This window comes from Pygocentrus nattereri, chromosome 14 (assembly GCF_015220715.1).
Source record: "Pygocentrus nattereri isolate fPygNat1 chromosome 14, fPygNat1.pri, whole genome shotgun sequence".
Taxonomy (NCBI): domain Eukaryota; kingdom Metazoa; phylum Chordata; class Actinopteri; order Characiformes; family Serrasalmidae; genus Pygocentrus; species Pygocentrus nattereri.
The window spans coordinates 32,591,162-32,735,340 of NC_051224.1; the positions used below are offsets into that span (position 1 = coordinate 32,591,162).

The 144,179-nt window shown below is 39.2% G+C and overlaps 5 protein-coding genes across 16 annotated transcripts in view; all 5 read left to right on the plus strand.

Annotated features, from left to right (window-relative positions):
• Window positions 1-3,052: 3,052 nt before the first annotated feature.
• On the plus strand, window positions 3,053-19,717 carry LOC108434524. The gene is made up of 6 exons (XM_017709723.2): window positions 3,053-3,149; window positions 5,472-5,804; window positions 13,650-13,979; window positions 15,692-15,733; window positions 17,312-17,431; window positions 17,810-19,717. Exons 1-6 carry the CDS (start codon window positions 3,098-3,100, stop codon window positions 17,890-17,892), a joined length of 960 nt encoding a protein of 319 aa, XP_017565212.2. The 5' UTR covers window positions 3,053-3,097; the 3' UTR covers window positions 17,893-19,717.
• A 1,964-nt stretch (window positions 19,718-21,681) lies between these two features.
• On the plus strand, window positions 21,682-50,646 carry LOC108414419. Its single transcript, XM_037544621.1, has 12 exons — window positions 21,682-21,786; window positions 24,687-24,747; window positions 25,473-25,802; window positions 26,230-26,466; window positions 27,072-27,134; window positions 28,466-28,588; window positions 36,869-37,201; window positions 40,138-40,374; window positions 46,823-46,883; window positions 48,576-48,611; window positions 49,307-49,426; window positions 50,114-50,646. The coding sequence occupies exons 2-12, from the start codon at window positions 24,693-24,695 to the stop codon at window positions 50,322-50,324; spliced, it is 1,806 nt and encodes a 601-aa protein (XP_037400518.1). The 5' UTR covers window positions 21,682-21,786; window positions 24,687-24,692; the 3' UTR covers window positions 50,325-50,646.
• A 9,005-nt stretch (window positions 50,647-59,651) lies between these two features.
• LOC108414420 lies at window positions 59,652-81,678 on the plus strand. Of its 3 annotated transcripts, XM_017687282.2 has the most exons (7): window positions 73,018-73,202; window positions 74,555-74,672; window positions 76,046-76,378; window positions 77,795-77,890; window positions 78,517-78,626; window positions 79,352-79,388; window positions 79,889-81,678. In XM_017687282.2, the coding sequence occupies exons 2-6, from the start codon at window positions 74,624-74,626 to the stop codon at window positions 79,382-79,384; spliced, it is 621 nt and encodes a 206-aa protein (XP_017542771.2). In that variant the 5' UTR covers window positions 73,018-73,202; window positions 74,555-74,623; the 3' UTR covers window positions 79,385-79,388; window positions 79,889-81,678. The 3 variants fall into 3 exon arrangements, with proteins under 3 accessions (XP_037400497.1, XP_037400498.1, XP_017542771.2); XM_037544600.1 differs by lacking the exons at window positions 73,018-73,202; window positions 74,555-74,672; window positions 76,046-76,378; ... (2 more) ...; window positions 79,352-79,388; window positions 79,889-81,678 and adding exons at window positions 59,652-59,679; window positions 61,474-61,583; window positions 63,294-63,623; ... (1 more) ...; window positions 66,458-66,580; window positions 67,357-67,577; XM_037544601.1 differs by lacking the exons at window positions 73,018-73,202; window positions 74,555-74,672; window positions 79,352-79,388 and adding an exon at window positions 61,474-61,583 and having other exon boundaries at window positions 78,517-78,635.
• A 16,889-nt stretch (window positions 81,679-98,567) lies between these two features.
• On the plus strand, window positions 98,568-116,650 carry LOC108414418. Of its 3 annotated transcripts, none has more exons than XM_037544619.1 (5): window positions 98,568-98,631; window positions 101,060-101,392; window positions 102,227-102,463; window positions 113,877-113,993; window positions 116,449-116,650. In XM_037544619.1, the coding sequence occupies exons 1-5, from the start codon at window positions 98,577-98,579 to the stop codon at window positions 116,457-116,459; spliced, it is 753 nt and encodes a 250-aa protein (XP_037400516.1). In that variant the 5' UTR covers window positions 98,568-98,576; the 3' UTR covers window positions 116,460-116,650. The 3 variants fall into 3 exon arrangements, with proteins under 3 accessions (XP_037400516.1, XP_017542766.2, XP_037400515.1); XM_017687277.2 differs by having other exon boundaries at window positions 116,456-116,650; XM_037544618.1 differs by having other exon boundaries at window positions 116,461-116,650.
• A 9,541-nt stretch (window positions 116,651-126,191) lies between these two features.
• The window catches only part of LOC119265120 (carcinoembryonic antigen-related cell adhesion molecule 20-like), a 24,898-nt gene continuing 6,910 nt past the window's right edge, over window positions 126,192-144,179 (plus strand). For 4 of the 8 annotated variants that reach the window (XM_037544704.1, XM_037544699.1, XM_037544707.1 and 1 more), the window contains exons 1-4: window positions 135,500-135,630; window positions 140,137-140,259; window positions 142,721-143,083; window positions 144,036-144,179. The exon at window positions 144,036-144,179 is cut by the window's right edge and continues 93 nt beyond it. In XM_037544704.1, the coding sequence (XP_037400601.1) occupies window positions 140,205-140,259; window positions 142,721-143,083; window positions 144,036-144,179 (562 nt within the window). In that variant the 5' untranslated portion in view covers window positions 135,500-135,630; window positions 140,137-140,204. Of the gene's footprint in view, window positions 126,265-130,807; window positions 131,366-135,499; window positions 135,651-140,136; window positions 140,260-142,720; window positions 143,084-144,035 lie in introns of those variants that run through there. The other 4 variants (XM_037544700.1, XM_037544703.1, XM_037544701.1 and 1 more) reach the window with 4 other exon arrangements.

Here is a 144,179-nt window from a genome sequence, read left to right on the forward strand (position 1 = left end):
TTGTTTTGGCACCTTAGTTTCCTTATATGGATACTATGGACCGAGGACTGAACAGTATGCTTGGCATCTTTACACTGTAAAATCTAACAGTGTGGTTGGTGTAGTGTAGTGGTTAACGCCTCTGCCTTCTACACTGTAGACTAGGGTTCAATCCCCACCTGGGCAAACACCCTACACTATACCAATAAGAGTCCTTGGGCAAGACTCCTAACACCGCCTTGGCCTACCTATGTAAAAAAAAAAAAAGATCAAATTGTAAGTCGCTCTGGATAAGAGCGTCAGTCAAATGCCGTAAATGTAACAGTGCATCTTAATTAAAGACTTCATTTAATATAACTGAAATACTGCAGAAAGTTGAAGTGACGTTGGAAAAATTTGAACTAACTCAAATGAATTTTTGACATAGTAACTGTCATTTCGAGTAAGATCATTTTTAGCATATTTTAAGTTAAGGTAACTTTATTCAAATATATTCTATTCATGTTAATTTGTTTAGGTTTAAGCAAATACTTGCAGGCCAATAATGGGTTGTTTTTAAAGATTGTTCAAGATGTAGGCCCAATCCCATTTCTTATTTTTACCCCTGCTCCTTGGTTTCAAGTGTCATCTTGCCCTGTGGAGCTGAGTTACACCCTACCCCTAAACATGAATGTGCAAAACAGAGGGGTAAGGGCTAAATGGTAGGGGCAAAGGGTAAAATGGGATTAGGCCTAAGAGTCAACATGCCATTAAAAAGCCATCACAGCTGCTCAGTTTCACCTCTAATTGTATATTTGTATATAATTGCCTTGAGCATTAATATGAAAGTAATGTTGAAGCAACTATACTATTGTTCCCAACGTAAAGGCCCAAGTTTTTCAGCCTGGTCAATTATCCCATAGAAATATATAGAAATTATAAAGACGACCAGTTTTGTGTGTTCTCATTCAAACAAAATCATGAAAAACGCCTTGATACCTGATAATATCACAAATCTTTAAAGAGTAACTACACCCCACTGTTTTCAGCTAACTCTACCTCTGGCTCAACCAGGTGGGGCTGCAAAGAAAAGCAGGAGGGCTGGGCAGCTGTGTTTTTAGAGCTAGCGGACGTGAGCTACCAGAAAATATGGAGAGTGACAGAATCAAACGGCACCTTTTCAGCTGAGAGGTCTTATGATGTTGACGATTTTTCTCCACTAAACCTCAATCTTCAACGAGGCAAAGTGTTTCTGATCAGGCTGTGTGTCTTGAGCCTCAACAGTATGAGCCACAGACTCAAGGTGCCAAAGAGTTAACGTAGTGCCAGAAAATGGTTAATAGCAAGCGGGAGAGGCGTCCGAATGGTAGAGCATTCACTAAAACAGTGACAGTGGATTTCTTTGAACACTGTCTAAGTTTTATTCAGTTTGACATCCAGGTCGCAGACTGCATCACTGCTCAGCCAGGGTTGGCTGCAGTGGCCCTAAATCCTTACGTTCTGCAAGCTGTGAATGGCAATTACCGGTGTTACATCCGATGCAGTTCCCACTCAAATTCATGTTCCTCTTTATAAATCTAACCGTGCGCCATGCTCACTGAACAGAAACATCTTTACTACAAGCTAAGCTCAGATTGATTGAGTTATTTACAGCTGGTACAGACATCTGCCATATCTCAGCCTTGTGAGGTGGTGCCTGGGGTGTTTAGCTCAGCACATGTGTGGTTATCTCCTCGCTCCAGGCTCCTTTGCTTTCATATTTATGAGTGGTACTGTGACACTACCAAAGTACAATCCATGCCTGCAGCAGAGCTGAACCAGAGGGGTGCTGCAGAGATGGAACTGAGCTTGGTACACATGATATTTTTACAGTTTGGAAAGATGTGTTCACATTCCAAGCAAGGCTGGTATGTTTTATTATTACAGAGCAGTGCATTTCAGCTGTTAATGAAAAAAAGGTCTTCGGGTGTATGTACTGCTGAACCGCTCAAGAACGGGAGATGGAGGAGGCTCGTCAACATGGATCAAGGAGAACGAGAACATCATCATGACACAACCTGAACCACGAGGACAGGAAAGAACTATCACCTAAACATATTTAAAGAACATAGGTTCAGATCACGGGCCTCAGTAGAGATGGAGTAGAGTATGGATAGGAGGCTAAGCCTTCACTAAGGGGGTCTGGGGTCAGGAGGAGGATGTTTTTTGATGGTCCCAAAGTGTCTGTGCATCACTTTTACATTAGTAATTAGCTGGGAAAATGGCTCTTTTGTCAAGCTAGCACACAGAAGATCTGTTTCTACAACCCCAATTCCAATGAAGTTGTGTAAAACATAAATAAAAAACAAAATACAACGAATTGCAAATCCTTTTCAACCTATATTCAACTGAATACACTAGAAAGACAAGATATTTAATGTTCAAACGGATAAACTTTATTGTTTTTTGCAAATATTCACTCATTTTGAATTTGATGCCTGCAACACGTTCTAAAGAAGTTGGGACAGGAGCAACAAAAGACTGGGAAAGTTGAGGAATGTTCAAAAAACACCTGTCTGGAACATTCCACAGGTGAACAGGTTAATTGGAAACAGGTGAGTGTCATGATTGGGTATAAAGGGAGCATCCCTGAAAGGCTCAATCGTTCACAAGCAAGGATGGGGCGAGGTTCACCACTTTGTGAACAACTGCATCAGCAAATAGTCCAACAGTTTATCATCGTATTCTGTTTTTATTTATGTTTTACACAACGTCCCAACTTCATTGGAATTGGGGTTGTACCTAGAGTATTAAGCACAGATCTTTTGCAACTTAAATACTATATCTGTCCACCTAGAAACACAGATATTAAAGTCAAGCAATGCAAATCCTCTCTTAAGCTGCAGGTCCTAAATACGTTATTCAAATATTATGCCATATTTGAGAAACTGAACATCATTAAATTATGTTAAATATAAATATATTTGGTACATTTATTATGAAGGATAACAGGAAGTGAGCTCTTACATAATGTAATGATACTTCTTCATTTCACCCTCATTTTTAGATCCATAAACTGTTCCAATTTCAGAATCTTATGGTCTGAGTGGCGGCTGTGTGTGACTGAAGGACTGCTTCATGCTTCTGGTCTCTGGATTAGATGAGAATGCTGGTCATTGGAATTGTGATGATGTTCACAGGAGCTTCCATGGGTGAGTTTCTTCCAATAGCATTGTTGATTTTTTATGATGTTATGCATGTAGAGTTTGTGTTGATTGACAACACTGGTGTAAATGAAGCTTGATAAGATGACACTTTTTAAAAAATAGTAAAATAGTATATTTTTCTGTAAAATCTGCACCTAAGATCTAGCATTTCTTTCTGGAATGACACTAATCTGTATTAATCTGAGGGAGCTGCATTGTGATCTGTTAAATATTATCACTGGTGGAATAAAACCTCACATTTAAAAAATAAAATCATTACAGACCAAGGAAAAAGTTGTTTTAACTTGTAATGGAAGTTAATGGAACCAGACTTTTTAGTAAGTAATGCTGGACTATTTCTGTTGGTCTTAAGAGTGCAAAAGGATAACCAGAGTTATCACGTTATGCAAAAAAGTAAAAATAAATAAATAAATAAATAAAAACAGAAACGGAGATGCAGAGATTTTTTGTGACAGTGAGGATTTTTTATTTTTATCAAGGTAAAAAAGTTATAACTTCATTATTATTCTGAAAAAAGAGTAACAATACTTATGATAGTACTTATCCAAAGCAAACAAAAGCCATGGTTATGATCACAGTGATCATAGCTGTCATACTCATCGGCATCATTTCCAGTTTATCAGTATTGTTTTCATCGTAAGTTAAAAATAATGGAACATAGAAAAGTCTCTGGTAGAAAGTGCAGATGAAGACTGTGGAGAAACTGGGACCAAGTCTAAAGAGGTAAAAGGGGGCTAACAAATTATCAGAGAAACAGATGGACTGCAGTCTGTAACTGTAGAACTACAAAGTGCAGCTATGCAGTAAGTGGAGCTGATAAAACGGACAATGAGCGTAGAAACAAGGAGGTGGTCATAATGTTATACCTGATTGGTGTGTATTCTAATGCTTTTAGTTAAAACATCAGTTGATTCAGTGGTTGAGCTGTTCTGTTTCAGTGCATGTTTGTTTTAGACTGCATAAATGTTTACATTTAAATGATTTGGACTTTTTGTGCTTTTCTCATAACTTCTTTTGGAGATTTCAGACATTTAAACAGGATCTTTGAGTTGAATCAACTTATTGTGGTTTAGTTTAAACTTTATCAGCTTTACTTGATAAATGTTTGGCCAAAGCAATCGTCTTAAATAAAGCTCACATCATTCCTGTTGGTTCTTGGTACCATATATTTGAATATTGGGCATGTCTTACCACTTTGTTTACCCTACCTTCTGTGTATGGTCATTCTCCTCAGCCTTCCTTCTCTAGGGTTGCTACTTGCTTCCTAAACTTTTGTAATTCATCTTACTCAGCGCTGACTGAGAATTACTCAATTGCATGGAGTTAGTACAACTATTACATATAAGTCCGAAGTACTCAATCATTTTAAGATCAGCAAAATGAATGGAGTTAGTACAGTTTACTCAATTTAGTCAGTGTATACAACAGTAATGCACTGCCACTTTATTTGTCCATAAATATTGCATGTTGCACTGTCACTTTGTTTATATATCCATAAATGTCATATTGCGCAACTCTTAATAGAAGTTTTATCATTTACAGTACATTAGTTCACTAGTTCATTCACTGGAGGAACAGGCACCACTGCATTGTCAACTGCATGGTATTTAGGCGAGTTATCTTCTTATTTTTGCATTGCACATTTATATTTATTGTTGTTTTAGAATATTTTTACTATATGTCTTTACTTTCTATTCATGCATCTGTAAATAGCATGCAGCAATACTTTGCTCATGTTTTGCTCTTTACTGTACTTTGTACTGCTGCAATAGAAGAGTTTCCCTCTAGGATCAATAAGGTGATCTATCTAAACATATGTTTTGTTCATACTCAGTTCAGGTAGTTGTTTATGGTCAAATGATTTGAGTTACTTAACTTAACTCTAGGATTTTACAGTGCATGACTAAAAAAAACATTTTAGTCCAAAATCTTTGCAAAACATTTGTAAAGGAAGGTGTCAGACATCAGACTACAAATTCATAACCATTTCCTATAGCGACTTTCTGTGAGGGAGCTTTTAGGGGCAGCACAGTTTTTCAGATGTCTGGTTCCTATCGCCAACACTGGGAGCAGTTCTTCACACCAAACCACTTTTTTGAATTTTGCTATTGCTTTGACATTAACTTTGCTTGCAATGTCTTAGAATGTTCCTTGTTCAAATTTGCACATTTATTTCTTTACTCTGTGTTTAATCTCAGCTCTCTGGTATAAACAGGCTGTTTAAAGTGTGTTAGAGGTGAATACAGTAGACGACACTTCACTGTATCAGATTAATGACAGAATCTTCTTGCTGTTCTTCCTCTGCAGGTTTGCTGTCCATGAACCCTGTTTGTAGATTTACTCAGAGTGATCCATGTTATGGAGCTGTGGGACGACCGCTGTACCTGCAGCTGCCATCTGAGTATGAATTAGTCTTAAAAATGAGCAACAGTGGAACTTCTTTTGTTCTCATTTTCAAATTTAAAAACCAAATAACCTCAAAGCATCATTCAGATTATCCAAGATGGGAGTTTGCTACTGATAACAGAACCATGATAATAAGCAATGCAAAGAAAAGAGACTCAGGAAAATACACACTAGAAACATTTGATTCATTTGGGGGATCAAAAGGCGCTTATTTTCTTCAGCTGATTATTGAAGGTAGGTCTGCATAACCACTAATTACATCACACAGCTACAAAATAAGTATCTCTACAATACTTAGAAAATAAATTCATGTAATTCCCAATGTTTTTTGGTCTATTAGGACCACATTATGAGTTTAGAGCCAGTGTTTACAAACTCAAAGCACTAAAAATGACTTTTAAAATGTATTTGCATTTGTTTTGCAGATTTTACTAAATATTTTTCTAACTTTGGTTGCATATTCAGCTGCAGTCAAGACTAGATTTTGCTGTAATCTAGGTTTAACTGTAATCTAGACTGAGCTGTAATCCATGGTGAAGTGTAATCTCAACTGACCTTTAAAATAGATTTAGTTGTTGCCTAGGTTTAGTTGAAATCTAGTCTAGATGAACTCTAATATGACGACAGTAATCTAGATTTAGCTGCGATCTTGGTTGAACTGTAATCTGGACTGAACTAGAACCTATAATTCAATCTGTAATATAGATTGTAATATAGATTGTGCTATAATCTGGACTAATAATAGTAATAATATAGCGCCTTTCACAAACCCAAGGTCGCTTCACATAGCATGGGAGACAATAAAAATCCAATGCTGGCTTGTGTCAGCCTCTGGTGAGAAAGTCAGGCTCTTGGCTGGTGAGATCAGGCTGCAGAATGCTTCACAATGGCCACTGAGGCCGTCTTTGGTGATGACTTGACCTATTGTTGCCGATTAAACTTTCAAACTGAATCGGCGAAAGTTAAAAAACGGATGTGAACAAAGACACAACGAACTGAGACACAAAACAAAAATAAATCTGTCTCCCAGTTATACAACCGGAAATCTGATAGGTGAAGGGGGTGGGGGGGGGGGTTCATGCTCAATATCTAATGAAAATACTATTTTTGTCTGCATCTCTTTCATCACAAAATAACTTCAGAGATTCTAAGCAGGGTTACCACTTAGTAACAGAATATTATATGCATGCAATTTCATATATAAAACTGTTTCAGTACTACTTATTATTCACAGGAGCAAAGTATTGCTGTATGCTATTTACAGATACATAAACAGAAAGTAAAGATACATAGTAAAAAATGTTCTAAAACAACAATAAATATAAATGTGCAGTACCAAAATAAGAAGTAATCTATTATGCTTCATAACAGCTGACTTTACAGCATCATGGCAGTGCGTAGAAGTAGGCATCATTGCAGGCTGTACAATCTCACCCATGGCCTTCATAATGGCCATGGAGGTCATCATCAGGGCCTCGAGATGGGTGGTGGTGGGGTAAGAACGGGATCCGCCTTCCACCTATCCGAGAATACATGGATGACATGTCCACTCTGACCACTACTGCAGCATGCACCAGGCGGCTACTTGGAAAGCTGCAGGAGAACATCAAGTAGGCCCAGATGAAAATCAAGTTGAACATGTCACGAAGCATCTCAATAGTGAAGGGACAGCTTAAAGACATGAAGTTCTGCATTGGTGATGACCCTATACCAACAGTGTCTGAGCAACCTGTCAAAAGCCTGGGCGGATGGTACAATGCAAGCCTCAGGGTCAAAGACCAAGTACAGCAAGTAAGACAGGACATCATCAAAAATCTGGAAAACATCAACAAGACTCTACTGCTAGGGAAGCTCAAACTCTGGTGCCTGCAATTTGGACTTCTCCATTGGGTAATGTGGCCACTCACTATCTACAAGCTCCTAATAACAACTGTGGAGAAGATGGAGTGAACTATGTCATCTTACATGAAGAAATGGCTTGGTGTCCCATGCTGTTTGACTAACATCAGCCTCTATGGCAAAGGGGTCCTTGAACTGCCTATCACGAGCCACACCGAAGAGTACAAGTGCTCTAAAGTAAGACTCCAGATGACTTGAAGGACTCAAGAGACCAGACCATCAGCAATGCTGCGCAACCTCTGTTAACTGGACGGAAATGGACACCATCCGATGTGGTGCAGCATGCTACATCAGCCCTGAGGCACAGCGACATTCTGGGGCATGTCCAGCTGGGAAGAGGAGGCTTTGGCCTTACAGCAAGTAAGCCAACTTGGCGTAAGGCCTCAAGATCAGAGAGGAGAAAAATGGTGGTTGAGGAGGTGCACCGTCAGGAGGCCAAGCAGGGACAATGAATGAGCTGGAAAGGCCTGTAGAGGAGAAAGCTCAGCTGGAGGGAGCTCTGGGAAATGGAGGCATCGTGGAGACATCAGCTTCATCATCAGAGCCACCTATGATGTGCTCCCATCCCCAAAAAACCTCCACCAGTGGTATGGCGAGGACCCAACCTGTACTCTCTGCCCAACTCTAACGTCTCTCAAACACATCTTGACCGGTTGTAAGATCAGCCTCAACAAGGCTGCTACACCTGTAAGCACAAGCAGGTCCTCAAGAGTCTGGCAGCAGCTCATGAGAGCAAGAGGAATACCACCAACCCCTTGCCCCTGAGAGCAAGTCCATCACAGCCCCAACCTTCACCCAAGAAGAATAGAAAAAAAACCAACCATCCTCTACCAAACTAGAAGCTGGACAGCTAGTCATGGCCCGGGAGTGGAAGATACTAGTCGATGTTGGCCAGCAACTAATTTTTCCACCTGAGATTGCAGCAACCACCCTTAGGTACTCTGGTCCCCTTTGCTGAAGTCTGTTTATATCACAGAGCTAACAGTTCCATGGAAGAATTCAACAGAAGAGGCCCATGAACGCAAGCAGATGCTCAATAACAAGGATGGAATGCAAAAGTTTATCTGTTTGAGGTGGGATGCAGAGGTTTTGTGGCTTCTTCCACCATCAGGCTGCTGAAAGACCTTGGCATCCATGGACAGGCTTTGTGACAGACAATTAGATCAGTGCCTGAAGCGGCCGAAAGAAGCAGCCAGTGGATATGGATCAAGTGGAAGGACCCGTGCTGGGCTCAAAGAGCATCAACAGGACCCGCTCACTAATCCCCCCACCCCATTCCTCATTTGAGAACCCAGGTCACAACCCTCCAGGAGGAGGGTGAACAAGGTATGCGGTCAGCTCTAGGCTTGACTCAGGGAAGAATACATCCCCTGCCTTGCATTGTCCCGTGGGCTGCGTCATTTCAACAACCAGGCAATTCTCGTGATTGGGCAAGGGACACAAGCTCGATTTGATCACCCTGTAGCTGGCCACCTTTGATGAGGGTGTGTAGTGTTGAAAGGCCGAAACACCCCCTGATTCAAAGGTACACTACTGATGATGTGTCCCGAAATTACATCTTTTCCACGTCTGAGACACAGCCTTCACACCTCTCTCAACATCAAAGCAAACCTCATGTACCATCCATTGGCACAATGGACAGCTTACCATCATGTCCCGTGTTTCATGATTCTGATTACAAGAAACTAATGAACATATGGATAATTACATCTAAAGGTTTTCTAATTTCACACTAGGGTTACTGTTATGTTTAATATTTGTGAAAGAAGCTAATCTCTGTCACTGTGAAATAGAAGGTGAAAATACTGTGGAAAATGTAGGAACTGGGACAAAATCTAGCTTTCCAATATTGCACAAGAGTGAGAACAGAATGCAGAACTACCCAAGAAAATACTGGAAGTCTAAAAAAAGCCTATTGCTCATTTAGAAAGAGCAGTCAGATATCATGATACCATTTAATACGTTGCTGTCAGTTATTCCCATTTTAACTCTAATTTAGGCCTCAGTAGATTTTGTTAAATGGAATAGAATATTTTGCTTAGTTATAGTCAGTAATGACCAATCAAAGAAACACTGACCAGTCCTGACTTTATGTTACAAATGTGGTTTTGAACACTCCTTTGCTGGACTGATTATTTGTTGACTTACACAACAACAAAAATCCTTCTTGTTTCTGCTTAAGTGTCATCACATTTATCAATATTAAAGTATTTTATATACAAAGTATACAAATAGTATACAAATGTATATATACAAAGGGGGAAATAATATTATTAAATATGTTTTTATTTAAACATATTTCTAATGCAGCTTTTCACATGAAATTTAGATCAGACAGTATTATTAACTCAATCTACACACCTAAAGGAATTTTAACATTCCATTATTAATAGGGAATTTGTCCCCTCTTCGTCGCAGTAACAGCCTCTTCTCTTCTGAGAAGGATTTACACTAGATGTTGCAGCATTGCTGTGAGGATTTGATTGCATTCAGCCACAAGAGTATTAGTGAGGTCAGTTGGACCTCACTACTAATGTTGGGTGATCAGTTCTGGGTCACAAATGCCACTCCAACTCGTCTCAAGGTACTTGATGGAGCTGCATCACTCCAGAGAGTGCAGTTCCCCTGCTTGACAGTCCAACACTGGAGGTTTTATACCCCTCTAGCTGACACATGGCATTGGGCATGGTGATCTTAGGCTCATGTGTGGCTACTCCAGAGCATCACATTTTATTGACAATGCTTTTTCATAGAGACTTTACAAGCTGTGTATGAAGCATGTGGACGAAACCAGTCCTGCGTGTTCGTTGATGCAAAATAAATGAGACGAGTAGATCAGACTGAAGTGAAACAAACGGTTTTATTACAGAATTCTGGAGAGGTTACAAACAGAGAACATGCATCATGTATCTCCCAAGTAAGCTCTGACCCCTTCTCATCTGACTCCCTTTTTATAGTCGCATGACCGCTCCTTCCTTACCCCAGCCTCCAATGTGTGCGTTAGGCCATCTCACTAATCCACATCATAAAAGTTTAAGGCTGCGCTCGGGACGTGAGTGCGTCTGCAAGGTCAGCTTAAGGTATTCCCTGTGTTTACCAACTCCCCCCGTTTTCCAGACAATGGCTCTGCTTATCTGACCAGATGAACCACATGTGTGGTGTGCTAATCCCAGGGTCTACTACTATTAGCTTCGAGGTATTTCCTGTTATCTGACGTCCTTGTGTATTCCACCATTAGTCAGCACACAGCCTTATGTGCTGACTCTTAGCTCTTAGAATTGTACAATATAACCATTAAGCTTTCAATGCTAAACATAAGCTTTCTTTAATACATCTTAAAAGAGTAATATGAACAATACTAAGGCTAATAATTCCACAAGCACAATTAAACATCCAGCAATAACATCACCTTAAAGTATCTAAATTCACTAATTAGCTTGGGTGTCTGGATACTTTTGGACAGATATTCAGTAGGTCATCTTAGCAGCAGCGACAAGGGTGGTGCAGTCTGTAATATCAGATAATATCATATCAACACACACAAGAACTCCATTTCCCAGAATCCCATGGGAGATCACGTGACTGTTGGATTATTGGACTGTTGGACTGCAATCCACCAATCAGCATTCACAATCACCTGGTTGCACTTGCTCTGTTTGTGATGTGATCGGTCTTAGTTTAGTTTAAAAGTCCCGGGCTTTAGGTTGGTTACTTTGCAAGGTGTTGTTTCTCCTTGTAGAGCTATTGAGCATTTCCTGATTGTTTTGCTTTCTTGTGCATTTAATATTTTATGGATTTTTTTACTTTTGCTTTTTTGCCTTTGCCTTTTTTGGATCTGGTTGCCTTTGTTATGTTTGTCCTTCTCTTTTGCCTTTTTTTGGATTCGACCTATGCCTGTTCATTGACTACGATTCTTGTCAAACCCTTTACAGGCAAAGCCTCAGTTACCAGTGTTACCTGGTTCTGTTATGTTACATTAGCAATGTTGTGAAAAACCTGTACATGTTAAGTTTAGGGTGTATTAGTTCACTGCATACCTCACTGGAGAACTCCATTTCCCAGATTTCCCACATTTTATTGACAACAGTGGCCTAGTCATGAAATGGGGTGTGTGGAGTTTGTACAACTTAGATAATAAAATTTCAATGGATTACAAAGATATTCCCTGATGATTTTCTACAGTTACTGAATTATTAAGTGCATATAAACACACACAGTGTTACAGTATCTTTAGCTGTGTAGTTTTATAGAGTTAATACCAATGTTTGGATTTAATTTAATGTAAATAACTGCACTGGAAATATGTTTAATTAAAAATATGTTGATGTGTTGAATACTTATCTCCCCCAGTGAATATAAGAATATGAATTGTGACACAGTAAAAATGAAATGCTTGTTCACAGTGTAATAGGTATTATAATAATAATACTAATTTTTAGTTTTGCATCTTAGTAATTACATATAACATGTTAGATATAAATATGGTAATTCTAATTGATAATTCTAATTGTACATCTACTTTGTTCACCTAGTAAGTAGCTTGAATGGCTGTATGCAGGCTATAACTTCCTAACATTAGTCGCCCCAACATGCCAGTCCAAATTTTCACCCCTGTTAATCACACTAGTCTGTCACAAGTAAAGCTTCAAGCTCATTTTGTCAAAGAGTTTATTCCATGTATTAGTCCTAGTTACCTACGTTAAAAGTGATGGTTGCCAAGCACATAAAACAGTCTTGATGCCTATCCACTGTAAAAAAAAAAAAAAAAGATTGTGTATATAATATATTCCAACGTTTTTATTAAAATATCAGTGGATTCAGTGGTTGAGCTGTTGGAGCGTTCTGTTTCAGTGAATATATGTGATACTGCAAAAATAGTTACATTAAAATGACGTTTTTCAGACATTTCAGATTTCAGACAGGATCTTTGAATGAATGAGCTTGCAATTTAGTTTAGACTTCTCAGCTTTGATAAATGTTTGGTCAATGCAACCTTCTTGATTAAATTCCTATTATTCCTATTGGCAAGATATATTTGCATAATGGGTGTGTCTTTCCATCTTATTTACTACGCCTTCTGTGTGTTGTCATTCCCCTCAGCCTACTTTCCATTAGATCAGCTGCTTGTTTTTATAAACCTTTATAATTCCTCTCAACATTGAGAGACATTTTACAAGAAACTTGTGGAAAAGTTTCCTGAGATGTGAGAAAAGTGGCTGTAGCTGAGCTAAAGGTTAAAGCAGAGCAAAGTAAGTCTACATTTATATTATAAGTTTTAGCCTGTACTAGGACATCCGCATATGCTGAGACATATTTACAACCATGTTGTGCCTCCCAAGGTGGTTGCACTTTAGTTGAAAGGACAAAATGGCTCTTTTTACCATTTCAGTTTCTGATTCCTGAGCTAAGCCTACTAGTAAAAGGTGATCAGTGCGCACCCATTTGCTTGAGCTGTACACGGCTCAGTCAGGATTGCACAATCCCTAAGTGTCCAGGTAATGACCGTGCTCTATGGTTCAGATGTTGTGCGGATTGCCTGAAGCCTGTAACGGAATTGTAGTGAAGATTATTGCTATAGGCCCACAAAAATGTGTAGTTAGTCACAAAAAGTACCGTGCTACTTAGCTACTCGCCCATACCTGCTGAAACCATTTAAGACAGTTGGTGTCCTCAAACCATTTGAGTTGACTTACTTATCAGGTTTTACAGTGTATGAGTAAAAAAAAACCACTTTTTTCACTAAACACTAAAACATTTGGAAAGGAATGTGTCAAACATCAGACTACAAATCAAAAACCATTTCCTTTAGTAGCTTTCTGTGAGGGAGCTTTTCGGGGCATCATGATTTTTCAGACGTCTGGTACCTATCACTACTACTGTGAAGAGTTCTCACACTAAGTTTCTCTAGAACGGAGCATTTCACACCAAACCACTCTGAATGACTTTGTTTATGGAGATATTTAGAATTTGGCATTTCCTATTTTACATTAACTTTGCTTGGGATTAAAATGTTCCTAGTTCACATAATATAGAGATTACACTGAAAACTGTGACTCTGTGTTTAATCTCAGCTCTCTGGTATAAACAGGCTGTTTAAAGTGTGTTAGAGGTGAATACAGTAGACGACACTTCACTGTATCAGATTAATGACAGAATCTTCTTGCTGTTCTTCCTCTGCAGGTTTGTCCGTGAACCCTGTTTGTAGATTTACTCAGAGTGATCCATGTTATGGAGCTGTGGGACGACCGCTGTACCTGCAGCTGGAATATGAGGATGAATTCATCTTAAAAATGAGCAACAGCGGAACTTTTTCCATTCTCATTTTGAAATATAAAAACCAAAGAGCCACAAAGCATCATTCAGATTATCCAAGATGGGAGTTTGTTACTGATAACAGAACCATGGTAATAAGCAATGCTGAGAAAAGAGACTCAGGAAAATACAAATTGGAATCATTTGATTTATTCGGGGGATCAAAAGGCATGTATTTCCTCCAGCTGATTATTGAAGGTAGGTCTGCATAACCTCTAATCCCATCACACAGCTACAAAATAAGTATCTCTACAATACTTAGAAAATGAACTACAATTCCTAATGGAGAGTTTTTGGTCAATTAAAACCACAGTATGAGTTTAGAAACTCTAAAAACTTTATTTTTTAAAATGTATTTGTATTTGTTTTGCAGATTTTATCATTGTAACTTTGGTAGCATATTCAGCTGCAGTCAAGGTTAAGATTAAGATTAAGATTAAGTGACCCTTATTAGTCCCACAATGGGAAAATTTCACCTCCGCATTCAGGTACAGAGAAACACCACATACACACTAGTGAATGCACACACATTAGGGGGCAGTGAGCAACCTTGCCCGGAGTGGTGGGCAGCCCTATCTGCAGCACCCGGGGAGCAGTTGGGGGTTAGGTACCTTGCTCAAGTGCACTCCAGTCACGTACTGTCGGCTTAGGCTAAAATCAGACTAGATGTTGTTGTGATCTAGATTGAGCTGTAATCTAGGTTTGACTGTAATCTAGACTGAGCTGTCATATATATTGAGCTGTAATCTGTTTTAACTAATCTAGACTGAATTGTAATCTCAACTGAGCTTTAACATAGATTTAGTCGTAGTCTAGATTTAATTGTAATCTAGTCTAAGATGACCTCTAAAATGACAACAAAGATGTATTGTAGACGAGCTGTAATCTAGAATGATCTGTAGCTGCTTGCCACTACTAAATAGATATTTTTATATAGACCTAATCATTGTGAAAATGACATACAAAACAAGGATCGCTAACTACAGAAAGATGTCAAATACATACTTAAGCATCTACACCTGCATTAGACATGAATAAGTATCACCACCAAGTTATGCTAGTCTGCAAACAAAGTAGACTGCTATTGTTTTCTGTCAGTGCTGTCACTGTACTATGGCCATTCAGAATCATTGCCCTCTTTAACTCAAGCATTGCTATCAAACAAATCATACAAGTGAGCCGTGCATGTTTTGTGACCTTCTCCAAAGCCAAAATGATGGCTTATACTAAACACATTACTGTATTGTTGTCTTTGTCTGCAAATTTGATACTCACAATACTCCTTTCTTACAAAGGCTAAAAATATTAATGTCAAAACATCAAAGCAACTGTCAACTTCTGCACATGAAATCATCAAAGATAAGACATAAATGGTCCATTAACATTTTGCAGGCCCACTGTGAAAGTATGCTTTAGCCCCTTAAGTTTGCTGTGGTATTTTCCTCAACATCTGAGTTATCTGATTTGAACAGATATGATGGCTCAGCCGTGTGTTGTAGTAAGTGAACACATGCTTTATAATGAAGGGTGGCTGTGCTAGTTGGGTTTATGTGAACTCATCATACTTGTTACAGTTTTCTATTGATAAGGTGGAAGCGTTGGAGTAGGTGTAGTTTTGACTGTACTGCTACCATGACATTGTGATATTGCAAGATTGGAAAATGTAGCTTATTACAAAAGCTGCATAGGGGCATATTTACTTCTACAAAGTTCTACCCACAAATGTTTTTCAGTGCAGCACAGCACAGATTGATAAAGTTTTCTTGATGCAAATTATAGAGACCAAGTAATTTATTTCTTGTCGTTTGAAGCCCCACCCAGCATGGGGGCCTGTGCTTTGATACAGGCTGCTGAACTCTGCATACTATAACCTGCTTTTCATGTGATGCTCTTTTGGTTTGTAATTACAGATACTATTGTACAGACCAACTATGAAGCTGAGAAGCCCAAAGGTAGTCCTGCACTCATAATTACCAACCATCAAGACTCTGCTACTCTCTGTTTTGGTACACCGATCAGGCATATCATTATGACCACCTCCTTGTTTCTACGCTCATTGTCCATTTTATCAGCTCCACTTACTCTGTAGGTGCACTTTGTAGTTCTACAGTTACAGACTGTAGTCCATCTGTTTCTCTGATACTTTGTTAGCCCCCATCCAGCCTGTTCTTCAGTGATCAGGACCTCCATGGACCCTTCTCAGCACTACAGTAACACTGACATGGTGGTGGTATGTTAGTGTGTGTTGTGCTGGTACAAGTGGATCAGACACAGCAGTGCTGCTGGAGTTTTTAAACATCTCAGTGTCACTGCTGGACTGAGAACAGTCTACCAACCACCAACAGTGTCCTGTGACCACTGATGAAGGACTAGAGGATGACCAACACAAACTGTGCGGCAGTAGATGAGCTATCGTCTCTGACTTTACATCTACAAGGTGGACTGACAAGGTAAGAGTGTATAATAGAGTGGACAGTGAGTGGACACAAGTGTTTAAGACTCCAGCAGCACTACTGTGCCTGATCCACTCATACCAGCCTAACATACCACCACCACATCAATGTTACTACGGTGCTGAGAATGATCCACCACCCAAATAGTACCTGCTCTGTGAGGGTCCATGGGGGCCATGATCACTGAAGAACAGGGTAAAAGGGGGCTAACAAAGTATCAGAGAAACAGATGGACCAGAGTCTGTAACTGTAGAACTACAAAGCACACCTATATAGTAAGTGGAGCTGATAAAATGGACAATGAGCATAGAAACAAGGACGTGGTCATAATGATATGCCTGATCTGTGTAATAAATAGTCTGGTAAAGACTATACTGCAAAAAGAAAATAGAAGTAAATGAAGAATGAAACCAAATCAAGAGAAAATGTATTTGAATGAAGAAAAACTGGCGTAATACTGTGATAGATATAACCACATGGGCTCGGGAATACTTTGATGAACTGTTGTCAATGAACACCATTTGTCGCTACATCCACAAATGCAAATTAAGACTGTACTTAAGTTAAGACTGTACTAATCACACCATTTTTGTTTTTCACCTTTTGAACAAGACAGCCAGAGACAGGTTTATACCTTTTTAGAGACAAACTGACGTAAGATTTCTAGATAGCAACCAACCTGTGAACTTTTATATAAGCTTTTTATATTTTATATTTTAGCTTTTAGCTGAATGTTCCCATCTACGTCATTTTTACCGAATATGTCCATTACACTGCAAAGAATGATACATTGGCAGCTGTAATTATATAAAATGATTTCTTAAGCTTTTTTCAGTTGATATATGTAATATTTCGTATTTTGGGAGGGTTGCAAGAATGCTATTTAACTAACTTTTAGAACTTTTTCATTTGTTTTAAGTAATTGTGTTAAGTGAAATCTTACTGTTTGGGCAGATAATTTCATTAGGCATAGTATATCTTAAAGCAATCTGACATCATATTGTACATGTTATAAAATTCACTCTGAAGCAGGGTGAAATCTGTGTCTCTTACTCTCTCTCTCTCTCTCTCTTCTAGACACTTTTGGGGTGCTTGTGGTTGTGCAAGTTTTGGAGATTATTATTCTGCTGACATTGTTAGGAGGCTTTCACATCTACACCAAAATCCAAAGAAAACGGATCAGCAGAACAGTAGAAAGTGAGAGCTCTGTGTTTACTACACAATAAAGGCACATTCAGAAACTAGAACCAAAATAAGAGTAAAGTAAAAGTCAATATGACATATATGTGAGTTTTTAAAATCATTTTGTAGTAAATATTGCAAAAGTAGCACAGTGCTGCTCAGTTTCAAAGTCATCTCAATTTGTGCATTTGTGTATAAATGCCTTGAGCCACCAAATGTTAGCTAAATATTAAAGAGTTAACAATGTTGAAGCAGCTACGATTACTGTGTCCAATATAAAGTGTCAGGGATTGTTGTTCTCAAAGTCAAAAACCTGGTATTAACTCGAATCTTAATAGTGGTGCGGTTTCCATTGTGATATTAAAGTTTCCTCTTCCACTGTGATGCTTCTAGCTACGGAACAGGAGGGGCAGGAGAGTCTGTACACCAATACGGATCAAGAAGACAGAGAACATCATCATCGTCAGAGGAGATAAACCTTCAGAATCTGCACCTCACACAACCTGAACCACAAACTAAGAAGCATAAAGACATTTGAAGAACATAGATTTAGATTCTCCAATCTAACTTAATGACTGGTAGAAAGTATGGCCATGAGTCCATGATTACTCATTGCGTGCTATTTTAGTGTAAACGTTATGTAGACCAGTAGCTCTCTGTCTCATGGTGTTGCTTTGCTTGTCTTTATCCCTCTCTCAAGACAACCTTGCAGTAGTCCAAAGGACTCTGAGTACTTGCTGTGCATTTCAGGCTGCAAACCCTCTCAGTATTTACCCATTATTGGTCATCTTTGAACAACAAGAATATTAGAGATTTATACAGGGATGATAAGATTTGATTTGATTGCATTTAGCCATGTCAGCATTAGTAAGGTCAGGTACTGATGTTGGATGATTAGTTCTGGATCAGAAACACCACTACAACTCATCCAGAAGGTACTGGAAAGCTCTATCACTCTAGAGAAAGCAGTTGCACTGCCCCAAAGCAAAGTGCTGGGAGATTTTTAGGTATTTCACCTTTTATGGTGCATAATATTATCAAAAAATACAGGGAATCTGAAAACATCTCTGTGCATAAAAAGCAAGGCCAAAAACCACAGCTGCCTGTGACCTTCAGTCCCTCAGATGGCACTATGTTAAAAACTGGCGTAATACTGTGATAGATATAACCACATGGGCTCAGGGAATACTTTGATGAAGTACAGTGTCAATAAACACTGTTCGTGGCTACATCCACAAATGCAAGTTAAGACTGTACTAAGCACAATGGAAGTCCATTTTTTCTTGAGGAAGCATTCTCCTCTTGAAACAAGAGTTTAATATTGTAATTTTTAGCATTAGTGTCACCCAGCAGAGTCCAGCTCAAAGCACCCCAGACCAATTCTATTTTTTATCTTTCTGTCACTGCAACACCAGTGATTCGAATTTGTGTTCTTACATATGAGTCTTTATCCTCTAATCAGTGGTTAGCTAGAACTGAGCGCAGGTCACTCATGTTATCTTAGCCTAGCAGGCTACAGCTGAAAGCACTACAGAACAGGTTCGATTTCAGCTTTCTGTCACTCCACCATGATTCGGTTGACTGTGCGCTCACTGTTGTACGCTTTTATCGTCTGTAATTCTGACAGCAGAGCCCCAGTTAGTTGAATCGAACCTGAACAGGGGTGTTTGAAGCTCTTCAGCTATGCTAAGCTAACTAGGAGAGAGAAGCCGGCTAGCATTAGCTTAGCTAGAAGGCACCAGCTCCAGACACCAGAGAACAGGTCTAATCTTTCCCTCAAAACAGGCTTTCTGTCTCTCAAACATCAGCCGCTCGAGCCATTTTCATCTAAATTAGTGCCAGTTCATTGCCTCGACTCCTTAACTATGGAGATATGCTGTTATGTTACGTTTATCTAAACTATTTACCAAAAACTTGACTAAATAAATTGGTTTTCACCTAGAGTTAAAGACTGAGGCTGTGTCTGAGCACTGACTGGAAGTTTGTTCCAAAGCTGGGGGGCTTTGTATGAGAAGGCTCTCCCCCTGATGTAACTTTATTAATTTTGGATACTAATAGTAAGCCAACACCTTGTATTCTGAGTAGGCGAGATGGTTCATAGTAGGAGAGAAGTTCACTCAGGTACTGAGGGGCGAGTCCATTTAAAGCTTTATATGCCAGTAAAATTGGAATTATATTATATGGAATTGGAATATATGCCAGTAAAAGTGGAATTTAACTGGCAACCATTGTAGAGTCGATAAAACTGGGCTGATATGGTCAAAATTTCTGGTTCTTGTGAGACTCTGGCTGCAGTGTTCTGGACTAGCTGAAGTTTGTTAAGGCTTTTGCTGGAACATCTAGACAGCAGGGCATTACAGTAGTCTTGAGGGAATAAATGCGTGAACTAGCTTTTCTGCGTCCTGTAGAGATAATGCATTTCTTAATTTAGCAATATTTGGAAAGCTATTCTATTAATATTAGTTACATGTAAATTGAATGACAGATTAGGGTCGATTGTGACACCAAGTTTTTAATACATGTGTAACAGTGTACAATAGTTGTATTAATGTTATGTTATGAAATTCCTGCTAAATGGGTTTTGGCACCACCTGCTGGTTGGTCAGCGTATTACAGTTTCTGTATATATAGGTGATTCGGTGCAGTCTCGGCAGTAGAATGGTTGCATGCTGCCGTGTTGTACGCTGACCGAGGTATGAACAGAAACTTATACTGTGGTTGTCATACTCATTACAGGCTAATAAAAACTGCATCATCCCAATCCGGTGTCCATCACTGACCAGGGCAGACGAACACCCAATAGGAAGGGTCACACATGTATGTACCCGATGCAACTAACAAACTACAACGTTTTAAGCAATGTTTGAACCTCTGTTTTGTCTGAGTAGAAGGAAGTTACTTCGATAGTCCTTCTTTTGTCTTTTACACAGTCCTCAATCTTAGTAAGATGAAGTTTATTGTATGGCTTGGTTGACATGTACAGTTGTGTCATCAGCATAGCATCAGCATACCGATAATGGAACCCAGTGGTAGCATATATAATGTGAACAACAGAGGCCCTAAAACAGAGCCTTGCAGAACACCTTACTATACTTTTGTATGCTGTTTACATTCACAAACTGATAGTAATCAGTCAGACAAGCTCTGATCCAGCAAACAAATGTCAATAAACAAATGTAAGTTTGCACTCAACTATGCATATTGGAAGCCATTTATAAACAACGTCCTGAAATGCTGCAGATTTATGGTGCAGAATACAACAAGGAAGCCCCATACATTTGCGTGGCTGAAGACTATCAAATCAAGTCAGTCAAATTTTGTGCTTTTGTATTGTTTTCAGTTTAATACAGGTCAAACTGACTTTACTAATCACAGATCACTCTTTTTATTGTCATTCCTTATACTGTTACAACTCTTTTGGACTTGGGTTGGTAATAGAAAGAGGCATCTCAATGTTTTTTATATTTTATATTTATATATTTTGTGATGTTTGCAGATGGTCAGCATCTGCTGATCTAAGATCATAGATCATGTGTTGGAATGTAAACAGAGAGACATTCTATGAAGTATGCAGGTGCATTAGGGTCATTTAGAGCTTTAAAAAACAAGTAAAAAGTTTAAATTCTATCTAAGAAATGCAGCTGATGCAGTTTGTGAATGGGGGGGGGGTGGTATATAAGCTCTTTTTTTGTTTTTGTTAGCATCTGCAGCATGTTGAGATGTAGACGATGTGATGTTTTCCCCAGAAAAGGGCATTACAGTAATCATTTCTACTGTAACAAATGCATGAACAAGTTCCTTTGCATCGCTCTGAGATAGAAAACACTGAACTTTAACAATATTTCTCATTTGATTACAAGCTATTTTAGTGACTGTGTCACAAGCATGTTATTGTAGAGATCAGAATCTAAGAATACACCCAGATTTTTACTTCAGATTTTATATATACGTAGTAAAAGTAGTTTCTTTTTAATTTTAGTACCATAATCTGTACATCAGTCTTTGATCTGCTTGATCTGTAATATACAGCAACTTAAGAAAACACGCTTTGTGAATGTTTGCTGGAAAATTGCAGCAATTCTTCACAGTGAAGCGTGTTCAGTTACAAAGTGTTTCAGACTCACTCTGTGGTTTTTGAGAACTCAGGCCGGAAGCTGTTCAACATAAATCTTCCTCTTTGGTGTTTGCCTTAAAGACTGTCAGTGATGTTAAGTTGGGGGAGGGGCTTATGACCATTGTCAGTGTGAAATCCACACAACGTCCCTTTTCTTAAATTTTGATCAGATTCTGTTGGTCATCTTTTGTGTTTTGGAACCAAACAAACTGCAGGTCATCATTGTGCTGCGGCTGATGAACAGCAGCCTTCCACAGTAGGATTCATTTCTGTTTTATTATGATAATTTTTTTATTTAACCAGGACGATCTTACAGACAAAAGGTGGCCTATTTTATGTGTGTCCTGGCCAGTTTTTATTAATACTGAGTGCATTAAAATGTACCTTTTATATGCAATAGCACAAATGCATCGACGTAATATTTTATATTTAAATGCTTTTTCCATTAAAAATAATAATAATAATAATACTAAATTCACATTTTGCACCTTATAATTTACAGCAGCTTTCCAATGATATAAATGAGTTATGGTTATGATTTTACATTTTGAAAAGAATCATGCTGAAAATGTAGTAAACTGGTATTACAGTGCCTGTAAGTTTTAACAGTGTAAAAAGATGAAAAGAACTTATTTACAAACCAAACTTGTGCATGTTTGATCATCTTTGGAAGTTAAATAAACCCTTCAAAGATGATCAAACCTTCATTTTCTCAAACAAACTGCAACCAAATATGTTTTAAAATTGTCCATCTCTACATTACACTGGAAAGAATGTTTCAGAAACACACATCAGAGTGACTGTGTTTACAGTGTAGAACAGACTCATTGTTGAGTGTAAACTCATTGTTTTATACCAAACTGTAAAAAGAACCAAAAAATGCTGCTTGTATAAGTATTCATCCTGTTCCACAGTAGTATTTGGTACAGGGAGCTTTTACTGTAATAACAGCTTTAATGTTTTTGCAGAATTCAGTCGTTGGGATGTAAAGTCATTGGTTCTGAAAAAATTCAGTCATTTTTGTTTTATTTGGTCTACGAAACCATTAAGGAACTGTTAGAACCATTTGACGATGGATTTAGGTTCTATGGTTCGACCTCAATACCAAAGATGTGAACTTAGCCAGAAAGAGTCCAGCCTGCTGGGGGAAACTCAAATGACCACAGAGACTAGGTCTATACTCAGAAAGTTCATATACACACAAATGGCATGACCATCGCGTGATCATGAGACAAGACAATAGAGAGAGAGGATTGGATGAAATAGAGTTATAGTTAGACAAGGGCACCCAAGGACGTTTATGACGTCTGGGTACATGGAGCCTAAACAACAGATAGTGTTAGAACATTGCTAATCGGATAATGTTGTCACTATGAGTTACAACTAACCATATGAAGGCACAAAAATGAGATGTGACACCGGCCTGAACCCTATAGGTCATGATATAGTCATGAACCCAGAATTATGCATTGATCAGCAGTATGATATCACTGATACTAGGATCTAACAGGAACTTGCAACACCCTGCAGTTCAAAGCTGTTAAACATAAAGCAACACCTCACACGTCAGGCAAAGTATGTATAATGATTTATAAATGTATTTATAAACTTTCTTTGTGGACACATATAGAGACATCTCTTTAGATGTCTGGTTCCTATCACTACCACTGTGAACAATTCTGTTTTGGTAAGTTACTCTAGAGTACTTTATACCAAACTACTCTGAGTCATTTTGTTTAAATGTGTTGGATTAAGTTTCTTTGTACACTGTTTAGGAGAGTTCTCCCAGGCAGATTTGCACCAGGTTGTCAGTTAGAATGGCTTCCAGTCTGATCTTGTTATAGAGGTAACTAATATAGTGTTAAGAGTCTTTCTCAAGGACACTTCATGGTACACCATGATATGCTTGCAAGGGAAATCGGGCCCCTCGGTCTGTTGGTTAGAGCACAGAGGTGTTACCCATCATGTTAAACAAACCACAGTCTAAAGATCAGAAAGTGATGTTACTACTGTCATTTCTACTTTGGTGCAGTGAATAACACTGCTGCCCTACACCAGACAGACTTTTAAGTCAACACATGGAACAGAACCAAGAGTGTTTAAATAGATCTGTAACACCACATTAGTAACCTCTGTGACATAATTATACTGTAATATTAACCACTCTGGGTTTGCATGTATATAGGGGTAGCTGAATGTCGGATGAAGAAACAAATCTAAGTTAGTAAACAAATAAACTTTAGAAAAGATGACTGCAAATGCAGCTGTAGAGAAAGCTCAAAAATCTTGATATTGTTTCATTTTTAACTTTGTAGGTGATGATTGGCAGATTCCTCCATATTTTTTAAGTGTCATAGAGCATTCAATTGATGAGCACCCAAACATTTCTAAACTTCTAAACATTGTTTGCTTTTTGTTTGATACAAATCTGCAAGTCTGCAATCTAGCTTGATTTTTTAAAGAACTGATTTAAATTTATTCATATTTTTGTATGTAAACACTGAAAGACTTCTATTTACTCAAGCTGTATGTACTTACCAAAATTACTGCACAATACAGTTGCTAATGAAACAAAATTAGCCCTGGATCATCCTATGAGGTTTATGGGTTTATACTCACTGGCCCAAACCACTAGGTGGCCCCTTGCAAGCAAGTCTGAGACCTGCTAAACACTGCATTTCCAGAAACTGAAATAATGAAATAAAGTCTAGGCGTTACATATAATTATCCATCCATCCATCCATTGTCTAAGCCGCTTCTCCGTCAGGGTCGCGGGGGGATGCTGGAGCCTATCCCAGCAGTCTTCGGGCGGAAGGCAGGATACACCCTGGACAGGTCGCCAGTCCATCGCAGGGCAGACAGACAGACAGTCACTCACACATTCACACCCAGGGGCAATTTAGCATGTCCAATTGGCCTGACTGCATGTCTTTGGACTGTGGGAGGAAACCGGAGAACCCGGAGGAAACCCACGCAGACATGGGGAAAACATGCAAACTCCACACACAAACTACCCACCACGCCACCGTGCCGCCCACATATAATTATATAAATTATAAATTATAATTACACACACGTAATGTCTCTTCCTATTTTCTGAATGGTGAAGGTGATCAGGGTGGAGGCTGTGTTGAGATACTGCTTTATACTTCTCAGGACTTTATGAAAATGCTGGTCATCTTTGGAATCCTGGTCATGTCCACACAAGTGTCCACAGGTCAGTTTCCTGCATTTCACTTTAGAATTTCCTTTTTTATCCTGTTGGACGTGTATACATTTGATCTGGAATTTAGACAACCTGGGACACAATTCTCTACACTTTGTCATGAGAAAAGCTTGAGACTGATATTAAAGTGGAATTCAAACTTTCTGCATTATTCATTAAGAGTGGTTGGATGTGAAGTGGGTCATTGTAGAAAAAACGTGCCAACACAGATTTCATTATAGAGACAACACAAATACAGCCAACAAAAACATGTATTAGGCCAAAACATTAAAAAAAACTATTGTAAAGCAACGTCTCAAACATCAGCTAAACTAATCTTTACATATTTCATGTAATAACTTTCACTAATGCAGCTTTAAGAGGCATTAAACACTGCAGATGTCTGGTTCCTATCACAACCACTCTGAATGACTTTATATCTAAGCATGAAACTTATGCAGCGATTTTGGAAAAAATTCCACTTTGGAATGCTCCTTTATTATTATTATTATTTATTATTTTTTATTATAGTGAAATGAAAGTATTTCTTGGTAATCCTCTTCCCACCATTCACTCATTCACTCATTTACTTCTTCACTGAAAACTGTGACTCGGTGTTTAATCTCAGCTCTCTGGTATAAACAGGCTGTTTAAAGTGTGTTAGAGGTGAATACAGTAGACAACACTTCACCGTATCAGATTAATGACAGAATCTTCTTGCTGTTCTTCCTCTGCAGGTTTGCTGCCCATGAACCCTGTTTGTAGAGTTACTCAGAGTGATCCATGTTATGGAGCTGTGGGACGACCGCTGTACCTGCAGCTGCCATCTGAGGATGAAATCATCTTGAAGAGGAGCAACAGTGGAACTAAAACTACTAATGGCATTTTCATGTTTAGAAAACAAACAAAAAAACATTCAGATTATCCAAGATGGCAGTTTGTTACTGATAACAACACCATGATAATCAGCAGTGCAGAGAAAAGAGACTCAGGGAAATACACTTTAGATACATTTGATTCAGCAGGGACATCAACAGGCATTTATCACCTCCAGCTGGTTATTGAAGGTAGTTATACAGAACTTCTAATTACACTTATACAAAAATGCACCACATCAAAATTTTATGAATTATATGAATGAACTCACTCAATATGTACAGAAGATTAAGTGGTGGAGAAATTCAGGCGGCAAAACAATGGCTTTATCCTGTAATCATGACACAAATAGTTTGGGATGCACTGATCTGTAATCTACACTGAGCAGTGATCTAGACTGACCTATAATCTAGACTGAACTATAATCTAGGCTAAACTGCAATCTAGACTGATCTGCAATCTAGACTGAGCAGTAATCTAGACAAAACTGTAATCTGAATTGAAACTTAATCTAGACTGAACTGCTGGTTGCAATTATAATGTAAAATGAGCTGTAATCTAGACTGAACTCTAATCTAGACTGTAATCTACACTGAGCTGTTGATCTATAATTTGCAGCTGTGGTGTCCTCAGTGACTGTGACAGACAGCTGCTCCTCCAAGGACAAGAGGGAAGTTTACTGCTCATCTGATGGTGATAATGTGCTCTACAACTGGACTTTCCTACATACACACCAACTGGCTGGTGGGAACCAGACTCTTCTGCTGGACAAGGAAGCTGTCGGAAGTGTGACCTGCTATGCACAAAATCATGTTACCCGTGGACACAGAACTATTGAACTACATCAGTGTTCTGGTAAACTGGTTTCTTTCTCTCTTAGTACAAGACAACGTAACTAAAACTGTGGTATAAAAATACCAACTGTACTAATACATACACCACTCAGGCATATCATTATGACCGCCTCCATGTTTCTATGCTCATTGTCCATTTTATCAGCTCTACTTACTCTATAGCTGCACTTTGTAGTTCTACAGTTACAGACTGTAGTCCATCTGTTTCTCTGATACTCTGTTACCCCCTTTTACCCTGTTCTTCAGTGATTAGGACCCCATGGATCCTGACAGAGCAGGTACTATTTGGGTGGTTGATCATTCTCAGCACTGCAGTAACACTGACGTGGTGGTGGTGTGTTAGTGTGTGTTGTGCTGGTGCGAGTGGAACAGACACAGCAGTGCTGCTGGAGTTCCACCACCCAAATTGTACTTGTTCTGTGAGGGTCCATGGGGGCCATCCTGACCACTGAAGAACAGGGTAAATATATATATATATATATATATATATATATATATATATACATAAAGATGAAAATCCCAGTTTAAAGTCTTTTCTGTATATGAATAAAACCAATGGGGCACCTTCTGCACATTCTGTACAGTTTTATTTTTCTTTGTTTACAGAAACATCTCATATAATGTCAACCATGGACATGGGATGTGGACAGATGACATTTTTGGATACCAGTAAGACTGTCACTTTCAGTATATTACACAACCCCTTATAGCTCAGTGTGTATCTACTTAAGATTTTAGTACAACTCAGTGAAAGAAATGCCAGGTTATGCAGGTTTTGATAGTTGATACTTGGCAGTTGTATAGAGCATAGATGTTTAGAGTATTTCATCGGTCATATCCCATATTTTCCCTGAGGTTCACTTGTAATGTTTGTGTGGTTTTATCTACCAATTTTAATTTTTTACACCACTATTTTTGAAAATGGCATTATTCTTCATAAATAAACAGGCTGTTTTAGTTATAATGTCATTAACAAGCAGCTGAAAAACTCCTTGTACTCTCAGTGTGAATGGGCAGGGCTAAACTGCTTTATCCTGAATGGTAAGATATATATAAATGAGTTGGGTTTGATATCTTAAAAAGTCATGTCCTGTCAGCTCAGGTGTGCTCACTGCTCCCAAGTGTGTGTCTTCACTAGTGTATATGTGGTGTTTAACTGCACGGATGGGTTAGACTGTAGAGGTCTTTACACATGACATCAAACTCTTTTGTTTCAAAACGCTGAGGAACGTTTACGGGTGGGCCTTTTAAAAACTTCCCACCCACAATGTTACTGTTGGTGAAGAACTGGTGTAGTATTTGCTACAAATACAGAAATTACACACAGTCTTCAGAAGTGAGCCAGCACAGTGCAAACACCCAGCTGAGTATATTCTTCATTTAGCATGTATGTTTGGGGTGAGTTTATAGTTTAAGAACAAATTCTTTCCTCTTCATTTTAATAAGAGAAACATGTTTACTAGTATTAAATTTTAAAGTTTCACAGAGAAAAATATGACATGTTGAGTTTTTTCCAGAAAAAATTAATGTGTAAGGAAAAAATACAGAACAGTTCAGTAAATAAACAGTAACTGTGCATTAAAATGTGCAGAAGTGTGTTCTCTGTAGAGGATGTGTACCTTGTTTTCATTAAAAAAACAAACAAACAAAAAAAAAAAAACATGTAATATAATCAGACGCGCCCAAATATAGTATACAGCCGTATGCAAAAGTTGGGCCAGTTGAAGTGAAAGCATGTAAAACACAACATCTGCAGCAAACTGTTCATCTCTGCGATTGTAGTGCACAGCTGCTTTAAAAGTCAAGTGGTCTTTTTTTGTCATTCCTCAATATAAATTGTGTACACTTGAACAAAATTTCGTTCTTCAGGCCTCATAATGCGACACATCAGCAGCACATTACACATGACTACATGAAATGCAGAAATGCAGCTTAATTTGCATATCGTACCATCCACATAGCATCTAATATCTTTCCTCCTTTCTTACTGTCTTTGTCAGGTTTCCTGGTGTTTGTGTCAGTGTGGCTCTTTGAGGTCATCGTCCTGCTGTCCCTGTTAGTTGGAGCGTTTTACATCTACACCAGAATCTACAAGAAACTGAGAGCAGCTGAGGGTAAGACCGGTATGTTTATTATGGAGTATATTAACTATATATTTGAAAAATCATGTGACCTGAATATATTAATATTGATAATGGACAAAATACACCCATTGCTCTCCTTATCAGAAGCACCTACTTTTCACTCTGCCACATTCAAAATTAGTCCGTTTCTGACCACAGGGCATCTGTTGTCCAGATATTATGTAAGTGATGATCCATTCTGAGCACACCGGTGACACTGACCTGAAAGTGTGTGTGGGGTTGCTGTGAATGTATGACATAAAGCATTGTTGCTGCCTTTACACACATCATGTCACTGCTAGGTTGAAAGTGGACCACCAACTAAATGAATCCAACCAACAGTGGCTCTGTGATCAGAAAATGACCCTTGATGAATGGCCTACAGTGTCTAACTGTAGACCAGCAAGGTGGAGCTTCAAGGTAGGAGTTTCTATCAAACTGGCCATGGAAATTCCATATCTGCAGATGGAAAATAGAAACATGGTCAGTAATGGGGCTGATATTGATAAATGAGGAATAATTGGATTAGGGGAATTACTAATTACATTAGTGGAACTTTGACAGTCAAGACAGTTTTAAATTAAGCTCTGGAAATCTCTATTATTGTTCTTTGAAGAAAACCTTGTGTCACTATTGTTCATATTTTCATAATATTCAAAAATGCCAGCTGATATTTATGCTGTCAGAATTTCATGATGAACTAACTGAAATAAATGGTTTATAGTACCTATATTTTACCTTCTCCTATTTTTTAAACATATGAAATTTTGTTTCAAAAGTGGTAATATGCTAGATTGTTTACTGTGACTCGTTGGTTATGCCTGAGGTTTCTGTCCTGTGGCTATTACCTTCAGAAACATAAACTAGCTCCAAAGCTTCCAGTAAGCAGTACATGAAGTGGTCAACCAGAATGACTTCTCCACTGTGATGCTCCTAGGTAAGGAACAGGAGGTGGAGGAGGTTCTGTAACCCAGCTTGGGCCAAGATAAGAAGAAGGTCATCAAAGTAGAGTAGAGCCACCATCAGACTATTCATCACACATAGTCAACCATCCACAGAAATATAATGTTTCAGCCAAGAACAATGGACAGTTTTTGGATATTTATACTGCTCACAAGTTAGGGATATTTGGCTTTGGGGTGAGATTTATGGAAAATGTAAATAGCTCATGCTGCAGTGATATTATATCATAAAAGTAGGGCATTAAAGTAGAAGCATGCAGTGGTGATTTCCTCATCTCAAACAATTTATTGAAACAAAAGCCAACAACAGTGGTGAGTGTAACGTTACCCCAACAAAAAATCTCAACGTCTCAATAATTTGTCATGTGCCCTTGAGCATCAATTACAGCTTGACAACGACGTCTCATGCTGTTCACAAGTTGACTCATTGTCTGCTGAGGCATGGCACACCACTCTCCTTGAAGGTTGGCCCTCAAGTCTGGGGTACAGAGTTACGAGGTTCTGGGGTACAGAGTTACGAGGTTCTGGGGTACAGAGTTACGAGCCTCTACACAGCGACTCAGCTGATCCAATAGATTTTCTATGGGATTTAGGTCTGGACAAAGTGCAGGCCACTCCATTTCAGGTACCCCAGTCTCCAGCAGCTGTTCCCTAATGATGCGACCTCAATGAGCTGGAGCATCATCGTCCATGAAGATGAAATTAGGCCTGTGTTGTTCATGCAGAGGCACAATGACTGGATTAATGAGGTTATTCAGTAGTATGGGCCACTGGGACATGTACCATTCACAAAGTGTAGGGCAGTTCTGTATTGACTAGACACATCTGCCCGCACTATAACACCACCACCACCTTACCGTTAAGCTCCTAGTTAGAGAACAGCAAGTTGTGCAGAAAGTACTGAAACACTGAACAGTTGGACATGTGCATTCAGAAGTTTAGAGAAGGTCACATTAAGTTCACCTATAAAGGTTACAGTGCATTTTAGGTTCATCCTACTATTTTAGCCAAAAGCCAAATATCCTTAACGTTTTGTGAGTAGTGTATATATATATATATATATATATATATATATATATATACCACTACCAACCTCATCTCCTTCTTGCCCTCCTTCCCTTCTCTACCCCGCTTTTACCCCTTGGCCTCCTTTAAGGCCTGACTATGTTTGTTCTATGTACCACACTATTTGTAAGTCGCTTTGGATAAAAGCGTCTGCTAAATTGTAATTGTAATGTAATATATATATTTTTAAATACTGCTACACACAAAAACAAAAATATCTTGTTATAGAACAGCGTCACAGTTATATTACCAGTAACTTTCATGACATGTCACTAAAGAAATATTAACATGTGATAGAAAGTGTCATGCTATCACTATTTTTTGGCATCTGTCAAGCAGTGGGGAATCCTCAGGGCCTTCTAGGCCTTCAGAAAAGGCCTAATGACTTCTGGGAACTAAAAGAGTCATTTCAAGAGTCATTCTAGGTCTTCTGGAAGTCCCAGATACCTCACTGACTTTAAATATGAGTTCTTACCTAATCAGTGGGTTGTTAGAAAGGTAAAACAGTGGTAGCGGCTTCATACCAGAGCTATACCAGAGCTCTCTACTGAAAGAGTCACTGAATGCATTTACATGCACTTAATAATTCGATCAACGCGTTTACATGAACTTGAGTAATGAGATAATGGAGAAACTCTGGGTTTACATTACTTGGAGCAGTCATTGGATTTCTGCCTTGCAACCAGCCAATAAACTCACAGAAGAAGACATGGCTTTTTTAAAAACCTCGATTTACTTTACCTGAAAATATGAAATGCATAATGAAGAAGATGAAGAATATTTAAATCCTGCATTACATCAAGCATGTAGTCGGTTTCAGCATCACCCCAAAACTGTTTTGTTGCCATCTCGCACCTGCAAATGTTTTTCTTTGACATGTTGGTTTTGTCATCTGGTTTCTACTCTCTGTAGCTTTATTGCTAAACAGGGTTTAATGTAATGCTGCCGTCCTCACATTCATGTCAATAAAGATTTATAAATTAAACAATGTATGAGATCTGATATATATTGCTGTACGCAGGCGTGCTTTAACCTACTACCACAAATGATATCATAAAAGACACCTCTCACACTGCCCTTATAGACATTACATACTTACTAGCATGCTTATACACACATATTAGTAACCACCTGGGATGCTATGATAATGGTCTAGCAACACCTTAACAAACTCCTGAGTACCACAGTAACAGCCTTGCAACACCTTTTCAACAGTCTGTTATTACATAGTAACAGCTTTGTCATGACAACTTCAGTTTCCTTCACAAACTTTTGTTTCTAGTTTAGGTACTTAGATTTTCATTTCATTTCATATGAATGATTTGACATTGTAATAATTGTAATAATTACTTTGTCTGGCTATAAGTTTCGGTTTAATACTGTGGTGTATTGCCATTTTTTGTTGTTGCTGTAAGCTTTTATTTTGCTAACTAGCAAGCTGGCCGAGGACAGCAATAATGTTCTATTAGTGTTGACATATTAGGCATATTAAAGAAGTTTGTTGTTATGGTTTATAAGCAGGATCGTGTGCGAGAGAAAAACATCAAATTGCAATCATTTTGTTGGTGAAGTCAATCTTTGGGTTCACTTTACTTGAGTTAATTTGGTAATGAAACAGTCCTCAATATACAGGTGAGGCCATGTGGATGATGGTATTTTAAGACCGCTGCTGAAACAAGCAGCAGGACTAGAGTTGGAAAGCACTGCAAAAGGGCAATAAACTCCATGTCTGTTTCGCCCTTTGCTGTGTCCATGAGAAACTGCAGTCCTCACAGTTACCAAATGGTTTATGTTTAATCCAGCATGTATTTTGTTTGTGTTTTGTCCTGTTGATTCAGCATGAAATATTATTATATTATATGAAATACAACCCATCATTTCTGCATAGCATCTCTGCTCTGTTCTCTTCTCTTTTTCTGTCATGGTGTTTGTGTCAGCGTGGCTCTTTGAGGTCATCGTCCTGCCGCCCCTGTTAGTTGGAGCGTTTTACATCTACACCAGAATCTACAAGAAACACTGAAAGAAGCGTGTTTACTGTGACGTAACTGTTACTATTAATACTGGAAAATATACACTCACTGGTCACTTTGTTAGAAACACTCATCTTGTATTTCAGTTCACTGGCCACTTTATTAGAAAAGCCCACGTTGTACATCCACTCACTGGCCACTTTATAAGGTCCACTTATATTATAGATCCACTACATATGTGTTTAGTTACAGGCTGCAGCTTATGTTGCTGCAGTTTATCAGCTCCCCTTTTTCTGACAACAGGACATCAGGTGTCCAGATATTACAGGTGGTGGATCAATCTCAAGACAGAAGTCACACATACATGGTAGTGTGTGTCGTGAGCTATCATGAAGAGTTTATTTGCAAGAACAAATATCTCCATTTTAATGGATTTTCATGAGGCACGTTTTTTTTTTCCTTGTGTATTCCAGATAACATCAATCAAACTGCAGTTGGGTTGTACTGATTAAGCAAAAATAACTCAATATAATACAGGCAACTTACACAATTAAACTTAAATGATTGATATAAATTTCGTGTTGTAGCCACAGCAGATAACTCCAATTGTCGTTTCATATTTCAGGGTTAAACAAAGCCATTTAATGGATTAAAGTTTCTTTTCAGTGCAATATTTAACTCTCTTTAATCTAAAACAGGTTTTTGACTTTTACACTGAAATATTGCATTTTATGTTCAGGATGAATTCTCCACACACGCCTGAATTCAAAGCGTTTCTTTATTAGATACACTGTTCTCTGCAGTAGCCATTATTTTATAACTTACTAAATAATTTTTTTTTTAGATGGCGTTTATAGTTTTTTGCAAACAAGCTCTTTAAATAGTTGTTGTTGGACACTTCATCGCTGCATCACAAATGCAAGTTAATACTATTACTGCTAGTCCTGTGACCGGAAGGTTGCTGGTTCGATCCCCTCGGCTGACAGTCCATGAAGTGCCCTTGAGCAAGGCACCTTACCTGCCCACCACTCTAGGCAAGTGTGCTCACTGCCCCCTGGTGTGTGTGTTCACTAGTGTGTGTTTATGTGGGCGTTTCACTGCACGGATGGGCTAAATGCGGCGGCCTAATTCCAAAGTGTTGGCTGTTGGTTCTGAATTCAACTCAGTACTATGCACAGTAGATGCCACATATCAACAACATCCAGAAACGCTGCTGACTTCTCTGGGCTTGAGCTCATCTGAAATGGACTGATGCACACGGAAAACATGTATTGTGGTCTGATGAGTAAACCTACACCAAGGTTTCATACTTTTATTATTCTACAAAGTTTATGAGCTTCTCAGGAAGCAGCTTTCTCGGAATTGCAGTGCCAGGAATGAGTATTTCTGTTTTTTTTATTTCTAATATACAGCAACTTTAGACAGTATGCCTTTGTAAATAAAATTACAGCATTTGATCACAGTGAAGCTCATCATCATCTCCATGTTTCAATTTAAATTATACTGTGGTTTAATGAACTCAAGAAGGAAGCTTTTCAACATGAATAAACTTCTTCTTTTTTCTTAAGGACTATCAGTAAGTTTAAATTGGGGGTGTGACTTATCACTTATCACTCTTACCATGGTGAAGAACACACATCCATTTTCTCCAGGTTTGATCATAGTCACTCTGGAACCAAACAGACGGCAGGACATCATTGTACTACTGCTGATGAACAGTAAGTCCCACAGTAGGTATAATTTTTGTTATACCACCACTGATTATTCATTACATTAATTATTTATTTATTACAATTGAAGAAGGCCTGTCAATTTAAAGACCAGATGTTGAAGACAGATTGGCAAATACTTTCAAAACATGATTTTATACATTTGGAAGGATTTTGGATTGATTGCAGGAAAAAAAACAAAACCAAACACTTGTCTTTTAACACTTTGTTGCCATATGAAGGGTAAAACAGAGATCTAATAGCAGGCTTTACACTGAGCCGGCTGTGTTTGGAGCTGTATTTCTTGGTTTTGTGGTGTTAGAGCTGGTTTCTCTCTTCTCTACAGTGCGTGTTCTGGTGTGTGAATCACGTTGCTGTTGTTAACCCTTTGTGAAGTGTGAAATGTGAAGGCTTAAAGCAGAGATGTAATATAATAGTAGCGAGTGGGGTTTGGGGGATTTTGGAGCTGGATTGCTGGCTGATGGATGGTCACAGGTGGATGAAATCACTCAGGATGGTGAGGACAAAGTCTGCTGAGTGATCATATGTGTATCATGTCACTGTTTGAACCCTTGTTTGGAATTTGAAGGCCAAAAACAGCAATAATATCAGGATTGTAGGTGATATTCTGAGCTGAATTACTCACTGATGCTGATATCACAGCTTGATGACGCCATGCTAGCTAGTTAGGGGCACGTCTCCTGAATGATCTGACAGGCGTACCATTTCTGTAGCTTGAACGTTTCTGATGTTATGACTTCTAGAATGGTTAAATGATTTTCTATGATGAATTTTGTGTATGACAAACTTACAGGGTATACAAATGTTTACATAAAGAGGCTATGGACCTGCTAAACACCAAAACTTAATTTCCAGAATCTGAAATGATGAAATAAAGTCTAGTTGTTTTGTACAATTATTATAGTCTGTGTAGCATGATAGGAATTAAAATTGTAAAATGAAATGATACTGTAGGAACCTCACCCATGGAAGCTCCTGTGAACATCAGCAGGATTCCAAAGATCACCAGCATTTTCATTTAGTCCAGAGACGTATAATGAGACGTATGAAGAGAATAGGAAGTTCTTACACAAACATAATGACATCCTCTTTCTCACATTTCTAGCTGCATACGTGGTCAGAGTGGTCAGAGTGGTCAGAGTGGTCAGAGTGGAGGCTGTCTGTGACTGACGGACTGCATTATACGTCTCTGGACTAAATGAAAATGCTGGTGATCTTTGGAATCCTGCTGATGTTCACAGGAGCTTCCATGGGTGAGGTTCCTACAGTATCATTTCATTTTACAATTTTAATTCCTATCATGCTGGGTGAATATATGTTTGAGCTTTGATAAACAGTTCAAACTGTTCTTTTCTGACGGGAACACTGAGTGTGCTGAGAGGTTGTGATAGCTGTGATGTAAATTTCAATACGTTTTATATCCTAGTATAGTATTTTTAGAAAAGTAGTAGTAAATTTGTGCTCATTAGGACAAAAAGGTATGGAAACTGGCACATATTCACTTGAGCACAAGAGTGAGAGCGGAACACAAACCTCTTTACTTTGTCCCGATCACAGATTCCGACTGAAATTGAACTGGGATTTAAACTTTCTGTATAATTCACTCAGTACAACAGAGTTGTTTGATGTGAAATGGTGCATTGTGGGGGAAAAAATGACAAACTCTACTTTCTTCACAATGGTGGTGATATGAACTGTGCTTTATGATGTTTATAACACAAATACATCCATTTGTTTGTTATACAATATGACCAAATTTTGACGAGAAATTCTGACCTAATAGCTTTCAGAGGCATTAAACTCTTCCTCTTCCTGTTTTCTTTCATCACCACTGTGAACAATTCTGACTCTAGTTTCTCTAGATACCATCTTTGTGAGCAACTTATGAAGAACTTTTTACCCTTTAATGTTGACTTTGTTGCAATGCTTCTTTATTGTTATTATTATTATTATTATTATTATTATTACAGTGAAATGAAAATGTTTCTTCTTAAACTAATTAGACATTGTCACGATTGGCCCTTTCCAGTCCGGTCCATGTGCGTTTGTTTTGATCCCAGTCCGGCCCCTTGTTTGGTTACTCCGCCCTGATTGCCTCCGCCTGTGTTTCCACCTGTCCCTCGTTTACCCCCATGTATTTAAGCCCTGTGTTTTCCCCTGTGTGTTTGCAGGTCTTTGTTTGATCTGTTTGATCGTGTTTGATTTGTTTGCTGTTGTCTTTATCCGGTGTTTCTTAGTTAAGTCTCTCCACCCTAAGCTCGGTATAGATTATTGGAACCTGGACTGGCTCAATCACGACCCTGGATTTGCCAATAATAAAAGGCGCTTATCTCAGCACGTGTCCGCCTCCTCACTCCCCAGCGTTACAGACATCTTAAATTCTGCTGCACATTTATTACATACCTGATATCTTCTCCCCAAAAACATTTACTCATTTACTTTAATCTCAGCTCTCTGGTATAAACGGGCTGTTGTGTTAGAGGTGAATACAGTAGACGACACTTCACTGTATCAGATTAATGACAGAATCTTCTTGCTGTTCTTCCTCTGCAGGTTTGCTGTCCATGAACCCTGTTTGTAGATTTACTCAGAGTGATCCATGTTATGGAGCTGTGGGACGACCGCTGTACCTGCAGCTGCCATCTGAGGATCAATTAGTCTTAAAGAAGAACATCAGTGGAGCTCGTACGGATCATATTTTCAGATTTCTAAACCATAAAATCATATTAAAACATCCAGATTATCAAAGATGGCAGTTTGTTACTGATAACAGAACCATGATAATCAGCAGTGCAGAGAAAAGAGACTCAGGAAGATACACTTTAGATACATATGATTCAGCAGGGACAGACAGAGGCGTTTATTATCTCCAGCTCGTTATTGAAGGTAAGTCTACACAACCTCTAATCACACTGAGACAAAAATGTATAACTGCAAATTTACTTTAAGTAACTCATACAATTCCTACGATTCCTAGAGAATACAATAGCTTGATTTTTTATCAATATGATATCAGACAAATGTTTATTCTTATAATAAAACCTACTGATCTACCTGCCACACCACAATATGAATTCTGTGGCACTGTTTGGAAACTATAATATCTTATGAAAAGTACATTTTTATTGTATTTGTAAAAATATTGCAGGTTTTCCTAAAATGTTTTTGTACTTTAGTTGTAAGTCCTTACATTCAGGGAAGATTTTTTGAGAAAAACAGGACTTAAGCACCTCATTCAGTACTTCAGTAAAATTAGGTGGTAGAAAAATTTTCACATCCAAACACTGGACCTTAAACTTTCCTTTGAAGTTTTCTTATTTGGGAGTTGTTCTTAGAACAGAATCTACACACTCAATAGCACAAAGGTGTGAACAATTCTGTGGTTTAAAGAGATTTTTTCAAGAAAAAAGAAGAAGAAAAAACTTACTTGATGCTTAGGTGATACCCTCAAGGGTACGTCATCAGAACCTTCAGTTAGGGAACTTAACTGTACAACTGTACAATTTCTGTCTGATTATATGCTTTAAATTGTATAAACTTCATACACCTTCTACTACCGACCTTTTATTTTATTGTTCTGTTTAAAACATTAAGGTATAAATATATAACTGTTCAGTAGGAAAACTTACTTAAGGTCAACAGTTGGACCTTAAGAACATTATCGTATCACTGAGGGCACGTTTACATTGTTTGTAGCTTCATGAACATAAAATGTAACTGAACAGTAGATATTTAGTCTAATCTAGACTGATCTTTAATAAAGGCGGGAATGTAATCTAGACTGATCTTTAATAAAGGCGGAACTGTAATCTAGACTGATCTTTAATAAAGGCAGGACTCTAATCTAGACTGATCTTTAATAAAGGCGGAACTGTAATCTAGACTGATCTTTAATAAAGGAAGAACTGTAATCTAGACTTATCTTTAATAAAGGTAGAACTGTAATCTAGACTGATCTTTAATAAAGGCAGAACTGTAATCTAGACTGATCTTTAATAAAGGCAGAACTGTAATCTAGACTGATTTTTAATAAAGGTAGAACTGTAATCTAGACTGATCTTTAATAAAGGCAGAACTGTAATCTAGACTGATCTTTAATAAAGGTAGAACTGCAATCTAGACTGATCTTTAATAAAGGCAGAACTGTAATCTAGACTGATCTTTAATAAAGGCGGAACTGTAATCTAGACTGATCTTTAATGAAGACATTACTGTAATCTAGACTGTTCTTTAATAAGGGCGGAACTGTAATCTAGACTGATCTTTAATAAAGGTAGAACTGTAATCTAGACTGATCTTTAATGAAGACATTACTGTAATCTAGACTGTTCTTTAATAAAGGCGCAACTGTAATCTAGACTGATCTTTAATAAAGGCAGAACTGTAATCTAGACTGATCTTTAATAAAGGCGGAACTGTAATCTAGACTGATCTTTAAAAAAGACAGAACTGTAATCTAGACTGATCTTTAAAAAATGCAGAACTGTAATCTAGACTGATCTTTAATGAAGACATTACTGTTATCTAGACTGTTCTTTAATAAAGGCAGAACTGTAATCTAGACTGATCTTTAAAAAATACAGAACTGTAATCTAGACTGATCTTTAATAAAGGCAGAACTGTAATCTAGACTGATCTTTAATGAAGACATTACTGTTATCTAGACTGTTCTTTAATAAAGGCGCAACTGTAATCTAGACTGATCTTTAATAAAGGCAGAACTGTAATCTAGACTGATCTTTAATAAAGGCGGAACTGTAATCTAGACTGATCTTTAAAAAATGCAGAGCTGTAATCTAGACTGATCTTTAATGAAGACATTACTGTAATCTAGACTGTTCTTTAATAAAGGTGCAACTGTAATCTAGACTGATCTTTAATAAAGGTAGAACTGTAATCTAGACTGATCTTTAAAAAATGCAGAACTGTAATCTAGACTGATCTTTAATGAAGACATTACTGTAATCTAGACTGTTCTTTAATAAAGGCGGAACTGTAATCTAGACTGATCTTTAATAAAGGCAGAACTGTAATCTAGACTGATCTTTAATAAAGGCGGAACTGTAATCTAGACTGATCTTTAATAAAGGCAGAACTGTAATCTAGACTGATCTTTAATGAAGACATTACTGTAATCTAGACTGTTCTTTAATAAAGGCGCAACTGTAATCTAGACTGATCTTTAATAAAGGCAGAACTGTAATCTAGACTGATCTTTAATAAAGGCGGAACTGTAATCTAGACTGATATTTAAAAAATGCAGAACTGTAATCTAGACTGATCTTTAATGAAGACATTACTGTAATCTAGACTGTTCTTTAATAAAGGTGCAACTGTAATCTAGACTGATCTTTAATAAAGGTAGAACTGTAATCTATACTGATCTTTAATAAAGGCAGAACTGTAATCTAGACTGATCTTTAATAAAGGCGGAACTGTAATCTAGACTGATCTTTAATAAAGGCAGAACTGTAATCTAGACTGATCTTTAATAAAGGCGGAACTGTAATCTAGACTGATCTTTAATAAAGGCAGAACTGTAATCTAGACTGATCTTTAATAAAGGCGGAACTGTAATCTAGACTGATCTTTAATAAAGGCAGAATTGTAAACTAGACTGAGTTTTAATACAGGCTGACCAGTAATCTAGTCAGAGCTCTTATAAAGAATGAACTCTAATCTAGACTGAACTATAATCTAGATTGACCTGCAATCTATACTTTGCTGTTTAGATTGAAATCTAGATTGAGCTGTGATTTTGACTGAGCTGTAATCTGGACTAAACTGCAATCTACACTGAGCTGTTGATCTATCATTTGCAGATGTGGTGTCCTCAGTGACTGTGACAGACAGCTGCTTATCTATTGAGAAGAGGAAAGTTTACTGTTCGTCTGATGGAGATAATGTGCACTATAACTGGACTCTCCAACATACACATCAACTGGCTGATGGGAACCAGACTCTCCTGCTGGACAAAGAAGCTGTTGGACGTGTGACCTGCTATGCTCAAAATCACGTTAGTCGTGGACACAAAGCTATTGAACTACAACAGTGTCCTGGTAAGTGTTAGTATTTTTAAGATTTAAATGAAAAATAAAACCACAACAACGGTCACACAGTTGTGATAATGTTACTAGTGCCAGCTTTCAAAGACCCCAAAGCAGGTTATGTCTGAAATGTGAAATTGTGTCTCATGCTGTTGTATATCTTACATTGGTCATTCCACTATGTAGTGCCCCATGCTCCTAAAGATCTATCACCCACTAGAACTAATGCTAAATTAACGTTGCTCATGTAGATGATCAAGGTTAAATCAAAGTCTAAATAATTCAGAATTCAAGCCAAACTACAACCCCAATTCCAATGAAGTTGGGACATGTGTAAAACATAAATAAAAAAACAGAATATGGTGATTTGCAAATCCTTTTCAATCTATATTAAATTTAATACACTACAAAGACAAGATATTTAATGGATATCAAACGGATAAACTTTATTGTTTTTTGCAAATATTCACTCGTTTTGAATTTGATGCCTGGAACACATTCCAAAGAAGTTGGGACAGGGGCATGTTTACCACTGTGTTACATCACCTTTCCTTTTAACAACACTCAATAAGCATTTGGGAACTGAGGACACTAATTGTTGAAGCTTTGTAGGTGGAATTCTTTCCCATCCTTGCTTGATGTACAACTTCAGTTGCTCAGCAGTCTCTGTTGTCAAATTTTCCATTTCATAATGTGCCTCACATTTTCAATGGGAGACAGGTCTGGACTGCAGGCATGCCAGTCTAGTACCCGTACTCTTTTACTACGAAGCCACACTGTTGTAACACGTGCAGAATGTGGCTTGGCATTGTCTTGCTGAAATAAGCAGGACGTCCCTGAAAAAGACGTTGCTTGGATGGCAGCATATGTTGCTCCAAAACCTGTATGTACCTTTCAGCATTAATGGTGCCTTCACAGATGTGCAAGTTACCCAGGCCATGGGCACTAACACACCCCCATACCGTCAGAGATGCTGGCTTTTGAACTTTGCGCTGATAACAATCCGGACAGTCCTTTTCCTCTTTGGCCCGGAGGACATGACGTCCATGATTTCCAAAAACAATTTGAAATGTGGACTCGTCAGACCACAGGACACTTTTCCACTTTTGCGTTCTGAGCCCATGTGGTAATATCTGTTACAGAATGATGTCAGTTTTTAATGCAGTGCCCCCTGAGGGATCGAAGGTCATGAGTATTCAATGTTGGTTTTCTGCCTTGCCGCTTACTTGCAGAGATTTCTCCAGATTCTCTGAATCTTTTGATGATATTATGGACTGTAGATGATGAAATCCCTAAATTCCTTGCAATTGCACGTTGAGAAACGTTGTTCTTAAACTGTTGGACTATTTGCTCACGCAGTTGTTCACAAAGTGGTGAACCTCGCATCATCCTTGCTTGTGACTGAGCCTTTCAGGGATGCTCCCTTTATACCCAATCATGACACTCACCTGTTTCCAATTAACCTGTGGAATGTTCCAAACAGGTGTTTTTTGAGCATTCCTCAACTTTCCCAGTCTTTTGTTGCTCCTGTCCCAACGTGTTGCAGGCATCAAATTCAAAATGAGTGAATATTTGCAAAAAACTATAAAGTTTATCTGTTTGAACATTAAATATCTTGTCTTTGTAGTGTATTCAATTGAATATAGGTTGAAAAGGATTTGCAAATCATTGTATTCTGTTTTTATTTATGTTTTACACAACGTCCCAACTTCATTGGAATTGGGGTTGTACAAACTAAACATTGTTTTTACATAAACCCAATCATTCTGAACATCACATGAACACAAAAAGGGACAACTAATTACATAAAGATGTCAGTCTTCAGTAAATACATAGATAGAAACTTACACTTGCATTAGATAGTAAAGGCAGTATTCATAATACAGTTACTTCTTACATTATTACAGAGAATATTTTTAGAATACTTACCCAAAAATATAGTCTTCAAAAGAAGTTATGAACTATTTAAAAGTGGCTTCTTTACAAACACTGCTAAAGCTTCAGTAGACTGACAAATCACTGTGATGATCAGTTATTAATCTCTGGATAAATGCTGCCCTCTGCTGGATGTCCATGTCCTGCTCCCAGGCAGCTTGCTTCTGCTGCTGGCCCAGCCAACACTGTGGATACTTTCATTGCATGCCTTGCTTTTTCTTTTTTTCTCAACTCTCTCCCTCTATTTTTTCCCCATGATTTTTCTGCCCCACCTTTTGATATGCCTTTTCTTTCTTCTTCTCAGCTTTCTCCTTTATCATTCCAACCCCTCCCTTTATCATCCCAGCCCCTCCCCTTATCATTCCTCCCCATTCCCTCATCATCCCAGCCCCTCACTCTTCTCACTCCTGGCATTCCTCTCTTGCCCTTCTGCCTCATTTTCTCATCCTGTTCCAGGTCTCCAATTGTAGTCACTGCTGACTCAGCCATGGCCCCTCCTCACAGACTCCTTGTTTTAAAGTCCACTTTTTGTTCTCAACCCGGCTCCTCCTGCTGTGCGACCAAGTGATACCCTCCTCTTCAATCTGCCTCTTGTCTCTTCTGCCCTGTGTACACGGATCCTCCAAGGTGTGGACATTAGCCTCCCCTCATTGCTTCATCCCTCAGCTGCCTCCTGTGGACAAGTTCATTCCAGATCTGGATGCCCCATCGCCTTCCTAAGTTTGTGTCCAAATGACTACTCCAGAACCTTTCTACCCCTTTTAACCACTGCCCTGTCAGAATTTGTGCTGCAGCCTCGCTGCTTGAATTTTGCAATTCAAATAATACCTCAAGGATGCTTTTATCTCCTACCTCCTCAGCATTGCCTCGTCGGTCCCTTCGCTCCAACATCGCCTCTCTTTGAATGAAGCATGTATCTCAGAACTCCACTTCTGGCTCTTCCTCCTCCAGCACTGGAACAACATCTCTTTCTTCTATGAACATGCTATCTTAGTCCCTGAAGATCTGCAACTATTCACCAATGCAGCTGCCTTGATGGGCTTCAGCTTCTGTGGTGGGCTTTGGATCGCTTCTCCTTGGCCTTCAGGGTTTGCTTTACTTTTCCTTAATTAAGAGGATTTCTCTTTGTGGGAACTCTACCCCATCATCATTGCTGCACTCCTTTGGGGACATGTATGGACAGGACGAGTGATAATTATCCACTCTGACAAATCCACAGTTGTGGATGTTCTAAATCCCCAACACTTATGCCATTCCGATGTCACCTTACTTGGCACTCAATCTGACATCAGTTCATTTTTTGAGCCATTCACATCCCAGGCTATTCGACTGCTATTGCTGTCTTATTCTCAGTTTCAGAAATTTAAAGCCTTGGCACCTCAAGCAGAGCCTCATCTTACACTGACTCCTCCATATTCAGGCTCCATCCTCCAACTGACCAGCAGTTCTTTCAGCTTCTCCTCCTAGCGCAAGAAACAAACTTAAGTGTGGTTGCCCCTCATACCCTGTCAACTTACTGATTTGGATAGAAATCTGACACTTTTACTAAAAGGAAACCAAAAAAACTAACCATGCCCTCCATCACGTCAGCTGCACTTAACCTCTGACACCCTCCACCATCGCATTCAGACATTAGAAGCTCTTTTTCTCCACACTTTCGTTTGGGTTCCTGAGATGTTTAGAATATACAGCTCAAACAGAAACCTTCAACCCTGCTCTACATCCCTGCCTATCAGACTTAACTACGTTAAACTCTGATACTATGATCTTCAATATCAAATACAGCAAAACAAACCAATTTGGTAAAAGCACTCCTCTGTACTTGCTTAAAATGAATTCTTATCTCAGCCCATATGAACCTCTGGCACAACTATTTCAACACAGGCTCTCTCAAATCAGACAATCAGACCCAATCTTTATCACAGAAACCAGTTCTGTGGTCTTCTGTCCCTGGTTCCATAAACTCTTACGCCTAATGCTCTCATTATCCAGTTAACCTCCAGAGCGATTTTCTGCTCATTCCTTTAGAATTGGAGTAGCTGCTACTTGCCAAGGGATCCCCAATCATACTGTTCAACTGCTCAGACAATGGTCTTCCTAAGCTTACCATGGCTACAATGGCTTAGGTACAAATCCTGGACCTCCTTCAGGCTCACGAATGGCTGGCCTCCATCTAATCTGCAGTTTTTGCGGTCGGCCTTCTTGTGCCCCACAGAAGCTGCACTTCTCTGAGTTCCCCTCCTCTCATTATCTTATTTACCAAGGCATAGTCTGTATTTGCAAATACAGGTTTAAGCAAGGATACATGAAATGTCAGCGAAATTCTGTATGAGGCTGGCAAGTCCAGTCTATATGACAATGGATTCATTTCCTAAATTTACCTTAAAAGGACCAATATATTTAGGGCTTAACTTTTTAGATGGGAATTTAAGTTTTAAGTTTTGGTTCGACAACCATACCATCTGTCCTGGTTAAAATCTAATTCCTTCATTCCTTCCTTCTAATCACTCTTTATAGTGAAATACGTGCCTTCTCTCAGGTCTGCTCACTTCTCCTCATCCAGTCATCTCCAACTTGACCTGAAGAGGGCTCTCCTGTCCAAGGAAACAAAGGGTGTCGAAAACCCAGGACATATTGAAAAGGAGGGCAGGTAGATGAACTGATAAGAGAATTTTGAGCGTATTCCACCCATGGAAAGTATCGTGCCTGAGACATACTACAATATGATTACAAAAATGACCTATTTCCTTATTTAGATGTTCTGTCTGATGGTTTGATTGATGAAATTAAGCTGACATTAACATTCAGCTGAGGACAAAAGTTTTTCCAGACTTGGGATGTAAATTGAGTACTGCATTCTAAAACCATGTCCTCTAGAATGCCATAAAATCTGAAAACATTCAGGAACAAAGCTTCAGCTGTTTCCATGGAAATGGGTAATTTCTTCAGAGGGACTAGGCTACATGCTTTAGAAAAGTGATCTATTATGAAAATTTGGGAGATCAGTTACATAATCTATACCTAAATGCAATCATGGCCTTTGAGGGGTAGGTAAAGGTTAGAGAAGCCCAGTAGGAAGCTGTCTTGGGGTTTTTAGTCTGAGCACATACAGAGCAAGCTTTTACAAAATCTGTAATATCGTTTTCCACATTATTCCACCGAACTTAATTTTGAATAGAGTAGTTGCACACTGAATACCAGGATAACCAGGACTAGAGACACTATGCACTAGATCCATTATTTTCTGTGTCAGACTGGTTGGTATATAATCTCTACCTGGTGGGCATTCTGGAGGAGAGGGCTCTGTTTCTCTCTCTGCCCAAATCTCCTGCATAAAATCCCACATGGGTGCCACAATGCATAAAGTTTCAAGGATAGGGTGAGTCTGCTACCTCAAACACCAGTTTCATGACCAAAAGTTCTCTATTTTCAACAGCATAGTTACGCTCAATGTTGGATAACTTTCTTGAAAAATATGCACATGGATGAAATCTTAGTGGTGAACTGACTCATTGTGACAGAACAACTCCTGACTCCAAAGCATCCACTTCTACCCAGGAGATCCAGATTCAGGTGCTTCAGAATAGGTCAATGATTCAAATGCCTCTGTGGTTTCCTCATTCCATTGAAGCATATTGCTTTTACCTGGTAACAAAGAGGTATATATATATATATATGGATTAAAATACACCAAAATATCAATGTACACAATGACCCATCTACCCAGCATATTTTGGAATGCTTCATTAATAAAGGCTTGAAAAACTGAGGGAGCATTGGCCAGACCATACAACATTGCTATGTATTCCTAGTGCAGATTCCTGATCCGTACCAAGTTATAATCACTTGTACTTGGTGTTTGGTGAATATTCGTGCTTCTCTCATCTGCTCAAGGGCAGCATGTACCAGGAAAAGTGAATAATGATACTTTATTGGGATAGAATTAAGCTCTCTACACAAGGGCATAGACCTCTGTCTTTCATTTCAGCAAAAAAGAAACTGGCTGCAGTTGAGCTGGAAGAAGGATGGATATCACCTAACTTAAGGGCTTCATTAATATATTCATCTAAAGCCTCTGATTTAGATCTAGGAAGGAAGACTGATATACCTTTCAAAGCATTCATCTCCTCATTTACTAATGTCACAATCCTTCCAGGAAATGCTGGGTTGGTGTTGTTTTAGCTAAGGATACTCCAAAAGGACATTCTTAGCTGAGTCTGTTAAAAAGAAGGATACAGTCTCCACATGAAGCAGACCAACAGTCATAGTCACTTCCACAGTTTGTTCTGTAACTGCTCCTTCAACCAATGGTTGATCATCCACAGCTCACAACATTACAGGCTTCTGAAGAGGAGGCTGTGGAATACTCCATCTATCCACTGTGGTATGGTCAATGAAGTTGCCAACTGCTCCAGAACCTACTAGAGCCACTAAGTTTTGTGAATGTAGAGAGCATATGGTCAGCATCACAACAGCAGAGACATAAGCATTCTCTGTAATGCCATTGTCTTTTCTTTTCAACTAGGTGTGTCCTCCCCAGATCCATACTCTCTGTTTCACAGGGAGTTGACAGGTCTTTCAGCATGGTAGGATTTCTCAATTTTTGCCTAACACATTGTCCAACACTATGGCTGTTTGAATAAATTGGTCTAGGGACAGAGAGTTACTCTGACACGCCATTTCTGCTTGTAGATGTCTTCTTAATCCTCTTTGAAAGATGGTTAAAAGTGTGATATCACTCTAACCACTTCCCACTGCAATTGTCTGAAACTCTAAGGCAGCTGATCACCTTCCCTGTTTAATTTCACATAGCTGAGTCTCGATATTGTAACCCGCCCTGGGATGGTCAAAGGCCCATTTAAAACAATTAAACATTTAGACTTTAAAACATCTCTATTTAGAGTCCATGCAGTTGTCCAATCTTTAGCTTTGCTAGTTAACAGAGAGATGATGAAATGAATCTTGTCAGTGTTAGACTGAAATGGCTATATCAAGACTGCACTGCTGACAACCTGACTTTGTAACATTGCAGGAAATAGTGCACTTACTATCCCCCCCCTAAAAAAACCTAGGTGTCATTCTCACTTTTACAAAGTCTTTCACACAAATTTATTTCTGCCTACACCACTGCCAAGCAGCAGCCCAGACCAATGAAGTTGCCTTGTTGCAAAATGGAGTGGTTTGGTGTAAAATGGTGCATTATTGACTCAGACTTCTTTACAGTGGTGGAGATATGACCCAGCCATTTTACGTACCATTCAAAATGACCATTGAACCAAAATAATGTTATGTTTTTATTCACATTCTAAATCCGTAGGCATTAATACAGAGTTGGTCCCCCATTTACAGCTAGCACAGCTTCTGCTCTTCTGGAAAGGTTTTTTTAACAAGATTTTATAGTGTTTCTGGGTAAATTTTTGCCCATCCTTCCTAAACAACTTTGGTGAGGTCTGACTTGCACCCAGCTGCTCAGCTATGGAATGTGGCAACTTTCTCTAGAACCAAACTTTTCTCCTTTTCATTTAACAAGGTTCAGTAATCATTTGAGAAATGAGAACACCAATAGTTTTAGTTGTGAAAGTGTCATTTTTCAGGTTCTAGCTTGACAGAACACTTCAGTTGCTCAGCAGTCTGGGATCTCTGTTTATATATACTGCGCTTCATAATGCACCACATTTTTAAATTGGAGACAGGTCTGAACTCCAGGCAGACCAGTCTAAATCCTTCACTCTCTTATTATGAAATGTCATGTTGCAGCACATGCAGAATGTCTCAGCATTGTTGTGCTAAAATGGGCAGGGACATCCCTGAAAAAGATGTCATCTAGATGGCAGCATGTGCTATAAATGTGTATTTATCCCTTAGCATTAGTTGTATCTTCACATATGTTCAAGTTACCCACCAACACACCCCCACGCCATGAGAGATACTGGCTTTTACGTCGGAAAAAGTTGGGATTGTACTTTTACTCTTTAGCCTGGAAAATGCAATGTCCATTATTTCCAAAACAATTTGAAAGGCACTCTTCTGTTCTGCCACTGGGGAGGTTATCTTATAGTTTATATGGGACTACTTGCTTGGTAGAAGCTTTTTGTCATTATCATCAATACCACCAGAGTCAGTATTGCCATGTGCAGTTGTCAGAGTTTCAGGGCAGTTTCTGAAAGTTATAAAGTGTAACAGATTTTTTGTGACTCTGTGCCCATTTTTTTGTGCCCTTGATGTCTGTGACCTTGGATTGGATTAAAAAAGGCCATAAGTTTCCCTGTCTTTTGCAGGTGGAACAGTAAAATATTGCCTACACTGAGCTTTAGGTGAGTTGCATTTCATCTCTTGTCTATGTGACAAAGTGCAGTATCATCTCTCGATTGATCAAGTGTAGGCAGTTTGACCTGCTTGGACATACCATAGAATATCTCAGCAGGGAAAGTGGCAGTGGTTTGATGAGGTGTCATTCAGCAATTCCTTAAGAATTCCTGTAATTCCTGTTTCCAGGATTTTCTTTTCAAGTGTTGTTGTCATGACTGCTTAATGCAGGGTTCTCATGGATGGCTTCACTTCAGCATTGGCTTGTGGCCACTAGGGGGTTATTTTGTGGTGGGTTGCAAGTGTTGCAAACTCATGAGAATGGTGGACTATCGTCTGAATTCACTTTCTGTGGAATTTCTACTGTGGAGAATACTTTGTCCAGGAGTGGTATCACTTTGTTTGGGCAGAAGTAGATGATGTTATTTCCAGTAAGAGAAATCTAGAATCATTATCCATAATGCCATAGAGATGACTGTCTGAAGGAAGTGCACCACAAAAGGCCACAAAGACCTTTTACCTTCTGCCATGGCCCTTGTGGCAAATCCGACCGTTGTAAGGGTTATGTAGTTATGTAATTTGGAGTTATGTAATTTATGCCATTTTCCAGTTTATAATAACTAATTTAATGTGTCTCTCTCTCTCTCTCTCTCTCTCTCTCTCTCTCTCTCTCTCTCTCTCTCTCTCTCTCTCTCTAATCTAGACACTTCCGGTGTGTTTTTGGTTGTGTGGTTTTTGGAGATTTTTATTCTGCTGTCATTGTTGGGAGGTTTTCACATCTACGGCAGAATCCAAAGAAAACAGACCAGCAGAGCAGCAGAAAGTAAGAACTCTATGCTTACTACATAATAAAAGCACATTTAGAAAACATCCTTACCCAGAATAAGAGTCAAGTAAGAGCCAATATGACATATATGTGATTTTATTCACATAATTTTGTATAATGTGCAATAATATATTTTTATTATATTTATTATAATTTGGGCGACACGGTGGCGTGGTGGGTAGCGCTGTCGCCTCACAGCAAGGAGGGCCTGGGTTCGATTCCCTGGCCAGGCGACCGGGGTCCTCTCTGTGTGGAGTTTGCATGTTCTCCCCGTATCTGCATGGGTTTCCTCCCGGTTCTCCGGTTTCCTCCCACAGTCCAAAAGACATGCAGTCAGGCCAATTGTGTAAAATGATCAAATTGTAAGTAGCTCTGGATAAGAGTGTCAGCCAAATGCTGGTAATGTAATGTAAAAAAATGTAATAATTTCTTCTCACAAAAAAAGCCATGAATGTTGCTCAGTTTTGAGATCATATTACGTTTTAAATTTGCAAATAACTGGTATGAGCCAACAAATTTTAGCTAAAATTTCACAAGGTGAAATTGTCAAAAACCCCACAATATTTTACAGAAATCATAATGACAGATTTTGTACAGAGAAAGCCATAAAACCTGCAATGGTGCATGTTACCACTGTGATGTTAAAGCAGGGTGTTCAATTTTAAAATATCCTCTCCCTCTTAGTGAAGGTACAGGAGGTGGAGGAGGGTCTGTACACCAACCTGAATTGAGAACACAGACATCATCATCATCATCATCAGGAGAGGAGATAAACTGTCAGACTCTCCACCTCATACAACCTGAACCATCAAGCACATTTCATGAGCACAGATTCAGATTGTTCAGATTTAGGATTGTGGTGAATTTAATGGACCATGAAAACTCTCCAGTCTGAGTAGCAATTTTGTTTGGCCTCATGAATGGACTTTTAAGTGTGTCCCTTACAAAGGACGGGTGAGGTTACAATTCCATAGTAAGTGCATGCTGTACTAGTGTGAAGGTTTTTATAGAGCAGTATTTCTCACAGTGTTGCTTTGTTTCTTTTGTCCGTCTCTCATGACCACCTTGCAATGTATTTCAATGTACAGATCTCTCAGTATTTACCTGCTATTAGTCATCCTCGATTTTCTCCTTCACGTTTAGACTTTATAACTGGCATATTTAGAATAGTAATACTAGATTAATACAGAGTTTTTCAGCTTACCAGACACAAAAATTTATTTTGGTTATGTATGCTCTTGCCTTAATGACAGTGTTAACATTTTAAAATAAAAGTATCTGTTAACAGTACTTAGAGCAGGGGTCTCAAACTCAATTTACCCGGGGTCCGCTGGAGGTAGAGTCTGGGTGAGGCTGGGCCGCATCAGGTTTTCCACAAGAAAAGCTCTTACAAAAACATTCCAATGTTATCAAATGTCTTTATTTTTATTTTTTAACACAAAATAAGATGAAAAAATAAATAAATTAACAATTCATAAAAAAATAAAATAAAATCAATCAGTAATAAATAAATAAAATGAAAATAATAATGATACTACTACTACTACTACTAATAATAATAATAATAATAATAATAATACAGCAGATATAGAACACTGAAGAAACCACATATAGTTGCTGACTAGAGAAATGTAATTATTATTATTCAGATTCAAATGTCTGTATTGACAGTTCTTTATTTTTTTTTAATTGTTACATTTGTGAAAAACACCACAGTTTAAGTTAGAACGTGAACTTAAAAAATAAAAAATATAGTTTTTAAATAAAATACAATTTTAAAAATACAATTTTAATTCATGATATAGATCCTATTTTGAGGAACTCGGAACACCGAGACGGTGCTTCTCTATTCCGGCGGATCGGAGGGAGAGAGAAGCCCTGGGTCGGGAAGGAGCCGCCGCCCGTCTCTCTCTCCTCACTTCACGTTGTTTACATCAATAGAGGGAAAATTGAATTCGGGCCGAAAGTTTTATTTGAGAGAGAGAGAGAGAGAGAGAGAGAGAGAGAGAGAGAGAGCTTTGGTAGAGAGACATAGAGTAACAGCAGAGAGAGAGAGAGAGCGCCGGCCTCGATAAAGCTGTTATTAATCAGAGAAATAAAAAGTTTCCTGGTTGTTTCACAGCGGTTACATTCAGCAGGTACAGACACGCCCACAGCAACACACCTCAGCGGTTTCCCTGTTCCTGTCTGAATACGCGCACGCAGCGCTGTCCATGGAGCTGAGACGCTGACCCGGCTATACAAGCGCTGATGCACAGATCATAGGAGGATAAAAATAATTCAGCAGAGGGTGGGACGTGTAAACCAGAGGGGGCGAAAGTCCCCACCATCCCCACCGGCAAATCGCACCCTGAATATATCCCACCGTGATTGATAGGTTCGTTTAGCTCCGCACACAACACTGAAAAGTGCCAATCATATCAAACTCGCGGGCCGCGCTAACATTAAACTTTCATATTAAGGCGGCGCCACAAACTATCGTGACTTAGAGTAATAAGCCTTATTATTACAGTTAAGTAATATCACAACTAATGATTAATTACGTTTTAAATAGTTTATAATCATTACTAAAACATTAGGTTTTATATTAATCAGTCTTTAACAATGACTGTAACTCATGACTAGAGTTTCTCTCTGCATGCCTAGTAATCTTGTATGTAATGCCTATTTACCTTTTTTATAAATAAAATACCCTTTATTAAAGTTATCACTTGCGGGTGTAATCTGATCAATTGATCACTGACTACCGGAACTGAGAATGAACCTAAAAGTAAGTTGTGCTTATGGTGTAAATAAGAAATAAATGAATAAAATTACAATCTCCCGCTAAAAGTTAGTTTCCCTAGAATGAAGATCGAAAAGCTGAACTGTAGCAATATTTCTCAGACGATAAGAAGTTGTTTAAGTGACTGTTTACATGTGGGATAAAGAAGAGATCAGAATCTAAGATCACGCCCAGATTTCGTACTTTAGTTTTGATATATGGAGCAGAAGAGCTGAGCTTCTCATAAAGCAGTTTCCTCTGAATTTTAGTACCAGAATCAGTGTTTTGTTTTGCTGTAATATACAGCAGATTAGGACAACTTACGCTTTGCTGTAAACTTACAGCATTTATTCACAGTTAAGCTGATCATCATCACCAGGTTTCAGTTAATAATAACACTGTGGTTTTAATGAACTCAGGAAGGAATCTCTTCAATATGAATAAACTTCCTCTTTGCTTCTTTATTAATTACTGTAAGCGATGACAAGCCTTCAAGAATTTTCAGCCTAATTGGGTTAAATTCACATAATGTCCCTTTTGGTGAGTCTGTTGGTGATGTTTTGCGTTCTGGAACCAAACAAGTTGCAGGTCGTTGTTCTACTGTAGCTGATTCCTGGTGCCCTCCCACAGTAGGATTCATTTCTGTTTTTCTGAGTTCACTTATTCTTAACATCAGATAACATATCTGGATATCTTGTGATTTTGCCTTTTGCAATGAATTATGCTAAAATATGCTAAATGTAGAAAACTGGTAATGCAGTGCTTGAAAGTTTGAAATGGTCCCCAAACCAAAGTCGTGCATGTTTGATCATCTTTGGATGTTAAATCTACATTTTCTCACTCATGAAAACAAACTACAACCAAATATATTTTAAAAATGTCCATCATTATGTTACACTGAACGTAATGTTTCGGAAACACACATCAGAGTGAGTGTGTTTACAGTGTATAACATGATTTCAAGATCTAAATTCATTGTTTCTCAGCAAGCCGTAAAAAAAGAACTGAAAAATGCTGCTTGTAGAAGTTTTCAGCCCCTTTCAGAGTAATACTTGATACAGAGAGCTTTTGCTGTAATAACAGCTTTAATGGTTTGCATAATTCAGTCTTTGGGATATAAATTCATTTTGTTTGATGTGAAATGATCCATACATTCAGCCATTTCCATTTTATTTTCTATCCAAAAGCACCAGTATACTTGCAACCAATGATAATTAGCAGTACACTATGCTGTGCTTGCATGAGAAATCAAGCCTGTTGGGTGGAGGACAGAGGCGTTACCCACTATGTGAGAAAAAACACAGTCTAAAGACCAGAATGATGATGCTACTTCTGTCATTTCTGTTTTGGTGTAGTGGGTAACATCACTGCCCTCCACCCAACAAAATAGCTTTGAGTCATCAAATGGGGCAGAATCAAGAGTCCTTGAATAAGACCCCTAACACTATGTTAGTAACATGTGACATCATGAGACTGGGACATTAACCACTCTGGGTGTTTGCATGTATATAAAGGTAGCTGAATGTTGGATGAACAAGCAAATCTAAGTTACAAAACAAATAAGTTTTAGTAAAAAGTGACTTAAAAAAGCAGCTGTAGAGAAACTTAAAAATCTAAATAGTGTTTCTTTTTACAGTGTAAGTTATGATTGGCAGGGAACATTAAAGATAATTCCATATATTTGTGACAATTTAATACAGTTGAAATGAGCAGCTTTGGAAATGGCATATTATTTGCTTTTGTATGATACATGATGCATTATCAATGTGTTTGCTTCTTCCTGTCATTGTGCTTTTTCCATAATCAAGCTTTACTTTTTAAGAATTCATTTAAATTTATTTAGGTTTTGGATGTACAGTATCTCACAAAAGTGAGTACACCCCTCACATTTCTGCAAATGTTTTATTATATCTTTTCATTGAACAACACTATAGAAATGAAACTTGACAGTTGTCTTGGTACTCCTCACCAGGGCGCCACCTCACATGCTGGACACCATCTGAGCCAAATAAGTTTATCTTGGTCTGGTCAGACCACAGGACGTGGTTCCAGTAATCCATGTTCTTGGACAGCTTGTCTTCAGCAAAGTGTTTGTGGGCTTTCTTGTGCATCAACTTTCAGGCTTCCTTCTGGGATGATGGCCATGTAGAGCAAGTTGATGCATTGTGCGGCGTATGGTCTGAGCACTGACAGGCTGATCTCCCTCTTCTTCAACCTCTGTAGCGATGCTGGCAGAACTCATGCATCTATTTTTTGAAGACAAACTCTGGATATGACGCTGAACACGTGGACTCAACTTCTTTGGTCCACCCTGGTGAGGCCTGTTCCGAGTGGAACCTGTACTGGTAAACTGCTGTATGACCTTGGCCACCGTGCTATAGCTCAGTTTCAGGGGTTAGCAATCTTCTTATAGCCTAGGCCATCTTTGTGGAGAACAACAATTCTGTTTCTCACATCCTGAGAGAGTTCTTTGCCATGAGGTTCCATGTTGAATAGCCAGTGGCCAGTATGAGCGAATTGTACCCAAAACATCAAATTTAACAGCCCTGCTCCCCATTCACACCTGGAAACTTTTAACTCTAACTAGTCACATGACACCAGGGAGGGACAAGGACACAATTGGGCATAATCTGGACATGTTCACTGTGAGGTGTGCTCACTTGTGTTGTCAGCTATTTATACATTAATGGCTGTGTGTTGAGTTCTTTTCAGAGGACAGTGATTCTGTACTGCTACACAAGCTGCACACTGACTACTTTAAGTTATATCCAAGTTTCATTTTTATAGTGTTGTCTCATGAAAAGATATAAAATATTTGCAGAAATGTGTATTCACTGTGAGGTGTACTCACTTTTGTGAAATACTGTAAATACTGAAGGAGTTATATGGACAAATTCAGGCCTGGATCATGCCATGAGATATTTGGGAACGTATTAAGGGGCCCAAACCAGTAGGTGGCCACATGTGAGCAATTAGGGGAAATTTAAACAGTGTCATTGTGCTGTGGCTGATCACAATTTGGATGTATAATGTACATTTTCTCTCATTGATAGAGCTGAAGTGGTAAAATATAGTGGTCCAATGAAAACCATATATTTCCATTTTTGTTGATTTTTAGTTTTCTACATCATGTCAACACACCAGCTGTCCTTTACATAGTCTAAAAATTTGATGATGAATGCACCAATAGAAATGCTTTAAAATCACTTATAACCAAATCTCTTTACATTCACTTACATTGAAAGGTAAGAGTGTTTTTGCCTTCTGCTGTAAAGTTAATATTTTGGAGATACTTGTTTTTCATTGGACAGCGATGATATGATATAAATTTGCATGTAAGATTATAGAAAAATAAAACTTGTCTTTAAAACTATATGTTTTGATGAATCTTGTGTAACAGGGAGCGATGAGGCGGACGCATGTGCGGAGGTAAGCAACTTTTATTAAGGGCAAATCCAGGGTCATAGTCGAGACAGTCCAGGTTCATATAGCCAACACGTAGAGATTGGGGGACAGACATGACAAAAGGAACAGTGCCTCAAACAAGAGTCAAACAACAAACAGACCGATACAACCAACAAAGACCAATACAAAGACCAGCAAAGACAAAGTGCAAACACGGGGCTTAAGTAACAGAGGGTAACGAGGGATGGTTAAACAATAAGGGGCGGAGTTACAAAACGAGGGGCAGGACTAAAGATACCAAAACAAGTACATGGACTAAACCAAAACGCAAACACATGGACAGGACTGGGAGGGGCCAATCGTGACATCATGGATATGTCATACACTCAAAATACAAAAATAAAAATAAAGTTTTGAATAAAGTGCCACGATTTTCACACAGTTTGAAAAAAATGTCAGCTGCTTTTTACACCATGTCAAAATTAATGATGAATAAATCAAAACTGAATGGTCCAAAGTGGCTGGAGATAAAACAGATACATTATCTTACATCGCAATGTAAAAATGTTTTTCCTTCTGCTGTTTTTTGAAGAAGTTTTGTTTCAACAAGGAAGATATATTAGACTGACTGCTGTGAAGTCTTGTTTGGGGTCTCTGTGCCGTGATCATTTCCTTCAGAAATGTAGAGAAGATCCAAAGCTTCCACTGAGACCTTATACGTGCAGTGGTCACCCAGACTGTCTTCTCCACTGTGATACTCATAGGCAGGGGCGTCGCCTGGGGTGGGCTTCCGGGGCTTCAGCCAGTAGATTATCCAGTAGCCCCGAACCTTTTCGCTCAGCTGTACTATTAATGATGAGGCCAATGCTGCTGTGAGAATAGGAAATCTCTTAACGCCAATCATAGTGCCGCTTCAAGGATAAAGTTCCGCCTTTCAGGAGAAACAGCCAATCAGCTTGCTGGTTTTGCGGGCGCGGAGGAGAGCCCACCCCCACCCCCGTGGGGGAGCGCACATGTGCTCTAGCCATTTTTGGCAGCAGGTTGCAGGAAGCTGACGGTGAAAGAAAATGGATATACGGCGTTTTTTCAAGGAGAAAGGTAACGGTAGTTAACTATGTAAACTGTGATGACATTGTTTGTGGATCTGATAGCTGGTTAAAAACACACGTCTCCGAATCAGAACACACAGATCAAACCCACTGTGTGCTTAATAAAATGCAGCTTGTCACTAGTCAGCTTCGGAATTAGTTAGCTAACAGACAACAGGAGAGGAGAGCAGAGCAGAGGACAGGAGAACAGAGACCTGGAGAGGAGAGGAGAGAACAGGAGAGGAGATGAGAACAGACAACAGGAAAGGAGAGGAGAAGAGAACAGACAACAGGAGAGGAGAGGAGAGCAGAGGACAGGAGAACAGAGACCTGGAGAGGAGAGGAGAGAACAGGAGAGGAGGTGAGAACAGACAACAGGAGAGGAGATCAGAGAACAGGAGAGGAAAGAGGAGAGAACAGGAGGTGAGAACAGAGTAGAACTGGAGAGGAGAGGAGATGGGAGAAGACAATACAAGCGGTATGGAAAACAATGCCTAATAAACACATTATTAATAAAATACACATGTTTTTAGTACGAAGACTAGCAAAATAATGCCAGATGTAGTTTGTTTTAGCACAGTCTTTTGTATTTAAAATATTGTTTCCAGCTTTATTTTAAGCATGCTTTCCTGAATTACTATTTAACAGGGTAGAAGAGAGGGTGGAGAGGGAGGAAATGTGGAGAGACCTGAAATGAACTGAACTGATCAGGACTGGACTGATCTAAAGAAAGAACAGGTTAGGAGAAGAAAGACTGTGCAAAAACATACAGGATAGATAATAATTAATTCTTAAAGAGTGTTAATTGTGTAGACCCCTTAGCACTAATAATTATTAATATTTCTTTCAATAATTTGTTTCAATGTGTCATAAAAGGTAAAAGAACAATTTAGAAACAAGTGAATTGTTTACATTATTACACAGTTGCATGAAATCCATTGTTTACATACTGTTTTGCATACTTTATTGAGGAATGGATTTACTGATTGAATATACCTGGTCCATGTCCTTTAGTAAAAGCTCACTATCTTTAGGTCACCAACAGTCATTCTGCAGAATTTGTGCACCCTTTGTTAAATTTTAAATCTGTTGAATAAAAAAATATAACTCCATATTATAGTGTTAAACATTATATATCAGGGTACGTATTGTAAAAAATAAATATATATATATATATATATATATATATATATATATATATATAATTAACTGGGCAGAGCCCCGGATCTTTACATACCCAGGCAACGCCCCTGCTCATAGGTGAGGAATAGGAGGTGGGAGAGGTTCTGTAGACCAACCTGGGCCAAGAAGAGAAGGAGGAGGAGGAGGAGATGAGCTACCATCAGTCTCTGTATTGCACACAGTCTGAACCATCAGCAGAAGAATCATGCTTCAGCTAGGATGAATGTAGTTTTTAGCAATAATTTCATTGAAATCAGCTACAAATCATTAATACAGTCATGCCATAAACATGTCCAGTAACAGAACAGAGTCACTTTATCATAACCAATAATGGGCATAAGGTATAAAAAAACAAACACATCAAAAATGATCATATGACATAAGCTGTCATGCTGTCAAACATTACGGTATCTTTCCAGCAGTTGGGAACCCTGAAAGCCTTCTAGGCCTTCAGAAAAGGCCTAATGACATCTGCAAACTGAAAAAGCACGTCTTTAATTTTAATTAATTTTTGTTCAATAGAATCTTGTCTGTGTTTAAATTCTGCAAATATTGAAAAAACGTCTCTTGCTTTGTTGAAAAGTCGGATGGAACAAAATGCTTACAATTTTGAAATGCAGAGCAGAAAATTGGTCAATCAGGAATTGTTGGGATGATGTTAAGTCACACAAAGTCCAGTAAAACCCTCTTAAACATCACTGTAAAATCACTGTGAAATGCTTCCTCAAATGGCTGAATGCTTTTAAAAATGTTTGACAAAACACCAAGAAGGGCCTGGGTTCAATTCCCCAGCCGGGCAACCAGGGTCCGTTCTGTGTGGAGTTTGTATGTTCTCCCCATGTCTGTGTGGGTTTCCTCCGGGTACTCCGGTCTCCTTCCACAGTCCAAAGACATGCGGTCTGGCCTACTGGACATGGTAAATTCCCCTAGGTGTGAGTGTGTGAGTGAATATGTATGTCTGTCTGTCTGTCTGCCCTGGGGTGGACTGGTGACCTGATGATATATGATATATGATTAAAATTTGAGATATATGAAACTCCCACCTTGTACTTCTACTCACTGGTCACTTTATTAGAAACATCCACCTTGTACGTCCACTCACGGGCCAGCTCTCTGTATAGTTTTGCAGTTACAGTCTGTATCTTATATTGCTGCACAGTTTATTAGCTCCTGTGTACCCCATTCATTAGTGGTGGCTCTACTTTTATTGCAAAGAACAATTATTTAAGTAAACGTTTTTAGCATATATTTAATAAATTTTCCAAATTAAATAAGTATTATGACTACTACCCATTACAGTCAAAAGCACAACTAAATGCATTTAATATATATTTAATATTAGCTTAATCACAAACGAAGTTGTTGTAAGTTGCACCATAACAAATTCAGTCTGTTTTAAAGTGTGTTCCATATGCTTTTACTTGTTATTTTAAATGCGCTTTTAAAAGTACCTTTTTCTTTAGCAAAGGCAATTTAAGACAGAATGTTTACTCTGAAATTAAAGCAGTTATTCACAGCGCAGCTGATGATCATCATCAGTTTTCTATTGAAACTCACTCTGTAGTTGTTGTGAATTCAGGAAGTAACACTTAAACACAAATAAACTTCCTCTTTATTTTATTTTTTTGTTCTTAAAGACTTTCAGTGATGTTTAGTTGACGTTGGGAGACTTAAATGGGCGAAGAACAAAGTGTGGTTCAAGCCACATCCTTTTTCTACACCTCAGAGTCTCTTGTTCATTGTTTGTGTTCTGGAACCAGACAAACTGCAGGTCATTGTTGCACTGCTGATGTGGACAGGAGCCTCACACAGTAGGTTTAATTTTGTATTTTATAACTTATGATCTTTATTTAACCAGTGAGATCTCACTGAGAGTAATCTCGTTTTCAGAGAAGTGTCCTGACCACTCTTTATTAATACCGTGTGCTTTAAAATCGACCTTGGTTGTGCTTTGTTTGTTTACAGCTACTTTTCAGATTTTCAAAGCTGTTTTCCTGAAAATGTTAGAGCACAATTTCTATGTATGTGTTGAGTTCAATATATTGTAAATATTTAATAAAAAGTTCAACACAAAACCTTTAAAAAATGCCATAGATTTTCCATATTGCACAGAAGTGTGTTGTCTGTAGAGGATGTCTATTTATTTTCTCTTAGAAAGTCGACAGAACTTTGATCAAGGCTGCCCAATCTTTTTTTTATACATTTTCGTTATATATTTTACATATTTTCCACAAACGTGCTCACATAGTGGCCCTCATTCATCAAAGTGACTTATAAAAGAGGCATTTCATCACATTTAATCATGAATGAGCTGTGTCTGATTTATAAAAGCTGTCATATGAGTGGAGATCTGAGGACGAATGATGAATCAGCTCTGGTGCATGAAATCAAGCACCAGCCTACCAGCACCTCATTTACATATCGTTTACATGAAGCACACCCTAATTCATGCGGATGCTTCAGTAGGGAGCTTTGGCTGTGGCTGTGCTCATAGGTGGAGTTTGAAGTCAAGCAGTGAGTGCACTGCTCCCCCTACTGACCAAACTTTATAGTGTCATTACAACAACTGGAAAGGATAAACTGTGAAAAGAGAGAAAATATCTGTTTTTTTTTAAGGTAGAATGATGTTTATATAATCTGATTATTGTTCTAAAATGACTTATTTATTTGCTGTATTTTTGCAGCTTCTGCACTGACTGTGTTTTGTATTTGTTGGTTTTTGGGCAGAGTCAGTCTTATAAACCAAATGCATAGTGTAACACATCTTTAAATGGAACATGGAACAGATGCATCATTTATTTACACTTATGTTCATGTAAAATAAGTGAATTTTTGTCCTGGGTCTTGTGCAAACAAATTATTGGTATTAATCTATTTTTATTGCCATTTTCCCATGATATTATGCATTATATGGGTAGTAGTTTTGATGAGTTAACCACAAATCAGGCGTTGTTTATGTTTCAATTTTAAAGACACTTGTTTATCATATGGATATGCCAAAGATGAAACTGATAAATAACAATCCTGTAGCTGTTACTGGGGAAATGAGTGTGCGCTCATTGTATGATCAGAATTGACTGTATGTAACTTTGATGACCACAGTGTTTAACATTGAACTAATACATAACAAAGGATTTATTCATGAGTGTAAACAAAGATATAAAAAATAAAAATGACAGGGAAAATTCAGGCACTGTACCAAGTACAGTGTTGTGCTCAGTGTGATATTGTGCAGTACCACAGCATCGCCAGCAGGGTGAATCAAGAGGCTGCTAGAAAACAGACAGGAAATGATGTTGTGTTATTGTTACCCCTGTTTTACTGATGGTTGCTGATCACTGAAGTCATTTATTGTGTATCTACTTGACTATTTGCCATCAAGCATAACACACAGGTTAAAAATACAAAAATGAATCAAGTCCCAGGCATTAATGCTAATGATGTTAATGACGTTAAGACACAATCTGGACTGTTATGCTGCTTTTATACAACAGTTCTACAAAATGAATAGCAAAGTAGAGCAAAGAAGACAAATATTTAATCTAATGTGCTTTAATTTGGGCAAAGAATGAGGATCAGTTGCATAAAATTTCTATATCTCAGAGCGCTCAGTGTGGTCAGCGTGGTCAGCGTGGAGGCTACACGTGGCTGAAGGACTAAATGAGAATGCTGGTGATCTTTGTGGTCCTGCTGATGTTCAGAGGAGCTTCCATGGGTGAGTTTCCTGCAGCAGCATTTCATTTTACAGTTTGAATTGATAACATGTTGAGTGTGTTCATTTGATCTGAAGGTTCAGGTATTATTTGCTGTTTTATGAATAAAGTTTTCATTATAATTTAATGTTCTTGACTCTGAAATGCGTTCCTCCTGCTGGGTCCATGTGCCCCCCGATTCCCTCCCAGCTCGGTCCTAATACCCATTGGCTACACCCTAGTGCCCCTCCGGTTCCCTCTCAGTCAGGACCTAGTGTCCCACAGGCTACAAACTGAACCCTCGTTGTTTGTATTTTGGTAACAGCTCCCTGAGACTGTCTGATGGGTTCTGATGAGTTAGACTGATGAGATGATGAACAGAGATGCTCATCAGGTCTGTTTTTGATTTGGGGTGTTATGAGGAAACTGCTCATGGCGGTGTTAGGGACCATCATCAAATTGCAGGAAGAAATGATCAGCGTTTCAACAGCCTCACATTAACATATCTACATTTAATACATACATCTGTTAAACTCTCGCGCTATTTGACCTCATTGCCCATGATTGTTTCTGTGTGGGTTTAATTTGCGTTTGTTGAGGGCCGTTTGCTGTGAAGAGGAGGTGCAGTTTCCTCATAGTGCCCCCAATTCAGAATCAGACCTGATGAGCATCTGTGTCCATCATCTCATCAGTCTAACACGTCAAATCCCGTCACTGTCAGGGAGCTGTTAGTTTCTCCTGCACAGGACAAGTAACGCGACCTGTATCTACTACATTGATTTTGTGCACGAATAATAAAACTTGAAAACTATTTAAAAAAACGAGAGAACGAATTAGAAAATCGTGATAAACAAAAACGTGTGCACCTTTAAAAGAAAACGGAGCGATTTAAGGAAACGTGACCACGAACAAAAGAAAACGTGCGTACGAACTGCAAAAACGTTCGAATTAATTATTCTAATTTTTTTTTTTTACCTCCTTCCTCTCCAGGGCTCCCTAACTTTCTTTATAGTGGTGGTGATAGGAACCAGACATCACAAGGTTTACAGCATAAATAATGACATTTTATTTACTATCCAAAATGACCTACATATATATATTTTTAGATTTTATACGTAATATATTTGATTTGTAAAATAGTGGAAAACTTTTTTTTTTCTTTGATGACTATGTTAAAAATATGTTTTATGCCAAAACCTTCACAAAACTATTGTAATATAATATCTCAGACATCAGGCAGTATATTCATAACCATGTAATCACTTTCTGTGAGGGAGCTTTTAGAGGCATTAAACTCTGCAGATGTCTGGTTCCTATCACCACCACTATAAAGAATTCTGACTCACACCAGACCACTCGGAATGACTTTGCTTACATCTAAGTGAGCAACATACACAGAAATGTTGAAAAAAAAAAAGCGTGGAATTTCCCTTTAATGCTGACTTTGCTTGCAGTGCTCCTCTATTATTGTATTTTATTCCAGTGAAATTAAAGTATATCTTATTAAACTAATTAGACATCTTAAATTCTGCTGCACATTTCTCATATGCCTTTTTTCTTCTCCACAAAGACATTCACTCATTTACCTCTTCACTGAAAACTGTGACTCGGTGTTTAATCTCAGCTCTCTGGTATAAACAGGCTGTTTAAAGTGTGTTAGAGGTGAATACAGTAGACGACACTTCACTGTATCAGATTAACGACAGAATCTTCTTGCTGTTCTTCCTCTGCAGGTTTGCTGCCCATGAACCCTGTTTGTAGATTTAATCAGAGTGATCCATGTTATGGAGCTGTGGGACGAACGCTGTACCTGCAGCTGACACCTGAGGAGCTATTATTCTTGAAGAAGAACATCAGTGGAACTTCTACTTACATTTCCAGATTTCTAAACCATAAAATCAGACAAAACCATTCAGATTATCCAAGATGGGAGTATGTTGCTGATAACAGAACCATAATAATCAGCAGTGCAGAGAAAAGAGACTCAGGAAGATACACTTTAGATACATTTGATTCAGCAGGGAGATACAGAGGTGTTTATCATCTCCAGCTGGTTATTGAAGGTGGGTCTACACAACCTAATCACACTTAAAAATGCATCACTACAAAATGTTTAATATTAATTGACTAAATTTTCTAATGAAAACAGTTCCCAGATTTTTATCAAACTGATGCCGGATATATTTTTATTATTATATTATTGTCTATTTTTCATTTGACACAAACAGAAAATGACATGAAAACGTACATTTTTTATTGAATTTGCAAATAATAGGTTTCCCGAAAGAAATATCCTTGTATCTTAATTAGTAGGTTCTTGTATCCAGGGCTACATGTTTTAGAAGTTTGGTAAAGGCTTAAATGTCTCATTCGCTATTTATTGTAATTTATAGGTTAAATGGTGCAGCCCAGCAATGGCTTTATCCTATAACAGTGACAAACATTGCGATCTGTAATCTAGACTAATCTCTAATCTAGATTGAGCAATAATCTTGACTGAACTGTAAAATGGATTGAATTGTAATCTAGACTGAGCTGCAGTCATAGACTAGTTGAGCTGTAATGGAGATTACGCTGTAATCTCCACTGATCTGTTGATCTATCATTTGCAGCTGTGGTGTCCTCAATGGAAGTGACGTACGACTGCTTCTTTAGCGAGAAGAGGAAAGTTTACTGTTCCTCTGATGGAGAGAATGTGCGCTACAGCTGGACTCTCTCACATACGCACCAACTGGCTGATGGGAACCAGACTCTCCTGCTGGACAGAGAGGCTGTGACCTGCTATGCTCAAAATCATGTCAGCATTGCACACAAAACTATTGAACTACATCAGTGTTCTGGTAAACTGGATTCATTCTCTCTTAGTAGAAAACAATATTATTGAACCAGTGGTATAAAAATATCGACTATACATTTACATAACACAAGAAAATGAAACCTAAATTCAAGCCAATACGTGATTAAAAGACTAGAGTCTGTATTTTTCTTTTTACCTTCTTGAATATATGCATACATTTTTATACAGTTCATCAGGTTGTATGCAAACGCTTGAATATTAATGGTCAAATTGCATGTTTTGTTGATCTTCTAAGAGAAAATAAGCCTCTACAGAGAACTCAGTTAAGATTAAGTGACCCTTATTAGTCCCACCACAGGGAATTTTCACCTCTGCAATTAACTCATACATGACGTGAAACACACATACACACTACTGAACACACACGCTAGGGGGCAGTGAGCACACTTGCCCGGAGTGGTGGGCAGTCCTATCCGCAGCACCCGGGGAGCAGTTGGGGGTTAGGTGTCTTGCTCAAGGACACCTCAGTCATGTGCTGTCGGCTCTGGGGATTGAACCAGCGAACTTCCGGTCACAGGGCCGATTCCCTAATCTCCAGCCCATGACTGCCCCCAGTGTCTTAAATGTGTCATTTAAGTTATACTAATCTAAAAATGACCTGATCGTTATGTAGTTGTTAATGAATAATAAGTAACTGTAGCGTCACATGTTGGTAAAATGGTAAACTAATGGTAGCAAGTTACATCTAGAAATTACATCATAATTTTCTAGGTGTTAAAAAATAATAACCTAGTAACTGTAGCTGTGATGGATTAGTGACCTGTCCAGGGTGTTTCCTGCCTTCTGCCCAATGAGCACTGGGACAGGCTCTAGCAGCCCTTGCAACCCCGGAAGACACGGGGCTTAGATGATGAGTGAGTTAGTAACTGTAGTGATAACTAGTTGGAATAAAATGGAAAAATGTATTTTTAATTTATAGAGATATAGTCCAGCTTTTACAGCATAATATCTGCTTCATCAACATATCACTCCTACTCTTTTATGACCTTACAGGGTTTAAAGATATTAATCCATTATCCCAGAAACAGTGAGGTAGTTCTGCTGAAATTAGGCGGTCTTAGTGTGGAAAATACTTATTCACATCTGTCGACTTGCTTTAGGCACAGTATGTTGTTCAGATACAGTTACACACTGTAATTAAAGTGAAATTAAATTGAATTGAAGCAAAATCTCTCAGTGATTGCGTCTCACATCAGGTGAAAACATCACGTCTTCAAAATGATGAGCGTAACAACTTTTACATGCAGGCACATCTATAAGTGCTGTTACTATGGATTAGATAAAGTAATTATGTCAAGATAACACAGAATGAGAGCTGGAACATGCAACATGTTCCCTTAGTGTTACATGTTCTCATAATACTGTTTCTTACATAACACTTCCAACCCACAGTGTGACTGTTGAGGTGAACGCTACACATACAGACACCACACACAGAGCTCAGAAGTGGGTTTCTAAAAGCAGATAACATTTCATTTCTAATATTTAAACTTCTTTTTGTAAGTTACGAGGACTGTATGAATGTATAGTAAAAGTTTTCAGGTTTTATTTACAGTTTTATAATATAAATATTAGAAAAACAAAACAGTCTACAATTTCAGATTTAGAGGGTATAGAGGGTGTGTTCACTTATTATCACTTAGAAAAACAACGAAACATGTCATTTAACCAGAGGTGCCCAAATTCAGTAAAACAGTCATATCCACATATTTTCCCACCCAAATATTTTGTTGATTTTCAAGTGAAAAAAAATCTGCAGCAAACAATTTTAAATGTTCTGCACCTGAAATGCACAGTTGCTTTATGTTTGATAAAAGTCAAGTGGTCTTTATCGTCATTCCTCAGTATAATTTGTGTAAACTGGAACAAAATGTCGTTCTTCAGGCCTCATAGTGCAAAACAACAGCAGTACATTACACACCAATACACAGAGTGCAGATATGAATTCTCACATGATTGTCTCTTCTGTCCAGGTTTATTTACGTATCATACCACCCACATAGCATCTATATTATATTTCTCTTTTTCTGTCTTTGTCAGGTTTCCTGGTGTTTGTGTCAGTGTGGCTCTTTGAGGTCATCGTCCTGCTGTCCCTGTTAGTTGGAGCGTTTTACATCTACACCAGAATCTACAAGAAACAGAGAGCAGCTGAGGGTAAGACCGGTACGTTTATCATGGAGCATATTAACTATATATTTGAACAATATTGTAACCTGAATATATTAACTTTAATATTGGAGAAAATACACTCCTCTTTATTAGAAACACCTACATTGTACTTACACTCTACCTCAGTCACCATTGGTCACTGTCTGGTTCAGTTTCACAGGGCTGCTGTTGTCCAGATATTATTTTAGTGGTGGACCATTCTGAGCATATCAGTAACACTGACATGGTAGCTTACGCAGTGTTCCTGGGGTCTTTACACTCATCATGTCAAGGCTAGGTTGAAAGTGGTCCACCAGCTAAAAACACCCAACCAAGAGTGGCTCTGGGGTCAGCAACAGACCACTGTTGTAGAGGTATAGGATGGCTAGGACAAAGTGTGTCTTGACCTGTAGACCAGCAAGGAGGAGTTTCAAAGTAGGGGTTTCTAATTAAGTGGCCATGGAAATGAATCAAAATTAAACTTTGGCAATCAAGTTAAGTTCTATGAATACTGACATGTCTTTGCTCTTTAAACTAAACATAATTTCTCTATTTTCCAATTTTTCACACACTTTTTACACTGTCAAAATTAGTGATGAATAAACCAAAACTGAATGGTCCAAAGTGGCTGGAGATAAAACAAATACATTATCTTACATCGCAATGTAAAAATGTTTTTCCTTCTGCTGTTTTTTGAAGAAGTTTTGTTTCAACAAGGAAGATATATTAGACTGACTGCTGTGAAGTCTTGTTTAAGCTTGGGGTCTCTGTGCCGTCATCATTTCCTTCAGAAATGTAGAGAAGATCCAAAGCTTCCACTGAGACCTTCTACGTGCAGTGGTCACCCAGACTGTCCTCTCCACTGTGATACTCATAGGTGAGGAATAGGAGGTGGAAGAGGTTCTGTAGACCAACCTGGGCCAAGAAGAGAAGGAGGAGGAGATGAGCTACCATCAGTCTTTGTATTGCACACAGTCTGAACCATCAGCAGAAGAATCATGCTTCAGCTAGGATGAATGTATTTTTTAGCAATATTTTCATTGAAATCTGCTACAAATCATTAATATAGTCATGCCATAAACATGTCCAGTAACAGAACAGAGTCACTTTATCATAACCAATAATGGGCATAAGGTATAAAAAAACAAAAACATCAAAAACGATCATATGACATAAGCTGTCATGCTGTCAAACATTACGGTATCTTTCCAGCAGTTGGGAACCCTGAAAGCCTTCTAGGCCTTCAGAAAAGGCCTAATGACATCTGCAAACTAAAAAAGTACATCTTTTATTTTTATAAGTTTTTGTTCAATAGAATCTTGTCTGTGTTTAAATTCTGCAAATATTACAAAACGTCTCTTGCTTCATTGAAAAGTTGGATGGAACAAAATATTTACAATTTTGAAATGCAGAGCAGAAAATTGGTCAATCAGGAATTGTTCTCATCCCTGGTATCTATGTACATATAGTTAAGTGGGTTCTTCCATTAGTTGGGACTTCTATTGGGCTAAGATGCCCTAACATGATGTGTGAACTACTGGCAAAATCAGAAAGTGATAAAGGAATCAGCCAATTATGTTTTGATTACCTATGGGTGGGGCCAATTTTAGAGAATCACTCTAGGCCTTGTGGAAGCCCCCTCACTGTATGATTTCTAGTCTAATCAGTGGGTTTGTTAGAAATGGACACTAGTGGCAGCTCTAAATGAGAGTAATGAGGGTAAATGTTAATGATCATTTATAACTTCTAGTAACAGAATGAATGCTTTTTAGAAGCTTCAAGTTATTGTAGAAGTGCCAATAGAGGTTAATGTGAATCACCATTAGCTTAGTGCAAACAAACAACTACAATCCCAAGTGGACACTAGAGGAAGTTAGTATTATAGTAGAGTTGGGCTATTTCCTCATGTTTTGGCCCAGTTTTATATTGTTGGCCCAAATTGGAGGCCGAGCTCTGATAGTCACAGTTTACCACTGATGTCTAACCCAATTACTGTTAGAGGTAAAATGACACTGTTGTTCAGTAATACAAAGCCTCTTATGACAACTCATGACAGCAGTTATATGTTTATGCGCTGTAGAACATTATCATATTTGGTTCCTATAACTATCATTGAAAAGTAATATGAGTTGTAATTCTAGTCTCATCGTGACTGTTGGTGGTTATAATGGCAGAAAATCAAATGAACAATATTTACTTTTATTTTCATTTCCACTGAAACAAAACAAATGCAAAAACATAAGCCTCAAGTGGAGGTTCAACCACAGATCACTTGAAGATCTACAGCTGTTTTAAAACGATTTAAGCATCATTTGTTCATATATCTCAAATCTTAATCATATACCATGATCATATCTTATATCATCATATATCTTATATTCTAAGCATTTAAGATATATTAACTTATCCTAATGCTATATAAAGAGCTTAGTCTGTAAATTAATCTGCAATATGCTAAGTTTTCAAAGCATCACATGGATTAGCACCAACATACATAACATGCTGCCTGTATCTGTATGTTCTGGATCATTCTTTAAGGTCTAGTCAGGCAGACATTCTTTAAGACCAAAAGTTGAGGCCTTTTGTTTTTATGCATCAATAGCAAATCGTATTAGTACATTTTTACGGCATTTTAGCTGATGCTCTCTTCCAGAGCGATGTACAATTTGATCATTTTACACAAGTAGGCGAAGGTGGTGTTGGGAGTCTTGCCCAAGGACTCTTATTGGTATAGTGTAGGGTGTTTGACCAGGTGGGGATTGAACCCCAGTCTACAGTGTCGAAGGCAGAGGCGTTAACCACTACACTATCCCAACCACTACATCATTTCAAGAAGCAACTAAAAAAATTTTTTTACCAAATCTTTGTTTTGTATTACTATTTTGCACAGATAAATTCTTTTATTCTTATTCTTTTATTATTGTTTTTGGAATGACTATTGTCATTTTTAATTATATATTATTATTGCTTTTTAATTATTGTTTCTTGTTTAATCGTTCTTTGTTCATTGTCTTCCCTCTTCTTATATGTTCATGTGGTTTTGTTTACATTTATACCTTGTGAAGTACTTTGAGTCAGATTTCTATATGCAAGGTGCCATACAACAAAGCTTATTATTGTTAAAGATAAGGCCAGTTATTTTAGTGCAATAAGCCATGGGAGGCTCTCGTTACTGTGACTTTTAAGGTTAAGGGATGATGTTAGGCAGTATGAAGTCTAGTAAAACCCTCTTAAACATCACTGTAAAATCACTGTGAAATACTGCCTCAAATGGCTTTTAAAATGCTTTTTAAAATGCTTTTAAAAAGTCTGACAAAATACAAAACTATACACCGATCTTCAGCTAATAATTTAATATATTATTAATAATTATTGCAATTACAGTTCTATTCATTTCATACTGTATGTGTTTAATATGTTCGTCAACATGTTGGTCTTGTCATCTTCTTGTTTCTGCTCTCTGTAGCTTTAATGCTAAACAGGACTCCATGTAATACTGCATTTCTAACAATCATGTCAATAAAGCTTTTTAAATTACACAGTGTGTGTGATCTGATATAAACAGAGAAGCATATGTGTAACATCCTTCTATGCAGAAGTGGTCACAGGCCTACACAATCAAATTGAGAAATGGAATAAACCGTATTTTAAGGGGATGAAATATGATTTGTTTACTATGAGCGCTGTCACTGTGTATATAACCATAAGTTATTTTGCTCTCCACCAAGTTCTGCCTTATTTTCTCAGTGTTCCAATCACAGCTGCCTTGCCATCTTCATTGGGCAGAAGTTATGCTTGTGGTGAGTGGATGCGTGATTTATACTGAAGGGCGCTATTGGTTAGTGAATTAAAATGATGGTTGTGTGTAACGAGGAGCGAGGTAGCGGACGCATGTGTGGAGGTAAGTGACTTTTATTGAGGGCAAATCCAAAATCAGGGTCATAATGGTCCAGGTTCATGTAACCAACATGGAGAGATTCAGGTACAGACATACGAGAAACACAAACAACCAAACATTTCTAACAACAACAAAGACCAATACAATCAAACAAAGACCAGTAACCAGACTGGGGAAAACACAGGGCTTAAATACATAAGGGTAACAAGGGACAGGTGCAAACACCGGTGGAGACAATCAGGGGTGGAGTCATGAAAGGAGGGGCTAGGATTAGAAAACCAAAACAAACACACATGGACAGGACTGGGAGGGGCCAATCGTGACATTGTGTTTATATGAACATCAGAATAAGTATAATAATGACCTCACTGCAGTAAAGAATAGGCTATAGCCTGATGTCAGAACATTGTGGTACATGGTGAGTTTTGAAAATGATGTTTACCACGTTAGCCTGCCCACTTTTTCACAGGTGTAGCAAAACAATGTATTTCTGCCTACACCACTGATATCCTGTACATTTAGCAGGCTTGTTGAGAACAGCTCTCTCCTCCTTATCCTAAAGAGGCTCTATAGCACTGAGATTCAGGGTTTGTCACTGTCAAGTTTCTGGAACTGACTGTCCTGTTCATGGAGTAATTCAGTGATGATACGTGTCATGCATTCTTTCAAGTCAGGCTTCTGTCTATTATCATTATCATGCTAGGAAGTGTCTTTCTAAATGTGATTAGGATCAGGGTTGGGAACCTGTGCCCTACAAAAATACTGTAAAACCTGCATTTTTAAGAACAAGTATTGAGTCTTGCTTCGTTTTCCTCTTGGATCCATCTTCTTTGTTAGCCAAAAGCAGAAGAGCACTGAACTGGCACATTAGCTGATGAACTAGCTTCAGTGAGAAAGACTTCTAGTTGTACAATTGTTCTGTTTTTTTAATTCTATGAATTCTATGATTATTCTATGATTTTAATGCTTTTTTGTTACATTTTGTATGTATGCAACCACCTGGGATACTACAGCAATAGCCTAGAAACACCTAAGCCATCACCATAAACATCAGTGGTGCAGCAACACTATAGCAACCACCTGAGATACTATAGAAACACCAACCTTGTACTTCCACTCACTGGTCACGTTATTAGAAACATTTAAAATACCCACTTTGTATTTCTACTTACTGGTCTCTTTACTGGACACACCCACCTTGGACATCTACTCATTGGCTACTTTATTAGAGACACCCAGCTTGTATTTCTACTCACTGGCCACTTTATTAGAAACACCCGCCTTGTACTTCTTCTCCATGGCCACTTTATTAGAAATAACCACCTTGTACTTTTACTTACTGGCCACTTTATTAGAAACAGCCACCTTGTACTTCTACTCTCTGGCCAGTTCATGAGCTCCACCAGTCTTATAGGTCCACTAAATAGGTTTGCAGTTAGAGTCTGTAACTTATGTTTATCAGCTCCTGTGTACCCCATTCATTAGTGGTGACTGGTGACTCTGTATTTATTGAAAAGGACTATTTTTGAAGTAATCATTTTTGGCATATATATATATATATATATATATATATATATATATATATATATATATATATATATATATATATATATATATATATATACATATATACATATATACATAAAGAAATGTTCCAAATTAAATAGGTCTTATGACTACTACCCTCTAAAGCTTGTTTGAGAAAAAAGCACTCAAAAGCACAACTAAATGCATTTAATATATCACTGCTGTCGGAAGACTTTACATTGTGTGTACATTTCATGATGAATGGACCAAAAGAAACGGCCCAGAATGACTTGGAAAAAATTCTGGTTCCACTGACTTAAATTAAAAGTAAAGTATGTGGTTTCTTTCTCCTGTAAAGTTACCATTTTGGAAATACAAGGTTTTCTTCCGATAGCAGCGATATATTTAATATTAGCTTAATCACAAATTAAACACACAGAAGTTGTGTGAAGTCGTTCCATAATAAATTCAATATGTATTAAAGTGTGTTCCATATGCATGTATGCATTTTAATGATTAGCCGGGAGTCCAAGAGAGCACTATTGGCTCTTTCTGGGTGGGTAGGATCCCCCCCCCCCCCAACTTCTCCCCCATCTATCAACACAATGCTAGTCAGTGCAGGTGTCTGTTAGCTGATCTGTCCAGTGACGTTGCGTGAGCGGCAGTCCAAAAGGAAGCGGTGGCTGGTTTCGCAGGTCTCAGAGGAAGACTGTGTTAGCCTTCACCCTCCTAGCGTTGATGGCATCGTGTGACGGGGGGAGTCCTAGCTAGTGGGTGGAATTGGAAACGACTAAAGTTTTGGGGAAAAAACTGGGGAAAAATAAAATAAATTAATAAATGCACTTTTAAAAGTACATTTTTCTTCAACAAGGGGAACTTAAGACAGAATTCTTTTGGCTCTGTTTACTCTTAACGTGTTCACAGTGCAGCTGATCGTCATCAGTTTCCTGTTAAAACTCACACTAGTTGTTGTGAATTCAGGAAGTAACTCTTAAACTGAAATAAACTTCCTCTTTGGAATTTCTTAATGACTGTCAGTGATGTTCAGTTCAAGTTGGGAGGCAGACATATCACCTTTATATGGGTGAAGAACAAAGTGGTTCAAGCAACGTACATTTTCTACACCTTTGATCAGAGTCTGTTGGTCATTGTTTGTGTTCTGGAGCCAGACAAACGGGTCATCGTTGCACTGCTGATGAGGAGCCTCACACAGTAGGTTTAGTTTTGTGTTTTATAATCGATGATCTTTATTTAAGGTCTCACTGAGAGTAAAATCTTTTTCAGAGGAGTGTCCTGACCACTCTTTATTAATAGTGAGTGCCTTAAAATCGACTTTGGTTGTGCTTTGTTTGTTTACAGCTGCTTTGCAATTTTATCATAGCTTTTTCTGTGGTGTTTTTTTATTGGCTATTAATTTATTTGCTAGTGGCTATTTATGTATTGAGTTTAATATAGTGGAAAAAAATTAAAAATAAAACATTTAAAATGCCATCCATTTTCCACGTTGCACAGAAGTGTGTTGTCTGTAGAGGATGTCTATTTATTTTCACTTAGAAAGTCTACAGAACCTTGTCATTTGATCAAGGCTGTTCAACCTTTTTTATATGTTTTTATTATAAAATGTGCCTCATCAAAGTTACTTAAAAAGAGAGATTTCTTCACATGTAGTGATGAATGAGCTGCTCTGTGTCTGATTTATAAAAGCTGTCATATGAGTGGAGATCTGAGCACAAATGATGAAACAGCCTGGGTGCGTGAAATCAAGCGCTGGCCTACCAGCACCTCATTTGCATATGATTTACATGAAGCACACCCTATTTAATGCGAGTGCTTCAGTACGGAGCTTTGGCTATGGCAGTGCTTATGAGTGGAATTTGAGGTCAACTGACCAAACTTTATAGCATCATTATGCTGACTAGAAAGAAAAAAAAAAAGAAAGAAACAAAACGTCTGTTTTTGAAATTATTTATTCATGAGCGTAAACAAAGATATGAAAAAAAAAATTGATAGGGAAAAAAAGTATTCAGGCACTGTACTAAATATAGTGTTGTGATGTGTGACATTGTGCAGTACCAGAATCGCCAGCAGGGTGAGTCAAGAGGCTGCTAGAAAATAGACGTGAATTGAAGTGATGAACCCCTGTTTTCCTGATGGTTGCTGATCATTAAAAGGTGTTGAAGTCATTCATCTTGTTAGCGCTTAATTATTTGCAATCAATCATAACTCAAAGGTGAAAAATACAAGTAAATAAAATCCTATTGATGTTATTCACGTTAAGACACACTCTTGACTTTTATGTTGCTTTTTTTTTACAATGATTGTAAAGAGTAAATAACAAAGTAGTGCAAAGAAGACCTGAACAAGAAATAAAATGTGCTTTAATTTGGGCAAAAAAGTGCTTACACAATCATAATGACTTACACAATCATAATGCTTACACAATCATAATGACTTACACAATCATAATGACTTACACAATCATAATGCTTACACAATCATAATGACTTACACAATCATAATGCTTACACAATCATAATGACCCTTCCTCTTTTTCACATTTTCAGTTGCATGAAATCTCTAAATCTCTGAGTGGTCAGCGTGGAGGCTACATGTGACTGAAGGACTAAATTAGAATGCTGGCCATCTTTGGAATCCTGCTGATGTGCACAGGAGCTGCCATGGGTGAGTTTCCCTCAGCAGCATTTCATTTTATAATTTGAATGTATGTCATGTTGGCTGTATATACATTTGAGCTGATGGTGATCAAATGAGAGGCACTGAAACTTTTTATATATGTCTTTCTGTGAAGGTCAAAAAAGACATAATATCATTATTATATTCAAAATGAAAAGTCAAAATAAACAATTGTCACAGCTGTCATTGTGATTTTATATACATATATATATATATATATATATATTATAAAATGTGCCTCATCAAAGTTACTTAAAAAGAGAGATTTCTTCACATGTAGTGATGAATGAGCTGCCCTGTGTCTGATTTATAAAAGCTGTCATATGAGTGGAGATCTGAGCACAAATGATGAAACAGCCTGGGTGCGTGAAATCAAGCGCTGGCCTACCAGCACCTCATTTGCATATAGTTTACATGAAGCACACCCTATTTAATGCGAGTGCTTCAGTAGGGAGCTTTGGCTATGGCAGTGCTTATGAGTGGAATTTGAGGTCAACTGACCAAACTTTATAGAATCATTATGATGACAAAAAAAAAAGAAAGAAACAAAATGTCTGAAATTTTTTTTTAAATTATTTGTTCATGAGCGTAAACAAAGATATAAAAAAATAAAATTGATAGGGAAAAAACGTATTCAGGCACTGTACTAAATATGTATTTATGTATTATATATATATATATATATATATATATATATATATATATATATATATATATATATATACACACACACACACAAACCATGGTCACATGGTGGAAACATGGTCATTAGGACAAAAGAACTGCGGGTGTGGAACATTACTACTGCACAAGAGTGAGAGCAGGACACTCTCTTCACTTTGTCATGAGCAAAGCTTCAGACTTATATTATAGTGATTAGATTATATTAAACTCTGCAGATGTCTGGTTCCTATCACCACCACTGTGAACAATTCTGACTCAATTTCTCTTGATTAGAGCGTTTCACAACAAACCACTCTGAACGGTTTTGTTTTCATCTAAGAGAGCATTTTATTCAGACATTTTCAAAGAAAGAGAGGAATTCCTCTTAAATGTTGACTTTGCTTGCAGTGCTTCTTTATTATAGTTTTTTTTTATTACAGTACATTTACATTTCTTTCGTTAAAACAAATTAGACATTTTGAATTCCGCTACACATTTCTTCCATTCCTTATTTCTTCTCCCCAAAAACATTCCCTCCTTTACACATTTACCTCTTCACTGAAAACTGTGACTCGGTGTTTAATCTCAGCTCTCTGGTATAAACAGGCTGTTTAAAGTGTGTTAGAGGTGAATACAGTAGACGACACTTCACTGTATCAGATTAATGACAGAATCTTCTTGCTGTTCTTCCTCTGCAGGTTTGCTGTCCATGAACCCTGTTTGTAGATTTACTCAGAGTGATCCATGTTATGGAGCTGTGGGACGACCGCTGTACCTGCAGCTGCCATCTGAGTATGAATTAGACTTAAGAAAGCGCTACAGTGGAACCGCTTCTAGTCGCATTTTTAGATATAGAAACCCATTAATCACACATCACCATGCAGATTATCCAAGATGGGAGTTTGTTGCTGATAAAATAATTATAATAATCAGCAGTGCAGAGAAAAGAGACGCAGGAGGATACACTTTAGAAACATTTGATTCAGCAGGGATGTCAAAAGGTGTTTATCGTCTCCAGCTGGTTATTGAAGGTAAGTCTACACAACTTCTAATTACACTAATACAAAAAACGCATCACTGTAAAAAATTTGAAATATCAGTTAATTCCTTTTTTCCTAAAATGTCATTGTAGCTTTAGTTGTAGGTTCTTGTATTCAGGGATACATTTCTCAGAAGTTCAGTAAGTACTTAATTGCTTAAGTACTTACTACAGCAAATTAAGTGTTGGAGAAATTCAGGCAGCCCAGCAATGGCTTTATCCTATAATCACGACACATATAGTTTGGGATACAGTGATCTGTAATCTATGCTGAGCAGTAATATAGACTGATCTGTAATCTACGCTGAGCAGTAATTTAGACTGATCTGTAATCTACACTGAGCAGTAATTTAGACTGATCTGTAATCTACACTGAGCAGTAATATAGACTGATCTGTAATCTACACTGAGCAGTAATTTAGATTGATCTGTAATCTACACTGAGCAGTAATTTAGACTGATCTGTAATCTACACTGAGCAGTAATTTAGAGTGACCTGTAATCTACACTGAGCAGTAATTTAGACTGATCTGTAATCTACACTGAGCAGTAATATAGACCAAATTGTAATCCAAACTGAAATTTGGTCAAGACTGAACTGCAATCTAGACTAAACTGATTGAGCTGTAATGTAAATTAATCTGTAATCTAAGTTAAGTGATACTTATTAGTCCCACAAACGGGGAAATTTCACCTCCATATTTAACCCCTCTGTGAAGTTAAACACCATATACATACTAGGGAGCACACACACAGTAGGGGGCAGTGAGCACACTTGCCCAGAGCAGTCGGCAGCCCTATCCACGGTGCCTGGGGAGCAGCTGGGATTAGGTGTCTTGCTCAAGGACACCTCAGTCATGTACTGTCGGCGCTGGGGATTGAACCGGCAACCTTTCGGTCACAAGGCCAGTTCCCTAACCTCCAGCCCACGACTGCCCTAAACCAAAGTCTAGATGGAGCTGCAATCTTGTAAATGTTCTGTTGATACATTACATTATGTACTAGATGTACTGTTAATATTTTACTTCCATTAAGCAAAACCTAACCTTACCAACCTCACCCATAACCTGATTATCACTCTGGCCCTAATCCGAACCCTAACTCTAACCTTAACCTCAACCTAAAACCTAATACTAATGCTCCTAAGCCTAACATGTTTTGACATGAGAGTCTCACAGAGCCCTACTGAGAGCCCATTGAGTGTTTGTTTCATCTTTAAAAATACACAAAATAAAGTGTCACCCAAACATTTTGCGTATGACTATGAGAGAAATAAAGTTGTTTAAAATCAAAATAATATTTCTATACAATCAGTTTAAAGTGTAAATGAGCAAAAACACCGGATGACCTGCTACACATTCTTCTATCTTTCTCTTTTCTTTTTCTCATTTCTTTTCTTTGTTTACAGAAACAACAACTCATACAATGCCCACCACAGCAGCATCTGTCTCTGCAGTGACCAGTGCAGTGACCAGATGTGGACAGATGACACATTTGGATACCAGTAAGACTGTCACTCTCAGTATATTACACAGCCTCTTATAACTCAGTGCGTGTCTACTTCAGATTTCAACATTACATTGTGCAGGTTTTGATGGGTGATACACGATAAAATGGGAGAATGTTTGTAAAAGGGTTGGTTTTTGTGACATCATGAAAACTATGAATCCAATACAGGCTTTTTTTACAGCTTAGTTAGTTTCATCCTGCATATCTTCCTGGTGTATTTCCCTTATGCGTTATTCTGTAACTAGATCCACTTGAGCTGGAAAAGGTTAACTACAGGATTCATGAAGAATTTGACTGGCTGATTTGTATGGTATAAAATATCTGTGTTATATCCCCAAATTTCCTCAGATAGCCCAATTAAATCCAGTTAGTTATATCAAGATGGAACAGCATCACTTATAGTGAAACACTGGAACAACATGTCGTTCTTTAGGTCCCATAGTGCAACACCCAAGAGCAGCACATTACACACCCCTACACCTAGAGTTCACATTTGAACAGCGTTTTTACATGACTGGGCTTTCTGTCCAGGTTTATGTACTGTTTACTAGTTTACTTAGATAACATACCATCCACACAGCATCTCTGTTCTGCTCTCTTCTCTTTTTCTGTCTTTGTCAGGTTTCAAGGTGTTTGTGTCAGTGTGGCTCTTTGAGATCATCATCCTGCTGTCCCTGTTAGTTGGAGCGTTTTACATCTACACCAGAATCTACAAGAAACAGAGAGCAGCTGAGAGGCCTGTATGTTTATTATGGAGTATTAACTAGTATTAACTATGCTGTGGGGCAGTCATAGGCTGGAAGTTAGGGAACTGGCCCTCTAACTGGAACATCACCAGTTTGATCCCCAGAGCCGACAGCATGTGACTGAGGTGTCCTTGAGCAAGGCACCTAACCCCCAACTGCTCCCTGGGCGCTGCGGACAGGGCTGCCCACCGCTCCGGGCAAATGTGACCCATAGTGTGTGTGCTCACTAGCGTGTATGTGGTACTTCACTTCACGGACGGGTTAAATACGGAGGTGAAATTTCCCCACTGGGGGACTAATAAAGGGTCACTTAATCTATATATTTGAAAAAATCCTATAATGGCTCCATACTGCACCACACAACAGCAGCACATTGCCCACCAATACATCGTGGAATGTGTTGCATGTGTGCATATATGAATATATTAATGATTAATGGACAATACACACTAGCATCTTTATTAGAAATTATACACCTGCCTTATACTGTCATTCTACCTCTTTCACCATTGAACAGTTTCTGACCACAGGGCTTGTCCAGCTGTAATTTGAGTGGTGGATCATTTTCAGCAAACCAGTGACTCTGCCCGGGTAGTGTATGTGGTGCTGGTGTGAGTGCATAAGGTAAAGCAGAGTTTCTGGAGTTTTTACATTCATCGTGTCACGGCTAGGTTGAAAGTGGTGCACCAACTAAAAACACCCAACCAAGAGTGGAACTGCGGTCAGAAACAGACCACTGTTGAAGAGGTATAGGATGGCTAAGGCTGTAGTCCAGCAAGGTGGAGTGTCTAGGAAGGTGTTTCTAATAAAGTGGCCATGGAAATTCTATATCTGTGGTGGCAAATGGAAACATGATCAATAATGATATGTGGAGCTTTGACAGTCAAGATAGTTTTAAGTGAAGCTCTGTGAAACTCTATCTTCATTACAACAATACCTTGTATGTCCATTTTTCATTTTTTACATTTTTGTTTACACTGTATCAAAATTCCATTATAAATAAATCAAAGGTAGGTTATAATAAAACAGCTGGACTATCTTACACTGAAAAATGTTTTTCCTTCTCCTGTTTTTTGAAGATTTGAGGTTTCGTTTCGAGGGAGATGGTATGCTAGATTGTCTGCTGTGACTCCTTGTTTAAGCTTGGGCTCTCTGTGCTGTGGCTATTTCAGAAACATAGAGTAGATCCAAAGCTTCCATTAAGACATTATACATGCAGTGGTCAACCAGACTGTCTTTTCCACTAGGATGCTCCTAGGTAAGAAACAAGAGGTGGAGGAGGTTCTGTAGACCGATCTGGGCCAAGAAGAGAAGGAGGTCATCATGAAAGGAGAGGAGGAGTCACCATCACACCATCCATCACACACAGTCTAAACCATCAGCAGAAGAATAACTCGGCTAAGAAGAATGTAGGTTTTGGGAATATGTTTGTTGAAATCTGCTACATAACATTGATGTAGCCATGCAATAAACATATTACCATTACCAATAACAGTCATGAGGTGTTATGATATTCAAAGCAATAACAAAACAAGGCAAAAAAAAAAACACACACATGAAAAATTGTCATGCACATCTAATTAAGTGACTTCTATTAGTGCTTCAAAAGCTGTGAAGTCTTAGACATGTTAGATAAACTTTTGGCCTATCATGGTTTGATTTCCAGTGTTTGGGGGGTGATTTTATGAGTCATATTAGGCCTTCTGGAAGTCCCCTCACTGACAGTGAGGTATGAGTTCTAGCCTAATCAGTGAGTTTGTTAGAAATTGAAAACATTGGTGGCAGCTCTAAATGAGAGCTCACTACTGAAAAGTCACTATAAAACTGCTACATGATCAACGTTTTTGATCATTTAAACCTTGTAGTTTTGAAGATGTAGATGTAGATGTTAATGTGAATCACCATTCGCTTATCGCTAACAGCAAGAATCCCATATAGACATGGTGGAAGTGAATATTATTTCAGCTGTTTTAAATGCGTTCAGGGATCAGATACATGAACCAATCCTGATACTGTATAAAGTGAGAAATCCATATATTAATCTGCATGATGCTAAGTTTTAAAGCATTACATGGATTAGCACCAACATACGTAATGTACTGCCGGTCTTTGTTCATTCTTTGAGGTTCAGCAATGCAGCCTTTCTTAAACCAGTACAAGTTAATTTCATAAGTGAAGAAGTGCTGAGGCACCTTTTATTTTTGTGCATCAGCAAGAACATTCTAATTTAAATTAAACAGTACACAACATCAGTACAACATATCATTTCAAGAAGGGACTGAAAAAATATTTTTGTCACCTTCATTTTCACGATTCTATTGCTTGTTTCTTACTTTTTGTACAAAGATGATGGCATTTATTTTTTATAGCGATTTTTATTTTTATAGTCCTATTTCTAGACATGCATATTAATTGTTTTATTACTGCTATTATCATACTGTTATTGGTATCATTATTGTTTTTTCTTTTTAATGTTACTACTACATCTTCAGGTATGTTTCTTGTTTAATTGTTCTTTTTATTTTCTTGTCTATGTTCATGTGGTCTTATTCAAAAATACACCTTGTGAAGGACTTTAAGCTGCATTCATGTGGTGCTTTATAAAAAAGCTTATTATTATCATTATTTTAAGTAAAGCTAATTATAGTTAAGCAGTGCAGTAAGCCATAAGAGGCTGTGCATTACTGAGTTTTTACACAGTTAAGGGATGTTGTTAGGCAATATGAAGTGAGTAAAATCCCCTTAAACATGATAAAATCCCCGTGACAACACTACCTCGAGTGGCTTAATGTGTTCAAATAAGTTAAGTAATATTGTATTTAAAATGTTTTACTACCCAATACGCCAATTTTCAGCTAATAATTCATTATTAATCATTTTTGCAAAAGCAAATTCTCTTTTGTGTTTAATATGTTGAACATATTGGTTTTGTCATTCTCTTGTTTCTGCTCTGTGTAGCTTTACTGCTAAACAGGATTCCATGCAATAATGCCGTTGTAACAGTCATGTCAATAAAGCTTTTAGATTAAACAGTGTATAAGATCTGATATAAAGGAGAAGCATCTGTGCAACATCCTTCTTGTATGCAGGTGAGCTTTAACCTGCTTGTGGAGCTACAGGTGCAAGTGAGCGCTTTGGGTCCAGTTCAAATCAGAACAGTTCAACAACAAGTTCCCTCTCAACTGATGTGGACACATCACACAAGATTTAGTAAGAATGGAAAGAGGCAGCCACAGTGCTACGATCAGTAGAACCAGGGTTATCACACACTGAACTAGACACAGTGCCCAAGAAGTACGCACATTGTACGCTCCCAGATTGGTTGGAGGCCTACCCAATCAAACGGAGAAATCATGGAATAAACCATATTTTTAAGAAAAAGAAATATGGCTTGTTTTCTGTGAATGTTATCACTGTATTATGGCCAAAGCCATTATGCAGTCCACTGTCTTCGCCATCTTCATTGGGCAAAAGTTGTGCCTGTGCTGAGTGGATGTGTGATTTATACTGAAGGGTGCTGTTGATTAGTGAAGTAAAATGATGGTTGTGTATACGTGAATCCAGCATTCTGGTTAATGTCAATTGTTCCACTGTCATTATGACATTGCGATTCAAGGTGTCTATAAAGTTGCCTGCCCGCTTTATCACAGGCCTACTCAAAAATGGATTTCTGTCTATGCTCCTGATGCCAAGCAGTCTTGCTGAGAACAGCTCTCTGCTACTCATCCCAACATCCACTTTTCATTTTCTTTTTCAAACGGACTAACATGCAAATATATGTTAATTAGCACTAGGCGGGGCTACATTTTAGGACATCCTCAGCTGTCCACGTCAGAATCGCCATCATTCCTCAAGATAATAGACTATGAGTCTCCAGAAAAAACACTGTCATGACTCAGATCTGGTAAAACTGAACATCAGATGAAACGTCGTCTGACCAAACGGCCTCAGAGAAAAGGTATCAGACCAAACACAAGCCAGGTCAAGCATAGACTGGTTGGTATAACATAGAAAACTATTGTGTATGTCGATATAAATGCCAGTGTAACATTTTCTGTTTTTTTCTGAGGCCATTTGATCACCAAATCTGAGACATGGTGGTGTTTTTTCTCGGACAGGTGAGATTGTCCTAAAATGTCCCCTGTAGCCCCGCTAGTGCTAATTAACATATATTTGTATGTTAGTCAGTTTGAAAAAGAAAATGAAAAGTGGAAAATGAAAAGTGAACCTCCAGCAGGTGGCGCTGATGTCTGTTTACATTTGCCTTTTTATTCTGACAGTTAAAGCGCGTCAGCACCGAAAACTAAATCACAGACAGTCACTTTGCAGTTGATTTATGCATTTTGAATTTGCATTTTAATTTTGTCATATTTGCAGGCAATTGCTATGAAAAAGAAATAAGAAAGTAAACTTTGCATTTTGATTTTAGTTTTGACACGTATTCTGCATTTCACAAAGAAAAGCCAAAGCCAAAGTAAAGCTTGTATTTTCTTTTCTCTATTAGCTTTTTCATTTTAGATTTGGCCATGAAATACCAGAATAACGACTAAAATGAAATGACAAATAGCTGTTTTCAATTTATTTTTATTTTTGTCACAAATGACCCGTGCTCATGTGCAAAATGAAATTGTAAATGTAGGTATTTCATTTCATTTTCAATTTTGGAAGGATACATTGCAGATGTTTGGAAAAAGAAATGGCAAAAAGAGGTTTGCATTTACATTTCATTGTTTTAATTTTTATTTGACTTTTGTCTGGATTTGGCTCCCATACTCCCTTTGTCTTATGTAGTGGTTCTTTCCCTGCCTTGTGTTTTGTTTGTGCTTTGTGTTTCTTTGTTTAAGCCATGTAATTAGTAACTTTGCATTTTTGCTAGTTTGTTTTTGTTATTAAAGTCTGCTCGCACTTAAATCCAGCCTCCCTGATCATTCCATACATGACAGAAGACCAGACCACTCAACATGGATTTAGCGAACTTGTTTAAACTACAAAAGAAGCTCATTGAGGAGAATGAGCTTAGGTTTCAGGAGGGTTACCATTTGTTTCACCAGCTTCAGCTGTTTGTCTCTGGTGGGGGCAAGAGGGCCACCTTGCTCTTGGCCCACATCTCCACCATCTTGGATGGGGAGAGAACTGGTCTTCCCCAGAGGATCATTTTGGGGGGGTTCCAAGGGACTCAATCTGATTGATGTATCACCCAGCAGCAAGCCATGGCTGCTCAAGCCTCCCTGGCCTGTGTCCCTCATCCAGACATAAGCCAGGAGCTAGTGATGTCCGAACAGGAGGAGAAAGGCAATCTCTTGAGGAAGCAGAAATGCTGCGGGCGTAACGGCAGTGAGGGTGCAGCCAGTCCAGCGGTACTGTTGGCGGCTGCTGAGCTTCCTGCTGCTTCTGCACACCAGGAACAGCCAATGTCTGCTTTCACCACCTCTGCTCTTGAGCCGCCTGCCTCCCAGGATGGCACTGCGGGCCCGCCTGCCTCCCAGGACGGTGCTGCAGCCTCTGAATTTCCAGACTCACCCATAGCCTCTGCATGTCACGAGTGCGTTCCAGTGCCAGCTCCCCAGCGCATTCCAGGGCCGTCTCCCTGGCGCGTTCCAGTGCCAGCTCCCCAGCGCGTTCCAGGGCCGACTCCCTGGCGAGTTCCAGTGCTGGCTCCCCGGCGCTATCCAGTGCCGGCTTCCAGAGTTTCTCTGTCCCAGGCAGCTCCAGAATTCCATGCTTGACAGTAGGTGAGCTGTTACAGACTATAACCTATGTTACTGCACAATGTCAAATGAAGAGTGGGATACTATACAAAAAAAAAATCTAGCTAAATGTGTCTCTGTGGTCAGAAACTGTCCAATGATGAAGGACTAGAAGATAGGTACTACAAATGAAGCATGTATAGTCTACTGCAGACTAGCAAAATGGAGCCTCAAGGGGTTTCTAATAAAGTGTCCATGGTATGTATGCAATAGAAAAATGGAAACATGATGAATAATGAAACTTGGGTAAATGTGGAAATTTGTTCAGGGCAGTTAGTTTAATGAAAATATGTTGATTTTGTCTGCTGTAAAGCCTTGTTAAGGCTCTCTGTCTCTGTACTGTGGCTATTTCTTCTCTTCAGAATAGAAGAGTAGATCCAAAGTATTCATTAAGGTCTTAAGTATGGTTGTCACCTCAAGTGCCTTCTTCACTATGATGTCCTAGGTAAGGAACAGGCTGTGGCCAACCTGTTCTGTGAACCAACCTAGGCCAAGAACAATAGAAGGTACAACGACAGAGGAGAAGAACAACAACCATCTGACTCTCCACCACACAGTCTGAGCCATCAGCAGGAGGCTAAAGTTTCAGCTAAGAAAATGTATACAGTAGCTGTGTTCCCTTTAATTTTTTGAGCATACCGCATATAGTAAAATTAAAGTGAAAAACAAAATGTTTCCATTTCTTATTTCCAGAAATAAGGACATTGTACCTAAAATCATCTGCACAAGTCACTTTTATTAAAAAAACATACAAGAATTTATGAAAGTAATCTTACAACAATAAATTAGACTTTTTTTTTGAGGCTTTCATTATGAGTATACTTGAAGTACAAATCAAATACTAAAAATAGTTCATTAAGTAGACTTTATGGAAATACACGTAATATATTTTAAGTAACACATTTTAAATTGTACTTTTTTGCTGTACGGAAAGCCACTTCTATTTCTTCACATACTGAAGTACATAAACAATAGTAGATTTTATTGTCATTAACATCAATTTCACATAATTTCACATAAACATCAAGTACATTTTAAACCAATTACTTTCAAAGTGTTCTTTAGGACATTGTAGTAGCAACATAAACATATACCAATCAAATATGGGTATCCATGCACCCAAGAATATCTGTTTAAAATAGGTTTTAAGTGTACTAGTTGTAATTAGTTGTGCTTCTTCCTAATAATATTTTGGTTGTATTCTTTTTTTTTTTTTACACGATTTTCTCCACAATTTAGTCGTCTCCAATTCCACCCGCTAGTTAGGACTCCCCATATCACATGACGCTATCAACACTAGGAGGGTGAGGCTACCACAGGCTTCCTCTGAGATCTGTGAAACCAACCACTACTTCTTTTCGAACTGACGCTCACGCAACATCACTGGACAGCCATACGCGCTCGGAGGAAACCAACTGCCAGATCTGGTAGCACCACATTAAGTGATGGGAGGAGAAGGGGGGCCATCCTCTCCACCCAGAGAGAGCGAGGCCAATTGTGCTCTCTTTGGACTCCCGGCTATGGATGGCTTATAGCATCAAACTCACAATCTCCTGATGATAGGGCCAACGCTTAAACCGCCACTCAGGAAGCCCCCTTGGCTATATTCTTAACTATGTTTAGTACATTTAAATACATTTTATTCATTCAATGTACTGAAGTGTATTTAATACAGCAAAATATAATGTAAATGCTCTTAAGTGTATTTTAGTTTCAGTATAACTCAACATATAGCACTGAAGTGTATCAGTACATCCAGGCTTATATTTAAAATCTATTCCAAGTGTAATAACAGTTAGGACTACAAATTACATCTTTTTAGTGTAACTTCAAGAAAAAAAGCACTCAAAAGCAAAAAAAAAAAAAAAACTTTATGCATTTAATATGTATTGAAATAAGCTTAATTACAAATACAATTCACTTAAGTTGTTGTAAGTTGTTCCCAAAACGTTCCAACTTCGTAAAATGGAACTTTGTAAAACAACTTTAAGTTTTTTCCATTTACTATGTATTAAAATCTTCAGTACACCTTTGTAAATGTTTGCTGTGAAGCAGAATCCTCACAGTGAAGCAGATCATCATCATCGGTTTTCTGTTAATAATCACACTGTGGTTGTTAGAACCTCAGGAACTAACACTTAAACAGAAATAAACTTCCTCTTTGGTTTTTTCAGCGATGTTCAGTTCAAGTTGGAGTACGGACTTATCACCCTCATCAGGATAAAGAGCCAAGTGTGGCTCAAGCAACGTCCATTTTCTACAGCTTTGATCAGTTTTTCTGTTGGTCACTGTTTGTGTTCTGGAACTAGACAAATTGCAGGTCATCGTTGTACTGCTGCTGGTGTGGACGGGAGCCTCACACAGTAGGTTGATTACTTTTTATTCAAGCAGAAAAATCTCGCTGAGATGAAAATCTTTTTCACAGGAATGTCCTGGCCACCCAACATTAATACTAAGTGCCTTAACATTTTATAATTAATGAATGATACCAATTAATTTACACCTTATAATTTACAGCTGCTTTGCAATGATATCGAGGGGTTTGTTTCCAATATTTATAATATATTGTGGTATCTTATGATTTTGCATTTTGTAATGAATCAGTGTAGTAAACTCTTAATGCAGTACTTATAAGTTTACAGTGTGAAAAGGTGAAAAGAAATGATCTCCAAATGGAAGTTCTAATGGAGTCTGCATCTTATAGATTGAGCTGTATTATTGGCAGTGGTGGACGAAGTACACAAATCATGTACTTGAGTTAAAGTAGAGATACCCAAGGTAAAATATTACTCCAGTAAATGTAGAAGTTCCTCCCTTTAGACCTCCACTTGAGTAAAAGTACTAAAGTATTTACCTTCAAATGTACTTAAGTATCAAAAGTAAAAGTACTAAAAGAGTAATTATGGCTCTGTTAATATCCGGTTATCATTTTTGTAACAAGACTGGCTTCATGAACTCATTTTAGATGAAAATCCTCCAGCGTCTCTCTTGGTAAACCAGTCTTTTAATAGAACGTCATTAATTAGTGACGCTGATGTCTATTAAAATGATCAAAAGCACAAAACACTGAAGGCCAAAATAACTTTTTACAAACGGTTTAAGATTTCAGTTTAAGATTTATTTGCAACTTAGTTCCAAGTTTAAGTTTAATAAAACTGGCTTTAAACACAGGATCACAGATGAGTTTCCTTTACTATATTGCATCTGTAGGTCTATCCATAAACAAAAACTAGCAAAAACTAATTTGCTATAAAATGAAAGTGTTTGTATAAATTCAGAAAAAAGCCATGTCAGTCACGACTGCATATGTGGACATATTTCTATATTGTGCTCTATTTACACAAAGTTAGGTTAGTTCATCATTTAAGTTGAACAGACTCTCCCAAAAGTTTATGCTACTGCACTGATATTGAACTGTATGCTTGCACTGGGTCGGTATGACCAACAGGTCAAAACAAGCTCTAAACAAAGTGACTGCTGTGCCCTAATTGGTGCTCTGGCTTTGCCCTTCTTTCGTTTTGTTGTACATTTTTATACACACATAAACCAAAAAGAACGACAGATTTCGCATAATGTAGTGGAGTGAAAGTAAAAAGTCGCCCAAAATGGAAAAGTTCAGATAGATGAATAAACTACTTAAGCACCTTAATGAATTACATTGACTTTGTTACTGTCTACCCCTGGGTGGGGGGGGGGGTGTATGTCTATAGCAAAAGGTTTGTTTGGTTTAACATAATGGACAACATAAAGTATATACGTAAAGTATAAACATAAATATTACAAATTTTTAAGTGCCATACATTCTACTCATGTCAGCAATCCCCCTTCTGGCCACCAGAGGTCTTCCTCTCCTGAGTTCTAATGACAACCCTAATGAGCCCCACCTGATCCTCATTTCCACCCTACTCTGCTCTGCTATAAAGAAAAAAAAACCCTCTCAGTTGCACTCACACCTTGCGAAGTATTGCCAGTTCCTCAGTGTCTGCCTTACCAAGCCTTGTTTATTCCCTTGTCTTCTTTTGGTGTTTTGGACTGTTGCCTGCTCTTTGGACTGATTTTTGCTTTTGCCCTTTTGGATACATTTGCTTGGTTTTTTTCTGACTGCTTTTTGGCTTTTGACTTCCTTCTCTGACCTTGCCCCTTGGATTTCCCTGTTCTATTAAACCACCTTTAACCTGCACGTGGATCCTTCTCATGTTCCTGAGAATCAACTGTTACAACTCATTGCACAGTAGTGTGTTATCTATAAAGGATATACACTTATTTTCACTTAGAAAGTCAATGTCACTTGATCAATTTGTCTATATATGAGATTTTTTTTGTTATTTAATAAATTAATATATTTGCAGTGCCTTTATCCTCTTCAACTGTAAACACATAATAAACCTCATTCATCAAAGTCCCAAATTAAGAGGGCAGATTTGACCACCTTTAATGTTTAGACTGTATCTGATTCATAACACTTCCATCAGACGTGCAAACAAGTAAAGATTTGAGTGCAAATCAGCTTCAGTGCGTGAAATTAAGCGCCAGCCTACCAGCACCTCTTTTACACACCATTTACATGAGCCAGCCCTGAATTTCTTTATCTCTCAATGAGGCTTCCGCACCTGTCCACAGGTATTTTGGCCCACTCTTTGTGAGCAAACTGCTCCAGTTGTCTCAGGTTTGAAGGGTGCCTTCTCCACACTACATATTTCAGTTCCTTCCACAGATGTTCAATAGGATTTAGATCAGGGCTCATAGAAGGCCACTTCAAAATAATCCAATGCTTTGGACTCTCAGCCATTCTTGGATGTTGTTAGCTGTGATTTTGGGTCATTATCCTATTGGAGGACGCATGACTGAGACCAAGCTTTCTGACACTGGGCAGCACATTTTACTCCAGAATACCTTGATCGATTTTGTTGTACCCTGCACAGATTCAAAACACCCTATGCCAGATCCAACAGAGCCGCCCCAAATCATAACCTAGCCTCCTCCACGTCTCACAGTGGATACAATGTCCTTTTCTTTGCATGCTTAATTTTTGCATCTGTGAACATAGAGCTGATGGGACTTGCCAAAATGCTCCAGTTTTGTTTCATCTTTCCAAAGGAAATTCTCCCGAAAGCTTTTTGGCTTGACAATATGCATTTTGGAAAATTCCAGTCTTGCTTTTTTATGATTTGCTTTTGACAGTAGTTTCCTCCTCGGTCGTCTTCCATTAAGTCCACTTTGGCTAAAACAGTGACGGATATTGTGATCTGACACTGAAGAACCTTGACTTTGGAGTTCACCTCTAATCTCTTTGGAAGTTGTTCTGGGCTTTTTAGTAACCATTTGTATTATCCGTCGCTTCAATTTGTCACTAATTTTCCTCTTGCAGCCATGTCCAGGAAGGTTGGCTACAGTCACGTAGACCTAAACTTTTGAACAATATTTGCAGCTGTAGTAACAGGAACATCACGCTGCTTGGAGATGGTCTTACAGCCTTTACTTTAACATGCTTGTATATCATTTTCTTTCTAATCTCCTGAGACTTTCTGTGGTCCATGTTGAGTGTGGTACACACTGTTCTGCTCTCACTGTTCAACCTGAACGCAGCTAAGCAGGCAGATAAACTCCTCAACAAATGACAGGCGTATGGTCCTTTTTATTGAGACACTTTCCTTCGAATGATGACAGAGTGAAACTGTAACAAATTATAAAACACTTTCAGATGCTTGCTTGAAGTGTGAATATTGCACATTCAAATACTTTCTGAACATATGGAAATTAAACATGAGCTGCATGTAGCATATAAACCAGAACACTTGAATAGGTATAGTGTAATTAATCCCCTTAACACACTGGAGAAATCCACAAGCAATGCAGCTACAATGCAGAACAAGGTGCAAAGATGCAAATTCCCAATCACGCAGCACCATGGTGCAACCACGCAATCAATGTAAATGTAACCTAGTACACAAGGTCTAAACCACCTTGTATATACAATAAGGGATTAATGAGAACTTGTTTTATGTGGGTCCAATAGCAATGTACTACCGTAGAGTCTGAATAAAGAAATATCAGGCCCAAGCATACCGTGGTAGGAACTTTTGTTTTACTTTCAATGTACAAATGCCATGAATTGAACGTCAATGTGGGTGGGGTTCACCTTAATACAGTCCCTTTATACCGAAATAAAAAAAAATAGTCTTTAGGCCTTTCTGTTCAAAAAAAATTTCACCTGCAGGTAAAAAAAAAATCTTGAAGAAAAAAAAACAGCAACAAATCCTCACGGGTCCGTTTGCATGGCATCAGCAGTCGATCATCATCATAGGGCACAGCACAGTAGTCCCACAGAGCAAGATCTCTCCCATCTAGCATAAAATCAGGGTATTAGTGAGTTTATATGGATGAAAACTGTGTTTTGGCTGACGAGCTCTCTACTCTCCCTCCAATCTGCTGGGTTCACCCCGTACTCACTGAGCATGTGCTGCAGCGCGGTGCAACAGCATAAACTACCCCCATATTCTTTTCCTTTTATTTATTTATTTATTTATAATTATTATTCATCTATTTCTTTTTCTTTCTTTTTTTTAATTAATGTAGTTTACTATAATTTTCTGGGGAGGATAATAAATTTTTTTTTTTTTTTAGAGTGGATTACAACTTATTTGATTATTAATATTTTGAGTGGGTTACATCCTCCCCTGCTTAAATTCTAACGTCCCCGTTAGTTCCTTCTCTAAGTGACTGAGCAAGAATTTCAATCTGCCTCTTTAATGCCGTTAGAATACTACAAAGTTCTGAGTCTTGAGGCCTGGTAACTACCATCTGCTGCTTACAACTGGCTCTGTAGCCAATCTCATAATCTGATAGATATGCAGGAGGTAGTCTCTTTCTGCATGGTCTACTGGCTTTCAAGACTGGAGTCACTGCAGGCTCATCCTCTACTTCTCTTTCCCCTCCTGCTTCCTCAAACTCAGCAGAACTATTTACAGCCTCTTGAATTTCAGGATCCACCTCACTATGCCACTCGCTTGAATCCAAAAAGAATTCAGGTTCATCAGGATTCAGTGTTGTTTCTGAATGTCCATCTTTATCCTCCTTTGATAATACACTTGCCTCAGTGCCGGACAGATCCATCTTTTCCAAAGATTCATCAGAAGACCCCTTTTCTGCCACTGGTTGTGAAGCTCGTGTCACTGGCCTTTGGTTGGTCCCTGGCTCCTCGTCATCATCGTTCAGCTTTGCCGGCAAGAATCCGCAGGGCAGTAAAAGATCTCTATGCAGAATCCGCTCCCTCCCAGTACTGTTTTCCTCACTGACAACATAAACAGGGATGTTCTCATCTGGTTGTCTTACTACAACATAGACATTTGGCTCCCACCGGTCAGCTATTTTATGCTTTCTCCCAAATTTCTGATCAAGACTCTGTCACCTTCTTCAATGACTGCCGCTGTTACCTTGGCATCCCAGCGCCTTTTGTTCATCAACTGACGTTTTTCTGCATTCCAATTTGGCTGCCTTCTGAGCGCGGGCCTTCCTCCGTACGCATCTCTCACATGTTTTGCATTTGTCTTCCACATATTTTGTCATCTTAGGCCAATAGAGTCTGGCTCTTGCTAATTCAATAGTCCTTTCGAAGCCCATGTGGCCAACCTCATCATGCACACCTTCAAATGCTTGGCCTCTATGGCTTTGTGGTATGACTAGCTGGTAAAAGGTCTCTCCTGCTGACCTCTTAATTTTACGGTACAAAACACCTTCCTTCAACACCAGCTTTGAGTTCTCTCTCAGTAGCAAACGCACTTCTGGCAGTTCCGTGCCTATGTCCAGAGTTTCCTTAATGACTCCCCTCTCCATAATTTCAATCATACGAGCTAAACTCGCATCAGCTCTCTGCAGATCATGCCAATCTCTTTGGGTCATACTAGGAAGAGAAGGCTGGCCTGGCCATGGCTCTGGCTCATCCAAATTCTCTGGAACTCTTCATTACACAAGAGTGTCTCTACTGCTGGTACTTCAGATCCGTTCTCCTGAGTTTCTTCATCTACAGTGTTCATCAGTAACCGCACATCGTGCCTCATACAAACAGCTCCCACTGCTCCAGCTTCAAGGACATTAAATTCGTCTGAAGACTGCCAGGTGCGGTTTATAAGATTTGACACTCTCTGCTTGAACTCCTCAGAGTCTGCATCTTCTTCTGCTTCTCCACAAGGTATTCTAGAAAGCCCATCTGCGTCCAGATTGTTCTTTCCTGATTTGTAATGAATGTCAAAATTGTACATTGAAATGGCAGCCAACCATCTATGGCCTGTAGCATCCAGTTTAGCGCTGGCCAATACATAAGTTAATGGGTTATTATCAGTGAGAACCTTGAAGTTCGACCCATATAAGTAATCATGGAACTTTTCACTGATAGCCCATTTCAGTGCAAGAAATTCTAGCTTATGGGCTGGGTAATTCTTCTCACTTTTGCTGAGGCCCCTACTTGCATAAGCTATCACTCTTGGCTTTCCATCTTGTACTTGACATAGGGCCACACTCAGCCCTATGGTACTGGCATCTGTATGAAGCACGTACGGCAGCTTCCAATCGGCAAATCCAAGGACTGGAGTGGATGTTAGCTTCTCCACAATCACTTCAAATGCATTTTGGCAGTCCTGAGTCCACCGCCCTCCCAAAGCTTGTGAGCTTGACTTGTGCTTATGGCCAGAACTCTTGTGTCTTGTAGAAAACTCTCCCTTTAGCAGGTCATTAAGAGGTTTGGCTAACTTTGAAAAGTCTCTCACAAATCTTCTATAATAGCCCGCAAAACCAAGAAAAGATCTTAATTCCTTTACATTTGTGGGCTTTGGCCAGTTCTTAATAGCGGACACTTTCCCAGGATCTGGCTGGATTCCCTCTTCCGATATGACGTGACCCAGGTAATGTACTGATTTCTGAAAGAATTTGCACTTAGCTGGTGACAATTTGAGGCCCACGTCAGAGAGCCGTTTTAGCGCTGTCATCAGCCTCTCTTTGTGCTCCTCTAAAGTGCTGGAAAATATGATTAAGTCATCAAGAAATGCTATGACCTCTTGCAGGTTGATACCTGCCATGACTCGTTCCATTGTACGTTGGAAGGTGGCAGGCGAGTTGGTGAGACCTTGAGGTAATTTTCGGAATTGCCATGTCCCAAATGGCGTGGTAAAAGCGGTTTTGGGTCGATCAGCTGGCTCCACTTCAAGTTGGTAGTATCCGCTCTTGAGGTCCAACACTGTGAACCACCTTGAGCCCGACAAGAGAGCAAAGGTCTCCTCAATGCGAGGCAACGGTTATGCATCTTTCTTTGTCAGTTTGTTCAACTTCCGATAATCTACCACCATACGAAGATCACCGTTCTTTTTGCGTACTAGAACTACTGGTGATGCATAGGGACTGGTGGACTCTTCTATAATGCCACATACCAGCAGTTCCTGCAAATGACATTTAAGATCTTCAAAGTCTGCTGGTGACACACGTCGAGTGCGTTCCTTGAAAGGCATGTGGGGTTCAAGCTCGATGCGGTGAGTGACACCGGCAAGAGTCCCAACATCAAGATCATGTCTAGCAAAGGCATTTGGAGCTTCAGACTGTATTCTATTTAGGATGTAAGCTTTGAATTCTGGAGACACAGGACTACCCTCAAAATCTAAGCTGAACCCCAGGCTGTCTGTGGAGACTGGCTTCTCACTCTGGGCTACCATCAATGAATGAGCTACTGGGGCAGGCTTCCATTGAGAAGTAGTAGATGGGAGAGGTAGTGTCCAATCAACAGCTGCACACTCAGCAATGACTGCTTTAGGTGGAAGTGTTATATCTTTTGTAGAGGCATTTTGCACAATTAACTTGAAGCTGTTATGAGACACAGGTTTAACATCAACCACCTGATCAAAAATGATTAAGCCGCCTGGAACAGAGTGTTGTTGGGGCTCGCTGATTATGGCCTTGTATCTTCCTCCTCCAAATTTAGTGTGACAGATTCCCTTTAACATGCAGACTTCATTTGGCTTGATATGCACAGATGACTTGCTATTCAGCTTCACTCGCAGCGTGTATGCCTTTCTGGATTCACATTCCATCTTTTGGCAACAATCCAGATAAGCAAAAGCCCATTCAGCTTTTATTGGTAAGGACTTGAAAAATTGGACACCACCTTTCTTCTTACAATCATCTATAAGGTGTTTGAGGATATTTGTGCCTACTAAAAGTGGGACTTTTTCATTATAAGATTGGTCTGGACAGATGAGTGCTAAGATATTGAATCTTTTACCGGTTCCACAGACGCTTTTGGGAAACTGCACCTCCACCTCAATGTAACCAAGATAAGGCACTGTTTGGCCAGCTGCACCCTCTATGTTAAGTAAGTCAATCACAGGACACAATTCCCTATGGGATAAATGTTGCAGATAGAAAGATTGGGCAATAATTGATACCTGTGAACCAGTGTCTATAAGACAACTGCACTGAATTTCATCCAGCCAAGCTGTACCTTCACAGGATTCTCCCACTAAGCCATCAGGAACAAAGTTGTCATCAGTCTTCTGAAACTTGGACATGCCGTGATTTGAGAAAGAGGAACTGTATTGGTCATGAGCTCCTGCCTGTTCCTCAGCAGGAGCTCCTATGAGTTTAAAGGGAATTCTTTGGAGGACACAGATGAATGTTGAAGTTGTCTTGCCGTATGCCTCTCACACAATTTTTGCTGTACTAAGGCTGCATTCACAGGGTTGTTGCACTGTTGTAGCATATGAGAGTCCTCACCACACCGATAACAAAATTTCTGTGATTTAGGACGTCCGTCTGACTGGCTGTGAGTGGCTACTGTCGGCAACTTCTCACTTTCCTTTTCAACTTTTACATTCTCGACCATCTTGCCTGTTCTTCCTTTGGTAGGGAACCTGGTCTTTGCTACCTCTGCTTCAAGATGTCTAACTCTCTCTTCTAACTCTGCCTTTGTAAGAGCCGAAAGTGGAGAATTGTGTGCTTGGACTGCATCAATCTTCACATGTGTTTTAGTGTGCACTTTGGCAGAATCACACCCTGTGTATAGTTTTTTTCTCATCTCTTTTAAGTGAATTTCCTGTTCATGAGATCTTATCTTCATAAGCAACTCAGAGAAAGTCGTGTTTGTTGATAATGGGTCACACAGAGACTCTTTCAGACGAAGTGTAACTATCAGGGCATCATCCCAGCAGCCTCGAATGAATTGCTTTATTAGCTGAGCATCTGTATTTCCTTTGGATATACCATTCCTTTCCACCACTTCCTGAAGGACAGTATGGAGTCTCCTCAGATAATCTGAAGCCTTCTCACCACTGCTTTGGTGAGTCTCCAAAAACTGTATGTATAATTCTTCACCATCAGTTACACTGCCATAGGCATTCTCTAACTCTCGGATGTACTGCTTTGGTGCTGCATTTTCACCCACACAGAGAGCTACATTGAGGGCAGGTGGTAACAAACTGTCAATTAAAATCTGCCGCTGCTGATTTACAGAAAAGCCTTCATCATTTATCACCTGTCTGGCATGTAACCGCCAAATGCTGAACTCCACTTCATTTGATGGTCTGGGCAAGTTACCTGAAAACAGCCGCGGTTTTCTTTGAGTAGGCGTGTGCAATTCTGGGCCATGCTTGACAATGTGCTCGACAACTACCCTCTGCATCTCAGCAGGGACTGCAAGAATGGGTGAAGTGCCTTGGGCACTAATATCATGAACACAGTCTGTGCCTTCTGCAGTGGCTCTACCGTTTTCAGTGTTCCGTGGGGGGTCTGTAGCAGCTTTGGGAGTGGATGTTAAGGGCTTTACATAATGGCCTTGAAGGTTGAAAATTTTTCCTGCAACCTGTCTACTTAAAGCAGATGGACTGACATTGTAACAAGTAGCCAGCTCTTGCAACTGTTCCTTGAAGTTGGTGGTCAGATCTTCTACTACAAATGCCAGGGTCTTAGCATCACCTATACTTTGCATGTGCTCTGGGCTTTTGTAGGATGCATGATCTTCCAACTGTGTAACTTCCCAGCAAGGACCAGGACCACCATGAGGCTGTTCAGCATCTAAGAGCATCGGAGTCACTGCATATTCAAACTGACATAAGAGCCCTTCTGGTATGTCACTGTCTATATGCTGGATTTTTACTACATTATCCAGTGAAGCAAAAGCTTTTTGTACCTCCTCTAATGTAATGTTAGTCCTAACCCCCTTTAGGATTACTGTAAACTCTGTATCAAAATTATATTTATCACACAAATCCATAACACTGACTGTATAACGTTTTTAGCAATACAATTAACGTGTGACAATATTGTACTGCGTATGATCTTTTAAAATTCCCACACTGTATGCTCAGGGCCCCACGTTGGGCGCCAATTTTTTTTCCCTTTACTATGTAACCTAGTACACAAGGTCTAAACCACCTTGTATATACAATAAGGGATTAATGAGAACTTGTTTTATGTGGGTCCAATAGCAATGTACTACCGTAGAGTCTGAATAAAGAAATATCAGGCCCAAGCATACCGTGGTAGGAACTTTTGTTTTACTTTCAATGTACAAATGCCATGAATTGAACGTCAATGTGGGTGGGGTTCACCTTAATACAGTCCCTTTATACCGAAATAAAAAAAAAAAAGTCTTTAGGCCTTTCTGTTCAAAAAAAATTTCACCTGCAGGTAAAAAAAAAATCTTGAAGAAAAAAAAACAGCAACAAATCCTCACGGGTCCGTTTGCATGGCATCAGCAGTCGATCATCATCATAGGGCACAGCACAGTAGTCCCACAGAGCAAGATCTCTCCCATCTAGCATAAAATCAGGGTATTAGTGAGTTTATATGGATGAAAACTGTGTTTTGGCTGACGAGCTCTCTACTCTCCCTCCAATCTGCTGGGTTCACCCCGTACTCACTGAGCATGTGCTGCAGCGCGGTGCAACAGCATAAACTACCCCCATATTCTTTTCCTTTTATTTATTTATTTATTTATTTATAATTATTATTCATCTATTTCTTTTTCTTTTTTTTTTTTAAATTAATGTAGTTTACTATAATTTTCTGGGGAGGATAATAATTTTTTTTTTTTTTTAGAGTGGATTACAACTTATTTGATTATTAATATTTTGAGTGGGTTACATAAACACAATTAAATGTGATCATCTTAAACATTTCTAATCCAAAAATAATATTGCATGAGGAGGTGCTAATAAGTAATATTACTTACAGATAATGCTTTCCGTAAAGCAACGAAAATGGATGGATACAGATTTAGGCACACTTCGAACATGTGTACTTCTATCCAGCACAACTGACTATCAAACATCCATTTCCTGCTTGCTGGCTCACTGGCATTTCCATTGGCTATTGCAACACATAAAATGAACACCAAGACAACAGCACCCTCTGCTGGCGAGAAGTAACATCCGCCAGAACACACACCATGATACCAAACAGCATAGGGACTACTTTTTACCCTATAAATAGGCAGACTGACTGATTACAAGTTTGAAGACACCTGTGATGCTAATTGCAGGACATGCCTTAATTTAACATGTCCTTTTGGTCAAATTATTTTCAATCTTTTTTAGGGGTACCATCATTTTTATCCAGGCCAGTTTCATTAGTTTGTGTTTTAAAATTGTTCCGTTGAACCACAATTCAAAAGCAATGCCTAATTTTCATGAGCTGATTTTCAGTATAGTTTTATCTATTATAACATATCAGTTTCAAGTTATTTCATGGATGGAGGAGTGAATATCTTTAACAATGTTTACATTCTATATCAAACTCTTCGGTGCACAGCGGCATAAAAAAAACTCAAAAATGTTTTTGAGGAGGGGAAAAGGCATTGCATTTTGATATAATATAACAGGAAAGTGTTTTAAATGATATGATGAATATTGTGGAATATGACCAGAGACATGAACTAATGAGGTTAGAAAAATTGCACAGTGACATTTTGATGGACTTGCTAAATACCAAAAGCAAATTTCCAGAAAACTAAAATAATTGAAGCATAGCTCAGTTATACATATAATTATTAGTTTCTGCATGTTTTTAAAAAGAATAATAGGAGGTGGGATCTCGCATAGATGTAATAACGCTTTCTCTTTTTTACATTTTTTGTTGCATAAAATCTGAGTCGTCAGAGTGGAGGCTGCATCTGGCTGCATCTGGCACCAATCTTTGCTGTCTGGACTAAATGAAAATGCTGGTCATCTTTGGAATCTTGGTGATGTTCACAGAAGCTGGAGTGGGTAAGTTTTCTGCAGTAGCATTTTATTTTATGATTTATCGCTTCACAGTTTTTGATGACAGTAGCAAAAATGTTTATGACAGTTTTCAATTTATATGTTTCATTCTACTGAATTGGTGCAAAGACAGAGTTCAAAACACATGTAAGACTATAACTGATGACTTTAGACTAGAATCTTTTGCTTTCAGTGAACTTAATTAAGCTAATTTTATTAAAGCAAATGACTGAGAATTCCATTTTGTCATGACTAAAAGAATCTTAACTCTACCAAAACTTGACCAAAAGTTTCAGTAATGATAATTTTAGCTTATTTTGGACCAAACTCAAAACACCAATACATGATGAGAAAACACCGCTTTGAACAGTTGTAAACACATGAAATCATAATATTTTTCATTGGTAGATAAGTATGTTATTGCAGACAACGTGTGTTTCGGGAGGGACATTTCTTGATATTACACACTGATTTTCAGACTTTGGGACACATTTACTTCAAAACAATGGGATCTAACTGCTCACCAAGTGGCCATGAGTGACAGGGATGCAGTCTCACTTCCTGCTCAAGAATGCAGGGGTGTGACTGAAATAAAGCTCCACCTACAGGCTAAGACTCTTTGTGTAGTGACATGGAAATGTGCGACAGCAATTTTCAAATATATGTATAGATTTATCCTAAGTAAAAAAAAAATCTTTGAACTTTTAAAAGAAATAAAAAGGCCACAGTGTTAGAGGTCAGGGGTGTTGGTGGGGCTCAGCCCATCCATCCATCCATCCATCCAGCCATCCATCCATTTTCTAAGCCGCTTCTCCCTCAGGGTCACGGGGGTGGGGGGTTTGGGGGTGCTGGAGCCTATCCCAGTGGTCATCAGGCGGAAAGCAGGTCCATCACAGGGCAATTTCATGTTCTTATGTCTACATGCTCATTCTTTCTCTTTCTCTGTCTCTCTGAGAATTGAGAGAACATGGCCCTCTATAACATCATAAGGGCTGGTTAGCCCTGGAGGCCTAGGCTTGGCAAGACCTCTGACAAGCTGTTACTTTATATACATTTATAATCAGTTTTGTTTTATGAATTTCTTCTAAGTTTTAATATGTAATGTTGCTTATGTTAAACAGTTTTTCTTTGGGAATTACTTTACCTTTAGTATTATTAAGACTTTTTTTTTATTTGGACAAAGTTTGGTAAGAGTTATCTTAAAACTATGTCTCAAATGTCAGGCTACATATTCATAACCACTTCCTGTAATATCTCTCTGTGAGGGAGCTTTCAGAGGTACTACCAAAAAAGATAAATACACTAAAATACAAGAAATAAATGATGAGTGTTCAAAGGTTTGGCATAAGTAGAAAATACTGTTTTGGATCAAATTACTTGAAATCAGATTTTCTACAAAACAATAGTGATATAATAAGTGAAATACGCTAAATATTAGCAAAAAATGTCTAATGTCTTTTTATACGCTAATTTTTACAGCACTGAAAAAATGAAGGCCAAGGAACAAGCAAATAGATTCCTAATTTAAGTGGAAATTATTTAATACTAGTGGAATATGTTTGCAGTTTGCACTTATTCTTACACAGTCTAATATAGTTTGTTTTACCAGTAAATTACCCCATTTTAAGATTTCCTGACAAAATGATGCATAACGAATACACTCCTGATCAATTAAAGAATATTTTGTGAATTCTAACATAGAAACTTATTAGTCATTTTAACTAAGATAATTAATCTCACATTTCCAAATTTAAGATTTTCATTTAGGCAAAGACAGGATAATTTGCAGTGTATTAAACTCTTCAGATGTCTGGTTCCTGTCACCACCAGCGTGAACACCTCAGTTTGTTGACTTTGCTTTCAATGATCCTTTTTTAAGATTAAGTGACCCTTATTAGTCCCACAACGGGGAATTTTCACCTCCGCATTTAACCCATCCGTGAAGTGAACCACCACATACACACTAGTAAGCACACACACTAGGGGGCAGTGAGCACACTTGCCCGGAGCGGTGGGCAGCCCAATCCGCAGCGCCCGGGGAGCAGTTGGGGGTTAGGTGTCTTGCTCAAGGACACCTCAGTCATGTGCTGTCGGCTGTGGGGATCGAACCGGCGACCTTCTGGTCACGAGGCTGGATCCTTAACCTCCAGCCCATGACTGTCCCAAGTTTTACAGTGAAATTCAAATATTTATTGTTAAAACAATTTAAACATCTTAAGTTCTGCTGCTCATTTCTTCCATTCCTTATTTCTTCTCCTCAGAAACATTCACTCCTTTACACATTTACGTCTTCACTGAAAACTGTGACTCGGTGTTTAATCTCAGCTCTCTGGTATAAACAGGCTTCTTAAAGTGTGTTAGAGGTGAATACAGTAGACGACACTTCACTGTATCAGATTAATGACAGAATCTTCTTGCTGTTCTTCCTCTGCAGGTTTGTTGTCCATAAACCCTGTTTGTAGATTTACTCAGAGTGATCCATGTTATGGAGCTGTGGGACGACCGCTGTACCTGCAGCTGCCATCTGAGGATGAATTACGCTTAAAGAAGAACATCAATGGAGTTCCTACTGAGCGTATTTTCAGATTTATAAACCATAACATCACATTAAACCATTCAGTTTATCCAAGATGGCAGTTTGTTACTGATAACAGATCCATGATAATCAGCAGTGCAGAGAAAAGAAACTCAGGAAGATACACTTTAGAAACATATGATTCTGCAGGGAATAACAGAGGCGTTTATCATCTCCAGCTGGTTATTGAAGGTGGGTCTTCACAACCTCTAATCACATCACACAGTAACCAAAACATAAAACTACTATATTTACTAATTAACTCATATAAATTCCTAATGGAGAATTTCGGTAGACCAAGTAGGACCACAATAGTACTGCAATTAAGTAGGACCACAATCTAGTACTACTTTTTTTTTACTGATTGTTTAACTTGCCTCTTGATATTTTTTAAGTGATTTTAGTAAGTAAACTTCTCACTACACTGGCAGATAATTTGGCTTATTTCATGCAACAAGAAAAGGATCTCCCAATATAGTGAGATAATAGACTAATTAAAATCCCTCTAAAGAAGAAAAAATATAATAAACTTGGAATTGAATAAATTTACAGTAATCACAATGAGAAATACTAAATTAATCAAATAGATTCAAGTTAATTTTCCTTGAAATACCTTTCAAGTTTTTGCAAATTATCAGTAGCTTTGATTGTAAATTCTTGTATTCAGAAAAAAGACTGTCTCACTCAGTATTTAAAGAAAATGAAGTGGTGGAGAAATTCAGGCAGCCAAATAAAATTATTAGTACATAAAATGTAAGACAGACTAAATGATCAGTTACAATGATGTGTAATCTAGACTGAGCTCTAATATAGACTGAACTGTAATCTAGACTTGCCTGTAATCTAGATGGAGCTGATATTTAGACTAAGGTGTAGTCTAGGCAGATAATCTTGTGATCTAGACTAGACGGTAATTTAGATTTAGGTATAATACAGATTGAGCTGTAACCTGGACTGTGCTGTAATCCAGACTGAACTCTAATCTAGACTGTAATCTACACTGAGCTGTTGATCTATCATTTGCAGCTGTGGTGCCCTCAGTGACTGTGACAGACAGCTGCTTATCAATTGAGAAGAGGAACGTTTACTGTTCGTCTGATGGAGATAATGTGCACTATAACTGGACTTTCCAACATACACACCAACTGGCTGATGGGAACCAGACTCTTCTGCTGGACAGGGCAGCTCATGGAAGTGTCACCTGCTATGCTCAGAATCATGTTAGCCATGGACACAAAACTATTGAGATACAGCAGTGTCCTGGTAAGTACTGTTGTTTAAAATTAAAAAATAACTACACTGCTCAAAAAATAAAGGGAACACTTAAACAACACAATATAACTCCAAGTAAATCAAACTTCTATGAAATCAAACTGTCCACTTAGGAAGCAACACTGATTGACAATCAACTTCAAATGCTGTTGTGCAAATGGAATAGACAACAGGTGGAAATTATTGGCAATTAGCGAGACACACTCAATAAAGGAGTGGTTCTGCAGGTGGGGACCACAGACCACTTCTCAGTACAGTTGGTGGTGCTTTCACACTCGTGGTAGCATGAGACGGACTCTACAACCTACACAAGTGGCTCAGGTAGTGCAGCTCATCCAGGATGGCACATCAATGCGAGCTGTGGCAAGAAGGTTTGCTGTGTCTGTGAGCGTAGTGTCCAGAGGTTGGAGGCGATACCAGGAGACAGGCCAGTACACCAGGAGACGTGGAGGAGGCCGTAGGAGGGCAACAACCCAGCAGCAGGACCGCTACCTCTGCCAGGAGGGGCACTGCCAGAGCCCTGCAAAATTACTTCCAGCAGGCCACAAACGTGCATGTGTCTGCACAAACGGTTAGAAACTGACTCCATGAGGATGGTATGAGGGCCTGACGTCCAAAGATGGGGGTTGTGCTCTGGAGTCTGGAGACGCCGTGGAGAGCGATCTGCTGCCTGCAACATCCTTCAGTATGACCGGTTTGGCAGTGGGTCAGTAATGGTGTGGGGTGGCATTTCTTTGGAGGGCCGCACAGCCCCCCATGTGCTCCCCAGAGGTAGCCTGACTGCCATTAGGTACCGAGATGAAATCCTAAGACCCCTTGTGAGACCATATGGTGGTGTGGTTGGGCCGACAGTCCATGACTGAGGTGTCCTTGAGCAAGACACCTAACCCCCACTGCTCCCCAGGCGCCGTGGATAGGGCTGCCCACCGCTCCGGGCAAGTGTGCTCACTGCCCCCTAGTGTGTGTGTTCACTAGTGTGTATGTGGTGTTTCACTTCACGGATGGGTTAAATGCGGAGGTGATAATTTCCCCAGTTGTGGGATCAAAAAAGGTATTTCTTACTTACTTACTAATGGAGACAATGCTAGACATCATGTGGCTGGAGTGTGTCAGCAGTTCCTGCAAGATGAAAGCATTGAAGCTATGGACTGGCCTGCCCGATTGAGCACATCTGGGACATCATGTCTCGCTCCATCCACCAACGTCACATTGCACCACAGACTGTCCAGTTGGCGGATGCTTTAGTCCAGGTCTGGGAGGAGATCCCTCAGGAGACCATCCGCCACCTCATCAGAAGCATGCCCAGGCATTGTAGGGAGGTCATACAGGCATGTGGAGGCCACACACAATACTGAACCTCACTTTGACTTGTTTTAAGGACATTACATCAAAGTTGGAACAGCCTGTAGTGTTTTTCCACTTTAATTTTGTGTGTGACACCAAATCCAGGCCGCCATTGGTTAATAAATTTGATTTCCATTGATGATTTTTGTGTGATTTTGTTGTCAGCACATTCAACTTTGTACAGAACAAAGTATTCAATGAGAATATTTCATTCATTCAGATCTAGGATGTGTTATTTGAGTGTTCCCTTTATTTTTTTGCAGTGTACAACAACAGCAACTACAACAGTGATGCAGTTGTGAAAGTATTTTTAAACATATCTAAGTTAGAACCCAAAGCAAGGTATGTTGGAAATTAAATGATCTCTCATGCTGTTATATATCTTAGGTTATCATTTCACCATGTGGTGCCCAATTGTGCCCTAATGATCTATCACCCACTAGGACTTACATCATAAACTAATCTAACAGAGTTCATGTTGGTTTAATCAAGGTGTAGATCCAGGGTACACGCCTGCTTATCACTACAAAAGAAATATTGTTTTTACTGTTAGACCTAATAATTCCGAACATCACACCAAACAAGGACAGCTAACAACATAAAGATGTCCTCATGTCTTCAGTAAATATGTACATAGGTATGCACACCACATTAGACATGAATATGCAAGTCATCAGAGGTAAGATATAAATGATCCATAAAAATTTTTCAGGCATGTTGTTTCAATCTGTTCTAACCAAGGATGCTGGGATGCCTGAAAGTTTGCTGTGTTTTTGATTGACATCTTGAAAAGTAGACTGAATGCATACTTCATAATAAAGGGTATCTAGAGTGGGGGTTTATGGGATTTCAGCATATTTGCTGTATAGATTTGAAATTGTTGTGTATCTATAAGGCAGAAGTGTTTTGTTGTATCACCCTATTTTTATGACATTGCAGGAAACTTAGAAAATGTAACTTATCCCCTAAAAACTATTTAAGTGACATACTCACTTTACTCTTCATCACAATGGATGCTCTGTTGGTGTGTAATTATAGATCCTACAACTGTGACCCCCATTTCAACTCTGAAGCCTAAAGTGACACCAAGGACACAATCAGGCAGTGGTACAAGTTTGGCAGTGACTGATTGCTCCTCTAACCCTCAAGTGCCTCTCAGTTTTCAGAGTAAGAGAATAGCTTGATAAAGATAACACTGCAGGAAAAACAGTGTCACAAATGCACTTAAACCTAATTTGGTACAAAATTCTTGAAATAAAATGTGTGAACAAGCTTCAAGCTCAATATTAGGGAAACATTGTTCTTAAGTAAAAATGTCTTAAATTAACACTGTATTGCTTAAAATAAGACACATTCCTGAAAATGCTCCTCAAAATGAGGCAGCAATGTTAAAAAGCAGTATAACTTCACAATAAACTGCTTTATTAACTCCACAGAATAAAAAATTTGATGCAAATGTTTTGACACTGCAAACAATGAAATCTTAATGAAAATCTTTGTGTTTTCATTTTAAGATAAAAGAAGATCAATTTCATTCTGAAATTTCAGGACAACTTCACTTATTTTAAGAATTCACTGTTTTTGGAATGAGTTTATAAAGCAGGATGTCTGTCTAGTTATCCATCCATTTTCTAAGCCGCTTCTCCGTCAGGGTCGCGGGGGGATGCTGGAGCCTATCCCAGCAGTCTTCGGGCAGAAAGCAGGATACACCCTGGACAGGTCGCCAGTCCATTGCAGGGCAGACAGACAGACACAGACAGTCACTCACACACTCACACCTAGGGGCAATTTAGCATGTCCAATTGGCCTGCCTGCATGTCTTTGGACTGTGGGAGGAAACCGGAGAACCCGGAGGAAACCCACGCAGACACGGGGAGAACATGCAAACTCCACACAGAGAGGACCCTGGTCGCCCGGCCGGGGAATCGAACCCAGGCCCTCCTTGCTGTGAGGCGACAGCGCTACCCACCATGCCACCCGTCTGTCTAGTTAAATTCTTAAAATAATTTGAAATGTCTTCTTCCATAGCGGACAGCTTCAAATATTTTTAGACCTCAAAGTCTAAAAGCTACTTACTTTAAAACAAGGTCATTGTAAAGAAGTATTATTACTTATACGTCTAAAACAGTGACATGGTGGTTTCATTTCACCTTTGGGGGGAACTAATCAGCATCTGTCTCAACCTACTGTAAGTGTTTTATACTAATTATTAATGTGAAGGATGTCACATTATAAATTTATAAGAATATTAAGATGTGTCCCTTAATCAAGAACAGAGACGTAGGGCTGTAGTCAAGACCACCTTTGAGTCCATGACCATGACAAGTCAAGATCAAGTCAAGACCAAGTCTACAAGGGGCTTAGCTAAGACTAATGATAAACCTAGAATACCAAGTCCCCTTTGAGAAAAACTCTTAAATAGTCTTTATTTCATTCCAATAAATGAAGGATTTTCTTTACACAAAAATATAAAATATCTCCATTTCTATTTACGCAGATGAAATATGGATTCAGATTGGTATTCATTGCCCAGAATAAATCTAATAAACAGCATCAAAATGTTATCAAGAAATTTTCAGATTTTTTATCTGATGAAGATGAACATCAAAATAGTTTGCAACCGATACAGCAGTAGCTCCGCCCACAAGGGGAAAACGGAGAAAAATAAAATACAATGAAATAATAATTATAAAAATTCAAAAATATATAAATGTTTTAAACACATTTTCTGCCCAACACAACTCAGGATAGTTTCCAACACATAAAATACGGAGATTTTGTGTGAAAAATAAATAAACTAAATTAAATACGTTACATTCTCCCCCTACAAAATTCACCAAAATCTGCTATTTAGGAGAAGACCCTTCTCTTGGACCAGGCTTAAGAATCCATGAAATCTAATTCCTTTTCTGCATTGAGTGCAACCTATTTCTTAAAGGTTAAGAAGCTAGTAAGGGTGATCAGGCCTTAGTTAACCTCTCAGAATAATATGATGCCACGTACACCAAACCACCTCTCAGCCTATTAAACATCCATATGTACATGAATCTTTCAATGATACAAAAAAAATGCATCAACTTAAAATGGGGGTAACCCATTACTTCTATTATTTACTGCTCAAAACAATGTAAGTAATGACTGAGATTTCTGACTCACTGAACCTCTAAGTGACTTTAGACTGAACTGCTTCTGTGCCATAGTCTCAATCAGACGACTGACCTTTTTAACTACCCTACCAGTCCGTGTAACCTGACGGTGTGTAGTTTCCTCACCCTGGGTATCTTGGTTTACTCTCTGACTAGGTGCTATCTGGTCTGGAATAGCTTCTGAGTTTGAGTCTGTCAGATCTCTAAAGTCTGTGTCAGGGACACTACAGACATTCTCCCTGTTGTCTGAGTCAACATTAGTCAATTGGGGATATTCTGAAGTCAAACTCCTGCCGTCAGGAAATTCGCTACACTTACTTACACCTGACTTAGCGCAGCATTGCTCTCACAACAAGACTCTTGACTTTTGGAGTGGGTAGAACTTTCCATAACCCACAGGTTTGTTCTGTCCTCAGAGCTCTGTTCTTCTAAAGAATCAATCATGATTGAAGACTGCAAGCTGACGTCACTATTTCCCAAGCTCTCAGAATCACCACCTGAAGCCATTTCAGTTTCCTCCTCTGATTCAAATCCAACAGGCAGGTAGCTTACATCCAACAAAAGATTGCGATGTACTACTTTCGTTGCTCCATTCTCCCCCTGCAACTTGTAGGTGTGCGTTTGTGGATTCTGATCGACAATGGTGTATACAGTTGCTTCCCAGCGGTCCACAAGCTTTCTCTTTCCCCGCTCTCCTTTGTTAGCAACTAACACACGGTCTCCCACATTAAGGTGACGGCCTTTCATTCTCCTGTTGTAATTTTGAGCCTGCTTCCTTTGTTCCTTAGTGGCATGTTGCTGTGCGATTTTTGAGGCTTCCTGAAGGTAGGACATGAGGGTCTCCACATAGGCATCATATCCAACAACGATGGGGTCTTTGAGGGCATGTTGGAACATCACATCCACAGGAAGTCACAGAACTCTTCCAAACATCAACTGGAATGGCGCAAATCCACTTGTCTCATGGACAGTAGCATTGTATGCAAATGTCAAAGTTTGAATCTGCTGAGGCCACTGGTGTTTAGCTTTCAAGGGCAAGGAACGCAGCATGTTGCCCAGTGTGCGATTAAACCTTTCAGTGCATCCATTTCCCATCGGATGGTAGGCTGTGGTGTGTGATTTTGCAACACCAGACAACTTAAGCAGTTCAGCGATTAGGTCACTTTCAAAATTGGCTCCCTGATCACTGTGTATCCACTGTGGAAAACCATACACGCAAAAGACATGGTCCCACAGTTTTCTGGCTACCTGTTTAGCCGTTTGATTTGTGCATGGAAATGCATGAGCCAGTTTAGTAAAGTGATCTGTGACCACTAATACATCGACGGAACGCTGCTTGTAATCCTCTGCACACCAAAATCTAAGCACACAAGTTCCATGGGTGCTGATGTTTGAATACTCTCAAGTGGTGCCCTAGCAGATGGTTCTGGTGTCTTAGCAAGAATGCACCTTTTACAGCATTTTACATACCCCTGGATATCTTGCTCCATCCTAGGCCAATAAAATCTTCGCCTAGCCAACTGAAGTGTCCTTACTCGCCCTTGATGCCCTGCTAAATCATGGATACCACTCAGTGCCTTGTCTCTTAAACTCTGTGGAAGAATGTACTGATATCGGTTGTGCTTACTCAGAGGATCTTTAGACAGTCTATACAGTATGCCATCTTGGATATGGAGATTCTCCCACTGCTTAACTAACCCAAGAGAGGTTAAAGAGAGCTTAGCTTTCTCTCGTCTGGAGGGGCGTCTCTTGCGCATGACAAATGGAAGAACTGAGGATACGACAGGGTCTTGCTCTTGGTGTTGCTGGAGTTCTTGCAAGGAGAGTGTAGGGAGTGTGTCTTGACCTGGCATGCAGAACTGCCGAACCAACTGAACACACTGTGCTGCATGGGTCTCCGCTGCTATCTCACAACTGCTATGGGACTCATAAAGGGTGTGCACATTTTCTGCACTAATAGAGTCAGGACACGAAACAGCCATTTCTTTTGCTTTGCAACACTGCACTTTCAGTCGGAATGTGTCTTGGATGCCATCTTCACTGACACCTTCGGCTTCACACAGGAGGTTGCTATACCGTTCACTGAGGAGTCTGTGACCTACAGTCTTGGCAAAAGGGTCTCGACTGAGCGTATCAGCCACAACGTTTTGTCTGCCTGGGATGTGCTTTATGTCAAACGTGTACGGAGCCAACTTGGCAACCCAACGTTGTTCGCACGCATCAAGTTTAGGCTTTGTCATTATGTACGTTAACGGGTTGTTGTCCGTCCATACAGAAAATACATGCCCCTTAAGCCAATGGCTAAATTTTTCACAAACACTCCATTTCAGTGCTAAAAATTCCAAGCGATGAGCTGGGCATCTTTTCTGTGAAGCACTGAGAGTTTTGCTGGTGAAGGCGATAGGCCTTGCTTTGGTCTCACCAAGTGGTATTTGTGAGAGCACAGCTCCTAACCCATCTAGGGAGGCGTCAATGGAGAGAATCAGAGGTCTGGAGAAATCAGGATGTACCAAGACAGCGCAATGCAACAACTTCTCTTTAAGAGATTCAAAAGCCTGAACACACTCAGGTGTCCAATCCAAAGGTTTGAGCCTTCTGAACGTACCAGCTTTGACTAATTGCTTTTTCATGTTTCTCCGTTTTTGTCCAGCAGTCAAGGCGAAGAGAGGTTTTGCTATAGCTGAGCAGTTCAGGAGGAAGTGTTGATAATAAAATATCATCCCTAAAAAGGATTTTATTCTCTTGACAGATGGGGTAATACCGTCATCCTCCATAAGGTTAGCTACAGATATAGCACTAACCTTCTCAGGGTCCACAGCCACTCCACTACCACTTATGATGTGCCCCAAGAACCTGACTGAAGTGCGCAAGAAATGGCACTTTTTCTGACTTAGCTTCAGATTGTGCTGGCGAAGTCTCTGGAAGACTACTTCCAGTCTCTCCAATGCCTCGTTCTCTGTGGATGCAAAGACTAGCAGATCATCCAGATAGCACAACAGGCTGCTGAAGTTCAAGTCACCAAATATGCTCAACATCATCCGCATGAACGAGGCTGGACTATTACACAAACCCTGCGGCATACAATTATATTCGTGTAGGCCCAGTGGTGTAGTAAATGCTGTGTACTTTTTGTCCTCCTCGCACATCGGAATGTTGTAGAAGCCAGAGGTTAAGTCCATCGTGCTAAAATAGGTGTTACCACCCAAAGCGGCCAAGAAATCTGACTGGTGGGGCAAGGGATGTGCATCCTTCAGGGTACGTGCATTGAGCCATCTAAAGTTGGTGCAGATTCTCAGTGAGCCATCTCGCTTCCAAACCATTACCAGCGGAGAAGCATATTCGCTTACAGACTTCCGTATTATGCCCTGTTCTTCCATTTCTGTTAAGACCTGACGCAATTTCTGGTAATGTGCAGGAGGAACCCTCTTGTACGGAAGACGGAATGGCCTCTCATCCACTAACCGAATGCGGTGGGTAAACCCTTTGGCCTCACCACAATCCAAGGAGTGTTTAGAAAAAACATCATGGTACTTAACAAGAAGCTGCGAAAACTCCTGCTTGGTAGAACAACTGACTTGGCATGACTCAGTGTCAATATCCTTCAAACCAACCTCCTCAAGTCTCCTCTTTAGGTCCCCAGAGCTAATAACAGCATCAAGCTCTGATGAAGCATTTTTGACTGAATTGGTGTTCTGGAATAAAGTGAAGTCTTCGGTGGCTAAACATGGTGAAACATTGGCCAGCTTACAGTTCCTCTTCAATGTTATTGGCTTGTCTGAAAGATTCACTACTTTCATCGGAACCCACCGGTCACTCCACATAGAGGTAATGACCCGGCCTACCATGATGTTCCGTGGCATAGTTTTTGAAGAAGTAGGTTCAACAACCACAGTACTTCCAGGTGAAACAGGAACATTACTTGGCAGCTTATCAAACACGAGGTGTTCTTGCTGAGCAAGAAGTGTGACGGCTTGGGTCAGCTTAAATGTTCCAATCTTGGAAGGTGCATCTTTCTCTCTCCATCTGGACAAACCAGTTATCATGTCAAGGAAATGGGCAACATCGCCACATGACTGATCATTATTCTGAGAAATCAACCTCCAATAATCCTCATATGCATGTACATACTGCTGCTCTAGAAGATTGCTTTCAACTCTGTTGAGGGTTTCACTATCACTGCCTACACATCCCCACTCCAAATGTAGGCTTAGGCGTTTAAAGACTGGCATCCCTGAAAGACCTGTGCACTAGAATCAGCAGTCCCTGATTTGCGGTTTCTACAATCCTTCTTCCAGTGCCCTGACTGAAAACATGCCAAAAACTCGTCTGCAATGCATGGTGGTGGAGTGCTCCGTAGCTCCACAGACCCTACATGGTTTTCGAAATGGCTGTTGCTGGTTGAAGGAATTAGATTCATCAGCTGTCGTTTGTTTGTTCTGTTTCATCACACAGTCGAGAAGACCAATGAGAGTTTGGACAGTACTCTTCTCAGTTGACACAGTAGCTCCAGGTGTCACTCCAATCTGTTCTGAGGTATTCACCAGGTTACATGGCAGTTCAGGCTTGGCTGACACTGATGTCTGTGAGAGCACAGTTACACATTTCCCCATAACGCTGCGTCCTTGCCTCGCTTGTTGCTGTTGTGCCCTGCACTCAGTCTGGCTAACATCAAGCCGCTCTTGAATTTCGCTCGCTGTCCATTTATCAGCTGTTTTAAATTTCAGAACTGCTGACAGCATGGGATCAGGACAATGATTTATAAACATCATGATCACCTCCTTACCAGGACTCTCAAATTTCTGTCCCTGCCTTTTTAAGCACTCCTCAGCAACATCAACAGCTTTGTGCAGGCGGATCCAGTAATTCATGGCGTATTCTCCAACCATGGGTAACGTGTTATAAAAGTCAGCAAGGGGTATTGATGAGTAAGTCAACTCACTAAAGTGCTGTTTCAATATGTCAATAATCACGTTAGGATTTTCACTGGGCTTCAGGAATGAATTGCTGCGGAGAGTGATTTTAATCACGTCTCTAGCTTTCCCTGACAACCTAGACAAAATCTCCTGAGCTTGTTCCTCTAGTGGTGTACCCCTTTTCCTCAAGTATAAGTTCATTTGCTCCTCCCACTCATGAATTGACACTTTATTAGACCCATCTCCCTGGAAACTAGGAGGTTCTTTGCCTGCCTGGATCTGCCTGGATGACCAGTTTTACACCTGTCAGATTGAGTGTACGTGAATCAGCTGTGGACTGCTCTACCTGGGTACTCTGAGCTTCAACTACCCCTGACTCTTTGATTTCACTTCCTTTCTGCAACTGAGCAGTTATAGACTGGCCTATCCAATGAGCTAACTGAGTAATAAGGTTACTCAAATCTGGAAAACTCATATCTGAGTTAAGAGGCTGATGGCTAGCAGGCATACGAGTGGAACATAATGCTGGAGAATCAAATACCCCTCTAGCATCTGGTGTTTGAACTATCTCCCTTGAACTCCTGTCCTACCAAGACCAAGTTCTACATCACCATCCTGCATAACACTCTCATTTTCACATAAGACATTTTCACATCCAAAAGATTACAATTGCCAATCAGGAAATAATTTTTTTCGTCTGGAAAAAGAGTTTTCAAAACAGTCACTATGATGATGAGCAAATACTGCAGCACCTCCCGGTGGTCAAACTGGCGTTGATGCTTCTGAAGAATCCGGGTTTGTCACGGCACCACTGGAGCGGGTCCAACCCTTCACATGGAGCGAACATGCAAAGGGAACCCAGCCACGACTACTCTGCGTTGTGTTTTAAGGAAAAAAGGAGAACTCGTGACCTCCAATGCCGGTACCAACTGGGAATCCTTTATTGTCTGGATGTAAAAGACAAAAGTCATTGAGAAATAGCATCCAGCCTCGTGTCTGCCTGCACAAACCTCTGCGTGACCCCAAAATCACAGAAAAGGTGGGGGAGGGGGGTTAGCATTACACATGGCACCAGCAGCTGTAGCTTGCTAATAATTCTCACCTTTATATTGGAAAATTCCGCCTAAATACACCTCTAATACATCCATCTCATAAAACAAAGGCATTTAGCTTCATATTGTACTGTTTTTTAACATTTTTAACACTGTGTTGAACATTATTTTAACTATTTTACTGGAAAACAAAGTTTCACCGACCTCTCTCCTGCAGTACTCTCAGCCAACTGAGGAGAGGGTGGCAGATGCAACCGATACAGCAGTAGCTCCGCCCACAAGGGGAAAACGGAGAAAAATAAAATACAATGAAATAATAATTATAAAAATTCAAAAATATATAAATGTTTTAAACACATTTTCTGCCCAACACAACTCAGGATAGTTTCCAACACATAAAATACGAAGATTTTGTGTGAAAAATAAATAAACTAAATTAAACCCGTTACAACTATCAAACATACCACCCCTGGAAGTTCACCCCAAAACAGCTCAGCTGGGTTTTCCTCTCAACTTTGAGATATGTCATCAAGAAGGGGTTTTCCTAGAGTTTAAGCTAGTAAGGCCCACTCTAGAGACTACTGTAGCATCTCTGTAGCAGTTGAGTAGATATGTTCTAGATACAGCCAGCACATTTTCAGGACTGAATTTCCATTATAAAAGTTCACATTGATTTATTTATTACATCCATTAAGCACTTTATTTCAATTATGTTGTATATTTCTGCTTAGAACATAATAGTACTAAATTCATATTCAGCTTCATTTTCATTGTCATTGATGTTGTTACAGTTATTGACCAAAATTCCATTTTCTGTCTATACTGCCTTCAATCCAATTGCTCAGTTTCTTGTTTATTGTGTTTACAGCTAATGTAATACTTTAAGGTATATTTTATGCCTAATGTCTCTCTCTCTCTCTCTCCCTCTGTCTCTCTCTTTCTCTCTTAGGAGACATTGTGTTTGTGTCAGTGTGGGTTTTGGAGATTATTATTCTGCTGTCATTGTTAGGAGGCTTTCACATCTACGCCAGAATCCAAAGAAAACAGAGCAAGAGAGCAGCAGAAAGTAAGAGCTCTGTGTTTACTGCACAATAAAGGCACATTCAGAAAATATCCTTAACCAGAATAAAACTCAAGCATAGTGCTGTAAAATCATGAATTTGGCCTTCAACATATGGGAGGACTTGAGGGGTGGAGATCTGTGTGGCTTCTGTCTGGAGCCAGGAGGTCAGACCACCAAAGAACTCCCAGATGAATTTCAGAACTGTTCAGGGCTATGAATGAATGAGGTGTGATCAAGGGACCTTCACATGATGAGAGAGAGAGTGATCCAGAGCTTTCTGTACTAAAACAGCTGATTGTGAAGCAATGACATGAGAACTGTGATGGCTTGGGTAGAACTTGATATGTATATACCTGCTAGCAGGATATGGGGCAGCTGGATTTAAAATGAGGAGTTGATTAGTTGCTATTAAGATAAGAGATAAGAAAAATGGAGCAGATGAATTAGACTTTTATCACTTGTTGGTGAGAGCTGCATAACAGACATCTGTATCTGAACCCCTGATTACCACGGGTAACAGTGGCAGTGAAGTTCCAAGTGGCAAAGTCCATGGGGTCACTTGTAGGTTTGGGAAGAAAAGTTAACAGGGTAATAGAGAGGTAGAATGAGAATGCCAGGCAGCAGGAGACGGTGCATGATGCTTGAGAAAGTAACGATAAGAATTCCAGATCCTGGTAGTACCAGTAGAGGTGGATGGAGGCAATAGCTGAAGGCAGGACTGGATAAATAATTTTACATGACGAGGCATATTGACCAATGAGACCAATGTATCCACAGTTGTTGGCCTGAGGTTTTGCCAATAACCGTCATATGCCAGACTGCCATTTATTTAGGCCAGAGGTTTATTGATCTCGATCACATTTTCACAGCATATAGGTCTGCAACTACATCAGAGTAGTGCAACTGCTCTTCAACCTTAGTTGGAGATGCACTGCCAAGGACTTAGAATGTGCAGTAATAAGTACTGTCTAGAAGAGAAGTTGGGTCAAAGGATGTTCCAGTAGATCAGAGAGTGGTAAGCTTGGAAAGCTTCAAAATGCAAGACACAGGAATTGAGGATCTTCAGCGAAAAAGGTTTGCTGGTGCCAATAATGAGGGGGGCAATGAAGAAAGGAGGGTGTTACAAAATAAATAGGATTTGAGTCTTTACTGATTGAGGCAAAGATGTGAGTCCTTCACCAGTGGAGGTGAGAGGACACATGGCGCACCATGCCTTAATAGGTGGAATTCCAATAATGGAAGTGAATGTTGCATCCACAGGTGCAGGTAAGAGAGAACTGGAAGATATATTGAAAGTCAGACTCTGGCAAGTAAGAACGAAGGGTGGAGAGACAGTAGCATTGATACTGTGGGAAGTGATGAGACTAGTTGAGCGGGTCAAGAGGAGAGACTAGGCCAGAAGTGTTGTGTTGGCAACGAAACAGCAAATGGGTGATCGAGCAGGTAAGGATTAGGTTGGTGGTGGAAACTGAGGAGTAGGAAAACTGGAATGAAAAGGTGCCATGGATGAAGGAGATGAAGGGAGTAGAATGACTAACAAAAAAGGGGTTGGTGAAAGGAGAGAGACAGATGATGTGAGAAGAGCATGAAGAAGGAAGAAAGAAGGAAGATGAAACAAAAGGGAGTTCCGAGGGATAAAAGCTGATAAAGGGCTGGATGAAAGGAGAGAGAATGAGAGTGGGCTGTAAAAGAAAGGGATAAAGAGGTGGAAAGTAGGTGGGATGAAGGAAGAGGGAAGGGAGGAAAATGGAGGTCAGTTAACATTAGTCAACAGTACACTGGCTGTGAACATTATAGACAAGAGAAATGATGCAGCCAGAATAAAACTAGTGATTAGTGTGGGTTAGGTTACCTGATAAACTGACATGCCAAACTGTTGACCAAAAGGCTTAACATATGAAGGCACCACATTTTACTAAGTACATACAAGGCATAGTGTTGAACAGATTAGAATTTTGGCTATATGCTAGTGAGAAAATTGGGGAATAAACATGTGGAAGGAAAAAGGAAGCAGGCATGAAGGAGGAGCAGGAGACTGTGGAAATGGCAGCTTATTTTACCACTTAAAGTGGCTGTTGATGAGGCGAAGACATTGTCAGGTGTGTGTTGATGCACTGTCATATGGTTTGCATGCTCAAGCAAGCTGAGGGTGGTAGAAGAGTCCAGACAGGGCGATTATTCCTTCACGTGCGAAGGCAGGAGCTGCATCAGTCACTTGAGACCACCTTGAGACCCCTGCTGCCATTCTGGATGCATTGAGTCTTGGCAAGGAGTGAGCAAAGGACTGGGGTGGTCAACCAGACATAACCAAGATTAGATGTTTCTTTACTAATTGTGACAGGCCTAGTCATGTAAGAGTCTTTATATATTATTTAAACTGATGTAAATATGGGAGGCAAAAGTGGTGTCATTGTTGCTTAGTTACAAGATCATCTCACAATTCTCTTCCACTCTGAAGCTCCTAGGTAAGGAAGAGGAGAACCTGGAACAAGAAGACAGAGAGCATCATTACAGGAGATAAACCATCTCACACAACCGGAACAATCAGCAGAAGACAACCATCAATAGAGAAAAAAAGAAAACAGGCTGAGGTCATTCTGATAATTAAGGACACTGGTGGACTGAATTGACAATAAAAATTTGCCCATCCAACTAACAAATCATTTAGCCTTGTGAATTGAATGTAACTGTAGGCAAGCACTTTTAGTGATTGTCTTTGACTGAAAGGTCTGCATGGAACTTGCTTTAACTAGCAGAGTCCAGTCATCACTGAAAGAAAGTATGGCCTTCAATAGTTTAAAAAACACATCTCTTTACATGGATCCTTCACAAAGAACATATGAGGTCAGAATTCCATTGACAGTCCATAGAAAGATTCTTCACTCCATGCATAATGCGACCAGTATGGAAACTGGTATCTCTCTTGGCACTGCTTTGCTTGCCTTTACCCCTTCTGGCTGGCACTTGCTCCAAGGAACTCGGGATGTGTGGCTGTGTAAGCTGGCCCATGGTACATGCAGATGCTCCTAAAAATGACTTTTTGTTAATGTCATTGTTTTTTTCTTTTCAAAGTATGTATATCTATTTACTGTGTTATTCTGTGTCCAGGGGTTTGAGTGTTTCATGTTGAGACAACCATGAGTTCAATGCTTTGTATGTGCCTTTCTGCCCTTGGGATTAATAAAGAGCACTTCTTGTGGTGAAATCATCCACTGTGTCTTGATCTATGTCAATGCTACTGTATATTTCAGTATTTCACCTACTGCTCCAAATTGAGAATTGAAATCTGCTGATTTTGCTGATCAGTCAAAGTGTTCCAGTGTTCCATCATGTCTGTTATCAAATCATTCACATACAGACACCCTACAGTTCACTCAAAATACATGCACGGTTCTAAACAAGTTTCCCTTCACAATGAAATTCTAGAATAATACAATATACACTATATTGCCAAAGGTATTCACTCACCCATCAAAGTAATTGAATTCAGGTGTTCCAATCACTACCATGGCCACAGGTGTATAAAACCAAGCACGTAGGCCTGCAGACTGCTTCTACAGAAATTAGTGAAAGAATGGGTCGCTCTCAGGAGCTCAGTGAATTCCAGCGTGGTATCGTGATAGGACGCCACCAGTCGTGAAATTTCCTCACTACTAAATTTTCCACAGTCAACTGTCAGTGGTATAATAACAAAGTGGAAGCAATTGGAAACGACAGTAACTCGTAAAACGCCACGTAAAATGACAGAGCAGGGTCAGCGGATGCTGAGGGCACATAATGCGCAGAGTAGAGTCAAGGTTTCTGTTGAGGTGGGTTACAGGAGGGGCAGGGGCAGTGGATTCTGATTGCTTCAGTTGGTGGTGTTAGAGGTGGGAGCCTTTGATGATGCCACAGGCTCTTCTGAGGAGATGTCCTACCACAGATGCTAATGGTGCACTCACACTCTCTTCAGGCCTTTTTAGTCCATTGCCGTGCTGTTCCCATACTACACAGAGATGCAGATGGTCAAAATAATTTCTATGATGCGACTGTAGAGCCTACTGAGAATCCTTGATGACATGTCGGATTTAGATACAGACACTGGTTGTACTTTCTTGACCAGCCAGGTGATGTTGCACATCCATTTGAGATCATTACCCATGCGGAAGCCCAGGAATTTAAAACTGCTCACTTTCTCTACCTCAAACTCTCAGATTTTCAGTGGTTATCAAGATCTTCTCTCCTTCCTGATGTCCACTATCATCTCCTTGGTCTTGTCTATGCTGAGAGATAGGTTGCTGAAGTCGTACTGTAACAGAATGGACTGTTCAGGGTGGGTGTAATGACTGAGCTGGGGCAATAGGGGAGCTGTGGCGCTGAGTGACAGGAAGTGCCCAATCTGAAATGATGGCTCCCCTTTAAAAGCACGAAGTTGGAGGTGCTGAGGGTGCTTTTTGTTTGTTGGTCTCTTTTGTGCAGGGGGTAAGGTTGGTGGCGTGCAGGTTTATTTCCTTTGGAGTGTCTGTGTTAGGTGTGTGAGATATTGCCTGATCTCCTGTAGTTGGGTTTCGCTGATATTTGTGAGAGTGTATGGGTGAGTGCAGTTTCAACGGGTGATTTGGTGTGTGTGTGTGTGTGTGTGTGTGTGTGTGTGTTACTTAATTTGGTTTTGTTTGTCTCAGACAGGTTAATAAAGGTAATTTTATTGTAAGTAGTTGGGTTTTAAGCTTGTACTTTGTGGGCCACCGGCTGGGGTGAGGAGTCTCACTGTTCACTACAGGCTTATTTTAGGTTTTGTAGTGGTTTTATCTTGATGAGCTTGTAATGCTTTTAATCCTTTTCACACCAAACTATTGTGTGGTTTTGTAGTGGGCTTTGTAGTTGGTTTGTATGATTGCTGTGTTACTGTAACCCCTGTAGGTGAGCAGCTACCCCTCCAATCCCCCCCCCCCCCCATTTGTCTTGTGTTTTTTGCTTCAATAAACCCTGAATTATGTTGATCTGTCTTATTGCTCTTCTGTGGTGTTGACAACCTACTGGTGTCTGAACCTTGTGTTACAGTACCATAGGACAAGACTTGCTACCTCACTCCTGTGTTCTGCTTTTAGTCCAGTGACTGGTGTTAGCCAATTTCAGGATAGTGTTGTTTCTGTATGAGATGATTCAGTAATGGGTGAATAGTATGTAGGACATGGCGAACAAGGATGAGAACACATCCTTGTGGGCTGCCAGAGTTCATAATCACAGTGTTTGAGAATAGATTTTCAATCTTGACAGGTTGCCGTCTTCCAATGTTGTGTTCTGCTCGGACATGTAGCACACATCTTCCCTCCAATATGCTCGTTATTCTTCCTCTGCTGTCTACACAAAGACACACTAAATACCCAGAAGTATCCAGACACCTCTTCTAATAAGTGAATATAGGATAATCAGTAAAATCTCCATAGAAAAGCTTGGACACTCTAAGCCAAGGTTTACAATGGTCATCGTAAAGCATAAGCTAGTGGAGTGATCTGTTCTGCCTGGTTTTCAGCGCCCTTAGGTGATTTATTTACTGGACATTCTGTTTGGTAGGTTTTTCATTTGCCAGTGTTACAGACTTTTGGTAACACTATTTTAAAGTCTGCATATTAACTATTATTAAATTATTAGTAAACATTTATTAATTCAGTAGTAAAGATATAATTTGTAAGCAAGGTCACAAGTGTGGTATACATGTGTTTACACGGTGAATTAATAATGTCTTATTTAACAATTAATTGGTTCTGTTTTCCATGGTATTTATAGACTGCTTGATAATAGTTAATAAACTGTTAAGAAGCAGACCTTAAAATAAATTGTTGTTACCACTCAAATAGAGGCATTTACTTTACTGTCTAAAGGAAACCTTGTTCTTAACATTACATGTAAAAGGTGTGACATTACTTTTTCTGGCTACAAGCTTTTGTCGATTTTTGTTTGTTAGTCATGTAGCAAGCTGGCAGAGTACAGTAGGAAAAAAATTTGCAATAACAGTTCTGTAGAGCAGATAGAGTAGTTTGCTACCTAAAACCCAGCAAATTGAATGTCATGGTGTTAAAATAATAAGCATTTTATAATATACAGAAATGGTTTATAAACCTTTTTTTTCCCTATACTATAACAATTCAAATCAAAACTGCCTGAATGATTTTCAAGACCTCTCTGTGATTGAATTATGCAGAAATTTCCACCCATTGAGGACCTACTGTAGTGAAACACAGCTGGATGTCTTGTTTGGTTGTGGGTAACAGTGTCATCATTCATTCATCTCACTAGTCTCAAAGCAACTGTTGCAGCACACAACTCCATGGTTCCCATAGCTAGTGGGGGGATTTCATTGACCATGGTATAGGGTCACTGAGCTAGCCCGGAAAGAGTCCTTACCTGGGGGATAAAGTCTCACACTGCAACTACGGTTGATCACACAGGAGGCCGGAAAGCCTCAAGTGCTGAATATGTTCCCACCCACCAAGACGTGACATTTCCCCACTCACAGGCCTCACAGCCACAGCACAGTGCCAACCAAGCAGCCAGCACAGGCTGCGATGCCATGCCAGTCAGGTCCCTTGTCAAGATCGCCTCGTAGCTGCAAATACAGTGATTCTGAGTGTTTCCCATGAGATTGTAAATTCCTTTAAGCCCCTTTCAGAGACAAAATCTTAAAAACTCACAGTACTTTAAATATAATATACTGGATGTTAGATGGTTTCCGGCAACATTTATCACTGAAACTAAACATAATACTTATCTGTGAAAGTGCTTTTACTTAATGCTATGCAAGTTTTGACTGGTCAATGATAGGTCATTGTGAAATCTGCGAGCATAGTTTAAGCATTTTGGACAGAAGTAAACCAGCACTGACTGCAGGCCATTACAGAAGTTTGCCTTCACAGTCTGGTGTGAAACTGTGGCCTGACGTCAGCAGCCACTGCTGAAGAAGAACTAGAAGAGTGATGCAAGCCAGCTGAGGTTCACCATGCTCATTCGTACAGGGTGGTCTTGATTGTTTCTGGGGTAACGGCCTAGTAATGCTGCTGTGACCCAAGACCCACAGCTCTCCTCCTCCAGCTTCAGGGCTGTTGCCATTGTGTTACTCTGTCCCCCTTTGAGCTAAACTTAGGTCAGTAGTTATGCTGGAGTTTATATTCCATTCAAAGACCTGCTCAAACATCACAAAACAACTATTTCAATCAACAGATTACAGTGTGTTCATCCAGTGAATCTCACATCTCTAGTTTCTCTCTGCAAACCTATAAATCTAGTACTTAGTGCCTATTTACCTTTTTATTAATAAAATACCCTTTATTATAGTTACTTTATCACTTGTGGGTGTAATTATCACAATTTGGTTAACTGATCATTGGCTGTAGGGACTCAAACCTGAATTGAACCTAAAAGTAAGTTGTGTTTATGGTGTACATAAGAAATAAATGAATAAAGTTACAATCTCCCGCTACAAGTTAGTTTCCCTAGAATGCATGAACAAGTTTATCTGCATCACTCTGAGATAGAAAAGCTGAACTGTAGCAATATTTCTCAGATGATAGGAAATTGTTTAAGTGACTGTTTACATGTGGGATAAAGAAGAGATCAGAATCTAAGATCACGCCCAGATTTTGTAGTTTTGATATATGGAGCAGAAGAGCTGAGCTTCTCCTGAAGCAGTTTCCTCTGAATTTTAGTACCAGAATCAGTGTTTTGTTTTGCTGTAATATACAGCAGATTAGGACAACTTACGCTTTGCTGTAAATTTACAGCATTTATTCACAGTTAAGCTGATCATCATCACCAGGTTTCAGTTAATAATAACACTGTGGTTTTAATGAACTCAGGAAGGAAGCTCTTCAATATAAATAAACTTCCTCTTTGCTTCTTTATTAATTACTGTAAGTGATGTTAAACTCAAGTTGGAGGACTTTTCAGCCTAATCGGGTTAAATTCACATAATGTCCCTTTTCTTAAGCTTTGATCAGAGTCTGTTGGTCATCTTTTGCGTTCTGGAACCAAACAAGCTGCAGGTCATTGTTCTACTGCAGCTGATGGATGGTGCCCTCCCACAGTAGGATTCATTTCTGTTTTATTATTTTTTTTCCTTTTATTTAAACAGGAAGATCTTATGGAGATCAACAAGATTAAAACAAGTTAACAAGGTTTCAAAATCAAAATGAATCGTTTCTCAGCAAGTTGTAAAAAGAACTGAAATAATGCTGCTTGTAAATATTCAGCCCCATTCAGAAAAGGACTTTGGGATATAAAGTCATTTTACTTGATTTGAAATGATTCATTCTGGACACACAAACAAAGCAGTTTCTATTTTATTTGCTATTCAAAAGCACCAGTGTACCAACCAATAATAATTACTGGTACACTATGATGTGCTTGCATGAGAAATCAACCCAAGCCTACTGGGTGGAGGAGGTGGAGGACAGAGGCATCACATACTATGCTAGAAAAACCACTGTCTAAAAACCAGAATGATGATGTTACTGCTGTCATTTTTATTTTGGTGTAGTGGGTAATATGACCGCCCTCCACCTAACAGAACAGCTTTGAGTCATCAAACGTAACTGAGCCAAGAGTCCTTGAATAAGACCTCTAACACTATGTTAGTAACATGTGACATCATTAGACTGTGACATTAACCACTCTGGGGTTTGTGTATATAACCTCTTTTTCATTTTGTATTGTTGAAATTTCAGAGTGGTCAGAGTGGTGGCTGCGTGTAACTGAAGGGCTACACTGGACTAAATGAGAATGCTGGTCATCTTTGGAATCATTTTGGAATGGATGTTCACAGAAGCTTCCATGAGTAAGTTACCTGCAGTAGCATTTCCATATTACAATTTCCATTCATGTCATTTGATCTGTAATTTTGATAAACTGGGACAACTTCACTAACGCAGTAGTGAGAGTTAGAGAGTGAGAGTACGACACAACTCACTTCACTTTAACTCAATTAACTACAGCTCCCCAGTGTTGACAGCACTCATGCAGATCTAGACGGTGTTGCTACCACCACCATGCTTGACTGTAGGCAAGAGACAGTTGTCTTGGCACTCCTCACCAGGGCACCACCACACATGCTGGACATCATTTGAGCCAAACAAGTTTATCTTGGTCTCATCAGACCACAGTCATGGTTCCAGTAATCCATGTTCTTGGACTGCTTGTCTTCAGCAAACTGTTTGTGATCTTTCTTGTGTGTCAGCTTCAGAAGAGGCTTCCTTCTGAGACAATGGCCATGCAGACCATTTTGTGACATATGGTCTGAGCACTGGCAGCCTGATCTCCCACTTCTTCAACCTCGCAGCGATGCTGGCAGCACTCATGCATCTATTTTTTAAAGCCAACCTCTGGGTATGATAGATAAACCGCTGTATGACCTTGGCGACCGTGCTATAGCTCAGTTTCAGGGTGTTAGTAATCTTCTTATAGCCTAGACCATCTTTGTGGAGAGCAACAATTCTATTTCTCACATCCTCAGAGAGTTCCTTGCCATGAGGTGCCATGTTGAATATCCAGTGGCCAGTATGAGCGAATTGTACCCAAAACACAAAATATTTATATAAAAATAAATAATCCATCCATCCATCCATCCATTAAAAATAATAATATTCATAGATTCTAAACTTGGAATTCTAGGCTTAGTCTCTTTGTTGCAACTTCTCTTAAAATTCCATATAGAAAATTCTCATCCTGAATGACAACTGTCAGAAAAGTGTTCATAATCCAGTCTTGCCTATTTAAAATGTTACATGCAGCGTCTCTAGTATGCTTATTGGTCATGTGAATATGAACTGCTGGACTTCTTACATAACACTTCTAACCCACAGTGTTACTGTTAGTGCAGAACTAGTAAAGTATTCACTGCAAATACAGAAACCACAAACACAGACTTAAGAAGTGAGATGGCACACTGCAAACACACAGCTGAGTTTCTAAAAGCAAAGAACTAACATATTGGAAAAAATAAAACAAATCATTTTAGGATATAAACAGTAACTATGTGCAGAAGTGTGTTTTCTGTAGAGGATGCGTTAAAATATTTTCACTTAGATCAACAGAACATGTCATTTAACCAGAGGTGCCCAAATACAACCTACAGTCAAATTCAAAGGTTTGAGGACCCCTTATTAAATTTCACATCTTGTTTATTCCTGATGTGAAAACATGTAAATACAACATTTGCAATGAAAGCAGTGTAAATATTTCTACAACTGTAACACACAGCTGCTTTAAAAGTCAAGTGGTCTTTGTCATTCCTCAGTATAAATTGTGTACAATGGAACAAAATGTCGTTCTTCAGGCTTCACAGTACAACGCAACAGCAGCACATTCCACACTACATAGAGTGCAGATATATGAATTCTCACATAACTGTCTGTCCTGTCCAGGTTTATTTACTTCTGTCTAGATTTATTTACATATCACACCAATAACATTGCATCTCTGATCTGTCCTCCTCTCTTTTTCTGTTTTTATCAGGTTTTCTGGTGTTTGTGTCAGTGTGGCTCTTTGAGGTCATCGTCCTGCTGCCTCTGTTAGTTGGAGCGTTTTACATCTACACCAGAATCTACAAGAAACAGAGAGCAGCTGAGAGTAACACCTGTTACATTAACTATAGTCTATTAACTATATATTTGAAATATCGTGTACCCTGAACAGATTGTAACCCTCAAAGTTGAGTGCAGTTCCAAGTAACTCCAAGTCTCTTGCTCAGAGGGGAGAAAAATCGGGTTACAAGATTGAGATAGAACTTCTCTTTTATTTCCCACCGAACAGCTATGGACAGTACAATTAGCAACAACACTGCTAACACACCTTCTCTCTCTCTCTATGCGTCTCCCAGGGGTGTCCCTGTGTCCGTGAGAGTGTGTGTCCCTCTTAACTGGTCCCCCTCCAGTAAGTCAGTACATAGGGACTAAATATCAGAGTTGTAATATTAACTACTTAGGAATGGTTTTTAACAGATTCACAAGAATATGCATCATCTCACATTTTTAAACAGTTTCTGATCACAGGGCTGATGTTGTCATGATATGATGTAAGTGCTGGGCCATTCTGAGCACATCAGTGACACTGACAGTGTAGTGTATGTGATGCTGGTGTGTTTACGGTAAGGCAGAGTTGCTTGGGTCTTTATACTCATCATGCCAATGCTGGGTTAACAGGGGTTCAAAATCCAAAAACACCCAACTAAGAGTGGATCTGTAGTCAGAAACAGACCACTGTTGAAGAGGTATGGGATGACTAAGACAAACTGTGCATCGACTATCTTTAACTGTAGACCAGTATTTGTTAGAGGTTCCTAATAAAGTGGCCATAGAAATTCCACATGTGGTGAAAAATGATATGTGGATCAAAGTGGGTCTTTGACAGTCAAGACTGTTTTAAATGAAGCTCTGTGAAGCTCTGTGTCTTCACTTTTGGAACTAAACCTTGTATGTTCATTTTTTATTTTTCACATTATTTGAAAATGCCGGCTGCTATGTACGCTTTGTCAAAAAGTTGGAGGAGGTTCTGTGGACCAACCTAGGCCAAGAACAAAAGGGGGACAATGATAAAGGAGAACAGCAATGATCAAACTCTCCATCACACAGTCTGAGCCATCAGCAGGAGGCTAGAGTTCAGTCAAAAGCAGTCAAAAGCCAAATACTTCATGCATTAATGTATATTTTTAAATTAGGTTAATTACAAATTAAATTTACTTCAAGTTGCTCAAGTTGTTCAACTCACATGCAAGTTGTTCCAAAACTTTGCTCCAACTTTATAAAATGGAACTTTGTTGAACAACTTTGGAAGTTGTTCCATGTACTATGTATGAAAATATGTCCAAAGTGTAAACATTAAAAGTTTGTGCTTTTTCTTTTAAATGTCTTTTAAAAGAACATTTAAATGCATTTTCTTTTAACAAGGGGCAACTGCAGACAGTACACTTTTCTAAATTTGTTCACTGTGAAGCTGATGATGATCATCAGTTTTCGGTTAATAATCACACTCTGGTTGTTAGAAAGCAACTCAGAAACTCTGAAAGCAACACATAAACAGAAATAAACTTCCTCTTCATTTTTTCTTAAAGACTGTCAGTGATGTTCACTTCACATGAGGAAACAGACGCATCACCCTTATATGGGTGAAGAACAAAGTGTGGTTCAAGCAACGTCCTTTTTCTACTACTTTGATCAGAGTCAGTGTGTCACTGTCTGTGTTCTGAAACCAGACAAACTGCAGGTCATCGTTGTACTGTGACTGATGTGGACGGGAGCCTCACACAGTAGGTTGATTACTTTTTATTTCAATCTTTTTTCACAGGAGTATTCTGGCAACTCATGACTAATACTAAGTGTGTAGTCATTTACATTTCACTTCTGTTTCATATCATTTTATCATTAATCAATAATAATACTTAGTTCACTTAGTTTTTAATATTAGATGATGTCTTGATATCTTATGATTTTGCATTTTGCAATGAATCATGCTGATAATGTAGTGAACTGGTGATGCAGTGCTTGTAAGCTTGACGGCCTGAAAAGGTGAAAAGGGTTGTGTTATTAGCAGAAACCTTACCATTCCATTTTTCCTGCAAATGCTCTAGTTTAACACACTGGAAAACATCAAATATTACAAATTTTAAAATGCCATTCATTCTATTGATTGCACAGAAGTGTGTTCTCCACCAAGGATATGCACTCATTGGGTAGAACTGCTCCCCCTGCAGACCAAACTTTATAGGGTTAAAAACACAATGACTGGAAAAGATGAAATGTGACATGAATTAAGCATTTTTTAATATTGTATGATGACATGATTTGCACAATGTGGTAATTTTCCTAAAATATCATAGTAGCATAACATAAAACCAGTGTAATATTCCTTTGAATAGAACATGGAATATTTTCTGTCGATTTCTTTACATGAATGTTGTTTATACCAATATTTATGTAAAATATGCTACATGATGCTGGACACTTTGTTTTATCTTGATGAAACAATAATTTGATTAAAAATGTATCATTAAAAGATATTTATTATTAATGGTTACATGCAGGACTGTAAGGCAAACACATTAAAAAAATATTTTTCAGATTTACCACTATGTTATATGAAGTCCCAATAGGGTGAAGTGGTGATTATTTTTTAATAAGGGGTGGCCACATATTACTACTTTAAAGCTGGAAGTGAATATAATAAGGCCAAAAATGATAAGAAACTCAACTCATGGCCTCAATCCGTTAATCTTTCATTATAACTGGAGAAGAACTGTCAGTTTAAGATTAGAGGTTGATGAAAGATTGGCAAATAGTTTAGAAACACCCCAAATCAGAAATCATCATGCATTTTTCTTTCACGTTGTGATGAATTTTCTGCAAACATGCTGCATTTTCTCTCAGTGATGAAGTTGAGGTATTAAAACAGAATATTATTGGTTAATGGGCTTTTTGGGAATGCAGCCCACGCCTTGGTAAGTGAGATAATGACAGGAGGGGAACTCTGAGGAATTTTGGGCTAGACTTTGCTATGGCTTCTGTAGGTCACGAGAAGGGGAGGAGGTGGGAGGTGAAAATTCATCACGAGTAGGAGGAGTGAAGCACTGGTATTTATAGGAAGCTAGAATTAAGTAGGAGGAGTTTAGGCGTGGTCTTTCCTCAAACTTCAGTTATGTCATAACTCCATATATTCCACAGAGTCTTTGAGAAGTGAAGATGGGCAGGAGTTCACACTCTCTGAAAGACTGGGTGGAAAAATTGTGCAACAATTCTAGAATAAAGTTTCTCAGTAGTAAAATAGTAAAGAACTTGTGGATTTGATCATCTGTGGCACACAATAGCATTAAGGATTCAGAGATTTCAGAGAATCTCTGCATGTAGGAGACAAGGCTGAAAGCTGATATTGGATAGCTGTGAAGTTTGGGCCCTCAAGCAGCACTGCTTTAAAAACAGACATGATTCTGTAGTGGACATCACTGCATGGGCTCAGGAACACTCAGGAAAACCACTGTCTGCCTCCACAAATGCAAGTTAAAACTCTAAAGCACAAAGAAAAAACACATAGAAACAGGATTCAAAAACGCTCTGGCTCAAGCTCGTTTAAGATGGTCTGAGGTGAAGTGAAAAGGTGTCCTGTGGTCCAACAAGTCAAAATTTGAGTGTGAGTGCTAAACTGGCCTGCCTGCAGTCCAGACTGGTCACCTTGTGAAAACATTCGGTGCATTATGAAATGACAAACACAACAGAGGAGACATTGAACTGTTGTAAAGGTGAAATCTTACATCAGGGAAGGCATTTCACTTTCAAAACTACAGCAAGTGGTCTCATCAGTGCTCGAACACTTATAGAGACGATGTGATGCAACAGAGTGGTAAACATGCCCGTCCCAACTTGTTTTGAAAGATGTTGCTGTTTAAAAAAGTAAATATAATATATTATATAATGTGGATGATTTTCTATGGACCTGATTAACACCAAAGCCAAATTTCCAGAAACTGAAATAACGGACTAAAGCTCAATTATACGGACAATTCCAATAATCTCTGCCTGTTTCTAAAGCGATAGTAGGAAATGAGCTCTTACACAAATGAAATGACGCTTCCTCTTTTCCCTTTTTCTGTAGCATAAAGTCTCACAGTGATCAGATTGGAGGCGACGCCTGACTGCTTTGATCTTTGTTCTCTGGACTAAATGAAAATGCTGGTCATCTTGGGAATCTTGGTGATGTTCACAGAAGCTGGAGTGGGTAAGTTTTCTGCAGTAGCATTTCTTTTTAAGATTTACCGCTTCACACTTTTTGATGACCGCAGCAAAAACTCAGTTTCTATGCATCTTTCTACTGAACTGGTGCAAAGCCAGAGCCCAAAACACATTCCAGACTTTTAAATGACTTGGGCTTTAGACTAAAATCTTTCTGTTTTGAGTGACCATATAACTCAAGTTTATTTTGTTAAAAGAACTCATTGAAAATTAGATTTTGTCAGTACTAACAGAATCATAACTCTACCAAAACTTTACCAGATGTTTGTAGTGACTGTTTCAGCAGTGAGAATTTTAGCAGGACTCAAAAACATCTGGACATGAGGAGCAAACACAGCTTTGAACAGTTGTACACACATAAAATTGTAATGTTTTTCATTGAAACACAAAAAAATGTTTACCTAATTGCAGAAAATATGCGTTTCGATAGTGACATTTCTTGATGTTATAAACTTTCAGAAATATGTACTTCAAAAAATGGAATCTGCTCACCAGGTGGTCATGAGGGACAGGGATGCAGTCTCATGTCCTGCTCTAATATGCAGGGGTGTGGATGAAATAAGACTCTTCATATGACCTAAAACTCATTGTGTTTCGGTCGTGACATGAAAATGATATGGAAGATGAAAGATAATTGGTCATGCTGTAAAATTGTTCTTGACTGGTTGGGGTTGGGGGAGGTACGGTGGCACAGTGGGCAGCGCTGTCGCCTCACAGCAAGAAGGGTTTCCTCCAGGCGCTCCGGTTTCCTCCACCAGTCGAAAGACATACAGTCAGGCCAATGGGACATGCTAAGTTGCCCCTAGGTGGGAATGTGTGTGACCGGTGACCTGTCCTCTCTCTCTCTCTCTCTCTCTCTCTCTTTCTCTCTCTCTCTGTCTCTTTCTCTCTCAGTCCCCCCTCTCTCTCTTACTCCCTCTCTCTCTCTCTCTCTCTCTCTCTCTCTCACTCCCTCTCTCTCTCTCTCTCTCTCTCTCTCTCTCTCTCTCTCTCTCTCTCTCACTCCCTCTCTCTCTCTCTCTCTCTCTCTCTCTCTCCCTCTCCCTCTCTCTCACCCCCCTCTCTCTCTGTCTCTTTCTCTCTCACTCCCCTCTCTCTCTCTCTCTCTCTCTCTCTCTCTCTCTCTCTGTCTCTCTCTCTCTCTCTCTCTCTTTGTCTCTGAGTTTAAGGATTCGGTTAACATGCCCTTGTGTAATATTATAAGGGTCCGGGCTGGTTAGCTCTGGACCCTGACAAGCTGTCACTTTAAATGTGTTTATCATAAGTGTTGTTTTGTGATTATTATGAGTTTTAATATGTAATATTGATTATGTCAAATTTTACCTTCCAGGACAAAACCTTCACTAAACTATCTTAAAGCTGTGTCTCAGACATCAGGCCACATTTTCATAACCACTTCCTGTAATACTTAAGACTTAATACCAGTGAGATGATCAGCTCATCCAGGAAGATCATTTTACTTGACAAGAAATCTTAAAATAGGTTCCAGTGTAGAAACAAGTAGGTTCTGAAAAGTGTTTTAAAGCCTGAAAGAAGTAAAAAATGCTGCTTTTTTAGATCAAATTAATTGAGATCAGACTTGCTCCAGTACAGTAACAAGTGAAACATGCTGTTTATTATAATATCATCATTTTTGCATTGTTACTTTTAGAACACTGAAAAGAAAGAAAATACATATTTAAGTGGAAATGAATTAATTCTAGTGCCGTGTAACTCTGCAGTTATTGGTACTTATTCAACATGCAGGAGCTTGTTTTGCTGGTAAATTGCTCAAGTTTAAGATTTCCTGACTAACTGAGTTCTGATCTATTTGAGAATATATCATTAGATCAAAGATAGAAACTGGGAAATACTTTCAAAACAAGATCATTCATTTTATATTGCCAGATTTAAGCGTTCATATCTGGCAAGCAGAAGAGAATTTGGAGAACATTAAACTCTTCAGATGTCAAATTTCACCAGCGCTGTGAACAATTTACCACTTTATGCAGAAATAAAAAAAAACAATGGAATTCAATTGTTATTTTTCTAGAAATAAAATTAAAAATCCTAATTATTAAAACAATTTAAACATCTTAAGTTCTGCTGCTCATTTCTTCCATTCCTTATTTCTTCTCCCCAGAAACATTCACTCCTTTACACATTTACCTCTTCACTGAAAACTGTGACTCGGTGTTTAATCTCAGCTCTCTGGTATAAACAGGCTGTTTAAAGTGTGTTAGAGGTGAATACAGTAGACGACACTTCACTGTATCAGATTAATGACAGAATCTTCTTGCTGTTCTTCCTCTGCAGGTTTGCTGTCCATGAACCCTGTTTGTAGATTTAATCAGAGTGATCCATGTTATGGAGCTGTGGGACGACCGCTGTACCTGCAGCTGCCATCTGAGGATGAATTACACTTAAAAAAGAACAGCAATGGAGCTCCTGCTGAGCGTATTTTCAAATTTATAAACCATAAAATCACATTAAAACATCCAGATTATCCAAGATGGCAGTTTGTTACTGATAACAGAACCATGATAATCAGCAGTGCAGAGAAAAGAGACTCAGGAAGATACACTTTATATACATATGATTCAGCAGCGAGAGAAAGAGGCGATTATCATCTCCAGCTGGTTATTGAAGGTGGGTCTACACAACCTCTAATCACATCACACAGTAACCAAAACATAAAACTACTATATTTACTAATTAACTCATATAAATTCCTAATGGAGAATTTCGGTAGACCAAGTAGGACCACAATATGAGTTTAGTACTGCTTTTTACAAACCGTATAATGACATTAAATTTTAGATTTTTAAATGATGTCCTGCAAAAATTGATATATTGTAAGTGAAGATTTGTGAAATCCTGTAGAGAAATCTAATATTTCTCATGTTGACACTGTTCTAAGCTCATTACGAGATTATTTAAGTTCCCTCTTGGTATTTTTTAAGTGATGTTAGTCAGTGAGATTATCTCACTACACTGGCAGATAATTTGTCTTTTTTCATACAACAAGAAAATTATCTCCCAATATCATGAGATAACAGACTAATTAAAATGCCTCTAAACAAGTACAAATATAATAAACCTGCAATATAACAAATTTATAGTAATCACAATGAGGAACATTAAATGAATCAAATAGATTTTAATGGTCAAGATCACATTTTTTGTACCATATTTATAAATATCTTTCATCTTTTTACAAATGATCAGTGGCTTTGATTGTAAGTTCTTGTATTGAGAAATAAAAATAAATGTAGTTGTAGATACGTCACTGTCTCACTCAGTATTTAAAGAAAATGAAGTGGTGGAGAAATTCAGGCAGCCAAATAACATTATTAGTGCATAAAATGTAAGAATTTTCATTGTCAACATTGATGTTACAGTTACTGAGTAAAATTCCATTCCTTCTCTATACTGTCTTCAATTTTGTTTGTGAATATGTAATGTAAACTTTAAGGTATATTCCATGCCTAATCTCTCTCTCTCTCTCTCTCTCTCTCTCTCTCTCTCTCTCTCTCTCTGTCTCTCTCTCTCTCTCTCTCAGGAGACATTGTGTATGTGTTTGTGAAGGTTTTGGAGATTACTATTCTGCTGTCATTGTTTGGAGGTTTCCACATCTATGCCAGAATCCAAAGAAAACAGACCAACAGAGCAGCAGAAAGTAAGAGCTCTTAGTTTACTGCACATTAAAGCCACATTCAGAAAACTCAAAGATAGGGCTGTGATGATCATGAATTTGGACCATGTCTTGAACATGTGGTGCTAGCCTGAGGGAAGATTTATTGAGGGAGGACTTGAGGTGGAGTTCTGGGGGCTTTCATTTGGAGTTAGGAGACCACACCTCCAAAGAACTCCAGGTTGAATTTTAGAACTGTTCAGGTCTTTGAATAAATGAGGAGTATGATCAAGGTACCTTCACATAATGAGAAAGACAGTGATCCACAGGTTTGTATACTACAAGATCTGATTCTGAAGTAGTGACAAAATAAGCAACTTTGGTAGGACTTGGTATGAATATTTGCCAGTGGGATATGGGGGAGCTGGATTTAAAAAAAAGTTTTATGGCCTGATGGTGAGAGATACAGACAAATGGGTGTGAACTCCTGATGAGCAAGCTGAGGGCAACAGTGGCAAGGAAATAGGCCCAGAAGCATGAGGATGAAACCTTGAGAGAAATCAGGCCTCAACAGGGGAACCCATCCTCCTCTGGTTGATACTAGTTTGTGAAGAATGAGTTAAATTTGGCAGGTAAAGGGTTGGATGAGAATCAGCAAATTATAACTTACTGAAAGAAATGGACAATGAGTAGGGACGGCTGTTAGAAGGTAGTGGCTGCATATGTGATTTGGTGATGGATGTGATGATAGGCAGAGGCAGCTGAATGATGCTCTGGTCAATGTTTGACATAGTTTGGCATGGAGGATCCTATTGGCAATAGAATGTTTGTTCAATTATGATGGTGGATGAGGATCACTTGCTTGAAATTCAAGCTTCTAGAAGGTCAGAGTTGATGAATTGACATGGATCTCATGGAGTGAGGACTGAACGGAATATGAGAGCAAAGTCAGCAGTATGGGGGATGCCAAATCAACGATGGCAGAAGTGTGACCCAAATGACTTGGAGAGCAGCAGGTTCCCAGGGGCACAGGCCAGCATCTTCACAAATGAATCAATGTCAGTCCATTTTAAGGGAAAGGAGGGAATACTGATGGGATTTGCTGTGCATTGAGATGCAATGGTGACCCAGGGTAAAAAGAGCAGGAGTGGTTGAAAGAGAGAGGCAGTCGAGAGTGGAGAGACCTGAAAGGAAATGGCATCTGTGTGGTGAAGCATCAGATGTGAGGGGGACGAGAGATGGAGCCAAGAAGATGAGTGGACCATTCGGAGGCTGGGACAGTTAAAAAAAGACTTGGGAGATGGAGGAGAGCTGCTGTGATAAAACATGAAGGATTGGCTGATGGGGTTGAAGTTCAGTGCATTGATATGTTGAGACAAATGATGAATTTGGGCTAGATCTCTGGATGAGTTGTATTAAAATTACTAGAAGGATTGTGGTCAGATTACATGAAGTGGAGAACTTGTCATCTGCAGTGGTGCTCCAATTGGCAAAGTACAGGGGGTCACTTGTAGGTCTGGAAAGAAAAGACAACTGATGATGTAAACGATGTAAATATGGAAGGTGGTGGTCAGTGTTGCTCAGTTTCAAGGTCATCTCATATTCGACATTTGTATATAATTGCCTTGGCCATCAAATGTTAGCTAAATATGAAAGAGCAATGTTGTAGCAGCAAATATTATGCCCACTGTAAAGTTCCAGCCTGGGTTACTTTCAGAATGCTGTGGTCAAATTATCAAAAATGATTGAATATGAATTAAGTGATACTTTTTTAATCCCACAAACGGGGAAATTCCACCTCTGCATTTAACCCATCTGTGAAGTGAAGCACCACATACACACACTAGTGAGGACACAGACACTAGGGGGCAGTGAGCACACTTGCCTGGAGCAGTGGGCAGCCCTATCCACGGCGCCCGGGGAGCAATTGGGGGTTAGGTTTCTTGCTCAAGTAAACCTCAATCATGGACTGTCGGTGCTGCGGATCGAACCGGCAACCTTCCGGTCACAGGGACAGTTCCCTAACCTCCAGCCCGCAACTGCACCTGAATTATAATGAACAAGAGCAATTTGGTCAGATTTCATGCAATCAGAGCCATTAAAAAGTCTTGATACCTGCTTTAAGCTTAGATCTTAACAATGGTGATGTTTCCATTGCTCCTAGGTAAGGAAGAGGAGGTGGAGGAGGGTCTGTACACCAACCTGGATCAAGAACACAAGAAGAAATAAACCATCAGACTTTTCAAGTTAGACAACCTGAATCCCGCACCATCAGCAGAAGAGACCCGTCAACTAAGGAGAACAAAGAAAACAGACTGAGGTCATTCAGATAATTAAGGACACTGGTGGACTAAATTGACTATGAAAACTATCCAGTCCAAGTAACAAAATTATTTAGAATTATAGATTAAATTTGATCAGTTTTAGGGATTGTTTTTTCAGGGTGAGTTCAACCCAACTTCATCACTGGAAGAAAGTATGGCCTTCAACAGCTTGAAAAAGACATCTAGTTAAGAACATATGAGAAGAGAATTCCATAGAAGGTCCATAGAAAGATTACTCACTGCATGCTGTATTAATATGAAAAGTATGGAAGCACTGGTGTATCAGTACATCTAGGCTCATATTCAAAATATAATAACAGTTCTGACTACCAATTACTTCTTTTTTAAGTGTTACATAAGTTGCTCATGAAACCAGCACTCAAAAGCACAAGTATATGCATTTACTATGTATTCAGTTCATTTAATTTTTTGTTGTTCCAAAACTTTGTTGTTCCAACTTTGTAAAGTTTCTGTTTACTATGTATTAAAGTGTGTTCAAAGAGTAAACATTAAAAGTATGTACTAAAGTTTTACATATGCTTTTTAAAAGTACATTTAAATGAATGTTCCTTTAAAATGAGGCAAATGAAGACAGGACGCTTTTAGAAATGTTTTCTGTGAAATTACAGCACTTGTTCACAGTGAAGCTGATTATCATCATCATCATCATCAGTTTTCTGTTAAAACTCACACTGTAGTTGTTGTGAACTCAGGAAGTAACTCAAACAAAAATAAACTTCCTCCTTGTTTCTTTCTAAAAGACTGTCAGTGATGTTCAGCTGAAGTTGGGGGACGGACTTATCACCATTAACAGGATAAAGAACAGAGTGTGTTTCAAGCAACATCCATTTTCTAGATTTTTGATCAGAGTCAGTCGGTCACTGTTTGTGTTCTGGAACCTGACAAACTGCAGGTCATCGTTGTTCTGCTGCTGATGTGGACGGGAGCCTCACACAGTAGGTTGATTACCTTTTATGTAAACAGGAAGATTCACTGAGATGAAAATCTTTTATAGAGAAGCGTCCTGGTGCTTCCTCACTAATACTCAGTGCCTTAAAATGTGGAACTATGCAATTACAGAAATGTGAAGAAGTAGTGTTTTATATTTCACTATATTTTTCTTTGCATTATATAATTATATAACTGATCAATAACAATACTTGGTTCACATTTTGCATCTTTTAATTTACAGCTGATTTTCTATCATATCAATGGGTTTGTTTTTAATATTAGGTAATATGTCTTGGTATCTTATGCTTTTGCATTTTGCAGTGAATCATGCTGATAATGTAGTGAATTGGTGATGCAGTGCTTGTAAGCTTGACAGTCTGAAAAGGTGAAAAGAAAATTGTCCAAACCAAAATTCTAATGGAGTCTCTATGTTATAGATTGAGCTGCATTATTGGAAGAAAAGTGTGAGAAAAGGATGAAAAAGAAGAAAAACATGACGTAAAAAACAACATAGTCATCATTCTGTGAGCTCTGTTATGAGGGATGTGTGTGTGTGTGTGTGTGTGTATGTAGCAACAACTTGAACAAACCTTAAGATTCCATTTTTTTCTGCATGTTAGTGCACAATTTCTAGTTGAACATACTGGAAAACATAAAATACTCCAACTGCCACATATTCTACTCATTACACAGACGTGGGTTCTCCACCAAAGGTATGCACTTATATTCACGTAGAAAGTGAACAGAACATGACATTTGATCAAGCTATTTATGTGACTGTATAGACAGTGAGGGTAAAAAGTTTGCACATTGTTTTTATTAATTAATGTATTTGCAGTGCATTTTCTCTACAACTGCACACACAAAAGAAACCTTACTCATCAAATTCACATATAAAGTGAGCAGATTAGACCACCTCTAATACTGCACGAACTGCTCTGTGGAGATTTGTCTGCAAACGATGAATCAGCTTTAGTGCATGAAATCAAGTGCCAGCCAACCACCACCTCATTTACATATCATTTACATAATAGTGCACTAAATCATGCAGATGTTTTGGTAGGAAACCAATAACAAAGAAGCATTCAGTGACTCATAAAGCAAGAGCTGTGCTTGTAGTTGGAGTTTGTGGTAGATCTGCTCCCCCTGCTGACCAAACTTTTTAGTGTTAAAATTACAATGACCGGAAAAGATAAACCCCTCCCATCGACCCACCACCGATGGGAGGGGCAGTAGTAGGGGTGCAGTGCATTGTGGATCGGGCAGTGTCCGAAGGCGTGGGCCTTGGCGTTCTGATCCTCGGTTGCTGAAACTGGCTTTTGGAACTTGGAACGTTACCTCACTGGCAGGGAAGGAGCCTGAGTTGGTGCGCGAGGTCGAGAGATACCGGCTAGATATAGTCGGGCTCACCTCAACACACAGTTTGGGCTCTGGGTCCAATCTCCTTGAGAGGGGCTGGACTTTTTTCTTTTCTGGAGTTGCCCATGGTGAGAGGCGGCGGGCAGGTGTGGGCTTTCTCATAGCCCCTCGACTCGGCGCCTGTATGTTGGGGTTTTCCCCGGTGGACGAGAGGGTAGCTTCCCTACGCCTTCGGGTTGGGGAACGGGTCCTGACTGTTGTCTGTGCTTATGCACCGAACAGCAGTTCAGAATACCCAGCCTTCATAGAGTCCTTGGAAGGGGTGCTTGAAAGTGCTCCTCCTGGAGACTCTATTGTCCTACTGGGGGACTTCAACGCTCACGTGGGCAACGACAGTAAGACCTGGAGGGGTGTGATTGGGAGGAATGGCCTCTCTGATCTGAACCCGAGTGGTGTTCAGTTTTTGGACTTCTGTGCAAACCACAGTTTGTCCATAACGAACACCATGTTTGAACACAAGGATGTCCATAAGTGCACATGGCACCAGGACACCCTAGGCCGCAGTTCAATGATTGACTTTGTAGTCGTGTCAGCGGACTTGCGGCCATGTGTACTGGACACTCAGGTAAAGAGAGGAGCTGAGCTGTCAACTGATCACCACCTGGTGGTGAGTTGGATCAGGTGGTGGGGGAAGATGCCAGTCAGACCAGGCAAACCCAAACGTATAGTGAGGGTTTGCTGGGAACGTCTGGCAGAAGAACCTGTCAGATTGATCTTCAACTCACACCTCCGTCAGAACTTTGACCAGATATCGGGGGAGGTGGGGGACATTGACTCAGAATGGGCCATGTTCCGCTCCTCCATTGTTGAAGCGGCTGACTGTAGCTGTGGTCGCAAGGTAGTTGGTGCCTGGACACCCCAGGTGAGAGATGCCGTCAAGCTGAAGAAGGGGTCCTACCGGACATGGTTGGCCTGTAGGACACCAGAGGCAGCTGGCAGGTATCGACAGGCCAAGCGATCTGCGGCTTCAGTCGTTGCCAAGGCAAAAAACCCGGGTGTGGGAAGAGTTCGGTGAGGCCTTGGAAAGTGACTTTAAGTCGGCTCCGAAAAGATTCTGGCAAACCGTCAGGCAACTCAGAAGGGGAAAGCAGTGTGCCACTAGCACTGTATATAGTGGAGATGGTGTGCTGCTGACTTCGACTGAAGACGTCATTGGGCGGTGGAAGGAATACTTTGAGGACCATCTCAATCCCACCAACACGTTCTCCAGTGAGGAGGCAGAGTCTGGGGACATGGGAATAGGCTTGTCCATTACTGAGGCCGAAGTCGCTAAGGTAGTTAAAAAGCTCCTTGGCGGCAGGGCTGCAGGGGTGGATGAGATCCGTCCCGAGTTCCTCAAGGCTCTGGATGTTGTGGGGCTGACTTGGCTGACACGCCTTTTCAACATTGCGTGGACATCGGGGGTGGTGCCACTTGATTGGCAGACTGGGGTGGTGGTGCCTCTTTTTAAAAAGGGGGACCGGAGGGTGTGTTCCAACTACAGGGGAATCACACTCCTCAGCCTCCCTGGTAAGGTCTATGCAAGGGTACTGGAGAAGAGAGTCCGGCTTATAGTCGAACCTCGGATTCAGGAGGAGCAGTGCGGGTTCCGCCCTGGTCGTGGAACACTGGACCAACTCTTTACCCTCTCCAGGATTCTCGAGGGTTCATGGGAGTTTGCCCAACCAGTCCACATGTGCTTTGTGGATTTGGAGAAGGCATTCGACTGTGTTCCCCGGGGTATTCTGTGGGAGGTGCTTCGGGAGTACGGGGTACATGGCTCTTTGCTACGAGCCATTCAGGCCCTGTACAAACAAAGCAGGAGCTTGGTTCGCATGGCCGGCAGTAAGTCAGACTTTTTCCCAGTGAGAGTTGGACTCCGTCAGGGCTGCCCTTTGTCACCGATTCTATTCATAATTTTTATGGATAGAATTTCTAGGCGCAGTCAGGGGATGGAGGGTGTCCGGTTTGGTGACCTCAGGGTCACATCGCTGCTGTTTGCAGATGATGTGGTCCTATTGGGGACATCAGGCCGTGAACTTCAGCTTTCACTGGATCGGTTTGCAGCCGAGTGTGAAGCGGCCGGGATGAGGATCAGTACCTCCAAATCCGAGGCCATGGTTCTCACGTGGGAAAGGGTGGAGAGCCCTCTCTGGGTCGGGGATGAGCTCTTGCCTCAAGTGGAGGAGTTTAAGTATCTCGGGGTCTTGTTCACGAGTGATGGTACAAGGGAGCGGGAGATTGACAGGCGGATTGGTGCTGGGTCAGCAGTGATGCGGGCTCTTTACCGGTCTGTTGTGGTAAAGAAAGAGCTGAGCCATAAGTCAAGGCTCTCGATTTACTGGTCGATCTATGTTCCCACCCTCACCTATGGTCATGAGCTTTGGGTAATGACCGAAAGAACGAGATCGCGAATACAAGCGGCCGAAATGAGTTTCCTCCGCAGGGTGGCTGGACTCTCCCTTAGAGATAGGGTGAGAAGTTCGGTCATCCGGGAGGGACTCGGAGTAGAGCCGCTGCTTCTTCACGTCGAGAGGAGCCAGTTGAGGTGGTTCGGGCATCTTGTTAGGATGCCTCCTGGACGCCTCCCTTGGGAGGTGTCACAGGCAAGTCCACCGGGGAGGAGACCCCGGGGAAGACCCAGGACACGCTGGCGTGACTATATCGCCCAGCTGGCCTGGGAGTGCCTCGGAATCCTTCCCAGGGAGCTAGTGGAAGTGGCTGGGGAAAGGGAGGTCTGGGCTTCATTGCTCAGGATGCTGCCCCCGCGACCCGAACCCCGGAGAAGCGGAAGATGATGGATGGATGGATGGATGGATGGAAAAGATAAAATGTGAAATCAATTAAGCATTTGTTTTGTTTTTTTGTATTATATAATGACATGATTTGCATAATGTGGAAATTTAAAAAAGTAAATATAATATATTATATAATGTGGATGATTTTCTATGGACCTGATTAACACCAAAGCCAAATGTCCAGAAACTGAAATAACGGACTAAAGCTCAATTATACGGACAATCCCAATAATATCTGCCTGTTTCTAAAGCGATAGTAGGAAATGAGCTCTTACACAAATGAAATGACGCTTCCTCTTTTCCATTTTTCTGTAGCATAAAGTCTCACAGTGATCAGAGTGGAGGCGACACCTGACTGATTTGATCTTTGTTCTCTGGACTAAATGAAAATGCTGGTCATCTTTGGAATCTTGGTGATGTTCACTGAAGCTGGAGTGGGTAAGTTTTCTGCAGTAGCATTTCTTTTTATGATTTACCGCTTCACACTTTTTGATGACCGCAGCAAAAATTCAGTTTCTATGCATCTTTCTACTGAACTGGTGCAAAGCCAGAGCCTAAAACTCATTTCAGACTTTTAAATGACTTGGGCTTTAGACTAAAATCTTTCTGTTTTGAGTGACCATATAACTCAAGTTTATTTTGTTAAAAGAACTCATTGAAAATTAGATTTTGTCAGTACTAACAGAATCATAACTCTACCAAAACTTTACCAGATGTTTGTAGTGACTGTTTCAGCAGTGAGAATTTTAGCAGGACTCAAAAACATCTGTACATGAGGAGCAAACACAGCTTTGAACAGTTGTACACACATAAAATTGTAATGTTTTTCATTGAAACACAAAAATGTTTACCTAATTGCAGAAAATATGAGTTTCGATAGTGACATTTCTTGATGTTATAAACTTTCAGAAATATGTACTTCAAAAAATGGAATCTGCTCACCAGGTGGTCATGAGGGACAGGGATGCAGTCTCATGTCCTGCTCTAAAATGCAGGGGTGTGGATGAAATAAGACTCTTCATATGACCTAAAACTCATTGTGTTTCGGTCGTGACATGAAAATGTGGGACAGGAATTTTTGAATATACATTTTTATGAAAAAAGTGATAGAAGCCAGGATGTTGAAGGAGCACACAAAAATCCAGAGCCCTGCCCAGTTGACTGTAAAATTGCTTTGGCATATAGTCATAACATATTATTATTATTTTTAACTGATGTGCCTTTTTCTACATAGGTCATGTCTGTTACACTCTCTCAAATGTCCTGCTTAAAGTGACATATTTTACCTACAGATTTTATATATATTTGAAAAAAGATAGAACGTTTAAAATATATATTAGTATAAAAGATATGGAAGATGAAAGATAATTGGTCATGCTGTAAAATTGTTACTGGTTGGGGTTGGGGGAGGTACGGTGGCGCAGTGGGCAGCGCTGTCGCCTCACAGCAAGAAGGGTTTCCTCCAGGTGCTCCGGTTTCCTCCACCAGTCGAAAGACATACAGTCAGGCCAATGGGACATGCTAAGTTGCCCCTAGGTGGGAATGTGTGTGACCGGTGACCTGTCCACGGTGTTTCCTGCCTTCCACCCAGTAACGGCTGGGATAGGCATGTGTGTGTGTGTGTGTGTGTGTGTGTGTGTGTGTGTGTGTGTGTTTCACAAACTCACACATTTCTCCCATGCATGCTCTCATGCTTACTCTCTCTCTCTCTCCCTCTCTCTCTCTCTCCCTCTGTCTCTCTCTCTCTCTCTCTCTCTCTCCCTCTGAGTTTAAGGATTCAGTTAACATGCCCTTGTGTAATATTATAAGGGTCCGGGCTGGTTAGCTCTGGACCCCTGACAAGCTGTCACTTTAAATGTGTTTATCATAAGTGTTGTTTTGTGATTATTATGAGTTTTAATATGTAATATTGATTATGTCAAATTTTACCTTCCAGGACAAAACCTTCACTAAACTATCTTAAAGCTGTGTCTCAGACATCAGGCCACATTTTCATAACCACTTCCTGTAATACTTAAGACTTAATACCAGTGAGATGATCAGCTCATCCAGGAAGATCATTTTACTTGACAGGAAATCTTAAAATAGGTTCCAGTGTAGAAACAAGTAGGTTCTGAAAAGTGTTTTAAAGCCTGAAAGAAGTAAAAAATGCTGCTTTTTTAGATCAAATTAATTGAAATCAGACTTGCTCCAGTACAGTAACAAGTGAAACATGCTGTTTATTATAATATCATCATTTTTGCATTGTTACTTTTAGAACACTGAAAAAAAAGAAAATACATATTTAAGTGGAAATGAATTAATTCCAGTGTCGTGTAACTCTGCAGTTATTGGTACTTATTATGCTCTATTTTAAGATTTCCTGACTAACTGAGTTCTGATCTATTTGAGAATATATCATTAGATCAAAGATAGAAACTGGGAAATACTTTCAAAACAAGATCATTCATTTTATATTGCCAGATTTAAGCGTTCATATCTGGCAAGCAGAAGAGAATTTGGAGAACATTAAACTCTTCAGATGTCAAATTTCGATCACCAGCGCTGTGAACAATTTACCACTTTATGTAGAAATAAAAAAAAACTGTGGAATTCCCCTTTGACACTGACTTAGACTGCAATTGTTATTTTTCTAGAAATAAAATTAAAAATCCTAATTATTAAAACAATTTAAACATCTTACGTTCTGCTGCTCATTTCTTCCATTCCTTATTTCTTCTCCCCAGAAACATTCACTCCTTTACACATTTAGCTCTTCACTGAAAACTGTGACTCGGTGTTTAATCTCAGCTCTCTGGTATAAACAGGCTGTTTAGAGTGTGTTAGAGGTGAATACAGTAGACGACACTTCACTGTATCAGATTAATGACAGAATCTTCTTGCTGTTCTTCCTCTGCAGGTTTGCTGTCCATGAACCCTGTTTGTAGATTTAATCAGAGTGATCCATGTTATGGAGCTGTGGGACGACCGCTGTACCTGCAGCTGCCATATGAGTATGAATTACACTTAAAGAAGATCATCAATGGAGCTCCTACTGAGCGTATTTTCAAATTTATAAACCATAAAATCACATTAAAACATCCAGATTATCCAAGATGGCAGTTTGTTGCTGATAACAGAACCATGATAATCAGCAGTGCAGAGAAAAGAGACTCAGGAAGATACATTTTAGATACATTTGATTCAAGAGGGAATAACAGAGTTTATCATCTCCAGCTGGTTATTGAAGGTGGGTCTACACAACCTCTAATCACATCACACAGTAACCAAAACATAAAACTACTATATTTACTAATGAACTCATATAAATTCCTAATGGAGAATTTCGGTAGACCAAGTAGGACCACAATATGAGTTTAGTACTGCTTTTTACAAACCGTATAATGACATTAAATTTTAGATTTTTAAATGATGTCCTGCAAAAATTGATATATTGTAAGTGAAGATTTGTGAAATCCTGTAGAGAAATCTAATATTTCTCATGTTGACACTGTTCTAAGCTCATTACGAGATTATTTAAGTTCCCTCTTGGTATTTTTTAAGTGATGTTAGTCAGTGAGATTATCTCACTACACTGGCAGATAATTTGCCTATTTTCATACAACAAGAAAATGATCTCCCAATATCTTGAGATAACAGACTAATTAAAATGCCTCTAAACAAGTAAAAATATAATAAACATGCAATATAACAAATTTATAGTAATCACAATGAGGAACATTAAATGAATCAAATAGATTTTAATGGTCAAGATCACATTTTTTGTACCATATTTATAAATATCTTTCAAGTTTTTACAAATGATCAGTGGCTTTGATTGTAAGTTCTTGTATTGAGAAATAAAAATAAATGTAGTTGTAGATACGTCACTGTCTCACTCAGTATTTAAAGAAAATGAAGTGGTGGAGAAATTCAGGCAGCCAAATAACATTATTAGTGCATAAAATGTTAAACAGACTAAATGATCAGTTACACTGAGGTGTAATCTAGACTGAGCTCTAATATAGACAGAACTGTAGTCTAGACTTGCCTGTAATCTAGATGGAGCTGATATTTATCTGTAGTCTAGGCAGATAATCTTGTAATCTAGACTAGACGGTAATTTAGATTTAGGTATAATACAGATTGAGCTGTAACCTGGACTGTACTGTAATCTAGACTGAACTCTAATCTAGACTGTAATCTACACTGAGCTGTTGATCTATAATTTGCAGCTGTGGTGTCCTCAGTGACTGTGACAGACAGCTGCTTATCAATTGAGAAGAGGAACGTTTACTGTTCGTCTGATGGAGATAATGTGCAATACAGCTGGACTTTCCAACATACACACCAACTGGCTGATGTGAACCAGACTCTTC

What these genes read in the sequence shown, in the direction of transcription:
- LOC108414419 (XM_037544621.1), top strand. Translation starts at nt 24,693, where the DNA reads ATGAAAATGCTGGTCATCTTTGGAATCCTGGTCATGTCCACACAAGTG. An exon ending in GTCCACACAAGTGTCCACAG is followed by an intron (nt 24,748 to 25,472) that starts GTCAGTTTCCTG and finishes CTTCCTCTGCAG; the next exon opens with GTTTGCTGCCCATGAACCCT. An exon ending in TCTCCAGCTCGTTATTGAAG is followed by an intron (nt 37,202 to 40,137) that starts GTAAGTCTACAC and finishes TATCATTTGCAG; the next exon opens with ATGTGGTGTCCTCAGTGACT.
- LOC108414420 (XM_037544600.1), top strand. Translation starts at nt 61,529, where the DNA reads ATGAGAATGCTGGTGATCTTTGTGGTCCTGCTGATGTTCAGAGGAGCT. An exon ending in GTTCAGAGGAGCTTCCATGG is followed by an intron (nt 61,584 to 63,293) that starts GTGAGTTTCCTG and finishes CTTCCTCTGCAG; the next exon opens with GTTTGCTGCCCATGAACCCT. An exon ending in TCTCCAGCTGGTTATTGAAG is followed by an intron (nt 63,624 to 64,172) that starts GTGGGTCTACAC and finishes TATCATTTGCAG; the next exon opens with CTGTGGTGTCCTCAATGGAA.
- LOC108434524 (XM_017709723.2), top strand. Translation starts at nt 3,098, where the DNA reads ATGAGAATGCTGGTCATTGGAATTGTGATGATGTTCACAGGAGCTTCC. An exon ending in TCTTCAGCTGATTATTGAAG is followed by an intron (nt 5,805 to 13,649) that starts GTAGGTCTGCAT and finishes CTTCCTCTGCAG; the next exon opens with GTTTGTCCGTGAACCCTGTT. An exon ending in TGAAGCTGAGAAGCCCAAAG is followed by an intron (nt 15,734 to 17,311) that starts GTAGTCCTGCAC and finishes TCTCTCTTCTAG; the next exon opens with ACACTTTTGGGGTGCTTGTG.
- LOC108414418 (XM_037544618.1), top strand. Translation starts at nt 98,577, where the DNA reads ATGAAAATGCTGGTCATCTTTGGAATCTTGGTGATGTTCACAGAAGCT. An exon ending in TGAGATACAGCAGTGTCCTG is followed by an intron (nt 102,464 to 113,876) that starts GTAAGTACTGTT and finishes TTTCTCTCTTAG; the next exon opens with GAGACATTGTGTTTGTGTCA. An exon ending in GAGCAAGAGAGCAGCAGAAA is followed by an intron (nt 113,994 to 116,460) that starts GTAAGAGCTCTG and finishes CTCCTAGGTAAG; the next exon opens with GAAGAGGAGAACCTGGAACA.